Consider the following 144179-nt stretch of genomic DNA (forward strand, 5'->3'; position numbering starts at 1 on the left):
TCATCAGATCCGGTCGGGATTTAAAATAAGAGCTCTGAGACACAATATCATTCCAAACATCAAATTTCATTAAGATCCAATCACCCGCTGATAAGTTAAAATACTTCATTTTTTTCTATTTTTTGCGAATTAACCGGGCTCCCACCCCCCCCCCCCCCAGATGGTCTATTTCTAATTTAATCTGGTCCGGTCCCTGATACGCTTGCCAAATTTCATCGTCCTAGCTTACCTGGAAGTGCCTAAAGTAGCAAAACCGGGACCGACAGACCGACAGACCGACAGGCAGACAGACCGACAGACAGACCGACAGAATTGGCGACTGCTATATGTCACTTGGTTAATACCAAGTGCCATAAAAATTGCGAAAGAAAAACAAAATTTAAACTTACTATCGAGCTGTCAAATTAGCCCTCTTTCGTTTTATTCTCCTATTCAACTAAATGAAATGAACAGGTTCAAAACCTTTTTCGTTATAAGAGAATCTTATCAAATAGTTCTGATTGAAAAACTGGACGTAAAAAGTAATTTTGACCAATATTCACAAAAACTAAAAATGAAATTTTTATGACAATATCGGCATTTTATGTTGATTCTAAATATATAAAAAATCTTTCAGTTTATTCTTCACCACCCCCAAAAAAATCTGATGAAATTTGAGTGATTTTTGTAAAAAGGGTATACACCCCCAAATAAGCAAGCAATCTTATGGAAAATCCCTTTATTAGATTCATCATAAAAAAAAGAAGCCCTACCATAGAGGTTTCAAGCTCCAATCTTCAAAGTGTGGGATTTCGCTTTATTTTTCAGAAGAAACAACGTCGATACCTGTTTATTTGTGGTTGTTTTTTTTCCAGGGGTGATTATATTAAATTGAAGATCCAAGATAGTTGGGAGGGAGCTCATTCAAACGTAAATTTAAAGCTATTTTTAGTGACCATACAGATTGCGCCAGGGGAAAATCTTGTTTTCTTACCAACATACAACTTTACCCCGATGAGGACGAATTTGCAGTCAATTTAAAATTCTGATGAGGTAACTGATTTAAAAGTATCAATACCTATATTTTAGACTTCCCAGTTGCAAAAGAAGTAATGTTATACGGTGGCAACACTGGATTCAACCAAGCTGATTGGCTTTATCTATATATATAAAAATAAGTTGTCTGTCTGTGTGTCTGTCTGTCAGGTGACGTCATGTTTCTGTGTCGACTGACGTCATGAAGTTAGTTGTCGTCATTTTTGCTATGACGGTGACGTTATTAAAGATATTTAAGACATATATGTTCACGTAGAAATCTATTAATGTTTAAGTTTAAAATGACTGATGAACTTACAATGGCAAAAGCCGATGAAGATGCTCAAAGAGTCTATGCCAAAAAACTTGCTGCTGATAGAGAAAGTCAGAAAAGAAAGCGTGCCGAGGAATCAAAAGAACAGCAAGGAAACAGGCTTGAGGCTAAAGAACGCAAAACCGCGCAGTTAGATGAAGATCCACCTGGACAGCGAGAGTCAAAACATATCAAAACTGAAAATGATAGCGATGATGATTGGGTTTGGGATTTTGACTTGGATAAGGTCATCAATGCCTACCAGATTTTAGTTAAAAAAACAAAGGTTCGGCGATATGTATTTCATAGTGAAGCTGAAAAATAAAGAAGAAAAAGAAAACTGAAAAAAGAAAAAATGTAAAAAACTAAAAAATACTAAAAAGAAAAAACACTCAAAGAGAAATTACAGACCGGGACACAAATGACGACCGGGACAGAGGGAATATAAATAACGACCGGGACACTCAAAGAGAAATTACAGACTGGGATACCGGGACACAAATGACGACCGGGACACAGGGAATATAAATGACGACCAGGACACAGGTATTTAAGAATATCGTTCAAAGACAAATTTTTAATTGTAAGAAGACCGTTGAAAGAGAAATTTCTAATTGTAAAATGACTGAAGAACCTACAATGGCAACACCCAAGGAAGCTGCTCAAAACGAATGTATTCAAGCCGAAGTAGCTAAGTTGGTAAAGCGTTATGTTTCAGGTTCTAGGTCCGAGAGGCTCCAGGTTTGAACCTTGGCTTTAGCATTAATACAAAAGAAGAAAAAAACTAAAAAAGGTAAAAACTACAAAAAAACTAATATGGCGCGTAACGACTTGCGTAGCGACTGGGGGGGCGCGAAGCGCCCCACCAACTAGGTGTTGGGGTGGCGCCAAGTGCCACCCCAAAGCTAGTTTGTAATAAAATTAGGCTAAGTTTGGTAATCTGTAATTGCGTATCAGCTATAGTGAGAGGTGGGGGTGAGTCATTGTTTAGGTGGGGTAGGGTAGATTCCTAAAAAAGTACATTTTAATGGACAACTGCTTATCCTTCATGAGGTTTCAGATAAATGTTGAAAGAGGTAGGGTGGGAGCAAGAATAAATCAAATCGTTTCTCTATACAGCTAAAATGTTACATTTCTATATCTACCAGCAGAGAGATGGAAAAGGTAAGGCAAGTCATCATCACCCCGCCAGGAAACTTTTTGGAGATGGCAAATACTTAGTTTTCAGCAATTTTAAATAGTGTTATTTTCTTTTTCTATCTGTATGAAGTACTTTAACGTATTTAAAGGAATGCACGTAATCTATTTATCGGTAAGAAAATCCTCTTGCAGAGGTTGTGATGGCTTCAGTTATGTAGAAGATCAAAAGTCTTACAAAATTTCTATCCATGCAAACAATAATGCTCCTTTTCATCCAAAATAATTAAATAGTAATATTAACAAGGACTTTCACCAACGTTACTATTCACCGGTGATTTTTTAAGTATATTCAAATTTTATCCAAAATTGATATTGCAAATTTAAACGTAGTACGGTACTAATCAACATAGAATTATTAGTCACACATTTTAAAATGCAATTAACCAGGGATTCAAGGGACCGGTACCTCAAATTATATCTTGGTTAGGGCTGGGTGTGATTTGGAGAACAATAAGAAATGAAATAAAAAATAGCTCTCCAAATGAAAGCAAGGAACATATTTGAAAGCTATTTGAACAGCCTATCTTTTATATGAAGGGAGCTGTCTCCCCCTTAGCTTCTTACTCTTTACTGTGAAGTTTTGCTCGTTTCAAATTAAGAAAAAATTGCAATTGGAAAGATAAGATTTTTCAAAGAACTAAAAAACTTTTGTTTAATGAGCAAGGTGTTGAGAAGGGGGCATTCCCTCTACACAGTAATTTATATTTTTTTAAGTTTTAAACTCGCTCCTTACTATAGCTAAAGAACTTTTTCTATTTGTTTAATTACATTTCATGAAACTGTAAAGTTTTATGAATACAATACTTTTGGTTACGCAGAAAAACGATCAATGATTTTGATTTTGATGGATTTTGGATTTTGATGGGTACTCACACAGTTCTTGGTAACGAACTTAAAGGAGCGACCCGGCTCAATATTAATTCAAACTTTAAAAAACGGAATTTTGATGCTAATAGATATATCAAAAGAATTGGCTTATTATGCTGATTCCAAATATATAGTGTTCATTACGTTTGGTCTTACGCATCATGAGCTAGGGCCTGAGAAAATTTGTCGGACTCTCGAAAAAAGGGAAAAGACCCCCTCCTAGTTATAGAACTTTAATGAAAATCACGCCATCGGATATAACGTTTCTAAGAACCCTATATTAGAGGTTTCAAGCTCATATCTGCAAAAGTGTGGAAATTTTTTAAATTTTTGCCTGAAGATCACAGATGCGTGTTTAATTTTTTTTTTCATTTGGTGATTGTTTCGACCCAGTGGACCTAACACTTCGAGAGAGGGTTCATTATAACGGAAATAAGAAGTACTAGTGCTCTTTTTGAGTGACTAAAAAAACTTGGAGGACAACTAGGGCCCCTCCCACACCACTTTCTTCACAAAATCGTCTAATCTAAATTTTGAGACAGCTTTTTTCTTCAGCATAATTGAAAGGCCCAATAACTGTGTCTTTATTGATAAAATGGCCCCCTACATCCTCCCGGGGAAAGGTTTTTAAGCTATGAAATTTACCCATTGTTTCTTGCACTTCTAGAATTAGCATTGAGAAGTATGCATACATTTTTCAGGTAGGGAGGGGAGGACAAATTTTCTGCTGGAAACATTTTGCACTGTAGGAATTTTTCACGAAGAGGGAAGTTTCTAGGGAGTGAATTTTCCAGGGGGAGTTTTCTACTGGGTGAATTTGCCAGAATTCCTACATGACATGTCCTTATATGTCCTGCTTTCTCTTTACCAGTTCAATTTTAGGCGTGGATTTGCTAAGGGTAATTGCCCAGGGTAAATTTTCCACAGGACTGAATTGTCCAGAGTGTGTGGGGGGAGGATTTTTCCGTGGTGGTGGAGCCAGGTTTTCCTGGTGGTATATGAAAAACGATCAAAAGTTGAATTTAAATAAAACAAGTTTTTTTCAGCTGAAAGTAAGGAGCAACATTAAAACTTAAAACGAACAGAAATTATTATATATACGAGGGCATTGCCCCCTCCTCAGCCCCTCTCTCCTTATGCTAAAGTTTAAATTTTGTCTCAATTCTTTAAAAACAACTCCTGAAACACAAGGGTCGTTTAATTAGAACAATTAGTAACTTTTCTTAAAGTGCCGAAAAACTGCAGCGTGAAGAGCGAGGTGTTGAGGAGGGAGACAAACCCCTTCGTGTACGTAATATACGTAACGTTTCTGTTCGTTTTAAGTTTTAACGTTTTACCTTACTTTCAGTTGAAAAAAATTGTTTGTTTTTTTATTTAATGAAGCTTAGAGACAAACATTTTTCTAAAGGCAATGGAAAAATTTGGTCAATTAGAATAAAAGTATATAAAATTGATACAAGTAAATAATTTCAAAGAATAAACAAAACAATAGCCTACTTACAAAAAACTAAGTTATCAACTCTCAGCATTCAGTTCTGTTGAGCAATGCCGAAGCGTTGGACGGGTATTCTTTCTTCACAATAATATGAAAAAAACTTCGTTTTCTTAAAGAGTTAAAGAGGCTGCGTCCCAAAGTCGAACCTTAAAACGTACAGGAATTAGAAGAGGCAGTTGGGGGGCTGCCGCCCCCCAAACCCCCAGCTTTTAAAGACTCTTTTGTACAGGTTTTTTGTTTTTTTGCTAACCCCCAGCTCTTGGCTTCGGAAAGGCCCTCTTTTAATTAACAAAAAATTGAAATGAATGAATAATGGAATAACTTCGAAAAATGTTAAACACAAGAGGACAGGAGAACCATTGCGCCGAAACTAGTAATTAGTAACAATGAAGTCCCCCCCCCCAAAAAAAAAAACCTGCACAAAAGAGTCTTTAAAAGCTGGGGGTTTGGGGGGCGGCAGCCCCCCAACTGCCTCTTCTAATTCCTGTACGTTTTAAGGTTCGACTTTGGGACGCAGCCTCTTTAACTCTTTAAGAAAACGAAGTTTTTTTCATATTATTTCTGTACGTTTTTCTACAATCCATGGTGGATGTAATTTAATAATTCCTGTACTCCTCGTACAGGAATTAGGAGAGGAACTTGGGTGGCTGCCGCCCCCCCCCCCGCTTTTAAATCATTGTATAAAATAGAAAAAAAATAGATAGAATGACCGAAATGTTTCTTTTGCTCATAAGAAGCTAATATTCTGTTATCTCTCAAATGATAAGCTGTCCAGGTGTTATCAAAAATTTTTCTGGAATGGAGCTGGATTTTTATGATGCTTGCAGTCATTCTCGCCGTGCCGAGCTGATTATTTTGATGTACTTGAATGTTGATATTCGTAACTTTTAAGAATTTCAAAAATTAACATGGGACTATTAGACTATTAGGACTATAAGAAGACTATTAGGAGAGGCAAACCCCCCGCTTTTAAAGACTCTTTTGTACAGGTTTAATTTTTTTCATATTAATTCTGTACGTTTTTCTACAATCCATGGTGGATGTAATTTAATAATTCCTGTACTCCTCGTACAGGAATTAGGAGAGGAACCCCCCCCCGCTTTTAAATCATTGTATAAAATAGAAAAAAAAATAGATAGAATGACCGAAATGTTTCTTTTGCTCATAAGAAGCTAATATTCTGTTATCTCTCAAATGATAAGCTGTCCAGGTGTTATCAAAATTTTTTTGATGTTGTGAAAAAAAACCGCCCGTAAGGGACTTGAATCCTTGACCCGAGGATTAAAAGTCTCACGCTCTACCAACTGAGCTAATAACTTGCATGTGTGTAAATATAACTTCTCAATAGATTTTAAAAATTTCAAATTAACATGGGCTCTTATGGAGAGAAATCCGTTAATTTAAATAGCTAATGGGTGGTTTCTGGAAAACAGGGAAGGAGTTATCGGATCAAGCTGAAATTTCGCGGATAAGCTCCTGGGCCGTAGGGGACCTTAACTTGTGAATTTCAGCCCGATCGGACAACGTTAAAAGGGGTGGGGGGGAGTTGGAGGGTCGAAACTTTCGGGGGGTTAAGATTTTCCTACGAAACTTTCATGGGCACTTACTCGGAGAATTCTGCATCGAATGAGTCTTCGTACACCCAGATCCGATGTCGGATGTGACCTGTAGGCGTGGCGAAAAAAAAAGTAAATGAATTTTAAGTGGCTATGCGTGGTTTCTGGAAAACAGGGAAGGAGTTATCGGATCAAGCTGAAATTTCGCGGATAAGCTCCTGGGCCCTAGGGGACCTTAACTTGTGAATTTCAGCCCGATCGGACAACGTTAAAGGGGGGCTTGGGTTGACAGGTCGAAACTTTCGGCCAGATTTTCCCCATGAAGAAAAAGTTGGAGGGGGATGAAATTTTGCAGGTTTCTTAGTTGGAGCTCGGGCTACGAAATGCATCCCTCCCCATCCGTCTGCGACCACTGGAACCGAAGATCGCTTAACATTGTCGTGTGTCGCCTCTTTATAGAGGCACGAGTGTGCCTCCTTGATATCGAAAGTTTTGAACTTGCTTATCAAATACCAAAATATTCAATGCCTTTAGACTCAATCGTTTATAAAAAGTGACGCAATATCAAAGTAGTTTGTTCAAAGTCAAACACCAAAACCAAAATTAAGAAAATAAATTAAGAATTTGTAATTCAATATTTTTAATCTAATTTTGAATGCCAAAAACCAATATGCGCGTTACTTTTATGCTTCATTGCTGTACACAATTGAATCTTTTTAAAAGTGACAACTAGATTTACAACTAGATTTATAATAACAAAATAAAACGTATCCGTTCAAGGGGAATTCCCAGCAATCCATTCAGGAGAATATTTCTGATTGTAGTGGCTTCATATAGCAGCTCATGGGTACCCTTGCAATGCAAGCAAAAATTTACGGAATATTTTTACCAAATTGTCCCTTACTAAATTATAATTGCACAAATTTTCTTGTGTACCAATAACTACACTAATCACTAATAAACAAATAAATATTTAGGATCACCATAAAATACTGATTCTTTGATTGAATATTATCAATAGTTAGGCTCTTACACTTTCGGTATTGACAAGAATCGTTATTTACTTACCATTCATTACTACGATGAAATAGATTTTTTTTTTGTGTTACTCCAACCAAATCATATAGAAAACATGTTTGTGAAAAACTGGAAAGGAGTCACTCAGTCACAAAGCAAAACTGAAATTTTCCTTATTAAAGGTCAAGATGTATTGGCAGGCAGCCAACAATGGGGCAACGCACATTTTTTCCATTGTTTTCCCTTATTCTCCTCTTCTTCCTTTTGTTTCCTTATAATTACTTTATAGTCCCAAATTTCCAAGAGGGCTACGGCCCCCCTGCCGGTACCCATGCTACAGATTAAATTCTAGATTAATTTCTCATCAGCCCAAGTAGCACTAGATTGTCTTTGAATGGTTATTAAATAAAAAAAAGTTTTGCAACTGAAAGTAAGGAGCAGCATTAAAGAGTAAAAGGAACAGAAATTATTACGTATATGAAGGGGACTGTCCCCTCTTCAACACCTCGCTCTTTACGCTAATTTTTTTAGTACTTCTAAAGAAGCTTCTTATTGTTCTAATCGAATGATCCCTGTGTTTCAGGAGTCGTTCTTAAAGAGTTGGGACAAAATTAAAACTTTAGCGTAAAGAGCGAGGTGTTGAAGAAGGGATATTCCCTTCATATACGTAACAATTTCTGCTCATTTTAAGTTTTAATGTCACTCCTTATTTTCAGTTGAAAGAACTTGTTTTTTTATTTAATTTCTGATAGTTTCTAAAATAATGCCAGGAAATCTGCCCCCACCTCCACGGAAAATTCCCTGCCCAAGGGAATTTTCTGCCCAAGGGAAAATTCAATTCTGGTGAAAATTTACCCCGGGCAACCACCCTTAACAACTTCACGCGTAAAATTGAGACGGAAAGGAGAAAACAAGACTTAAAAAAATAATCTTGTACAGTAATTCTGGCAAATTCCCCAGTGTATAATTTCCCCTGATAATTTTACCCCTTGTAAACTTCCCTCCCCATGGAAAATTCCCCCTTGTAGAAACCTCCAGCTGAAAATTCGTCCCCTCCAAAAATGTATGCATACTTCCCAATCACAAATAATATGCGTAAACAATGGGCAAATTCTATAACTTAAAGACCTTTCCCCTGGGGCTGTGGGCGGGGGGTCACGTTATATACAAAGGCATAGTTATTGGGCCTTTCAACTATGATGAATAAAATGGTTATCTCATGATTTTGATTGGACGCTTTTGGGCAATAAGGGCGGGGGACGGGGGCCTATTTGCCCTCCAATATTTTTGGTCAGTTAAAAGGGCACTAGAACCTTTAGTTTCCATTCGAACGGGCCCTCTCGCGATATTATAGGACCAATGGGTTGATACGGTCAACCCTGGTAAAAAACAAAAAAAAAAAACAACAAATAAATAAACACGCATCCGTGGTCTTTTTTCCTGACAAAAAGTACAAAGTCCCCATTTTTGCCGATAGAAGCTTGAAACCTCTACAGTAGGGTTTTCTGATACGCTGAATCTGATGGTGTAATTTTCATTAAGGTTTTATGACTCTCGGGGGTTATTTCCCCCTTTTTCGGAAATCAGGTAAATTTTTTCTGGCTTGTAGCCTTTAATGGGTAAGTCTAAACTAAATGAAACTTTTTTATACATCGATTGGTATTAGAATTCAGTTTTTCAGAGTTTGGGTTACTATTGAACCGGATCGCTCCTTACTTACAGTTCGTTATTACGAAGTGTTTGAATATAAGGAAATTACTCGGCTACAAAACATTACAAATTTCATCCTCCTTTCAAAAAAAAAAAAAAATTAAAATTAACATTACAGTTTATAGCTTGCTACATAAAGCTTATAGAATAATCAAAATCATCATTAAGATCAAGAAGAACTATGGTGGTTATGCCATCCCCATAGGCATAGTTATCTGAGCTTTTGACTATTTTGAACAAGAGCCCTTTTGTAAAGCCTTGATCAAATATTTTTGGAGGGATTGCAGTTAAAAAGGCATAAGAAGGTGCTTGTGGCCCTCTATATGCTTTTTAACATCCCCCAAGATTTCCTGAAAGTTTCAACTCAACAGGGACATTTTAGGTCCCTAAATTGAGCAGCATATTATTGATTGTAAGTGCAATTTTAGTAATTTTTCTTTGATGAAATAAACGCATACCACCTTCAGCCGTTCTTGAAATATTAAAGATTCTCCTTTTTGATAAACTGAATGAACATGGAGCTTTTTGATTTAGCATAACATACTCCTCAACATTCTCCAGGATTTAGCCTTAATACCCACACCCTTTCCAGATACGTACAGAATCCATATTTCCCCTTTTCCTAATAATAAATTCTGCATGTAAACAATGGGAAAATTACACAATTTACAATCCTTGTTCCGAAGCCCTTGCCAAAGACTTGGGGAAGTGTGTAAACCTGGAGGCATAGTTCTTTGACCTTTGAACTATTTTGAACAAAATTTCTACCTCAAAATTTTAAAAGGATGCATTTTGGAAAAAAGAACGTTCGGGGGGGGGGGGGCTGCTTATCCTTTGACCACTTTTAAGTATTAACAAGCGCACCAAAATCTAAAATTTTCAATCAAAGTTTTTACAACCCTCCTCCCCTTCAATAAAACCTTACATGTTAATAATAAGCAACTTGCATAACTTAGAGTCTATCTCTAAAATGGCTGGAAGGGGTGTTCAACGAAGGAAGCATGGTTATTTGGCATTTGGAGCATTTAAAAAAAAGCTATCTCAAAATTTTTACCGGATACCATTGGGCAAAACAGTCCGGGGGGGGGTCCTTCGATCCCTTTGGATTATAAATAAAGAACTAAAACATTTGATTTCAAATCGAATGAGCACCCTCCAAAGTTTAGATGACCGACCCCTTCGAAAAAACTTGTTTGTTAACAGTCGGCAACTTGCACAAGTTACAGTCCGTGCCCCAGTGACTGGGGGATTAGTCACCCCCTCAGCTTATTTATTTGCCTTTCGAACTATTTTGAACAAAATGGCTATCTCAAAATTTTGATAGTATGTATTTGGAGGAAAAGCGCATGAGAAGGGGGAGGGAGTCTGGTTGCCCTCCAATCACTTTTGACTCTTAAAATGGGCACTAGAACGTATGCTTCCAAATTGAATGAGCCCCTCCGAAGTTTATGCAACCATTCTTTCCGTGAAAAAATTATATGCTAACAATGACAAATTAGCAGACTTACAGCCATTGCCCCGAGGGCTGGAGGGGGAGGATTATTAAACCTGGAACCATAGTTATTTGACTTTCAGACTATTTTGAACAAAATGACTATATCAAAATTTTGATCGGAAGCATTTTGGGAAAAAAGGGTAGGGGGTCTTGTTACCCTCCGATCACTTTGGAGTCTTGATTTCAAATCAAATGAGCCTCCTCCGAAGTTTATACCACCACATCTTCCATAAGAACCTAATATGCTAACAATGGGCAACTAGCATAATTTACAGCCCTTGTCCTTGGGGCATTTGTGTGTTTTTATCAACCCAAATGGCATATTTATCTGACATTTAGACGATTTTGCCCAAAATGCCCATCTCAAAATTTTGATCGGATGTATTTGGAGAAAAAAGGGCGTGGGTGGGGCTAGATACCCTTTGATCACTTTTGGCTCATAAAAGGGCACCGGAACTTTTGATTTCCAATCGAATGAGCCCCCTCCGAGGTTAATATGACTTCCCGTTCCATAAAAACCTTAACCCCAGAGTATAAGTTATAACCCTTGCCCCTCAAGCTCTGGAAGTGGGAGGCTGTGTCTACCCTAAAAGCATTGTTATATGATCATTGGATTATATTTAATAAAAGGACTATTTCAAAATTTTTATTCGATGTATTTGGAGATCAATCTGATCACTTTTGACTCTTAAAAAGGACACTAGAACTTCCAATCGCCAATCAAATTAGGTCTCCCGAAGTTTATTTGACCTCCCCTTCCATAAAACCTTACATGTTAGCAATGGGCAACTGGCATAGCTTATAGCCCTTGCCCCAAGGGTTGTGGGGAGGGTTGACACCCCTTTTGAAATAATTATTGGACATTTTAATTATACTGAACAAATGACTATCTCAAAATTTTAATAGGATGTGTTTTGGGAAATAAAGTGTGTGCACAGCGCCTTCAAGAAATTCACTAAAAAACAACCACAAAAGAAGTTTTACGAAGAAAAGTAAAGAGCTGTGACAAGCCAAAGACAAGCAAAAATAAAGTCAAATAATCCGTCAAGCTTAAAACAAACGTTAAGCACTATCAGTTATTAAACGGATCTCAGAACGAACAAAACTATAATAAAGAGTAAATTTAGACTTAAAATTAAAAGAAGACTTCATCAAGGCACTTCGTGTAGAAGGAGCTGTAGAAATTTCTGAAGGAGCTCATTCGATCGGAAATTGGATGTTTTGGTGCCCTTTTTAAGAGTCAAAAGTGATAGGACAAGCAGCCACTACACACCCTTTATTTCCCAAAACACATCCTATTAAAATTTTGAGATAGTCATTTGTTCAGTATAATTAAAATGTCCAATAATTTTTTCAAAAGGGGTGACTGTCTCAAAGACAAAGGGCTCACTAGCAAATTCTCCCAGGGGACTAGCTATTGTTCAAAAATATCGAAAAATTGTGGTTTGACTGTGAAATTTGAATGAAAACATCTGATTTTCCGTTTGTCTGCGAGTTTGTATATCAAAGCGAGTGGCACCACAGGGAACTCCCAGTGTGTCCAAATTTTTTGAACCGACTTTCGAGTTTTTAAGCTTTACTAGAATATGTTTAGGGACTCCTCTTTCTTAAACTTAAAAAGATAATTCTGCTTTGTTTCATCGAGAAAACCAGAATTCACTCTTTCTGATGATATAAGTTTTATTAAAACTGAATATCTCGATTTTGGGCACAAAACGAGAGAATTTAAATGGCTTTTTAAGGTTCCCGAGAAAGCAGGCCTCAGCTTTCAGTTTTCAATCGTTTACTCGGATCACTTATCCAAGCTTTATATGCTATGGCAACACCTCCCGATCAGTTCTAAGTAGCTTGGCCACAATAACTTAAAAAGTTTTTAACAGACGAGATAGAGTGATTCTCCAAGGTACCGCATCGCCTTAAAAAGTTGCTTTAAAAATTTTGGTTTATTAAAGGTGAAAGATCTCTATACTAGAACGGGTGCTCGAAAGGATAGTGAATAAATTCAGCACTTTGAAAGACAGCGTGGTAGCTTTGACATAGACAAAAGCGATTTGTCTCTCTTGTCTTTTTTCGTATTGAAATTATGGTCGTAGAAACTTAGAAGAGGTTCATTCAATCAGAATCTAAAGTTTTAGTGTGTATTCAAGGTTTAAAGAGGTCGGAAGCAGCGAGGCACCTCCCATATTCTTTTTGAACCAGACATCCTCCCCCAATGACATTGGATAAAAATTATGAGTTTAGCATTACACTTGGAATGATCATGTGAAAAAATTATGCTTCTAGAGACAAGATGAGCCAGGTAGCCCCAGGGGTAAGGGTCCGAAGCTATTTATTTAGCCCACGTGTTATATATATATATATATATATATATATATATATATATATATATATATATATATATATATATATATATATATATACTAGCTGTTGGGGTGGCGCTTCGCGCCACCCCAATACCTAGTTGGTGGGGGCGCTTCGCGCCCCCCCCCCAAGCCCCCCCGCGCGCGTAAGTCGTTACGCGCCATATTAGTTACGCGCCATTGTAGTTGTGTCCCTATGTCCCACCTGTGAATATAGATAGATATATATAATGTTTTTAACTACGTAAAACTTGCGAATATACAACATTCTTTGCTGTCCCATTGTCTGTTCATATAAATAGATTGTCAGGTTTACCGACTCTTGAACATGCAACATATAATGGTCCATGGGAAAACAATCCGTATTCAGATCTATACCTCATGATTCTAATGATTGCCCTTGAGCTTTGTTGATGGTGATTGCTAATCGACCATTCCCTGAGTCGCCATCGTCATTTATATATCCCCCTGTGCACCCCGGCGTCCCCTTTGTAGTTATGTCCCTGTGTCCCGGTCGACATTTATATTCCCTGTGTCCCGGTCGTCATTTGTGTCCCGGTGTTCCAGTCTGTGATTTCTCTTTGAGTGTCCCGGGCGTCATTTATATTCCTTGTGTCCCGGTCGTCATTTATATCCCCCTGTGCCCCCCGGCGTCCCCATTGTAGTTGTGTCCCTGTGTCCCGGTCGTCATTTATATTCCCTGTGTCCCGGTCGTCATTTGTATCCCGGTGTCCCGGTCTGTATATACATTCGTTTTTTAGTTTTGTTTTTCTCCTTTATTTTTTTCCTTTTTTCTTTTTTTTCTTTTTTAGTTTATTTAGATTTTTAGATTTTTTAGTTTTTTTATTAGTTTTTAGTTTTTTTGTAGTTTTTACCATTTTTTTAGTTTTTTTAGTTTTTTTTTTTTACTTATGTCCTGGTCGTCATTTATACTCCCTGTGTCCCGGTCGTCATTTGTGTCTCGGTGCTTTGTTGATTGCTAATTTATATTATATTTATATTTATATTTTTTATATTTATTAATATTTTTTTAGTTTTCTTTTTCTCTTATTTTTCAGTTTTTTCCTTTTTTTTAGTTTTTTTTTTTTAGTTTTTAGTTTTTTTTTGTTTTTTACCTTTTTTTAGTTTTTTTAGTTTTTTTAGTTTTTTAGCTTTTTTAGTTTTTTTATTAGTTTTTAGTTTTTTTTTAGTTTTTGCCTTTTTTTAGTTTTTTCAGTTTTTTTTAGTTTTTAGTTTTTTACCTTTTTTAGTTTTTTTTAGTTTTTTAGCTTTTTTAGTTTTTTTTCTTTTTAGTTTTTTTTGTAGTTTTTACCTTTTTTAGTTTTTTTTCTTCTTTTGTATTAGTGTGAAATAATTCAGACGTCATATGCGGACAAACACGACGTCACTCGACAGACAGACAGACAGGCATAACCCACAAACAACTTATTTTTATATATATTTATTCATATTTTTTTAGTTTTCTTTTTCTCTTTTATTTTTTAGTTTTTTCCTTTTTTTTAGTTTTTTTCTTTTTTAGTTTTTAGTTTTTTTTAGTTTTTTACCTTTTTTTAGTTTTTTTTAGTTTTTTTAGTTTTTTAGCTTTTTTAGTTTTTTTATTAGTTTTTATTTTTTTGTAGTTTTTGCCTTTTTTTATTTTTTTCAGTTTTTTTTTAGTTATTAGATTTTTACCTTTTTTTAGTTTTTTTTAGTTTTTTAGCTTTTTTAGTTTTTTTTTCTTTTTAGTTTTTTTGTAGTTTTTACCTTTTTTAGTTTTTTTCTTCTTTTGTATTAGTGTGAAATAATTCAGACGTCATATGCGGACAAACATGACGTCACCTGATCCACAGATCCACACACAGACAACTTATTTTTATATATATAGATATATCTTCTATCTATCTTCTATATATATAAAAATAAGTTGTCTGTGGATGGATGGATGGATGTGTCAGGTGACGTCACCTGAAAAAACTGGATTAGGTGACGTCAAAACTGAAAAAACTAAAAAAAGGCAAAAACTACAAAAAAAACTAAAAACTAATAAAAAAAATAAAAAAGCTAAAAAACTAAAAAAACTATAAAGGTAAAAACCAATAAAAAACTAAAAAAAAACTGAAAAAACTAAAAAAAGGCAAAAACTACAAAAAAAAACTAAAAACTAATAAAAAAAGTAAAAAAGCTAAAAAACTAAAAAAACTAAAAAAACTAAAAAAAGGTAAAAAACTAAAAAAAATAAAAAATAAAAAAAAACTAAAAAAAAGGAAAAAACTGAAAAATAAGCTAAAATAAAGGTTGACGACACTCAAAGAGAAAGCGACCAGGACAAAAGGAATGTTCGATTAGCAATCAACAAAGCACTGGGACACAGGGAGTATAAATGACGACCAGGACATAAGTAAAAAAAAAAAAACTATCTATATATATAAAAATAAGTTGTCTGTGGATCTGTGGATCGTGGATCAGGTGACGTCACCTGAAAAAACTGGATCAGGTGACGTCAAAACTGAAAAAACTAAAAAAAGGCAAAAACTACAAAAAAAACTAAAAACTAATAAAAAAAATAAAAAAGCTAAAAAACTAAAAAAACTAAAAAAAGGCAAAAACTACAAAAAAAACTAAAAACTAATAAAAAAGCTAAAAAACTAAAAAAACTAAAAAAAAGGCAAAAACTACAAAAAAACTAAAAACTAATAAAAAAAATAAAAAAGCTAAAAAACTAAAAAAACTAAAAAAACTAAAAAAAGGTAAAAAACTAAAAAAACTAAAAACTAAAAAAAAACTAAAAAAGGTAAAAACTAAAAGAACTAAAAAAGAAAAAAATAAATGACGACACTCAAAGAGAAAGCGACCAGGACAAAAGGAATGTTCGATTAGCAATCAACAAAGCACCGGGACACAGGGAGTATAAATGACGACCAGGACACAAGTAAAAAAAAAAATTAACAAAACTAAAAAGAAGGTAAAAACTACAAAAAAACTAAAAAGAAAAAAAAACTAAAAACTAATAAAAAAACTAAAAAATCTAAAAATCTAAATAAACTAAAAAAGAAAAAAAAAGGAAAAAAATAAAGGAGAAAAACAAAACTAAAAAACGAATGTATATACAGACCGGTACACCGGGATACAAATGACGACCGGGACGCAGGGAATATAAATAACGACCGGGACACAGGGACACAACTACAACGGGGACACCGGGGGAAACAGGGGGATATAAATGACGACCGGGACAAAAAAACTAAAAAGAAATAAAAACTAAAAACTAATAAAAAAAACTAAAAAATCTAAAAATCTAAATAAGCTAAAAAAGAAAAAAAAAGGAAAAAAATAAAGGAGAAAAACAAAACTAAAAAACGAATGTATATACAGACCGGGACACCGGGATACAAATGATGACCGGGACCCGGGACACAGGGAATATAAATGACGACCGGGACACAGGGACACAACTACAACGGGGACACCGGGGGAAACAGGGGGATGTAAATGACGACCGGGACACCGGGACAGGGAATGGTCGATTAGCAATCACCATCAACAAAGCTCAAGGGCAATCATTAGAATCATGAGGTATAGATCTGAATACAGATTGTTTTCCCATGGACCATTATATGTTGCATGTTCAAGAGTCGGTAAACCTGACAATCTATTTATATGCAAAGACAATGGGACAGCAAAGAATGTTGTATATTCGCAAGTTTTACGTAGTTAAAACCATATATATATATATATATCTATATTCACAGGTGGGACATAGGGACACAACTACAATGGCGCGTAACTATTATGGCGCGTAACGACTTACGCGCGCGGGGGGGCTTGGGGGGGGCGCGAAGCGCCCCCACCAACTAGGTGTTGGGGTGGCGCGAAGCGCCACCCCAACAGCTAGTATATATATATATATATATATATATATATATATATATATATATATATATATATATATATATATATATATATATATATATATATATATATACCTGATTTACAAAACTGCCTATTTTTTATTATATATTCATCTATCTGATATGGCTTGTTTGGTCTCCAGACAGTCAAGACAATTCGAAAAAAAACGGGAATGTTTGTGTGTAAGACATTTTGTCTGTGTCTATTTCGTCGTCTTTTTGTTTATATACAGAAAACTATAAAAAAAAACCACTAAGTAAATGTTTTGCTGAACTATGCAGAACTACATAAGCAGAACGGTCGAAATATGCAGAACCGTAAAACTTGATGCATTTGTAAGTAACATGACAACATTCTGGGTATAGAATGTTACCAGAGTTACATTTCAGAGGGCCCCCAACTAATTTTGAGAGAGAGCAATACATTTACGCTAATGATCTATGTAGGGGTCTGTCTGTTGCCGAATCAGTAAAATTCTTCAAAGAAACAATGAAGAAAAATTAAGAAAGAAGATTCAATGCTGGTTTCTGATCATGAACTGTTTTTAAGATCAACCTTAAATATAGAAGATTTGAAAAGAAAACGACAGAGTATTTTAATAGCGATGGGGAAAACATACGAAAAAAAGACCCAAATTTTGGGATCACCTCCGGTACACCTCCATCTGTTAGGCTACCTCCGGTAATACATAGGAAACTAGCATAGAAAAAAGGAAAAGAAAAGCAAGGAAGGTAATTCTAAAGTTAAAGTTTTCTTGCTAATTTGAATGTATTTTGGATTTTCAGTTGCCCTTGAAACAGTTTTTCAAATTAGAGTCTGAAACATGAATGTTTTCATTGTTGTTAAGTCAATGATTTTTTTTCTCTATATTTCTTATGGTTTTGATCATTTTATACCATTCCCGCATTTAATTGGAAGTTGGTCCAGTATATCAAGGATCTCTGCTCATTTGCTTATGTGCTTTAACACGTTTCGGTGGTAGCAGGTATTCCTGTCCAAAACAATTTTTAAGGAATAGCAGGCTGAAGTTATGGACAATGTATGAACAATGTATGGACAATACAGTCAAGTTAGGGACAATGACAGCAAATATTGGGCTTCAAGTAAAAAAAAAAAAAAAAAATAGAAAAGGGACTTTTTCGTAGGAAATGTGTTGGGAATTTTCGTGGAAGAATTTTAAAGCCTCATTGGAGCATGGAGTTAGTCAAACTGGTTACGGCTCGAGCTGAGGATTATATCATCATATTTCAAATTTAGGTAGTTCTCAGAAATTAGGAAGTATTTTTGGGCTAACTTACGCATAAATTAACTATGTTGAAAGTCAGAGGCAGTCTTAAACTCCAAGATCATTTAAATCGCATATTTTTATAATATACTCAGCGATTCCCTAAATTATTCGTACAATTCACATGTTTTACAATTTATTTTGTATTTGCCCGTATTCAGGTCCTTCAAAGCCCTACCTAGTATCATGAAGTGGGCCTAAAGGAAATACCGCATTAGGTTTTATTCCAGGAAAATAGCCAAGACAGGTATATTTTCATATAATTTTATCGTCTTTAGGTGGTAAAATCCAACCCCTCTCCATGGGTAGGGTGCTGTACATCTTATTTATTGTGGGTTTTAGTTTTATTTTTTATTTATTACGAAATAAGGAATAATGTGACTTCTCTAAGATTTCAAAGAATAATCCTAACATAAACAAAAGACACGTATATATTACTCTTTGGAGGAGGGGGGCGTTGCTATCTTAGCTCACTTTGCTGAAGTGAGCTCGAAAAGAGTAATAATAAATCACGTTTTTCCTGCAAAATTTTTTTAGCTTTGATGGAACGTCCACAAAAGCAAGTGCTTGAAAAACGAAGGAAGAATTAATTTGACTGACTGGATCATCTGATGGCTCTGGGACCTGACAAGTCGTCTTCCGCAAGGAACATTGCTAGACTGTGTTTTGTTTCTAGCAAGGATTAACAGACTAGACTATGAGTTTCCCAGCACAAAAAAGTGTTATGTGAAATCTAGGGCTTTTTTTTTACAAAAACCCCTTAAAGAATTTCTTAATCTATGGCGCTAAGACCCCTGGTCCCCACTAATTGGTGACTACGCAAAGTATATAATTCAATGGCGCAACACATATAATTCACTATTTCTTGAGCTTTCTGGTAAACACAATCTAAACGTTATATTCATGAAATGCTTTATTGGAAAGTTACTTCTCTTGTTTTTGTATACTTTTTGATTTTGTACTTTCTTTTTGATTTTCTATTTGGATTTCCATTTGAACTGCTCTGCGTATTTTTATATGGTTGGGACCGTATCCAGGAGAATTTGAACTCTCCTGGAGTTCCCCAAAGGTTTTGGGGAACCTTTGGTTCCCCAGGTTTGGGAAAGGTTTTTCCAAGCCTTTGGAAACCCCCAAAAGGTTTGTCCGACTCGTAAAAACGTAACAAAAGGAATTTAAACAAATTTTTCATGCGTTTTCTAAAGCCTTCAAGAAAAAAAACCCGGATACGGCCCTGGACAAAACCCATGTCACATAGAGGATGGTATTTGTTTAAGTTAAAAAAAGATGTTTTACTTTTATTCGAAAAAAAGTTTTTAGCATAGATTTCAGAAAAATTCTGAATAGCTGAATCAAGCTCTGAAAACAATCGGTTGCAACATCACCGTAGGAAAAACCAGCAGCCTGTGATCAGTTACAATTAGCGGCAACCCCGCTCTCTGGGTTCTACTTTTTTATGTCACTGATAAAGTGTTCAAATGCATATATTTCAGATTTAAAATTTTATATTTAAAATTTCAATTTGAGTTTTCAGTTGAATTGAGTTTAAATTCAAGCTTGGATTTTAATTTGAATTTCAATTTATGTTTTCATATGAATTTTAGTTTAAGGTCTAAATTGAAGTCTAAGCCACTTTATGTTTCAGTAATCATCTGAGAACAAAATAAAAATTGTCTACATGCATAAACATGATTGTCTGCACCTTGAGTAAGACATTACCATTTTATAACAAGGTATTATTGCCTGTTACAATACAGACAGTCATAACCTTCGAAGCACCAAAGCCTGACATTGGCAAATTAGCAAAGGCTCACAATTAATCCCAATTAGACCGACGGATAGCCCGTCCTCAACCTTTTAAAGTTTGGTGACCGTGAAAATTCTTGACTTTTATTATTTATAAATATTTTCACTTTCGTTTATATTTTTGAAATGACGTCATAATATGGCAATCTCTGGATTTTGATTGGTTTTCTCTTGGCGCGCTCTCCTCAAGGCTCCGTTTTTCATTAAACAATAAGCTCTTCTTATCAGTTGATTAGTTGTTTTTCTTAGACTTAGATAGAGGATAATATGGCTATGATGGCGATGGAGTACCATTTAGAGGAATTTTCTGGGGTAAATTTGTAAATTTGACTTTTTTTTTAGGATAGCTAGGTACCAATTTCCTTCAGCATAACCAAAGTACGTTGTTTTGTTTCTGAATTAATAACTGTACTTGGAGTATAGAAAATAACATTTCATAACTCATTTTTGGAGAGATTCGTTATCATTGTGTCTATTAGAGGGGGGGGGGGCATGTGACCGCTTTAGATTTTTTCTGCCTAGACTTTAGATTTTTTCTGCCTGTCCTTTTTCTCAATGAAAAAATGACAAATGTGCCCCACTAGATAAAAAAATAATAATAGTAAAATACTGTTTGCTTTGCACAGTAAATCTTTGTGAATTGATGAAAATGTTGTTTATATAGACTTGAAAGAACCTAATGTCTAGATATAGCCAAACTTTATGTTTTGTTTTGTTTTTTTTGTTTTTTTTTGTTTGTGTATTATTGTTTTGATGTTTTTTTTTCTTTTATCAAATCGACTGTAGGCCTATTTGTATAATGTCAATTTGAAAAATAAAACCCAGCAAACTTATTGTTTGGGCCAGGCTACATAAAAGGAGGGGGGGGATTCAATTAAACTGAAAACGCCTAAAAAATTAATTAAATAGACTAACTTGGTTAAGAACTAAATAGATGTAGCCTAAGCATTTTATTGTCATTGCAGCTAGTTTACAAGAGGATTAGTGCAACAAGATTTCCGAAAAAAAATTGTATTTGCCATAATAATATCCAAAAATAATTGGAATTATCAAACTAGATTAAAAGAAAATAGGCTACTGAAAAAAAAAGATACAAATTGAGTTTTTTTTAGTCGTATAGCGAAAACGTATATGATATTTAGTGTTTAATTGCCAAAGTAGCCAACTAGGCCTAATGTTTAAATGTAAAGTCCTTAGCTTTTTAACAAACTATTTTATTTTGCCCGTAATTTCATACGTATCAGAACCTGTAAATGTATGAGTATGAGCAAGGGGGCTTCTTAGGGACAGCTGTTTCTCTAGTTTTCAGTATAGGGTACTGTAGTTTTGGGGTCACTTCTTCTCAGTGTCAAAAATCAATTAGGATGAGCCCCCTGCTAATCAGAATGAGTAAGATGACTGTGCCCTTATTCTCTCGAGAAGTTAACTTCAGATAATTCCAAACAGATTCTGAACAGAATTCCAAACAGACAAGAGTCATATGTCCTACAGGTCGGTATCCATGATTTTTTTTTTCTTGGGGGGGGGAGAGGGTTGCAAAAAATTCCTCAAAAATTTGTTTGTATTCATTTTGTTACATTTTTACGAGTCGGACAAACATTTTGCGGGGCATGGAGGCAAGCACCTCCCCTCCCTCGGATAAGGCCTTGTGCCCTAGAAGCTTTGGGTGTCATGTATTCAGATGACTATTTGTTGATACCACTGAGCCTTGTTCTTTGGCTGGAGTATAGGACTAGTGTGTAAGGTGATGATATTTTGTGAGGCGTCGAAGATATCACCAAAGATGAGTTTGGTGACTCACTCATTGACAATATTTGTATATTAGTTTGGTGAAAACTTATGAACTCATTGACAATATTTCAAGCAGTGAGCTATATGAAAAATGTGGTTCTATCCCGTTTGCTAGGGCTATAATGAAAGAAAGGTTGAAATGGCTTGGAAACGTTCTGTGGATGAAGGATGGTAGATTGCCAAAAACTTTTCTTTTTGGTCAACCATCTAGTTCTAGGGCTAACAGGCTAACTAGTTCTAGGGCTAGTTCTAGTTCTAAAAGCCGTCCTGGCTGGGTGGGTTGGTGCGCTGGATTCGGATCCTTTGTCTGAGAGGACGCGGGTTCGAATCTCAGTGTACCCAATTCTTCAGTTTGGGACGGGGGTCAGTGGCGTGACTCTGTAAGCTTAGCCAGAGTCGACCCAGCTCTAAATGGGTACCTGGAGAAATCTGGGGAAGGTAAACAGGAAGGGTGTGCGAAAGCACAGGATGGCTGGCCCCCAACCCCCCATTGCACTTCCTGGCTGAAGGGCCAAGAAACGGAGATCAGCACCGCCGGTACGGACTGTGAAGTCTAATGCCGTATCCTTTACCTTTTTTTTAGTTCTAAGGCCAAACGAAAAACATATCATCCCCTAACTGGGTGGGAGGAGAGTGTAAGGGAGGATTGAAGGGGAACTGAAACGCCTTGAGAAGGTATAAAGAGGGAAGCTTCAGTAGATCGGGATGGAGGAAGAGCTTGCGTAGCTTTGTTGGTCTCAGACAGCTTGGTGTTCCAGCGAGTTGTAGTAGATGCGGTAGTAGTATTGGAACAGTAGTATGATATTGGTCCACCTATAACAACCAAAATTTTATATGCCTCGCGAAAGGGTTCAAGGTTCAGCCCTGATAATGTTGGTGACTATGGGTCTCAATTTGCTACTTTTTTTTTGCCAATCTTGGCCAAGACTTGGACTTGAATGATTCAGTTGTGACAAAATGCTATAATGAAGTTTTATGTATTGTTTTTTTTTAACCTTGAAACCTGTAATGGGCATACCTCACCGAGAATAAGGACGGTGAGAGCACTATCCACAGAAACATGGAATAAGTCAATTGAATATACCCAATATGAAGGTTGTACAGTACAGGTTAAATTGGTATGTACAGAGAAAATATTCAACAGCTATACCCACCCCTAAGTAGATTCTATATTCACCCTGTGTGGTATGGATACTTCTGGAGGAGGGGTATACCGTAACTTGTTCCTGTAGAAAAAAGGAAATTTTGCTGTTCTAAACGAGACAATTTATCGCTAGTTCTTGCCTTGAAAAATATATTTTTATTGTCTTGGCTGTTGATAAGAGAATAATTAAAATGACGCTTTTCTTTATATACAACACCGCTCTAATGAATAAGCAGGATTTTCCTTTTAATATGGGTATCACGGTTACCGAATACGTTTTGGTATTTATTAGAAAGTAATTGGTTTATCATGTGCATATAAATTATGTTTTCAATAGCTTTTTGAGTAAAACTGGCTTCTGTGCGATTCGTTTTTTTTAAATACTTGTGCAAAACTCAGATTCTTTTTTAATTTAAGGAAAATGTAAGGAAAAACTTGCTTTTAAATTTTAGCCCTGATTATGAAATACAAAACCCCTTTTTACTGAAAACTGTCTCTTGTATTACTAACGAGTCATACTATTAGCCACTTTATGTTTCATGCCAGTCGATTTTAATAACTCTTAATTATATTATTATATTCATTATTATTCTGGGATATTCTAAGTCTCGATGAAATGAAACTTGATCATCCGAAATTCAAAAGGCATAAACCTTTTTCCATGGCCTTGAAAGAATACCGTACTCTATACATTGGTAATCTGCTCTAGATTAGTGAGGTCTGAGAAAGCTTTACATTGTAATTAACTATAAAAAAGATAAGCATCATACAAGGAAAGAAAATGAACTGGCAACGCCGGTGATGTATCTGCAAAGCTAGAAAAATTTGGATAGTCTAGGGACAAAAAGATTAGTAACTAGGCCCTAGGTGCTAGTCGATTGATTTGTATCTTCTGTCCCTAGTTAGAAGGGACTAAAGAGACAAATCAAATTGTCAGACTAAGAAACTAACTCACAGAGTTTTAATTAAATTCCGTTACCTTTTTCGATCCCCTCTCTAGTTACAAGTATTTGGTGTAGGTACAATTTAGACACAATTTAGTACAATTTGGACTCTTGAAAGATCAAATTACGTTGTGTTTCCACCGAAGATTCCTCCCTAGTGAAGTTTTTGAGGTATTATGCCATATACCCTTGGAAAATTCTTTTGACCCCCCTAAAGGTCAGAGCTTTAGCCTACTATCCCACGAATGCTGTTTTTTTTTAATATAGAGTGGGAGTTTAGAAAGGACTGGGGTTACCTAAATATTTATGGATTTTGTTGAATCCTTTCAAGGTATTTTGCGTGGGTCCCTGTCCTTTAAATAGCATTTCAAGGGCTCCCCTGGTCCCAAGTCTCCTAAACGCGCTTATCAATGTATTGGTACATTCTTCCTGGAGTTCACGCTCAGACTTGGCCAAACACCTGTTTTAAAAACGTTTACTACTCTTCTATAATTTCCTCCCTGTTTTATTCAATTTCCCTATCTTCGCAAAGCGGGCCCAAAACCGCTTACTTTTGCGTACGCACCTGCTCCCGACCCTGTATCCGCACCACTTGAAATTAGGTGCCCAAAAAATCAGCGACAGATACCGGAATTATGGGACCTCTCAATTATCCAGTTTATCGACTATTCGTAAAACTACAGCCTTTCAGGTTATTAAGTCTCTTTTGGAAAAAAAGTTTTGAATTCACACAGAGCGAAAGTAAAACAGTTCAAAATAGGGATGAAACCTTTTTACTGACAGTGAATAGATATAAAATTATTTAACTTTACTTGTTAAAATTATTTAAAATTATTTTAATTATTTTACTTTTTAGTTTTACTGCTGATGATGAACACTGTATATGTGTTCGAAATATCCAGTTAAATAATTTTATATCTATTCACTGTCAATAAAAAGGTTTCATCCCTATTTGAACTGTTTTACTTTCGTCATGGAAAGGCAGTGTGGTATTCGAAGTTATCACACAGAGCATATTGATGGCCGTATTATTAGTGAGCTAAGTGATTGGTCATCATTTGGCTAGTCATCATCATCAGTGAATAAGTGTAGACCATGCTAGTATTATATTGAAATTTCTGTAATTTTGTAAAAACCCTATAATTTTTGTAAAACCTCAAAATTTTGCAGGAATCATGGATCAATGAGTAATAGCCTATATATGCTGACTTTGCGAGTCGAAACAAAGGCAATTATTGCTTCTATTTTTTTTTTAAATAAACAAATTCGAGGTATTTACTTGTTATAGCGACCACTCTTTATTCTTGATCTGTAACCGGTTTTCTGTGTCCACTCAGAGATAATCAGCTTAGCTTGTGCGAGATAAACGGTAACAGTGTAGGTATATAATAATTAACCATTATATATATATATATATATATATATATATATATATATATATATATATATATATATATATATATATATATATATATATATATATATATATATATATATATATATATATATATATATATATATATATATATATATATATATATATATATATATATATATATAGGTGATTAGGTTAGGTATTTAATATAATGCGTTCTGGGTGGCCTGCTTTCCATAATTCTCTGTTGTATTTTCCATAATTTTGTTTCTAAACCATTATATTTTCATTATATTTTGGTATATTTCATTGAAATTAACCTAATTTCACTTCTTTGGTGTGGTCGCTATAACACGAAGTAACAAGTTTGATTTAGATCTACACAAAGTCGTTTCATCTTCAGCTCATCAAAAGACCTATTTGAGGTCAAATTTGTTAATGAAGGTATATGTTGTGTGTGGAATGTGCAGTTTTACGTTAAGGCTACAGTTTTGACTTGCACCGAAAAATTGGGACACTCATCACTGAATTCGTTAATTTCTGAAGGATCCAGTCACCGAGTCAGAATTACGATATTGCTTAGAACGTTGCTTTGACCGAAACTTGCTTAAGCGTTCAGATTATTCTACCTTTTCCATAATTCTAAACCATTTTCTTTACGTGTTGTTGAATCTAAGGAAAAGGCTAAGAAAATTCGAAATTATAATTCGGTAGATGTATAGGGCTGAATATGTGCAATCGAATGATAGAAAAACAGTTATATGTGGTTGAAACATCAAAATCGTAGACTGCAGAATAATAGCAAGCAGAATACTTGCATATGAGATAAAAACGTTAGCCTAAAAATTTAAAAAGGCATATGATTGGTTTGGGGCTCCAGTTGGGAGATAGGGGGTTGATTGTGCCCCTAGATTTTGTTCCTTCTTAGGTTTTGAAAAATTACCGCCTCCCTAGTTGTTGAAATACGTTTTTGTATTTTCTTTGAAAAATCCTTGCCTCGTTGTACATTTTCGTGAATTGGTGCCCCTGTTATTAATCTGATAAAAATGATAGACCAATCAAAATCAAGTTTACATCCTTACGGACTTGATTGAACCAGTGAGATTGGATTACTTTAAACAGTATTAAGGATGCAGATGGTAGTGGCGCCAGTTCACGGAAATGCTTTGAAGAGGGGCAACTGTATTTTTCAAAATCACGGTTGTGGGAAATTTGTTTTTTCGATGGAAATATTAAAAAGGGCTTATTTTCAGGAAAAATATCACAGAAAGGTGTTTTCGGAACCATGGAGGGTCAAACATAAAGAGACAAAAAAATAAAGACATAAAAAAAACGTAAAGAGCAAACGCTAATTCGCAGTTTTTGACGCACAATCAATTTGTGGAATTATTTTGTTGCCCCCGCTTTGGAATAGGTTTTTAGTTCTTCGCTTGCATATGAAAAGCACAATAAACAGATCCAGTGGGGCTGTATCTTCTAACCACCTATTGACATAAAAATTATTCAGTAAATATTGAAACAAAAACTAATTTATCATTTTTCACAAAAAAAGAAAAAGTTAATTAACCTTCAAATTTTTTTCTGAATTTCTCACCACAACCTACTACCAGCCTCTCCCACCCCACCTCCCCTCCCATCTAAAGAAACGTAAATATGAAGGGGGAATTTGGTGTCTGTGATTTTACATAAATAGTATATGACATACATCAAGTTTTACTCTGAGTCAAACCAAGAGTCGGTAAATTTTTTTATCGTTTTTAGAATAAAAATATATACTTATGCTGCGGTTAAGGTCATTTAAAATAAGATGGTATCACATTTCCATCGCTATCTCCACCGCGCATATCCTTATCGCAATTGTGGTAGACTGACAGTGAAACTTCTGAAATTGGGATGTTTCTATGACATTTCACGCACTATTTGTTTTTTACCTTTTCCATTCACTACCCTCGATTTTGGTCCATGATTCAAGAGGAAAATTTAACAAAGTCGATCTTTGGATTTGGACTTAAATGCCTTCAAGAAATTTTGGGGGATTGGACTGAGGCTTCAAAATTAGGTTTAAGGCCCAATGGCTTAATTGTGAGTATTTTTGAGAGTTTCCACAAACTTTTTTTTTTATATTGAAAGCGATAAGAAGGATTTAATTATCGTCCCTCGTGCCAGTACTGGGCCCGTGGGGCACCATATCCTGAGACTAGTGCGCAGAATATCCCGTCAAAATTATGACTCACGAAATCAGTCTTTTGTGATCTTACCCATCTTCCAGAAAACCTCCCCTACATACTAATTGTACAGGATTGAAACTACGGGGATCTAAGCCCGACGAACAGTTTCAGCCTCGAGGCTTTAATTCATCCGTGGCCCTTAAGTAACATGGATACGAATTTGCCAATTTTTATAGCTTTATAGCAGGGGTTACAAACCATAGGTTTATATACCCTCTTGGGGCATTAAAAAAGATTTTTGGAGCAGTTGAAATCTGCATATATACCTGATATAGTGCATAAAGAGATTAGAACCATGTTTAAGAGTTCTAAAGGAGGCCCTAGACGGTCAATCATTTTGATCAAAAGCTTCCGTAAATCAATTATGATTGACCATCTAGGAACCTGTTTGACGTTTGAGTCAGGCGTTGACGGGGATTGATAGAAAGTTTGAATGACTCAATCATTTTGATCAAAAGCAATGTGTTAGATTAGCTTTGGTCAAGATTGAAGGGTTGACTGAAAGATCGATTGAAGGTCGATTAAAGCACACGTCAATCGATTGACGGAAACTTTTGATCAAAATGATTGACCGTCTAGGGCCTCCTTAAGGACGTCAAAGTAATAACAATTTTGCCCCCTGAACGCGTTTAGGGTCTTTTCTTACCTGAAAACCGCGATTTCTTAAGATCTTTCGTTTGGTTGTTTCAAATTTATGAAGCTCTTAGGGGAGTACTACCACATCTTCGTCAGTGTTGTCAAATAGAATCGTTAAAATAAATACGCAAAACTATTTATTATAGTTCGACAGCGCTTTTTGTCTGTTAAGTTCAAATAGTAACAATCTACTGATTCCCAGAGACTATTATACCTCCAAAGGAAAGCTAAACCTGCTTTAAGCTGTTTGTTTCATGCTTTTTTAGCTTATTTTTTGCTGGCTTCTCACCCATATTTGTTTCTTTTATTTAGTTTTGCATCAAAAAATGTTCTCGTTGAAAATACAATCCCTGATTTTTCTGATTAGTTAAGACATTTATGGTCTCCCCTAAAACTAATTCAAACAACCAGACTGTTGAGATGACTAATACAGTTTTTGCGGGATCGATAGCCAAATATCATCCTTTTCGGCCATCCCTCTAGAGCCAAACGAAAAGCAGATCATCCCCGAACGGGGTAGGAAGAGATCGCAAGGAAGGATTCAAGGGAAACTTAAACTTCTTGGGAGGAAGTAAAGAGGTGCTTTAAATAGATTGGAATGGAGAGGAGCGTGTGCAGCTGTTCACCTCAGGTGGCCTGATGCTGCAGTGAGTTGCTAACAGTAGTAGTAGCATCAAAGCCATATACAGAGTGGTTGTGGGGTCTGAACCCCCTCGAAATGTTTGTCTGAATCGTAAAAACGTAACAAAACTGTATATAAGAAAATTTTTGATGTGTTTTTAAGGTTTTTATCCCCCCTCCTGAACAAAACTTCTGGATACGGCCCTGAGTAGCAGTAGTAAATTTCATTTTACTGTCTTTAGTACTTTATGGCTTTGAAATACGATTAACAGAGTTTATTGTTCCTAGACTTGTTTTCCTCTAGTCTTTAATTTCCAACTGGAAGAAAACGACAGACATTGGGATCCATAGATCATCTTTTTTATGGCTAGATACATTCTCAAATTTCGTGACCTTCATAGAAAGAGGCAGGTGTTTCCAAGACCCTTCCACAACAATAAACCAGATTCCCCCGTCGTCGTCACATGTTGGACCCCAAATATGCATTTATAATGTAAACCAAGTGTTTCAACTAAATTGGAATCATATTTTGATTGCAAAGCTGGCCTCTTCGTTTGTAAGACTAAGAATATAATCCACATATTTTGAAGGAAAAAGATACAGATAATGGAAAATCATTTTGAATATTTACATAATTTTTTTTTAAATATTGTAATATATATTATATAATATTATAATATTTATATAATGTGTTATGTAACATTTATAAAACATTTTATATAATATAATATATATAATATTATAATATTTAATATATATAATGTAAATGTGCATACGTATTATTAAATTAGGTTTTTTTGTAATTATTCTATCGAACCTGCTTAAATATAGGTATATTTTTTTGATTCCATTTCGCCTAGTAAAAGCATGATTGTTTACAAATTCGAGAACACTAAAATTATTTAAGTTCAATAAACCCAAAGCTGACCCATTTAATTTATCTTGCCAGGTTATTTAGACTTGGACCGTGTTATGTCGATATAAACTGACCACACCCTTTCATACTTTGGAACCTGATCAGTATCAAGAAATGTTAGTTGGTTATCCCAGAAAATGATCTACATTTGGTATGGTACCGTTAAAAAATTAAGCAATAGGAAAATGTCATCAGCTCAGGCGCGCACGAAGAAATTCTTTTTAGGGAGGGGGAAGAGCAGTAATAAAAAAATATTGATGATTGGGATAAAAATTGCTCGAATTTGGAATCCTTTATTGTGTCCGAGGGGGGAGGGACTTCTCCCTGCATTCGTATCTGCTTCAGCTCGCTGTACTTGGAGTTCTTGGACAATTTGAGGGTCAAAGAATACAATTGATTTCTGTCTAGATGAAAACAATCCCTCATTTTCCATCTACTTCCAGTCAGCCTGCTTTTCTCTCGCTTTTTGTCGAAACGATTCCGGGCAAAAAAATTTATTAAATTCTATCCCTTCTCCGTGAAATATAATTCTTACCATTCAAAAAGTGACTTTAATGATAGAGGAAGCTTAAAAGATCAGTAGATAGACCTACACAGTTTGCAAAATATCCTTTCAAAAATATAATTGTCCCCTTCCCCTCACACACACTTAATGGGGCACTAAATAGGCGTTGAAACAGTTGATTTAAATTTGAAGGATTCTGTTTTTTCTACTACAAGTCTGATCTGTCCATATTTCTCATGGGAGTTTGTATTCCGTGAAAGCTTTTCTTGCGAGAATCGAACTAGCTGGACTCGAGAGCGACTGTAAAATTATTGCAAAGATGTGGCTATTTTATTAGTATATTTCGATTTTCAAGGGCACCTATAAATCAGCATTTGGATCTAGTCACATTCGGGTATACTCAGGGACAGATCTAGAGCAAAATCTTGGGGGAGGCCAATGTGACAAGTGTGCCAATGAACAAAATCTTGGGGGGCAATGTGAAAAGTGTACCATTAATTGTTCAAATTGACAAATTTATTCTAATAAAAACAGTAAAAAAGAAAGAACAGGGAAAGAGGGCACAAGAAAAAAAAAACCGCCAGTGGGTGTGCTAACCTTAAATATTTATGAATTCTCTTAATTATTTTCAAGTTGTTTTTTCTGCGAGGCTCTGCTCTCCTAAGCTGCAACCAGTGCTTATTTCTGGTCTACAGTTCCTTAAACCAGTGGATCTGTTGCCATACATTTGATTCTTTTTTAGATACTGCTCAAGCATAAAGTCTAATAATACTCTGTTCATTTCATAACATGTTTTGTTAGAAGTTGCGTAAATCAAAGTACCCCCCCCCCCCATTTAATTTTGTCTATTAGCTCGTAATATAATTAATGAACTTAGGCACAGTTGTAGCAATCCTTTTATTAAACGAGTGATATTTTCAATTTGGCGTATTTTTGGGCGCTTAGCCAATTCAGAAAAAGCACACTTGTTTATAAGTGGTTTTTTGCTTGAATCTGGCTTTGGCTTATATCCTTTGGCATTGGTATAATCAGTTGCGAAAAAATGTCATCCTTATTTATCTGACTTTAAAACTCATTATTTATGAAGCAGCATAATTAATACATTTTAAGTGAACTTGAAATAGACCGTGTGAAAATGGCAGCTATGGATGTTTAAACCAAAAGATTGAACAGAGAATGTGTAAAAGATCTCGGTAATAATCATATTAGCATCATAGTGTGCTTCATATGTTCTTTGAGATCGCAACTCTTCACAGCTTAGATACCCATATATTGGCATCTAAGCTGTGCAACTCTGACAAACATTTTAATTTGACTTTCTGTGATAAAGATGTCACATTTAATTTTGAAAACTTCCCACAGGCTATCCAAATCAAAGAAAAACCTCTGCCCGTCTCTAATCATGTAGGCTTACACATAGGCCTTGCGTTTCAGTCTGATTAAAAAAAAAAGAAGATCTATCTTATTGACTTGATAGCGAGCAAAAGGAATCAAAAACTGAAATAAATATCGAATTTATATAATTTATAGAATAAATATGGTTCTAATTTTTTTTTCGAAATTGTTATCAACGTGAAGAACTAACCGTTTTATGCATGTTTACAAGCCTTTTAAGCGTATCGTATTTGTTTACAACAGCTGATGGCAATGGGGAAGGGAGGAACGACCTTGAAAAATAAAAATAAAAATAGGTTGATCGTATAGAAAATATTGCGAAATATTGGGAAAATCTTAAAAACTTTATATCCAGGTGACTGAAGGCTATTCCTGTGTATCAGTCTGTTCTGGGCGGACTTATTCACACTATAATAACAGAGAATAGTCAGGAAGCTCAGGATATCAGACTTGGCCAAGTTTTAGAAATTGTTTTAATTTCAGTTGGTGTTTGTTTTAACAGGAATAAGGTCCTAAATATATTTTCTAAGAAAAGTGTATAAATCGTACCGCAGGCTTTGTTTCTATTCTATGAAAGAAAGTTGTTTAAGTATTGTGTCGTTTTAAATTTTTATCAAAATAATGGACTTTCTAGAAAAGACTAAAGTGACGAGTGGTTACCTCCCAGTGGCTACTATCATGATGGGAATATTTGCACGGGAGGGTTCCCTGAATCGGTTCGAAGAACCCAATTCCCCTCAAAAATGAAGAATAGTGTCTTAAGCTTTTCCCGATTTTCATCCCCCCTCCAGGGAAAATTCCCCACAATCTCCCCTCTTGGCGATGGACGTGTTCTGCTCTTATGCTCTACACTCCTATTGGAGTGTAATGTTGAAAAACTATGTGGACTACTTTAAAATCAACTGAATGATGTTTGGAATCTCCATCAGTATAGCCTACTGTTTGAAATTTTTCCAAATATTAAATTGGCCATGTTCATGCAATTTCAATTGAGGAAAGTACAAAAAAAATCTATTAACCTCAAGTGCATCTGCTTTTTCAATATTTTACTCGACAGATCATTAAACTACTTAAACATTAAAGTAATATTAGTGGATGCAAGACAGATCACAGGAAATAACAGGAAAAGCACAGGAATAACAGGAAAATAAAAGGATCACTCACCAACAGGAAAGGGGGAGTTTGATCAATATTTTTTACTTAAATTCGTCATTTTAGCAGGAAATGTTTCATGAATGACTATTAAAATGTGTAATTAAAGAGACACGAAATAGTGAACACATTAAACAAAAAATTATTTTCCATTGTTAATATTTATTATATTCTTATTACCATTAGATATTAGCTGATTTTCTGCCAGCCATATGGCCACATTAAAAACTGAACTAAAGAATATATCTTTGTTCTTACAAAGGTATACGTGAAAGACAAAGGTCTAAGACAAGTGATTTTGTGACAAGCCTGCAGCTGTAATTTATACCAAAAGATACTTGTATTATTGTATTCATTAGTCTCTTATCTATCCATTCACCAAGTCCTTTGTGTCAACAATTTTCAACGTATATTTAAAACATTTTCCATTTACAAACTACGTACAACTAATTTAAGAAATGTAGTTCGGTAGACAGGTAGAACCCAATCTCAGCTATGTAATGGTAGCAAAATCGTCGTCTTCTGTGGATAAATCTAAACTGCAGGAGAGCAGAAAAATAAGACGCCAAAAATTGCGCAGGGAACATAACCTCAAGTGCCCCGAAAATATTTTTTTTAGATCTAAATATTGTCGAAAGATATCTAATAAACACGTAGCCTAGCTTGTAGGCTACTTATTTGCTGGATCCCTCAAACATTCCATTTCCATGATATACGCCCATTGGAACATTGTGACTGATTTAAGTCCCATCCGTCCTCGAAGGTCATTTTGGGGCCTCTTCTTTCACCAGACTGTGGATGTAACTCCTACGAGTGTACTTCTGCTTGACGAAGTATTTGTGGCATACGGATGGACGAAAAGTTGTCTTTTCATATATTTGGAAATGACTTCAAGGACGAGAACCACGTACTGGTCACTGAAGACGATCTTGGATTTACAAGCGCTTTCAATGCGTTGAATGAGTACCAGCCATTGAAGTTGCTGCAGTTGCTGCAGGAACATCTTATTCACCAAAAATCCGACGCAGAAAACGACCACTCGCAGACAGAAATTTTAAGACTTGAGTCCCTTAGATTAAAAAGGGACTCGAGTTCCCGTGGACTAAGCTATTGAACATTGGGCTTCAAAGTATGTCTTGCACGTATTTTATGGTTTAGACCTTATAAATGTTTATTTGGTTGGCTTTCTAGCCTTAGCCAACCTTCAGAGATATAGCTGGATTGCATCTTTGTCAACTAGCAAAACCCTCAAAGAACCCGTCGAATTCTAATATCTTGTTTCTCTGAATTTCTCTCGCACTCTGGGAACCTCCCACGTTTTGTGTAGAATTTCCTTGCTTTAGGCCTGGCTAAATTCAAAATTTCCCCCAACCCTGTTATTTTGCATCGTGTTAATCTGTAAAAAAAAAAAAAAATAATAATAATAATGTATCGGTAAACATCTATGACTTACAGGCTAAAATTTGGTTTGCTTGGGTGTTAAAGAAGGGGGGGGCTAGAAACTTCCATTAAGGATTTTTGAACTTCAGAATTTCTAGAGTACACTTGTTATTTTGAAGGTTTGTAGGGTTTTGAAGCTCTTTTCGGAATTCCTTGAAAATAGGTTTTCGGGAATGAAACCTCAGTAGTAGTTGTATTTCCTAAATCAGTGTTTAATGACTATTATTTTGTATCTGAAAGTTTTTTAAACATATTTTTAATTTTGGGCTACATTTCGCTCTTTATTATAATGGGTTTTATTTCGCTTTGTACTAGACAGCAGCTTTTACTACAACCATGATAAATGTACTTCCTATCCCAGTGGCTAAGCTGCGACGGAACCTTTCTTCGAAATGTTAAATTAGAAAAAAAATATCGAACCAACTACAAAAACCCTCCAAAAGAGTTTTCTTTCATCTGAATTTTAAAGTTTTACCTTTCAAAAATTTAGATAGTGGGGAGGGGTATATTGTCTTCCTCTTTGGTTAAAACGTCACTTGTATTTCCGATGCTGTGACAAGGTTTTTTTTTTACTACGATTTTCCTTGGTTGCGGCTTATTCATTTTGATGTGAGCAATGTTTTGTAGGTGTAATTACCTTGAATTTGAGTGCAATTTTCATTTAAGCAAGTTTGTTATACATACAAATATAAAGACACAGTTTTAAAGATTGGTAAAACCGTTTAGAAGTAATGCGGTTAAGAAGTAAAAAGATTGGTTAAGTAACCAATCTTGTACAAAAAAAGGAAAAAGAAAATTCTGAACTTTGTTTAGTCCCCAAAAATGTAGGAACTATAACAGGCCCAAAACGACATTAAATTTGTAAGTTTAAACGCTAAAATGTTCTGTTTATATTGTAATACAGTTCAATAAATATTTAGCTAAAAATTACAGGTTACACGAGAGACTATGAGGCCTGTTTAGCGAAGGTGCAATTTAAAGTACCCATCCCTCCCCCCAATTCCGCTGAATGCTATAAATATGTTCCAATATATTCAAAATACATGTCCACTTCAGTTTCTGAAATCGGTAACGAGATCTTACAATAAAAGGCAACAAGACTTCTCCGAAAATTTGCCCTACCCTGGCATACGTGGCTGTACTGTATAGGGCATATTTGTCAGTTTTATGTGAATTGTTCACAGATCGAAGCAGATATCTAAATAATGTCATAAAACGTCATGTCAACGAACAGAGGTTTTGTTGCTACGTTTTTATTTTTGGAGCTATGAGTCCAAACACTATTTTTCTGTGCTCTTTTGTTGCGGTTTTGACAAATTCGATTTATTATTATTATTTTTTTATTAAGTTGATAAAATGTGTCTGTCAGTATCGTCTAGTTAAAAGTACCGCTACATTGAAATGTTCCCACGATAAAATAAACAATTTGATTGACCATTAATTTCAAACCAATTTAGGGCCGTGCCCCACATAGGTATTTCTAAAATCTTTATGCCCCTCTTTCCTTGATATTTAAATTTTGATATTAAAAATTTTACATATATTGACCTGAAGGAAGGTTAAAAGGCCATTATGCTTTACTATACTTTACTTACTATAATTTACTATGCTTTACTATAATTTAAAGTTCGTCCTTGTCGTCCAACCATTTTGTGTCAAACGAAAAATAAGTCCTCCTAGAATCGTTTGGGAGTGTATCGCAAGGATATATTTAAGGGATTTGAATCTCTTTAGGACAGGGTTAATAGGGAGGTTTTGAATAGATTCGTATCAATGAGGAATGTTGGCATAGAGGTTTGAATAGAGGTATGCGTGCGTGGCTGTGTTAGTCTCAGGTGGTTTGGGTCTCTAGTGAGTTGTTGGTAATGTTAGTAGTAGAATTTCCAAATTCAGCAATGAAAGAAACTGCATTTGAAATCACTGCAAATGGAGGGAGGGGGCTGATCTTATTCGGATGTCTTTGGGAAAGCCTGTCACTTTCTTGTTGGTTTTGATGAAAGACGTGCCTTTAGTTTGATTACTTGTTCTCGGGCCATGGTATCTTTGCAAAGTTAACATATTTAACTTTTTAAATTAAAATTTAAAGTTAAATTTGTATCTTAGAGTGGTGTTTAGCACGTATGCAAATTAGGGAGGCTCTCCTCCTGAAGCCTCAATACGTTTACTACTTTTTCCTCTTTTTTCTTGTTTTTGATATTCTAAAAATTGTAAAATATTTCTATAAGCTCTAAAACCCCTTAACGTTGCATTACCTCCAGTCTCCCCCCCAAATGTGCATATATAGTCCAAATTTTGTATTTCCCATGCGTTTTGCCACACATCACTGTTGTTTTAATGTAATACCCATAAACGAATTCAAAGTACATTTTCAATAGTGGTATTGGTACAACAGAAAAGATTCAAATTTGTTTTATTGTTATTACCCCCCCCCCTTCTGGAAGAATAATCATGCATACGTACCGAGTACTGTGAGGAAAAAAATTACGGTAAAATTCTAGTTTAGCTTCTTGCTATCTTGGAAATGGGATAAGTTAGGAAAATGAAACTTTTAGGGATGAGTCGACATACTAAAGTATTGATACTTTTGTATTATTCAGAACACACTCAATAATTGAAGTTAGGTTCTTTCGTCAAACAAACTACGATGCAGGTACTTTTTATTAGAAAATCCAGTTTCATAGCCACAAAGACAACTCAATTTAGTTTTCTACGTTTAGTGAAAGAAGATAGTGTCTGGACGTGGATTTTGAAATGGAGATTTGGGGTTTGCCAAAGACTGAAAAAGAGGCAATTCTATTTTTCCAGGAAAAGGGGTTGTTGCCCACAGCAAAACAGTGCGTCAATGGACACAACATGACTTCATACTCTTACGAGAAGGAACATTTAGATTAGGTTAGGTTTACCTAATTAAAATTTATCTTCATCGTAGTTTGTTTCACGAGAGAACCTAACTTCACTTATTGAGTGTGTTCTGAATAATACACAAGTACCGTATATCCTGGGATGGTATTTTCAAGTACCCTCCTCAACTATTTCTCCCTCTAGATAGAATTGATCTTTAATGACCTTTGAAATGTGTGACCTTTTTGTTATAGGAGTGAAACCTTACAAAATAGATATTCTGCTTAAATGAAGTACACGAAAAGTGTAAGATCTGTAGCTATATTTCCTAAACTTAGAAAAAACCCATTGACATGGCTTAAAACTCTACTCGAATAACAGGAATTGTATTTTGAAAACTAAAACCAGATAACAAGAAACTTGTATCTGAAAATTAAGTTATAATGTTGTTTTGTCAAATTTCCAATAGGTAGCCTATAGGCCTGTCAAGTAGGCACATTTCTAAGACTTAGAAATCAGAAAAAGGTAATCATAGTAGCTTGATAATACCTTCCTAGAGTATGTTTTCTGTCCTGGATTTATAACGAAGTTTCGTTTTCCTAACCTAACCGTTTTCCAGAAAGCAAAAACTATCCAAACTATAATTTTAGAAAATTGCTTTTAATTTCCGTTAAGTATATGCAAGAGCACCAAAACTCGAAGTGTCCTGTATCCTTTGATCACTTCTGTCAAACCATTTAAACAAATAGTTTAATTATAATTCACTATTTATTTGGCTACCTAACAACATGTAAACGTAATCATATATTTCGGTTTTCCTAGAACGAGTCTATCTTATCTACTAAGACGTGAAACCAAGCAATAATGCGGCACCCCTTCGCAACATTAAATCCAAGGGCAAACAAGTTCAGTCTCTATCAAGTCTTTGTTCAATGTATTGCATTCTATTTAGGCTTGTAACCAGTTTAAAGGATGGTAAGAGTAAAAGCCAGTTTTTCAGTCCTTGCAACAAGTTTTTAAATTGTATGAAACGATAGTAAATTGAATTAAAATTTTCCATAAAAATGTTGGGAAGGGACATCATGGTCTCTTTAGATTTATACTTTCTCAAAGGTTATAATTTAGCTAGGAAAAAAGTAAATACATCACTTGATGCCTTTTCTATACTCTAACAAAACATAAGATAACAAAACATTGGGGCAAATTTTTTTTGAACCCTCAAATAAGCTGAAAATAAGCCATAGTAACCAAAAGTTTTAAAGTGTATTTCTAGAAATTAACTAGTGAGAAAAAAAATGACATTTGTATCTGATTAGGGAATTGTAATTGTTTTTGATCCATCAATGGTAAAATATTATTAAAAAAATAATTGCAGTAATTTTTAAAAGGAGCGTGAAGCTCCACAATAATGGCATCACAACAAAATAAAAAATACACCGTTGGAATCAAAATTGTTGAAAACCAGGGTAAAATTATAATTAATTGACTTCTTGCTATCTCGGAAAGGTTTTAGGTTAGAAAAATGAAACTTCAAGGATGGCTCTACAGACTAAAGTATGTCCCGGGAAGATATTTTGAAGCAACTACCTCTATTCCTTCTCCCTCTAGAGGGCCCTGACCTTTAAAAATGTGTAAATATATTAAAAAAAACAGAAACGGGAAGTTTACAGCCCCCGCCGTCATCAATATGGAAAATCACATTTTTATTACTTTTTCACTTAATATTATAGTCTGAAAACCGTAGACAAGAAGTTACCTTCTGGGGCCCCTTTAAGGGCTCAAAATGGGATTGGCCTGATTACTATATTTGGAAAGAGCATAGAACAATCAAGTGTATGTGCAGGCTGCATGTTTCTATTAATCAGATTATCATGTTTCCTTCCAGGGCTATCCACTTTTTAAAGCCATTTTTGAAATTACCCTAATGTCATAGCGTACTACAAATACAATCAATCACAGACAAAAATGAATTCCATCGATTTTAGACTGCAACTAACCCGTTTCACAAAAAAGTGACATACCGCGAGATTAATTTACTTGAAAAAAATATCGTTAGGGATGAGACCGTTATGGCTTCTCTTGTGCCCTAGGTAAAATCTTGATTAGCACCCCCCATCCGTCCCCCCAGGACGGATGGGACATCTTCAGGCTAAATTCTAACAATTTTCACTTGTTAGTATTTTTTCTATTAATTAGTAATTTATTCGTAACTATAATTATTTTAGTTTAGTCATTATTTTCATTTATTACCTGCGCCCCCTACTTTTTTAAATGAGAATAAAAATTTTAAAATTACTAAATGATTATAACCCTATTTATTTAAAATTTTGCGCCACAAAAATTTCTGCTTCTGGGACAAGCACCCCCTCTATCTCCCCTTAAAACTGCCACTAGACCATTAGAGTGGGAGTGGTACACTGTCAAATAAGCAAATTTGATATTTTATAACGAGTGTAAAATAAAGAACATAATGATACTACTTTTTACACTAGCATGTTTCTTTCAGAAGTAGTCAATCACTAAATATTCTCCCAAAAAATAATTATTGTAAAATTAAAATAAACTGTAAGGGCAATTATAATTCTTCTATATGAAGTAACAATGCATTGTGTTGACACCGCTAAAAATTGATAACCATAATGCTAGTCTTTTTTGGCTTTTTACTGCGATCTCTTTGTCCGGTTTTGTCAAGGCCATATTGCCTTCTATATTGAACCAGACAGGTGCAGGGGATACTAACTAAAAGATATCTACTATACCTTTTCTTTCTTGTACTAATTAGAAAGCAATTTCGGTATTGCAGTTTGAGTATTTGACCATATTCAAAACTTGCTTGGGTCTCATCGAGTACGGAATGCAGTATTATACTACAATATTCGCACTGAAGAGATACCAAAAGAATTGCACCACTATCGCGTGCACTGCAAATTTTCGCGTTTGATCAAAGCAGGAGTTCTTGTTTCGCACCAATCCGCATGCTAATTGCAAGTTTTTCTTCTTAAAAACATTCCAGACTGTGACCAAAAACTATAAGTAGAAAGTTTGAATAATTCGCACGCGAGTTTTTTTTTTTTTTTTTTTTTTTTTTTTTTTTATCAGATTTGACGAGGACAGGTCCACCAGAGATTGTTTTCTTGGTGTGTTCGATTTTAGAACTGATTTTAACTATATTTATATTGCTGAATCTAAATAAGGAATCAGTTTTGGTACTTGTGTATTATTCAGAACACACTCAATAAGTAAAGTTAGGTTCTTTTGTGAAACAAACTACGATGCAGGTACATTTAATGAAATATTTTATCTAGAGAGGTGGTTAGGTTAAGTTAGGTATTCGATATAATGTACCCCCCCCCCTAATGTGCAAATACATAGCCCAAAGTTTTGATAAAGCTAATGAAATAAAACAAAATATGATGAAAATATAATACTTTATTAGGAAAATTGTGTTTTGTTTTGGACAACAACCACTTATCTTGGGAAAATATAATTGCCTTTTTTTTCAGTCTTTGTAAGTCCCAAATCTTCATTTCAAAATCCATGTTCAGACACTATCTTCTGTCACTGTGCGTAGCAAACTGAATTGAGTTTTGTCTTTGTGGCTATGAAACCGGATTTTCTCAGCAAAATTCTTGAGTGTGTTCTGAATTGAATTGAATTAATTGAATAATGAACAAATACCAAAAAATTTCAGTAAAATGTACCTGCATCGTAGTTTGTTTCACGAAAGAACCTAACTTCTCTTATTGAGTGTGTTCTGGATAATACACAAGTGCCTCAGTTTTTCACAGTCACCTCTACATATGGGCCAAACATTGTTTTTAGGCAACGAGAAGTTGTTTCTAAGCCTCGACATTTTTATTCTTTGGGGTAAGGGGCAAATGTTTAAAAAAGCTTAATCAGAAATGTCATTTTTCTGAGTATTAATTGCATTGCTTGACAATTTACGTATTTTCAGTTATCTATGGGAGTCACTTCTCGATCATACCCCTCCATCTATGACTACTCCATGTTATATATCTGTATTTTACAAAATAGAAATCTGAAGAAACTCCTGGGGAACTCTGAGGAAAAAAATCCCCTTGTCCCCTTAAGTACATTGCTATCCTCTTGTCAGTGGAATTTCTAAGATTTTTTCCTGATATGATCACAAGAAACTAAGTGAATTTGAATAGCATTTAAATAGTTATTCCCGACTTTTCTGACAAATGCATTAAGATTTACACATTACTGGTTTGATACGTAGTTGAAAATTTTATTTGGGGCTTTTTCATTTCCTTGAAAGAGAAATATAAAACAAGATGTATTTAGTAAAACTCTCTTATCAATTTTTCCAAGCATAATCTCTGGTAAGATTAGGAAATTAAACTGATTAATTGCGCTTGAAAAAATGCAATTACCTCGAGGTCATTTTTACACAAGTAGACTTAAGATTATTACAGAATGTTTGATTTAATATATTACAAATACCTAACAACAAGAGGGGAGGGGAAGTTACACGCACGTTCCACTGTGGTGTAATTTCAGCTAAAGTATGGTAGGGGGGGGGGGGGTTGAGACAATTTTCCGAAGTCAAGTGAAATTTTCAGTAAATTGAAAAATGGGCCATATAGTGCCGAAAAGGTAAAGATATACTAAAGAAAACTGACCCGTTTCTGTGGATGCTTGAATTATGCAGGCTTATCTTAGTTTTGACAGAGATTTTCAAAGAAACCAAATTTCAGCTGGGGGACAAACTGGGGTCTGTGAGGGAGGGGTAAACCAAGGTATTGGAGGGGCAGTTATCCTTCCTGTCCCATTAAGCCCCTGACACACTACTGGAAAGGGGATGGTTTAGACATAAGCTAGAAATTGGTTTAGCCATTTTTGTTAGAATTGTTCTTTTCCAAGTATTATAACCTACCTTAATAAATTTTGGGTGCGGGGTCTGGAATGACAAAAATAACTCATTTCAGGTGATATTTTCCTCGTTTCGTTTCAAAAGATTTATTGTAAGCTATCTATCCTGGTCGGAGGGTGTCGGCCTTGATTGCCTTGTCAGATTTCATTTATCAGCTGATCATTTGGTTTGTCCTGAAATTCTAGTGGGTAAAACACCTGCCTATCTTGTAAGGGGTTAGGAGCTTACGTCCCAGGATAGATTTTTCATCACAATTCGTCTTTATTTTTTCTCTCAGAGGTTGTTTAAACGCCTTTTTATAGGTCTAGGGTTTTCTCTAATCCAGCAGAGAGCAATCTACATTTAGTGTATCCCTAGAGACTGTGTCGTATCCAGGATTTTTAGGGGGGGGGGCTAGGTTTACAAAATGATTTTCTTCGGGGGGGGGGGGGCTTAAAAAATAACTAAAAAAACCTCAAATTTTCTTATATTTATTTTTGTTACGTTTTACGAGTTGGACAAATATTTTTTTTTGGGGGAGGGCAAAACCCCTTAACCCCCGGGTACGACCCAGCCTAGAGGTGTCTACAATCAAGGGTCACAACCCTATGTAGGACTACTTGCGTTAGACATGCTTGTGTTTGGTCACATGATAGTTCTCACATTAGCGATTGTCTAAGAGTTAGTAATACTACTAATCAAAGACGTAGCTTTTTTATGGAATGAAAATTTAAAATGTTTAAGGCTAAAAAAAAAGGCTTATTGCTCGGTTAAAGAATAAAAAACGAAAAAAGAAAACATGAAAATAGTCTGTATACTTATTTAATAAAAATTCAAAATATGCAGATTTTCCCAGCCATGATTTCCAGGAAGAAGAAAATATGGTCAAATTATTAGGGCAACTAATGAGTATGAATTTGAATATGCAATTCATTTGAAAAGGAATTTCGAATCAGTGACTATTATTTTAGATTGTCCTGTCTTTGAGTCATTCATTATTAGAGGAAGAAAGAATCCTGTCCTTTCTACAGCTTATTTCATCATTTTGTCCATTTTTAGTTGTTGTCACGTACTTTAAAAGATGTTCTCAAGAGATATGACAACTTTCACTTGATGACAATAGTTTACAAATTCAAACCACGCGGAAGTTTCTTAATTCAGTCCTTAAAAGAACTATTCAGACTGAAAGTTCCAAAGGAATAAATTTATTTCACTTTTCAATTGTTGTTAGCTGTTTGTTTAATAATATCTTCCCTAGTGAATGCGTCATCTTCATGAGTTTGTTTATTTTTGTCGCTAAAGCGTCTGGAAACTAAACTTTAGGTGGGGTCCTTGTGGTTACACAATGTTTATCGCGAGTGTTTTGGAAAGTTTGCCGTTGAACTTACCTCCAATTCTGCCTTGTGTTCCTTCAAGCCTTATTTGGTTGTATATCAATGCCACTGGCAAATCCAGGGGATGGAGGGAGACCCCCCCCCCATGTTTTTTTCTGGCGCCCTGTTACCCCGTTTTTTCCCTTTTTATTCTGTTTTTTCCCCAAGAATTTGTTCATTGACGCCCTTGTCACATTGGGTTTCCCCCAAGAATTTTCTCTAGATCCGCCCCTGATCAATGCCTCTAGTGCTGTCACTGTGTTCAGGGTTGCCACTCCTAGGGATCTATCACTTTTTCTTGCCTAGTGGTTTTGCTTCGCATTGAGATTTTAAGTGATTTTTCGTTTTTATTCTTGATTTTGTACTAAATTCGCAAATAATGCGTAAATTCAAACGGAGAAAAGAATATAAACTACTGGTTCTAAGTAAAATTTGTATTTGTGTTCTAATCTTTGCGAGACTGTCTGCACCCAATCAAGCGTATATTACCTTAGAAAGGTGCAATGTTTTTTTTTTTTTTTTTTTTTTTTTTTTTTTTTTTTTTTTTTTTTTTTTTTTTTTTTTTTTTTTTTTTTTTTTTTTGTTCAAGATATTTCAATTCAATGCCTCATATGACCTGCTTTCTTGGCAATTTTCTCTAAAATAAATGAAAATTATACCCTCCTGTCACTTTCAAAAGTTAAAAGGCAATTTATAAATTTAGGGTTTCTTGTCGTTCATTTAGTGTTTTTTTTTTCTCACGAGGTTATGGATTTTATTTTTGTCCTGTTGACAACCGCTCCTTTGCTTCAACACGAGTGGCTCTTCCTCTTTAGATTGGAGGTCTATAAACGCAGAGGGCAAGTTTTTTCATTGCTATTGATCTGGCTGCACTATAGGGTCTTGATTATAAATTAAATTAAAAAAAAAACTAGTTTTTTTAACTGAAAGTAAGGAGCGATATTAAAACTTAAACGAACAGAAATTACTCCGTGTATGAAAGGGGTTGTCCCCTCCTCAACGCCTCGCTCTTTACGCTAAAGCTTTTAATTGTTTTAAAAAGTAGAATTGTGGCAAAGAGTCAAACTTTAGCGTAAAGAGCGAGGGATTGGGGAGGGGACAACCCATTTCATATACGGAGTAATTTCTGTTCGTTTTAAGTTTTAATATCGCTCCTTACTTTCAGTTAAAAAAACTAGTTTTTTTAATTTAATTTCTGAACGTTTTTGAATTAATGTATGTTTGATTTGGCTCTCCGCACATAAATTATTAAAATGAAATTTGTATATTAATTCTTTTTTGAGAAATAAGGGGGGGGGAAGGAGGCCTAGTTGCCCTCCAATTTTTCGGTTACTTAAAAAGGCAACTAGAACTTATAATTTTTAACGAACGTTTTTATTAGTGAAAAATATACGTAACTTAAGAATTAACTTACGAAACAAGCTTTTAGAATCTTATATTTTTATTATGTATATGAGGGGGTTTGTACCCTCGTTCATACCTCCCTCTACACTAATCGTAAGTTATGTCCCAGTTCTTTAAGAATGACCCCTGAATCAGAAAGGCCGTAGAATAAATAGTTGAAATTACTAAAAATACTTTAAGCATAAAGAGCTAGGTATCTATCTCCTCCTAAATACCTCGCTCTTTATGCTAAAGTATTTTTAGAACCCCTAATATGCGTAATAATCTCTGTTCGTTTTAAATTTCAATGCTACTCCTTACTTTCAATTGAAACAACTTTTTCGTGTTTATTTTTTCATTGTTTTTTTTTTTACTGTAATGCTAGAAAATCCTGCGCCCTTTTCATTGAATTTCTTTTCCCCCATGACATATTCCTCCAAGGAAAGATCCTCCCACATAGCCTCCTCCCCTTAACCCCACCCCAAACCAAAAAAATCCCCCTGAAAACGTCTGTACACTTCCCAATAACCATTACAAAAATGAGAAAAAAATGAGCGTGGGTGGGGGCATACGTGGCCTCCAATTTTTTGATCACTTAAAAAAGGTTTTAGAACTTCATTTCCGTTAGAATGAGTCCTCTTGTGACATTCTAGGACCACTTGGTCGATACGATGACCCCTGGAAAAAAAAAATAAATAAAAAATAAACACGCACCCGTGATTTGTCTTCTGGCAAAAAATACGAAATTCCACATTTTTGTAGATAGGAGCTTGAAATTTTTGCTACAGGGTTCTCTGATACGCTGAATGCGATGTTGTGATTTTCGTTAAGATTTTATGACTTTTAGGGGGTGTTTTCCCCTATTTTCCAAAATAAAGCAAATTTTCTCAGGCTCTTAACTTTTGATGACAAAGACTAAATTTGATGAAACTTATATATATATATACTTGTACTTATACTTGTATATTTAAAATCAGCATGAAAATCCGATTCTTGTGATGTATCTTTTAGCATCAAAATTCTGTTTTTTAGAGTTTCGTTTACTATTGAGCCGGGTCGCTCCTTGCTACAGTTCGTTACCACGAACTGTTTGATTAATGCACTAGGCAACTCTCGTTCCCCACACTTAAAGTGCCATGAGGGTAACTAGTTAAAAGTCTCTTAGCGTGGCAACAGATACATTGAAATCATTTTATAATCGGTGAGGGGTGGTGTTAGGGGGGGGGGAGCAAGGGCAGGAATTGTATTGAACAAATCAGGGATTTTTTCGACTCGATCAAAGACGCCTTATAGCAATGGTCTTCTCGTACATTGGGTGGCATCCAAACAAGACGCGGTAGGTGGTTTCATCAGCTGATTAGGCAAATACGATACAGGGGGGAATGTTTCATCTCCATTAAGTTGAACACTATTAAGTGCAAGGCCATTTGATTTCAATATAAAATATAGAATAGCTTGATCCGTTGAAGAGGAAGGAGATGGCATATGTGGGTTGTGACTTGTTAGTATTCTTTTTCTGATTATATCCCTTTTATTGAGGTTCATAATAATAAATAATAACTTTGCTTGGGGTTAAGGAGGTTGCCTTGGCATCTAGGTCTGACGTCTTGTCATGCTTAATACCTTTCTAGGCTGGTAACACTCTGGAAATGTCTCCTATTACCTCTTTACAGTAGATTTAGGGGCTGTGTTTTGATAAGTTATAGATACTTATCATCAGCAATTCTATTGATCTTTTGGAGGAGGATTATTGCAGATTGGGAATCTGTTAAACAAAGGATAATTTCAATCTCAGTCCAATATTTCGTAACACATCTATGGCACATCTATGGATTTATGTGGGATGGTGACATCAATCAAGTGGGAGTGGAATGGCAAGTATTACTGCTATGTTGTGGTACTGGTACTAACAATTCACTGTGGCACCAAGTTGCTTGAGACCAACACAGCTGAAAATGCTGCAGGGAAGTGTGGTAGAAACTGTAATTTTTGCATTATATGTGTTATCCCTGGCTTCAAAAACCGTTTTTTTACGACTTCATTCGAAATAGAACACCTTGTGTGAAGCATACTTATCAGATTTTCTTCGAGACATTTATTTGTTTTTAAAATCGCTTTTAAAATGCTCCAAGAACAATTGCAGGTTGAAAGACATGCAACGTGTTCTAATTTATGTATTTGGGGATGGTAATTGGGAGGACTCGAGCTCAGCCTGATGCTTCGTAGTTTCTGTTTATATTGACAAGGCTCAGTATGGTTGGAAACTTCAGTTTTTCTTAGGGGTAGCGGCTCACTGGAAACTTTTGTGTGGATAAGAGGGCATGCTGTGTCAGAGGCGTAGCTCGAGACAACAGCTTCTAATACATCCTGCCATGCCAGGTGAGTTCACCCTTGGGTTTTTCTGGGCTCTAGCTACCGTGATCGAGCCCCACCAGCGCTGATTAAATAATGAATATACACCTCTGGAAAATGAAATTTATAACGAAATAATTTGCGTGGTCTTGGTGGCCTTATAAGGTTTTGAGTTTTCTTTTTTTCGTTCTATTTTTTTTTCTTAAAGTTTTCTACCTCAATCACTGATCCGTTTTGATACTGAAATTAACGATGTATATATATATATATATATATATATATATATATATATATATATATATATATATATATATATATATATATGGAAGGAGAACGAATCGGTGTGGACTGTAACCATATATTTGACCTTTAAAAGGCTCACTGGAGGCATTTCGGGCCTCTGTATAGCAGAAACTGTGAGTAGCGAAGGTAGTTTTCAGATCCATTACCGAAGTCTCTGCTGAATGATTCTTAGAGATTCCCTCTAGAAAAATTAGAAAAACTAGAAAAATTTCTTCTGTATGTATTTACGTGCACTGAAAATATTGGAGTGAATTATTGGGGAGTTAACCTATGATAAGAAACTTAAGCCTGTTTATAAGTTTTATTATGTTTTATCACATGAAACTATTTATAACGTAAGAAATTATTCGATGTTTGATATGCTCACGTTTTATCGGTGAACACGTCCTATTTTAAAAATGGCATTGTTCTCGGAGAGAATATTTTCTTAAAAACATAGAGAACTGGAGATATCAACATACAAACATTTCTTGTCCCCTTCCTCCGCCCTAGATCTGTCTTAGATCTAGATCTAGAGTCTATTCATGCCTGAAAATCGTATTTTTTTAATGATTTTTATTTGGCGTGTTTAAAAATTTTAGATTTTTTATGGTGTTAGCCATATAAATGGCTATATATATGGCATGTTAGCCATATATATAGCCATATAGCCATATATATAGCCATATAAATGGCTATATATATGGCATGTTAGCCATAGGTGTTAGCATATTTTTGTCAGTGTTGACGTGTTAAACCGTGGATCTAAATAAGCAAAATAATTAGTTCAGTTTGACAACGCTTTTTGTCCGTAAAAAATAAGATATTAACAGTCTGTTTCTTCCGAAGAGTAACTACACCTTCAAAGTGAAGCTATTCCTTCTTAAGCTGTTATATCTTAAGATTATTAAGATATTGTTCTTAAGATATTGTTTACTTTAGCTTATTTTTTCACTAATTTTTCACCAACGTTTCTTTTTTTTTAGAATTTAGTAGTGCCAGGTCTTTCTTCTTTATAAAATAAAAAAATTCAAATGAAAGTAAAGAGCAACATTAAAAATTAAAACGAAGAGAAATTATCCTGTATATAAGTGGGGCTACTTGTTCCTGAAACCTCGCTCTTTATGCTAAAGTCTTAAAGTTCCTTATAAAATACTTGTCATTCAAATTCCTAATAAGATGCGATTAATGCAATAATTGCCTCTCATTCAATCGCACTATCTGTCTTGGTTTTTTTTTTACAATTAGCCATGATTGATGACCACAACTATTCCATTTGAATACAAAAATCAACGGACTCGGTGTTGAATTAAAATGAAATAGTTGTGGGCATCAAGTCGTGGCTAATTGTAGAAAAATCCAAGACAGATAGTCCAAACATCTCCTAGCTGAAAGAAAAACAGTTTAGGTTAGGTTTTTATGGCACTTGGTATTAACCAAGTGACATATAGCAATTGCCAATTCTGTCGGTCTGTCTGTCGGGTCTGTCGGTCTGTCTGTCTGTCGGTCCCGGTTTTGCTACTTTAGGCACTTCCAGGTAAGCTAGGACGATGAAATTTGGCAGGCGTATCAGGGACGGGACCAACTTAAATTAAAAATAGTTGTTTTCCCAATTCGACCATCTGGGGTGGGAGTGGGGCGCTGGTTAATTCGAAAAAAAAAGAAAAAATGAAGTATTTTTAACTTATGAATGGGTGATGGGATCTTTATGAAATCTGATGTTTGGAATGATATAGTGTCTCAGAGCTCTTATTTTAAATCCCGACCGGATCTGATGACATTGGGGGGAGTTGGAGGGGGGAAACCTAAATTCTTGGAAAACACTTAGAGTCGAGGGATCGGGATGAAACTTGATGAGAAAAATAAGCACAAGTCCCAGATACATGATTGACATAATCGGAACGGATCCGCTCTCTTTGGGGTAATTGGGGGGGAGGTAATTCTGAAAAATTAGAAAAAATGAGGTATTTTTAACTTACGAACGGGTGATCGGATCTCAATGAAATTTGATGTTTGGAAGGATATCGTGTCTTAGAGCTCTTATTTTAAATTCCGACCGGATCTGGTGACATTGGGGGGGGGGAGTTGGGAGGGGGAAACCTAAAACTTGGAAAACACTTAGAGTGGAGGGATCGGGATGAAACTTGGTGGGAAAAATAAACACAAGTGCTAAATACACGATTGATATAAACGGAACGGATCCGCTCTCTTTGGGGTAGTTGGGGGGGGGGGGTTATTTCTGAAAAAATTGAAAAAATGAGGTATTTTTCACTTACGAACAGATGATCGGATCTCAATGAAATTTGATATTTAGAAGTATATCGTTGCCCAGAGCTCTTTTTTTAAACCCGACCAGATCTGGTGTCATTGGGGGGGGAGTTGGGAGGGGGAAACCTAAAACTTGAAAAACACGAATGGAGGGATCGGGATGAAACTTAGTGGAAAAAATAATCGCAAGTCCTAGATACATGATTGACATAACCGGAACGAATCCGCTCTCTTTGGGGTAGTTGGGGGAGGGGTTAATTCTGAAAAATTAGAAAAAAATGAGGTATTTTTAACTTACGAACGGGTTATCGGATCTCAATGAAATTTGATATTTAGAAGGATATCATGTCTCAAAGGTCTTATTTTAAATCCTGACTGGATCTGGTAACGTTGGGGGAAGTTTGGGGTGGGGGAACCTAAAAATCATGGAAAACGCTTATATTGGAGGGATCGGGATGAAACTTGGTGGGAAAAATAAGCAGAAGTCTTACATACGTGATTTACATAATTGGAACGGATCCGATCTATTGGGGGGGGGGGGGGTTAATTCTGAAAAATAAGAAAAAATGACGTACTTTTAACTTACGAAGGAGTGATCGGATCTTCATGAAACTTCATGTTTAGAAGGACCTCGTAACTCAGATCTCTTATTTTAAATCTCAACCGGATCCAGCGTAATTGGGGGGGGGGCGGAAATCTTAGAAAATACTTAAAGCGGTGAGATCAGGATGAAACTGGATGGGAAGAATAAAAACCTGTCTTAAGATACGTGACTGACATAACCGGACCGGTTCTGCTCTCTTTGGTGGAATTGGAGAGGGGGGGGGGTAATTTTGAAATTTGAGGTATTTGTAACTTACGAAAGGGTGACCAGATCTAAATGAAATTTGATATTTAGAAGGATCTTGTGCTTTAAAGTTCTTATTTAAATTCCGACCAGATCCTGTGACGTTGGGGGGAGTTGGAGGGGGAAACCGGAATTCTTGGAAAACGTGAAAATTGGGGTTTTTTTATCTTACGAATAGATGATCGGATCTTAATGAAATTTGATTTTTAGAAAGAATTCATGTCTCAGAGCTCTTATTTCAAATCCCGACCAGATTGTTTGGCATTGGGGGGAGTTGGAGGGGGAAATCTTGGAAAAACACTTGGAGTGTAGGAATCGGGATGAAGCTTGGTGGATAGAATAAACAAATGCCCTTGATATGTGATTGACAGAATCGTACTGGATTCGCTCTTTTTGGGGGAGTTAGGGGGAGGGGTTCAGTGATTTGGCGAGTTTGGTGCTTCTGGACGTGCTTGGACGATGAAAATTGATAGGCGTGTCAGGGAGCTGCACAATTTGACTTGATTAAGTCGTTTAACCCAGATTCGACCATCTGGGGGGGGGGGGGCTAAAGGGAGAGGAAAATTTAGAAAAAATTAGGTAATTATAACTTACGAGTGGGTGATCGGATCTTAATGAATTTGATATTTAGAAGGACATCGTGACTCAGAGCTCTTATTTTAAATCCTGTCCGGCATTAAGCCTCTTATTTTCCTTTTTAAATCAATCTATTGATTCATAGAATTTTGTTAGAGCTCATACCATATGATCTCTTGGCTCTTAGCTCTTCTCGCCTCGTCACAAGTGCCATATTAGCTCTTAGCTCTTGTTTTCTAAAAAAATCAGAAGTTACATAAAAAAACAAGTTTTTTTTTCAACTGAATGTACGGAGCAACATTAAAACTTAAAATGGACATAAATTATTACATATATGAAGGGGGCTGCCCCCTCCTCAACACCTCGGTCTTTACTGTAAAGTTTGAATTTAGTCCCAATTCTTCAAGAACGACTCCTGAAACACAAGGGTCGTTTAATTTGAACAATAAGAAGCTTTTTAAAAGTACTAAAAAGCTTTAGCGTAAAGAGTGAGGTGTTCAGGAGGGAGAATCCCCTTTATAAATGTAATAATTTCTATTTGTTTGAAGTTCTAATGTTGTTCCTTTCTTTCAATTGAAAAAATTGTTTGTTTTTATTTAATAGCTCAAAGAGCGCGGATTGAGCAACGGGGAGCCCCCTCATACACAATAATTTCTGTTCATTTGAAGTTCTAGTGTTGCTCCTTATTTTCAGTGGAAATAGCTTGTTTTTTTAATTTAATTTCTGACATTGTTTTAAATCACGCCAGGAAATCCACATCCCTTGTAAAGAAAAATTCCTGCGGAGACGCCCTCCTCCACATCTCCCTATAACAAATACTATTTGTGAACAATTGGCGAATTGCGTAACTTACAGCCCTTTCCTCAGGGACTATAGGGGTTATTTCATCCTCAAAAATATAGTTATTGGACTTCTCAACTACACTGAATCAAATGGATATCTTTTTTTTTTTTGAGTTTCACTTATGATTGGGCCGAGTCGCTCTTTACAGTTTGTTAACACAAACTATTTGAAAATTGAATTCCCAATTTCTCCTAATTTTTAAGGTATATATGTTTGTGTAAATTTCCATTTAACCAATTGAAACAATCCGATTCCATATTCATTGTCCTTGGTTCTCTAATAACTTCGTCAAATTTTATTTTCCCAAATTTATATATGAATCGATGCATGTAGTATGGGATAGTACCTTTGAGAGGCAATGATAGAGCGTTGCCTATAGTGAAGGCCATAAGGCTTCAATGTTCTTTTTTTTTTCCCAGAGGCACTTCATATGGAAGGGGTGGTCGTACAAACTTGGAGGGGCTCATTCGATCTGAAATCAGAAGTTATAGTGGCCGTTTTAAGATATCAAAAGTGATTGGAGGGCAACTAGTCCCCACCACGCCGTCTTTTCCTAAATGCATCCGATCAAAGTGCCAATGACGTAGTAGACTTCAGACTTTTTCAGTTAGTGAAGGGGGCATAAAACAAACTCTTGTTTGTTTGTAGTGAGTTTTGTTCATTTTATGCTTGATTTGCATATAAGTTTTACTCATTTTAAATTCATTTTATTTAGTAACCTGTTGTCTGCTATGATTGTTAATTTAGGTTTTGTTCCATTTGGGTTTCATTTATTCTATAATAATGATTTCTGGTAGTTTTGAGTGAATTACTATAGAAGTTTGTTTCTGATGGTCGTAAGCTTAATATGCCCTTTACTTTTCTTTGAAGAACTTCGCGGGAGGTTTTTTTTTTAACTAATTACTGTGAAGACATAAAATGCCTTCGGTGATCCTTTGAAATCTGTTTTTCGTGATCTTTAATCTCAGGTCAAGACTAAAATAGAATAATGTTGTGACCACATGTTTTGTTAGGTAATATTCCTTATCAAGATTTGGCTCCTTGTATTTTTGTGCTGAATTTTTGTCAGCTGGAACCACTCAGAATGTTTGCAGAATTCTGTGGGAAGCTGTTATGATTTTTTTTTTTTTTCAAAAATTTGGATGATTAAATTTTCAATACTTTTAAGGTTGGAGGGTGTGGTATACGCCTTTTTGGAATAGTAACATAGCAGTGCTCAGTTACACGAAAAAGGTATAATGAATTAATTTGCTTAAAATTCTGTTAAATGACTCACTAAGTCAGGAGTCGCGCTAGATGGCATTGGCGGTTTTTCGTTTCGTTTATCTCTCTTTTTTTTTCCTTTATGGATAATCGTATCGAACCAGGAGTTGTAGAGTAATGAAATACAAATTATACGTTCGTTCATAGGCGTTTATTTTTTTTCTCTGCGATTGCAACCTCGTGTCTATAGCCTTAGTCTTTGTGTACAATTACGTGTGAACCTCATTTTCCACAGTTGTTCATTTGGGGCTTTGAACAGCCCCTTTCATATACAGAGTAATTTCTTTTCGTTTTAAGTTTCAATATCGCTCCTTACTTTCAGTTAAAAAAAAATTGTTTTTTTCATTTAATTACTACATAAAGCCAAACCTCAGTATATAGGAGAGTTATAGAAAGTAGAGTTCAGTGGCGGCTCCCCAAACCTCAGTATATAGAAAGGAGAGTTCAGTGGGGGATCCTCTCTGAGCAGCCCTGTCCAAACGGTATCCTTCGTTGTATTTAGAATAAGCTTCGGTATAATATTGAAAACAAACAAAAGTTAAATTAAAAAAAAAAAGTTTTTCGAGTAAAATTAAATGAAGATTAAAGCATAAAAATATAAAATTATCTTGTATATGAGGGAGGAAACAAGCTACTGAAGCACTCGCTCGTTATGCTAAACTTTCAACAGTTTTCAGTGCCCGGAGGCAGTGCCAGTCCCCCCCTCAAACAGCTTAAGTGAGCCTATTTTTTATTATAAATATGGCATATGTGTTATTTAATTGATGCCCGAACAGATGCTGCTTCTGGAGACGAGTGTACCCTATTTCCCCTTGGAGACGAGTGTACCCTATTTCCCCTAACTATGCCATTGTTTCTACATTATACATTAATCATACTTCAAGTACAATCTAAGTTAAACTTAAGCTTCAAGAGCCGGTGGTTTAAAGGGTGACTTTCCCCCTGTGCTTAAAAGGATTTCTGGTCGTTGCAGGTTTTAAGTTGACTCTTTACTTTTAGTTGACATAACCTGCCTTTTTGATAATTTAATTTCAGTTAAACTGCAGTGGAATTGATGAAATTGCGGTAAAACCATGGTAAAACTGTCGAATCACGGCCTTTTGTTATGCAAATCTTCTTTGAAAAATTACTTTTGATAGCTAAATTTCGATTATGTATTTATATTTTTACAGGCGAGAAACAGGTAAATAATTCATTTCCAGAAAATTTTAAAGTTTTAAAATCCCAGAAACTAAACCACAAAAAGGGTCTTATCTAGATTTAGACTGGCTTCATTTTAGTGTATTTCTTCTTGGCTTCCGTTGTTAGACCCATTCTTCATGAGATTTTAATAATACCGAGATCGGAATAGCGTCAATTATTCGATCCAATCATATTTATCCTTAGTTTTTTATTGGCTGAAAAATTAAATCGAAAATCCTGATTGACTTAAATTAACGCTAGTTAAGGATGTATCCAGGGGAGGGGGTGGGTTTAAACCCCCATCTTCGAATTTTTGTCCAACTCGTAAAAAGGAACAGAAATGTATTTATACACATTTTTGATAGGTTTTCACAGTTATTTTTGCCCGTCCCCCCTCCGAGCGAAAATCCTGGGTGTGCCTTTGGCTCCAGCTAAATCTCGGTAGACCTGATGGTAAAATCTCATTATGAATGGGACAATTGGGTACACAATGTATTTATTTCCTTTCTTTGAACCAAGCAAATGTTGCAAGTGCGCTCAGGTGGTTGTACTGACAAGTCAGTATTCTTTCTTGTGACGCAATAGCGAAAAATACGCCCGATTTCATCCTAACAGGAAAAACAACATCACTTGCTTTTCTTGTTTTCAAGGCTAGATTTGTGATTCTAAGTTGATTCAACGCTTAATAATCTTCATTTGGTAGTAGGAATTTCCCGTTTGGGTTTTTGCGCATTTTAAGCGGCGAATAGATTAGGTTTTGTTGGAAATTGGGCTGTAAGTAGGACCTAATTCCTTTTTAAATTCACCCTTGTTGAATTTACCATTCTGGCCGAAATCTAGCTACCTTTACAGTTTCAAAAGTTGGATAAAAAACGAATTACATAACTTATTTCCGCTGCAAAAGACGTGAGTATTTTCTTCCGGATATAAAATTCTGGAGCCAAAAACCCGCCTTTTCTTCCAGAACAGATAGTTCTTGACTTTCGCTGCTAAAATAGGCTGACTTGGTCCATGTTTGGGCGATTTTACCCGTGCGAACATGTTGCCAGATTTAGCCATGATTCTACCAGACAAATTCCTCGAACCCTCTCTTCGTTTATAGTCTCTTTATGTGAAATTTAGCTGGAGTAAGAATAAATTTCAGTTTCAATTTATCTGACAATCTGACAACCTACTTGTAAAGAACGGCCCGTAGTAATCGAAAATTGAAAAATGTGTCTAAAAGAATTGTTTGGTGAGAAAATTTTGCCATTTGTAGCTTATTTAAAAATGGTAGATTTTGTCTCGATTAGTTTTAATAATAAAACGTTATATCGAATACCAATTTAAGGAAGACGCTTTAATATATATATATATATATATATATATATATATATATATATATATATATATATATATATATATATATATATATATATATATATATATATATATGTATATGTATGTATATATACATTATTTCTCGAAAATGGCTCCATATTTATTAAATGTATTAATAATAAAACGTTATTTTAAAGACTAAGTAATTTTTTGTAAAGGTTCGGGCCATTTTTTTTTCTCTTCATAGTGCAGGGAATGATATATTTTCTTAGGTTTATACAAGAGTTAAATAAACATATGCTCTTGGTCATGTAGAACTATTACTGAAAAAAAATGTTGCTTTCTACAATCGCTCAAATAAAAGGAAATATAAACCCAGGTTTTTTTAAGCAACCAGTCGAATTTATTAGAATTTTATTTGAAATCAAAGTTATTATAATTTTTTACTTTTTCTCTTTTAATTGACTTGGTGAGTCTGCTTGTAAATCATCTTTGAAAAGACTGCTTTCTAATATTGATGCCTACGCCAGAATCATCTTTTCTGCGACTGGAATTTCGATATTCGAGAGCTAAATGTAGAAACTAAAGACTTTGCCATTTCCCTTTCGAAGCTCTTGGCGATTTTGGTCAAGAGTAGATAATTCGTAATTTTATTTACTGTTCGATTTGTAAATTAGACGGACGTTCGGATACATATCAAAATAAGTAATTAGCGAGGAGATACAAAAGTAAGAGGCCATTTTCACGAGGATGCGAGCCGGATAAAAATCCTATATCCACGTGATTCTGTTTTGCGCTGGATTTGTCCAGTGAAAGTATGTGCTTCCATCTTCTTACTATCACTCTTGTTGAACTTGATAAAGAGCCATAGTACAACTCTTGTCTTTCGACCAGAGTAGAACTGATTCACAGTATAAATATTAATCGGTAGCGAAAATTCATATACAGTTCATTAAAGATTTTTGGGACACATTAGTCGCACACCTTTCTGCAAGGGAAACTTCCTTTTCGGCGCGCTTCGATAAATCCCATTTCTGAACCAAAGTTTTGCTACTGTTAAATATTTACGTTATGAACTGAATGGAAAAATCTACCTTTTTGTGGAGCAAATGGTTCTTTTCACGAGGATGGGGTGTGAACATAAGTTTAACTCATCCTCGTTCAAGTCTGCCCTAAGATAGCAGTTCAATTAGCTTGATAGGTCATGAAATTGAGAAATTACCTTGAGAGTGTTTTTCCCTATCTAATCTGGGTTCCAAAGCTTACAAGCAGAATGTTGTCGTTAATTTATGAGCTAAATAAGAAAACAAGTTTTACAACTGAAATCATGGAGCAACATTAAAATCTAAAACGAAGAGAAATTATTTCGTATATGAGGGGGGTCTAAAACCGCAAGGGAAGAGGTAGAATAGGGTTTCACCTTACCCTCCCCCAATAAAAAATATAGAAGGTGCTTCTAACATTCGGTAATTAAAACATGGCGCTTATCTGATATTTTTTCCATTCCTAGTCCCCTGTGCTCACCGAACCTTAAGCACGGTATAAATATTTTGCATATTATGGTTGACTAGTTATGGACACTGGACGGTGTATAATATTTCACATATTATGGTGGTACGATGTATAATGTTTTGCATAGCTACATTCCAGGCCTTAGTTATTTTTTCAAGATCTTTACCGAAGAAAATAGGTGATCAGGGCTATGTCTAGGATTGAAGTTGGGGGAGGGGGGGATTATAAGAATTTTTAGTCAAAGTGTAAGTGTTTTTATCTGCACTTCTCAGACAAATTAATGAGTCGGAGTAATATTGGGGGGGGGGGGGCAAATCTGTTTTTTGCAGTGAAAGTGTAAGAAGTAACTAAGGTTTCATTAAAAAAAAGCAAAAAATGTGTTTTTTTAAAGGTGGATTTTTTAGATCCTGAAGTGCCCGGAGTCACTCAAGGTGAGAAAGTTTCAAAAAACACTAAAACTGTTTGTCGATTTCAAGACATGTTAAATGCTAATTTGTCCTGATATTTTTTCCAACTAACCTATTAGGCTAAGTTTAAGCTGCAATTGGTCTAACTTGTTTTGTCTACTTAAAATGTTTTATTTATGAATACCCCATATATTTATTTTCTATAAAAATCATTTGCTTATCCTAGAATATGCAACTTATGCTTCAAATCTATTCAATTTACGCTTGGTTTTATCAAGCATATCTGAGTGATTTTTTTTTCATCCATGAGAAAAATTAATAAAATAAAAGATTCGGTATTTTGACCCTAAGACTGTTTACTCAGATAAGAGAAATCTGGAAAATGAACTTTTTAGTTTTTTATGTGCCTCTTATCACTTGGTGTGTTAATAAGACTATAAACCTAATTGATTCTAAGGATTTGTGCACTAGAACATTATATTTCCTTTTTTTTCTAGTTTTATCATTTCTATTCGTTTAATGATATTTTTTCCTTGTTTCTATTTTGAGGTTCGATCGGCTTGGAAAAGAATAAATTATCTTATGAATTGAAAACAATGAGAATGTGCATTAAAAAAGTCTGTGCTGATTTCTCGTGATAAAGCCACTTACAAAGTAAAAGTCAACCAAATGCTTCAAAACCCAAATTTAGTGCCACAGGAGTGGTGCTATCATATTGGGCCAGTTTCTTCCTTTTGACATGGTGAAAATCGAAATTGGGTAATGAGATTATCTAAATTAGCCCATTTGGGTCAAAGTTTGTGCTAGCATATTCCAAGAAAAACTGGCAACCATGCATAAAAGATGGCCCTGAAACGTTAATCTCTGCGCACCTGCGACTTATAGTGTGTAATCCTTTACTTTAAAAACCTGACGACAATAGAATACGACTCCGGACCATTGTATGATCAAAAATGCATAAAATTAAAAACTTACTGACCCAAATCCGCATAATGCAAAAAGCTCGAAAAGAGTTCATCAAATTTAATGTTCGAAATTATAACGCAACCCGTCTGGGCGAAACTTTCATATCCCGCTTGAATTTCTTAAGCCTTTCTTTTGGAAGTCGTAAAATATGAAACAATAGCATCGTAAAAAGCTAATATACTTGTGCTTAAATATGTAATATTTCTCGTATTATGAATAGTCAGGAACCTGAGAGACACGAAAATTGTTCCTGGAAATGCATGAAAATAGGGATCGATTGTCATTGAGCTGGGCAATTTGGTGTGCCTAAAACTCTAGAAAAGTTTGAACTATTGTTAGAGCAAATTTCTAAGAAAATTGGTGGGTTTCTTAGCATTCATTTGACCTTTACCATAAGCTCCCTCGGCAAAGACTCACAGGGATAGACACATGCCGTCAATGGTATCAACGAGCAATTAATTGCGGTTTGCTCATCTAAGTTTTTCACGTAATAAAATTTGTCATACTCAGTTCTTGTTTTCTTAATTATCGCAATAATTCGAATGGCTAGCATATCTATTTTTAATGACTTATTCATGAATATTTTATTAATTATGGTAAATATTTTAATTGTTGAGGTAGCATGTTTGGGAGCAACTGTGCATAAAAAAAAAAACTAAATCAAAGTTATGTTTAGTGTTATATTCGATTAAAACCTTTTAGAGGCCTTTTTTGGACGAATTAGCGAATTTATATAAGTTAAGGTCAAGAAGACAAGTTAATTAGGAAACAAGTTTTTAAATTGACTATTTCCTGATTTTTGTGTGTGTCGGTGACCGTAACAGATATCCTTGATTTCGATTGGGATTGTTATTTAAGGGAACATTTGCTATCAGAAGATTTCGTAAAACCACTTGCAGTTGTTATAGATTTAGTTGCAGATTGTCTTAATTTATTTAATTATAGAAGTTATACATTCATTTAGTGACCATTACTTTTTTTTCAAATTTGGCTTTCAAACAATTCGATATCGTAAATATTTGTTTTCCATAAGCAAAATCACGTGCCTTTCTTTTGAAAGTTTAATAAAAATTAACATAAGCTTTTCCGCATTCAGTATTGCGAACGATTGCTATTAATTTTCGTCACTGGCAGTCAATGAAATCCATTTTATTTAACAAGGAGTGGATTTAATTGGCTATTAGTGACGAAAATAAATAGAAATTGACCGCGATAAGTTGTACTGAAAGTGTGACTTCATGAAAGAGCACGCTCCTACTACATAAAACAGGCGCATCAATCTAGGCTCAAGCAATTAAAACAGGAATTCATTTTGCCGTAAAGGGTAATTTTGAAAACAAACAAATAATATACCAAACGTACAGATTAATGTTCACAATAGTAAATATATTGAGATCTCGGGAGGGAGTGTGAAGACCCTCTCTAAGTACGGGCCTGCTACAAGAGCTCTTTGTTACAAATTCGCTTTGTAACAAGTTTATTTGGCAGTGTGAATCTTAGCTCGTCTTAACGCTTATTCAAACTTCCCTTTTGTTGCATAGAGATCTTGCTAACACGGGTTCCACTTAGACAAGGACTTACCCCGGGGGGACAGGATTTGGCCCGCCCCCTTCCCTTCGATATCTAAAATTCCCTTGAATTGACTGGGCACTTCTTATTTAATTTAGCAGATAAGATCAGTGTTTTTATTGTTAACCCCCCCCCCCCGAACAAGGAAAGTTTGTTATGAAGAAAATCGTTGTTACATGCATGCACTCAAAATAAGATTCAGTTAAATTCTGCAGCTAGCTAGAGCCGGTATTGAAATTCAATTTGCTCATCACTTTTAGAATTTGATGAAGATTAGATGCCTTCATTATTAATGCTTAGCTGCATGAAAAAAAAAAAAAACACATACGAATTTAAGTACATTCTCAAAGGAGGAAATCAGGCTAATCTACGTCATGGTGTGTCATGGCACATTACTAAAGCATGAGATATTTTCTTATTCCTTCCTCTTTGGATTATTATGGCGATGCTTTCACTTAATTTCGTCCCGGGAATCAAATTCCAGGCCCTGAGACGGGTTGCTGCAGCGGGGATGGAACTCCAGGTTCTGTTTTACCAAACAGAGTAAATTCCGTTGCGCGGCTCTGCCACCGCAGAAGGCATTATATAAATTGTTATTGTTATTTGTATTTCTATAGAGACGCTTTTATAGACCAGGCTTTTTCGAAGTAGAATTCCAGGTTCCACTTTACCAATTGAGATAACTTTACCAATTCGATATTGGTAACTTAGACGCTTTTATAGACCAGCTTCTTCGAAGTCGAACTCCAGGTTCCACTTCGCCAATTGAGATAACTTTACCAATTCGATATTGGTAACTTAGATGCTTTATGGACCAGCTTGTTCGAAGTCGAACTCCATGTTCCACATTACCAATTGAGATAACTTTACCAATTCGATATTGGTAACTTAGACGCTTTTATAGACCAGCTTGTTCGACTGTCGAACTCCAGGTTCCACATTACCAATTGAGATAACTTTACCAATTCGATATTGGTAACTTAGACGGTTTTTATAGAGAGGCTTTTACAGACCAACCTGTTCGAAGTCGAACTCCAGGTTCCATATTACCAATTGAGATAACTTTACCAGTTCGATATTGGTAACATAGACTCTTTTTATAGAGACGCTTTTAGAGACCAGCTTGTTCGAAGTCGAACTCCAGGATCCACATTACCTATTGATATAACTCTATATCTTTACCGCATTACAAATAGATATCAACCCGATAATTAAAATTTCTGTCTGAGCAACCAAATCAGGCAAATTTTATGAATAGGTCTGGCGTTATCTAAGTTCCTTTAGGAATGAGGTTTTGCTCGAATTGGACTGTTTATTGAATGCATTCTGAATTCAGTGAAAAACTATTGAACAGAAGAAAACCCAATTGTATTTTTGGTGCTTGTGTATTATTCAGAACACACTCAATAAGTGAAGTTAGGTTCTTTCGTGAAACAAACTATGGTGCTCGCACATTTTATGAGAAAAACTGGTTTCATAGCCACAAAGACAAAACTCAATTAAGTTTACTACGCGTAGTGATACAAGATAGTGTCTGAACATGGATTTTGAAATGAAGATTTGGGACTTGCCAAAGATTGAAAAAGAGGCAATTATATTTTTCCAGGATAAGGGGTTGTTACATCAAAACAGTGTGTCAATGGAGACAACATGACTTTATGCTCTTACGAGAAGGAACGCATAATGATAGAAGATAACCTAACTTCACTTATTGAGTGTGTCTTGATTAATACACAAGTGCCGTATTTTTTCGGTTGTTATAGTTTTGCTTTGTGCTAAACTTTTTCGACGTGAACAAATGCGTAATTTTTAACCTAAGAATCCCCATGACTGTAATTTTCATTGCTATATGTATTTTTGTTACTCATTTTGCCAAGTAAATTTCTATCATACCAAACTCGGTTGAGTATTTTCAGTCCAGTTCTTGAAAATATGAAAAACTGGCAGCTTAATTCAACTCTAATCAAGATAACTTTGATAGGTGGGTGACACAATTTTCAACGGGAAACTATCAATTATCCAATCTACATTGCTGGCATTCTTAATCGTTTTATTTATTTCTACGTTTCTTTTTGTAGTCTCTTGGACAAGGAGAATGTGGAAATGATAAGAGAGGGAACTCAGTTTCGTCTTCCAAAAAACAAAAAAAAAACTTACGCCTTTCTGGCACCATGGATCATCTGTTTAACCGAAATCTAGGAGAGCTGAAATTAAATATAAGGGTGCCAGAGCATATGGCTAATTGATTATTAATTGATATTTTAATCATATATTATAATTATAATTGATTATTAACTATATTGATAAATAAATTATTTGATTAGTTCACTATTAATTAACAGATTAATAAAAAAATTTTATAAATAAACCTGTCAACAAAATGACAAAAATTGGTCAGATTTTATGTAAAGATAACTGCAATTTTATACATTTTTACATAAAATTATATTTTTGTGGATTATATTATTTTAGTTTTCTGATTATAATTTTTTTGTTATTTCTTTAATTAAACAAATGCTAACAAAAGGTTAGCAACAAATTTAGAAAAATTACAAAAATAAATTTCAATAAGAATCAGCTATGTCTTCTAACGATGTAAGTCTTATGTACCTTTTTGTTTCGTAACCTTCTCATTTGATACCATGCTCTTCAACAGTATTTGCGGTATCCCCTAGGACAAGTCGCCAAAAAATGTTGTTTTCCAAAATTATTCATGGATTTTGTTGAAATCCTATGCCACTGAACTTAGCATTAGACTGGAAATCATACAGCAATTCTTCCTCAACCTTTCGGAACGGCTACGTTTCAGAGCCATACTTGACATCTGTCCATGTCTGGCCTTCTGGTATCATAATCTTAGTTCTAAAAATGCCCTACGACTTGACTACACCTTTTCACATCTCCACTGCAACCGTCATTCTAACCAGCGCTAGAACCACTTAGGTAAGGAAATCTATCCACTGGGTGAAATTTCTCGTTACCTAACGGTACCCCTTTACCCTTCTGAGGTGGTTTACTCTTCATTTGAAGTATTCCCACTTTAGGTTACTTAATCTTCCGAAAATGAATTCAGAACTTATTCAAATGACAATATCACAATGTCACTTGTCTAACGATGTAATTCACAATGTCTGATGATAATTTTCAATAAAACTGGACATCTCTATCCCCAGCACAAAACGAGAGAAGTTAAATGGTTTTTCTAAGATATTCAGGAAAGCACACGTCAACTTTTAGTTGTCTGTTTATTCGAATCTCTAATCAAAGCTCTACAAACAATGGGAATACTGATCAGTCAGTTCTAAGTAATTCAGCCGCAAAAACTAAAATAAAATAATGAACGATATAGGTTGATCTTTTAAGGTTTCGAATCTCCTTAAGTTGCTGGGTATTCTCGGTTATTATTAATATAAGGAATCTGGGAAGTCTCAATATTGAAACTTCTCAATTATTAATCTGAGCGTGAGTATTTGGTCAGTGCCCTCTTAGTTTCTTTTTTTTTAAACCGCGCCGTTCTTCTCTTAAGCTTTATCTACAGCATCTTCTAGGCTTAGTTAAATATGGACATAATACTAGATAATTTCCTTCCTACTAAGATTAAGGTAATGGTTTTCCTACTAATATTAAAGGGTTCACTCCTCGTCTCATCTTTCATATAAAGGGATTCATTTGCAGTTTTTATTAAATCACTACGTACCAAGGCCGCATCCAAGAGGGGGGGGGGATTCGAACTCCCCCTTTCCCCGAAATGTTTGTCCCAGTCGTAAAAAACGTAACAAAAATGAATACAACGTTTTGATGAGTTTATTGAAATCTGTCACTCGGAACTTATGTAGACTCTTATCTTCTCCCGAGGACTGAAATTAATGCTTATTTCGCACTGATTAAGTAGGCCCATCACATTGTTCTAAGTCGTAAGAATCTAAACTTGATTCTTATTGGTGGATTATTTTTATCCGGCCAATCATAGACCATTTTGCATCTTTGGATTAACATTCTGTGAAATAACAATGTGATAAAACTTTGAAGCTATTTCGTTGACATCCTATGTTGCTTTCCTAAACTTCTTCACTAAAACATCTGCTACTTTGCTCCAAAAATCCTCTCCAGTACTCAAAGTAGTCTTTGGAATTATTATTAGATATAAAGCCCAGAAGTGGGACTATTAAGAAGGAAACGTGTTAGTAAAATAACTTTTACTACTTAGTATGCAAAAATTTGCAGTTAATACTTTTTAAGGCGTTTGTACAATAATATACCCCCAGCCCTCCTAATGTGCAAATATTTAGCCCAAATTATATATTTCCCATGCATTTTGCAATGCGTCACTCTTGTTTCGACCTGTGTACCAGTAAATTGGATCAACGCTGACGTATTCAAGAAACGGAAAAACATGGCAAAACGTATACTTTGGGCTATGTATTTGCACATTAGAAGGGGGAGTATAGTATAGTTGAAGCACCTTCAGAATGTGTTGACTACTATTTTTCTGCATATTTAAGTAAGAATTGTTTTCTTAACACGTTTCCTTCTCAACCTATCAGAGGTCCATTTTGCTATATGGAGTAATTAATGACGGGGCAGTGTTTTTAGTACAAGATTTGTTTTTTAATTTCAAGAATTTTAGATAAAATAAAAGAAAAAAAAAACTAGTATCAACCACGTGTCTAGTAGGCTATTGATTATTTTGACCGGGTTTTCAGACAGTGCTTTTTGTGGAAAATAGAGGTCTTAGTGTCATATTTAGACTTTCGGTGTTTTTCTCGGTTCATTTGCCTCAATAATCAAGGTAGTGTTTTAATATATCCGGGTTTTATTTTGCAATGAGTTGGAGATTTGCCAAGATAAATTTTATGACGTCACATAGCTCTTGGTCAAGGTTTCTTCCGCGTAATATCAAGGCTAGGCTTTTCAAAGCATTGTTGTATTGATATTATTCAATAGTGTGTAATTAAGTGTTGATGCGCAGTGACTGTTGTTGGGATAAGCTTTTTTGCAATTGATAAGATGGCCCGATTATCTAAATGTTTGGTATGTGAAATTATTGTACTTTTTTTAGTTAGCGAGCCACAAACAGAAATTCTAGACAGGAATTGTCGAAGTAGCTGGTCACTTTTTTCTTTTTTTTGAGCTGCTAAGCTAATTTTTAAAAGTAAAGGTGGTTAATATATGACTGTCCATATTATCGGCTTACCAATAAAGTGAACATACCACTCGATGCCTTTTTTTAAGCTCTTTACGAATATAATAGTCGCTTCTAGTGCAAATTTAAGCACTTTTGACCTAACCTAAACTAACCTTATTATAAATAATTTTGGCACTGAGAAAATGTAGTAATATTTTGACGAAAACGGCGCTGAGAAAACGTAGTATTGTTTGGTCAGAAAACGACCAATAACTCATACTTCAATTGAAAATTCATGATTTTTAACAGCTCAAAAATCATGATATGTATTGATCTTGGTAAATATTGAGCAATTCATATTAATGACCTACGAATAAAATGAACATACCACATTATGCCTTTTTTATGCTCTTACCAAATAGCCTGTAATAATCGCTTTTGGCGCAATTGAAATTTATCCCCACCCCTATAAGTCTATATGTCAATTCAGAGTATATATTTGCACATTAGGGGGGTGGTGGTAAAGTTTGGCTCTGATGCAAATGAATGTTAAATTTGGATTCAGGAAGCAATTCTGACTATCGGGGTAAGTTTACCCCCCCCCCCCCCCAATGTGAAAATATATACCTTGAATTGGTAAGGGTGGGGGTAAAGTTCATTTGCGTCAAAAGCGATTATTATAGGCTATTTGGAAAGAACACAAAAAAGGCATCAAGTAGTATGTTCACTTTATTCGTAGGTCAGTAATATGAGCTGCTCAATATTTACCAATATCTTCATGATCCCTGATGCAGAGAGTAAACTATTCCCCCCCCTCACACCCAAAAATGACATTCAGCTCCAACATTTTCCGATTATAAACTGCCGAATTAAAAACAAAAGTCCTCTTCCGGTTATGAAGATCCATGCTTCGGGGCCGAATTTAGGATTTCAGTGATTACAAATGTTTAGGGTCCAACCGACGTCTAAAATTTTCAGAAAATAAGTAACTGTTATGGCGAGAGAAAAGTTTAAGCGTTTAATTTAGGACTTTATTGCCTATAGCTTTAATATCCGGATAAAATTGTTCATATTCCGTGGAAAGTGGGGTTTGTTTTCAAAATCAGTTTCACCGGAGTTGTTAAGGAATAGGTTGCTGTAACTAAACAGCTGTTATGTTACAATACATAAATATTGAAGAAAGTGGAAACTTAAAACGATCTTGGATTTGGGACTCAGGTTTAGTATTTCTCTAGATTAAAATTCCTTTATATTTTCTTTCTCCTGGACGATTTGATCAACTAGATATCGGTACCAGTGGCGCCGTTGATGGGGGAGGGGATCAGTTGCCCCCGCCCAATAATTTGGAAGAAAAAACTGTAATCTCTTTAGTCACTTTAAGGCAGTTGCTCGTTTTAGGTGTCAAATTTGCTTTTTACTTTTAGCAGATATTTTTTTTTTTTTAATTTATCCTGTCTCGTTTTTAACGTAAGGAAAACGAAAAAAATAAGGGTTTATTACACTTCATAATATGTTCTACATTAATGTTTTTCCAAATATATTGCCTTTGAAACCTTATCATTAAGTAAAAATCCGAGCCTAGTTAATAGCAAATTGAAAACTATTTTATGCTTCTTGTTTCGCCACATTTTCTCAGGTCAATTTTCCCTCCTCCCTGATATTTAAAGTGCTTTAACTCCCCAAAATCTATCAGTGAAAGATTAGATCCTCTTATTATAACGTGGAAATGAATACACCCTCACCACATAGATATGCGGTGAATATAATTTCTTGAACGAAGAACAAATCATTGAAAAAGAAAATACGACTTAGTACTTTTTATGATCTTTGTACTATAATTAGATAGGTCAAATCAGTTGTAGTTTGGTCATGGAATTTTGTAGAGGGGAATCCGCTCCAGGAATCAATTGTTTTAATTTTTATTTCTAGTTATTTAATAGAAACTGAATCCCTTATTTGTCACTGAAATACCTAATAAGCGCTCAAAACATCCTATTCCCTATGTTTCCAAAAAAAAAGAATTTACGTAAATGTGGATTGTGACTGAAATTAGTTGCATTTCACACAGCCCCAGTGATGCTTGTGGGAAATTTATCTCCACATCATCATGCTCTACGAAGTGTTTTCTGAGAACAGAATAAAGTGAATTTAAACAAAATTTTTATATTTTTCAACAATTTAGAAATTTTGTGTGCACGTATAAGTAGCACCAACCCTTTCTCTTTTTCTATTGTTATCAGTTTTAAATGCATTACTAGGAGACTGAGCTTTGCTTGTGAAGGTAATTATAGACCTAAAAGTGATATTAAGTTTAACCCCCTGGAAATGTATACCCCTATTTCTTGTGTAAATAAAGTGATTTACACAAGAAACATTTTTGTGTAATTTTTATAGAATTCTTTATTTTTAAAGAAAGATATAAAGGGGAAGGTAATTTTCGAACTCAAGGAGTCAATTTTCCTTTTTAATTTACGTCCCTGGTAATTTTTAATTAATCTAAGGTTTCTGCCGCAATGTTGCCAAGCAGTATTCAAATTTCTGGATATCAACGGATAAGTTAATAATTCTAGCTTTATTTTAAATTCTGATGCGTACTTATAAATTCGTTAAAATGTGAACAATATGTCACAATATAATGTTACACAATCTGTGGTAATATTTTAATTTATACATTTAATTTTATTTTTTTACATTTAATTTTAATATTAATTTAATATATCTTTACTTAGACAGCACTATTGTACTACGTATTATATTTGTTTCGGCTTTATGTTACCCGCGGATATTAATGTTATTGATTAATATAAGTTGGCGAGCCCACAAGCAAATCAATTTATTAAAAAATCATAAATAGTATTTCAATAAATCATGAATATTAAAAGTTTAGTATAAGAATTAATTCTCACAGAGTCAAAATCCATTCAAATTTCGAGTAAATGAACAGCGCAATACCCGGTGCGATTAGAATAGAGCTGGGCTCAATTGTGAGATTGAGCATCCTGTGCTGGGCGTTGGGGTTGGAGGAAATGGATAGGGATATGTACTGCAGCATTAGTGGTGAATCTGGCTGGAAAAGTCGAGTCTTTATGAAAGCTTGTTTACACCGTAGTTATGTTTCTTCACTACCGCTTAAATAGCACCTACTTCAATAGCATCCATTCTTGCCCCCCTACCCTAATAAAAATACTGTACGCCCCTGATTGTTGCTTAAAGTTTCTAGGATAAACCACGTCACTTTCTACTAAATTTCTATATGTTACAACGTTTACCAACTTTTGGTAATTTAAGAAATGGAAGTTTATATATTATTTTTATTTATTGTTTATTGCATTGTTTCCAATAATTGCAATTATTTCCAATAATATTGGAATATTATCTATGGAAGTTTATTTATTATTTATTACCCGTAACATTCGTCTTCTTGAACATTGACTCTTCTTGCGAAGTTCGTTGACTCGTTTTTTTTTGTTTTTGGTATCTTACCTAATGATTAAGAGCATTATCAACAATCAATGGTTAGGAAAAACCGGATTAGTCATTGAAAATATAAAGTAATTCTTCTAAACCAGCTAAACTGTTGTTAGGCTTTTACTTGTGCTATTAAGTTTTTATATATTTCATGTACCACTGAATGGAATCTTTTTGATTTTGAAAATGTGTTGAGCAATGTTGTTTATTTTTCCATGGGTGACAATCTATAAACTTACTGCTAAAAATTATTTTATCAGCAAAGCGACCTGAGGCTATGACAGATCTAGGTACTTAACAAGAAACTTATACAATACTTATACTTATATTATACTTATACAAGAAACACTCGAGAAGTGAATTTAAGTAAATACTAATGAAATGTACGTAATTAAGATAAAAATATAATAGTTTAAAAACAAATTTGGGCTATACATTTGCACATAAGGGGACTGGGGGTTAAAGCATAGCATATATTAAATACGTAACCTTAACAAACCTATTCTAACCTAACCAAAATACCAACTAAATGTTTAACTAAAATATAGCTATCTATGGTCAGACAGTGTATTCTATCACTATACATTGCAATCTAACTGGGATGAAAACCGGGTAATGTCTCTAGTGTTTCTCGTATAATACGTAAATACCTTGAGTTAGAACTTCAATTTTTCCTTCTTTGATATATAGAATAATATTTGATTGAGTACTTTACGTTTTATCCCGATCAAACTCAAGAAATGAACTTAGGTTAATCATAATGAAATATACCTAAAACTGATGAAAATTTAATACTTTAGCAACAAAAATTATAGAAAATATAACATAATTATGGGGAATAGACCGCCCAGAATACACTATATTAAATATCTAACCTAACCAACTCTATATTAAATATTTAATTAAAATACACTTGCATATTAATTTGTCTCACTCTGGCTAAACTGGTTATCTGAGAGTGCACACAGAAAAACCGGTTTTTAAACAAATTAAACTTCTTGAGTGTGGTCGAGATAACACGTTAGTATCTTTAATTAAAAATTATATTTAATTTTTAAAAAGTACGTTTTTAATTCCTTTCTTTTTCCTATTATGTAGGCATATACGCAGAATTTTTTTGGGGGAAGGCTAATCATACAATAACAAATAATAATTTGAATGATAAGTGCCTAGAAACCCCGACAATTTTGGAATTTTGTGGAGGAACCAGCCCCCCCCCCTCCTCTGCACGTCCTTAAGTGTATGTACTATGCAAGATGGCCACCAGCGTTTAAGAAAATATTACCATCTACTTTTCGTGTTAAGACGAAACATCTTCCGTTCTGGCTCTGAGCCTTATATCTATAAATTGTTAGTTATGAATTATCTATACTATAATTAGTCACAATTTATCATCTGTAAATTGGTTTGTATCTATTTACGTTACTTATAATACCTAGGTTCTCCTTGAAACACCAACCCGAGTCTTTTTAAATTAAACTTTATATGTCTGAAACTTGGATTATACGATACAAAATCGACTATGTTTAGGAGCAGATGAATAATGACTTTCCCGTAGCATTTTACCTTGAAGAACTTGTATCAATCTTGAAAAACCAGATGATTGACTATTCATGCCTAATTACTTTGTATAGTGACCTTCGAGACACTATATGTTAATTTTTATGTTTTATTGGAGCCGGCAGCCTATTTACCAAAGTTGTACATATATCTAAAGAATGCTGCTTCTGACTGCTTTCTACTAAATTTATGCCCCCCCCCTCAAAAAAAAAATGCGAGAGAATTGTATACAGGGTCAGCATATGTATACCTGCACACTGTAGGGATAGGAAGAGTCCCCCACAGAAATTAACCAAAAGACCCCCATTACTCAGGAAAGATGAAACCAACGTGAGACCCCCTCCCTTCTTACAAGGGGTCAGAGCTATGTATACCTATGCACTTACGTGTTTTAGACATTATGTTGTTTTTTTTTGGATAGATGTACTTCTCATAAGGTTTTTCCGCCTGAGCAATACGCCATTTTGGACCCTAAAATATTATAAGCTCTGCTTCCCAGTAAGCGAAGTTCTGAAGTTGAACTTTTTGTAAATGTAGAATGTAGCCTAAGGGGAAAAATTGTGTACCCATGTGAAATTGAATGCTGCTTGTAACTGTTGAAATGACGGATCTTGCTTTCTAGGAATAGGAAAAGTTGAACAGCTTTTGAAAACCTCCGAAATCGGAGGTTTTCAATAGGAAGTATTGTCTGGTAATAAATTGATTTTGAATAAGCTTCACCGGTTATGGAAAATTTAAGTGTGATGATAAGTAAAAAAATGTATTGGTATAATAAACAAAAACCTTTCTTTAACCATTCAATAGTTAATGTAAGATATTGCTTTTATATCCAAACTTGTAACGAATCCAAATAGCCTTAGGTAAATGTATGTGTTTTTGACAAAAATAGTAGGAATCTTAAATTGGTGTAACATTATTGGTATTGAATTGGTAATACATCATTGGTATTGGTATAATATTTAAATTGACATATCAATTTGAATTGGTAGGAATATTAAATTGATATAACTTTATTAATTAAAAGCGCATTGTGAGACATTAAGATATTAACCTTAATTAATTAAGTATACTAAATTTAATTAATTAAGATCTTCATTCATTAAGATGTTAATCCTAAAAATGTACATGGAAACATAAATCCGGAAGTGGCAAGAAAAGTCAATATGATATTAATTAATTAGATTTTAAACTTAATTAATTAAGATCTTAAGTCATTAAGATATTAATCCAAAAAAATGTACATGAGAATCATATTTCGGGAAGCTGTAAGCTAACCTATAACCAATGTTTTAATAAACTATGTTTTTTCTGTGTATGAAATGATGATGATGGCTGATTTTAATCCACTTCTCTTTCATGTCTAATATTTTTCCCAATTTAGTATTTCCTCTGAAATGAGAAAATCTTGAGGCACCTAACATGAATAATGCCATAGCGCAGACATTTTGTTTGGGGATTTTTATCTCCAAGTATTAAATCTCCTAAATTTTATCTCATGTTATTTTTTAATCTTCTAAATATTAGGAGGTTATTGTACCTTATCTTCTTCTAATTTAGAGAAAAAGTTGTATGCTGAAAAAAAAAAAAACTATTAAGAGGTTTAAACTTGTTCTATTATTTTTGACCTACGTACTTGAGGAGACGTTTTTACTTGGGTTAGTACAATCAATTAGTTTATTGTCAAAATATACAAAAAAAAGAAAAACAATTTATACCTTTGGTGCCGCAAAGGCTTTTATGGCCTGTGTATGTAGGAGGAACAACTACAGAAGTAAATCAATACTTCTGAAAAAAAGAAGATAACTGTCTTCCAGCAATCAAAATCAGTCAAAACTAAGCCACGAGAGATGCTGCCTACAAGGCAAACACCACTCACAACACAATTTCCGAACACGGCCTAGAGACGTCTATCCCGTCATAAAAAATATTCCTAAATCCAAGTAATCTACACCAAAGAGTATGGGTAACTTATAAGGTTGGGAACTAGAGCTGATGCCGAAGAAAAAAAAAAAAAAACAACCAGCGCCATCAAGCGTTTGGCGGCACTCGGGATTTTTTTCAGCGTAGTAATAAAAATAATGAATTGTGATAATATAATTGTTAAAATTAGGGTAGTATTAATAAATTTCTACTCTTAGTTCCTGATAGAAAATCGATTATAAAGCTTGGAAGAATGTCGGTAGACGCTAGATGGTGTGGATGGTCTTTTCTGTTAAATTCTGATCCACTTCCTCTACATTACTCTGCTGATCCTTCTTTTGAGATCAGCAGAGCAAACTTTTTGGCAATTATCACGAGAGTGAAAATCTTGTAGTTTACTTGTCGCCATGACTGTATCCAGGGTGGTTACCCAGTAGCCTACGACCCCCACCCCCCTGGAATTTTTTTCAAACTCGTAAAAAAGTAAAAGTAACAAAAGCATATAAGACAATTTTTGATGTTTAAATTTTTTGTGAAACCCCCTCTCAAACAAAATATCTCCCCCCTCCACAAATATAAATCCTGAATACTGCCTTAATTGCCACCCTTCGGCCAGGGCATTGGGTGACAGCCTGCTATCGTTTTACATATTAACAGCACTTTCATAATCAAGGTTTAGCTAAAAGTAAATTAAGGAATGGTTGAATATTATAGCTATTGTTTCACCCGTTGAGTAATTAAATCAATTAAGTTAATTAAACAAATTCAGAGAAAATTCTATAATAAGGTAGTTTTTTGTATTGATATTATTGTATTAATGAACTTGTTGAGAAGTAATCCAACATTTTTTGGCTTTGTATAGAGCTTGGTCAAATTAGCTGTACACATAATTTGGCTTATTCATTGTATATCACCCCAAAAAAGCACCAAGTGGTGTAAATGCGCCTCATTTTGCTGCAGTACTATTGATCAAAAAGCAAATTTGACGAGATGTACTCTGACAATGCTCAAGTTCCTGGGTACTAAAAGCAGCCCTGGAGCGTTTCCTATGATGCGAGAACTTTATTGAACACCTGCGACATTTTGGCAATTCCAAAGGAAAGCTCGAATATGTCGAATAGAATGTATTCAATGTGTCATGTTTTCTTGTTTGCTGGTTTTTCTCCACGCGACTAAAACAATTTACTGGGATTTGAGCTGTTGTCTGTGAAATTTTGTAAGCAAAATTCTTGTTTACCACAGGCAAATAGTTCTTTATTGATTCTACCAATTATTATCAGTTTCAAGTTTAATAAATTGCATAGACGCTTTTGTGCAAGGTTTTGTTGAGAAATGATTTTTTCTGGCCACCCCTAGTAGAATATTGGATAGTTTCCTCTTTGACGAATTGTAGGCCTCTCCTGTTCCCCTTCTTATTGTGTGCAATTATGCTAATTACGATAACAATAATTAATATTCACAGTTCAGGTTGTACGTGGATTTTTTTCCCGGGGGGGGGTCCAGGTGAACTTTCTTATCGGGAATGTGGTAGTGATAAAAAATCGAAATGGGTGTATCTCGATCTACTATTTTGGGTCTTTCCTTGGAGTGGTTGCAATAAGGCCCCTACTTCGCAGTATGTAGGTATGCTCTCTATTTTGTGCGCAAATCGTATAATGCCGCATTTGTAGTGTTTGGATAAAAAGTTATAACATTTGTGTTTTCCTAAAGTTTTGACGTTGGATTGTACCTTGCTGCGTCATTTTCTTTAATCAACAGTTGGCAGGAAGTCCACGTTTTTACTCGCCAGAGATTTCATGGCGGTTTGACAGACTCTTCTGATTTATAAAAAAATACTTTTGTCTGGAATTAAACCAAAATAAAACTAAAAATAACATAGAAACAATTTGCGTTTTCTAGTCTATAATTCGAATCGAGGATACTTACAAATATTCGGGTCGGAATTTCCATGAGAATGGCCCGAAGCCCCTCCCCCCCCCCATGGAAAAATAGTGACCGAAGCAATCCACTTCCTTCTTATTTCAAACCCCACAAGAAAACAAACCCAATACCCCCAGGAGTCAAACATAAATCAAAAGTTGCTAATAAATTACAGATTTGAAATAACTGGACGATATATTTGTTTTTTACCCTGCATTTGGCTTTAAGCCTATTTTTTACAATAGCACCGTTTTGTTTTGGGTAACCAAGGTGTCTTAATTAAGCGAGTTCTCCGTTAGTTCAATTAGGATTTCAATCACTTTCATTGCCTCAGAAACATTCTAGTCTCATTGTAGCACGAATGATGGATTTAGACATTCTTTATGTTGTTTTGAGACAAGGAAAAGTGAAAGGGATGACGAAATAAAAGCATCACAATGAAATTGTCTCTGGCATTATATCACACTTCAATGATCACAAAAAGATGAATAATGAAGAGGAACTTTCTTGGCATACCATTTTCATATTGTTCTCACAATTTCCTTTCTCTCCTTTTCTTCAAAAATTAAACACCCTCATATATTTACCTGTCTTATCTGTCTGGAAATAAAAATACCTTCGCGATAGGTTCTTATGATAATTAATTTTAAAAAACAAAGTTTTTTCAGAGAAGTAAAGAGCGAAGTTGAAACTTAACGAAAAAAAATTGTTGCTTCAGAGTTTATCTAACATATATAAATAAAACTACTACAAATAAACCAAATAATCATATTTCTCTATGTTTGTAGGATTATAGAAAACTAGCGCTTTACTGAAGACACGAAAACCAAGTATAGAAACAAGAATGCTTATTTATTAGTTAAAAGTAAGGACGTATCCTGACAACAAACTAATCTATAAAGCTTTACGTAGTCTTACGCCACCTATGATATCAGTAACTTTCTTTAGACAATTAAAATTATCTTAAAAACAAAAACATGAAAATAAATACTTATTTAATAACCGCAAAGTCACTGAACAGCGTACAGAAATATCAGGTTGATTTATCAGGTAATATCTTGATCTTAGGCCTACCAGCTGAAATACCGATTGTGAGTAGAAACAATCTTAAATTGTAAGAAATACGCTTTACTATTACTCAACATGAAAATCAAATAAGCCATAATATGAACTACGGAAGCCTGGTAATTTCTCTATACAACAGAAAATTTCAAGTTATGATAAAAATTTCAAAGCTCTTCTATAGTCCTAGGTGCACACAAACATCATTTTAGAGACGGGGTATAAAATGGCATCTGGAATGCAATGGAAGGGCATTTTGAGGGCTTACAGTTTTGGATGGGCTTTCTTTCACGTGTTGGGTCCAGAATACAATGCAGGCGTATTTTCAGGGCTTAATTTTTTTGGATGGGGATTCTGTATTTTTTCAAAATACATATTTGTATTATCAGTTATTCCCATATAAAGCTTAGTTAACATGAGTAGTGACAATCAGAGTCCTTCTTTTTATGAGAGTTCATCCATGTGGGTTCCGAAAATAAAACTGGCTTGTTATTGATCAATAAAAAGATGCAGTATACAATATAATCGTGATGGCCAGTGTTTTTTGGCAGTGGAATTAAATGTAATCCGTTTAGTTTCATCGGGTATGCATAATTGTCGTTAAAAAGTGAAAATAAAATAATGAAGTTAATTACATGAATATTAAGTTGTTTCTTAACAAATTTCATTGCATGTGTCAGTGAATAAAAGTAGAGAAAAATATGACATCCTCGATTTTTTATAGTTGTTGCTGTTGAATTCCAGAACATTGTTCAGCTCCAATGTAAAGTACCAACGACATTGAAAAGGAGACAATGTGGGGGACTGTAATTTCCTTGAACAAAGTTTTCGTCTATACTGACTCCAATGGTACACTTCTTGTTTTGATCTTACGCCATTTTTGAGGGGTTTTCGTTTCGGCTTTTTTCGAAATCGCCATAATTGCTGCCATGTTTGCTGCTTCCGTCAAAGGAATGGGAAATCACTAAATAACGAGAAATTTTTCGATGATGTGGCTAATATCAGTATGTATTCAAATAAAACAAAAGAATGTTCTTATTTGACTCAACAGCTTGAGTCAAAGACGTCAAAGTAATTCGAAAAACTCAAGGGAGCATTCCAGCAATATGAACCAAAATCATCTTATGGAGGAGGTACTTATATTTCATTCCATTCGAGGGTCAAGCGTTCATTCCGTTCATTATAATTCAGTCCAGTCGAGCGTTCGGCGGAGGGCCAAAATCTAAAAAAAAAAAATCAAAAATTGGTAAATTACAGGGATAATTTCGGAAAGGACGCAGGCCTGAAGGCTCCTGCGTACGGTGCGTGCTTTGTCCTAAACGTTCATATGGACAGCAATAAATATATATTCTGATGAATATTTTCCCTTTGTTTTGACAGTGTCTCTAAGATATTCTAGAATTCCGGTTAGCTAGCGCTCAAGACCTCAACTAGTTTGCACGTGAACGCAACTGTCGTTACAGGTCATCCCACCATAATATAGAGTACATTTCAGAAATTGGCGAGGTTCGCCCTTGCGCATTTCAAGACAAATTTGAAAGAGAAAAGAATTTCGTACTTTTGAAGACATTTCATTTGTTTTAAAATTTTTCAGGCGGAGAATTAAAATTGTTCTTCTAAAAACAGTCAGTTTTTCAATTTTCTCAGTGAAAATGCAAAAAAAGGACATTTTCAATGAAAACAAAGAAAAGGGACATTTTTTTCATGAAAACAAAGAAAATGTTATTTTTACAAATCAAAGGTTAGAGGCAAATTCCCCCCCCCCAATTGATGTCACTGTTTGTATTTAGAATCTGAAAGTACTAATGAAAAATAGAGTTAAAACTTCGAAATGAGACAACAGGTAATCTCTTATGCGAAATGTAATCGGCTAATGTAAACTCAAAGTTTCGGAGATATTTTTTTAGTTTTAATGCTTTTCACTTTCATTTTTCAATATGCTTTTCGTTTTTTTATATTTCATCTTTCGTTTTTAGAGACGTTCTTTCAATTTTTCAAGATGTCACTTAATCCCTTAATTTTGCAAGCTACTTTTCAACAATGCTTACATTCTACCACACACCTTCGAGTCAAGTATCTAACTCTGTTTTCCAATTAGTTTTGTATACCCTCCTTTCAGTTTTACTTTTCATTGTGTGTAGGGTTTCTTCGTAAATCCTTTAGAGACAATGGGTTCGGAAGAAAATCAGTTTATCACAGGTTAAAAATACCGTTATACCCGGATGTATGGGAATTGAGACCCATCTTAGAATATTCATAGCTTCTAGTTTGAATTCTGTTCTTGTTTGAAAAATTTGCAAGATGATGTGTATTGTTGTTAATCCTAGAGACGTTATCTACATGTCCAATGTTGCTGTTGTTGTGAGTATTAAAAATGAAACATTGCATGTAATTTCATTTCTTTTTCTTCGTTCGACAATATTATATTTTCACCCTTTCAGAGCATTCTCCCCAAATAATAATAAAAAAAAATTAATATTCAAACATTCGAATCCAGCTACGTACACAGGATTTATTTGAGGGAATGGGTTTTGGGGGGGGGGCAATAATAGAAGAACGCAATTCTTGATAAGTTGATTAAAAGTGCCCGGTAATTTTAGATTTTGGGGGCCTTGAATCCTCTCCAATTTTTCTTCCAAGCAAATTCTGAAATTTGGGATGCTTGATATAAGGACATGGTGCCAGGGACGGTCAAGGGGCCTATTGAAGGCCAGCCGGTTCATAGAAACGTATCTGGGAGGGAAGACTTATGTTTTGAAAATTTTGCATTACAGCTGTTTTTTCTATAGCCCCCCCCCCTCCTGAACAAAAAATAAATATAGCCTACATCCAGACAGGCACGTAATAAGAAATTATTTAGGGGGTTAAATAGAAAAAGAATACAGAAATAGGCGAATTATACGGAAAATAATAGTTTATTGGAACAATCGTACAAGTTGAAAGATTGTTTTTGAAGGGGGACTTGACATGCTTAAACCCCGTAAAATCTTAGTACTTTTTTTCTTGATTGTCTGTATAACATGTTTTCCTAATAATTTTCTCATGCGGCATTCATTTCAAATATGCTGGGTTGGGCCCAGTCCCGCAACATGCGGGATGGGCACAACAGGCACGCTTGCAGGACGAGTCTCTGTGCCTCAACATTTTTACGATTTCAGTTTGCCAATCTTTTTTTCTTTAAAGTTTTCGTTTTTTCTTTACTTGGTTTCTGGCACGGACGCAGGGGGGGCCTTCGGACCCTCCCCCGAAAATTTCGAAATGTTTAATTTCCCCATGGTTTCTTGGGATTTCTGGCAAAAGTAAGACATTTTTTAAGAATCTAGATACATGTATGAAGCTTTTTTTTTGGGATTTTACAGCATGCAATTATCTGATCAGGTCACTGCCCAATTATTAACCCATTTTCTGTCTAAATTTTTACCCTCTTTGAAGTAATTAGCGACTGTACTGTTATTTTGTTTTGTAAAAAGAGTTTGCTTTCCACAGCAAAATAGAATTATCCTTGATATTATGGCGTTTTCAGGATAAAGTACAGCTTTTAATGGATCAATTTTGGAAACTATCATTTTTCATTAAAATTGACGTTTTTGCAATAGAAGAACTACCCCCACAGCACCCATATTGCACTATTAACCCTAAAATTTCCCTTTCAGTGGGAATTAATAGATTAATCACTGGTTCTAAATCGCTATGAACATAACCTGAGTCCAAAACGTACTTTTGAGGCCTCAGTCTCCTCCCCCATCCGCTACAATACTACTGATTAAAGTTAATCTGCATTTTCCGACATACGTTCTTTTTGCATTTATTTAGTTACTATAAAAAAGTGCTACTTTATATCTGCTGTTTTGAAAGTTTTGCCCCCCCCCCAAAAAAAAATTTCTGCGTACGTGCCTGTTTGGTTTCAATCATTCTGGATCGAACTGGCTTCTAGTTTACTCTTGTAAATCGGTATAAATTCTGTTGATTGCTTTAAAGCTCTTCTTGTTAGGGAGGTGTGTGCTCAGAGCTACCATGTCAAAGTTCTCAGTTTCTTTTTTAGCCACAATCATGCAAATTAGCATTGCTGAATTTCGGTGTTAATAGTCCTCTTCAAACTCACTTTCACATTACTGATTCTACATGATGACAGCTGTACTAAGAACCTTTTATTATTCATGGTTGCATACCTAAATATTTTCTAGGAACCCATTTTTTTATACAGTAATTTTAACACTTTAAACAGCATTAGCACCGACCTAACCAGGTTAGTGTCTGTTCCACGTTTGAGCTGTGATAATATCAATGGATCAGGAGTCCAATGTTGGTTTACAGCCATGGTCATTGGCGGAGGATTGTGGTGCTGTAGGTGTTCAAAGCTTCTGATCTTATAGAAGTTGAACTTACCACTTCCATATACATCTTTGGCACTCGAGCAGAACGGCATAACCTTACCTATTTCCCCTAATGGGGAACCTAATGGAGTCGATCGTTTGAATGCATTGTTTCAAACCTAGAAGCAGGAAATCTAATGTCAAATTATTTTCTGATAAGCTTACATTAAAGGCTTTACTCTAGCCACATCGGGCATTTACGCTGGATGCTCTTTCTGGTGATGAGGCACAAGTTCAATAAAATACGTGAATTAAAAGGATAATATTCAAAAAGGCCTGCATATATGGGAAGCTGTTGGACCTGTCTGTTTCTTCTTGTATATTCCGCCCCTTCTTCTCTGAGTAATTCCTATGTGCTTACCGGTCGAATCTAGTTGCATGCAAATTGCTAATGCACTTTAAAGAATACGGCCTTTATATGTCAAATTAGCTTCCTGTAGTCAGTTGCGTAATACTTGTGTCATATTTACTTTTTACTACCTATTATTAAGTCAAAATGTATTTGGAAGAGGAGTGTTTGTTGGTTTATGCTGATTTTCCCTTTTGTATTCTGCTCGCAATTTAAGGTATGCTGGAACTAGTTCTATGTCTGATTTAAAGTAATTAACATGACTAAATTGTTGAAATACATATACGCAGTACGTATATTTGGAGTAAAATGAAGATTGATTGATGCTTAAGCTCAAACATTTTCCTTCTATAAAGGAAGGGTAATCATAAATGGATAATTTTGATGTATTTTAATTATTTAATTTCTTTCAGGTAAATGCTGCAGTCACAGAAAACATGGAATCCGGTGAATCAAAAGCAGTTGGCGCACCATTACATCGTCCCGTTACCCGCGGAAAATCGACTCCTCACAGTACGGTCGGTTTAGAAAGTCTGTTTGCTGCATCCCTCTATTTAGATGATCAATCCACTCTTCTCGGCAGCTTATCATCTTCAACAAACAGTGTATCATCGCTTGGTCACAAAAAATTGGACCGAAGCCAAAGTGAACCCGCCGACAAAGCTGCTGAAAAGCAAGCAGCGTTGGCACAACAACAGGCAATTGCTAATGCAAGCAGATACAAAACTGAGCTTTGTCGCCCTTTTGAGGAAAATGGCACTTGCAAATATGGAGATAAATGTCAATTTGCTCATGGTTACCATGAGCTGCGTAACCTCCAACGACATCCAAAATATAAAACTGAATTGTGCCGTACTTTTCATACAATTGGTTTTTGTCCGTATGGACCGCGTTGTCATTTTGTGCATAATGCTGATGAAGTGAGGCCAAAGAGTCATTCACCAGTGTCTCGCACATCCTCTGCGGCTTACCCCCTTTCAACACAAGCAAATGGTTCTACTGCTGATAGCCCTTCACCACCATCATCGCTAGGAGAATCGCCAGATCAACCGGGAACATTCTTCCCAGAGGAATTAACGCAGGAGCTTGGAGTTGGTATGTTGGTTTTATATCTCTTTGATGATATATCGATTAATCATAAACTATTCTTCCTTGATTTACGTCTCACTAAATGCACCTGTAGCTTGTGTGTTTTCCTCTTTTGAGTACTGTCTAATGGGATTGTCACACTCTGGCCTCGATTCTTCTCTTTCATATTCTTTGAACCAAGGGGCTACTGTCGACATCTGATTTCGAAAGGACGTAAGGAAATTACCATTCTTCATTAGTTGCAACTATGAGCTGCAACTATGGTATGCTCTTTACTTTGAATATTGATACAATGCCGATAATAAAAGGCTATTACGGGTTTGTCGGGATTGCTCCTCTTCCTGACAGGAAGAGATATGTCACGTCTTAAAAAAAATACTTCAAGTTTTGTAAAAATTTCCTATATCTTCCTTCCTGGCACAGTATGTCAAATATAATTCAGAATTTCCATGTCCGGGATCCTTTCCATCATTTAGATAGTATTGAACTCCGTCCTAGGTATAAATCGCCCCCCCCCATGCCGCTTTTCTGTGGATATGTTTTAAGTGATTTTTTTTTAAATTCCTATATAATCCACTTCTTCCTTTATGTTTTTATAGTGGGTTTGTAAATTTGTAAATAAAAAATCATTTCGTGCGTGTTCCAACTTACCCTGGGTACCTGGCTGACCGACCGAATTTCAAACAGTAGGCTTTACGAAAATTGATTCAATCCCGCTTTCGAGGGCTATGAGAGAAAGATTGAGATAGCTAGTTTTTTTTGAATCAAAATTCCTCTCGATTTCAGATCAATTTTTTTTTTTTTTTTTTTTTTTTTTTTTTTTTTTTTTTTTTTTTTTTTTTTTTTTGTCATCATAGATCTATGCTTAGCCTATCTGTTCAGGAAAAGAAAGTTCATATAAACCAGGATGCTCTAGGCTATGCAAATAAAAACAGTAATTAATATATTTCCAGTTCCGTATACTTGTGTAAAGCTTTACGAAATGTGAGCAAAGCGTAATGTTTTGCATTGTAATTCAACGGTCGTAACTTGTAAATCTCGGTATGTCAGTTTTGGTCACAATCTTATTTTCTTTTAACTGATAAATAGCTGCGTGTATTGTGCTAAATCAGATGAGATCTATATTTTCATTTTGACGGGTGCGATGACGTAGATCTATTGTGAATGTTTCCTGGGTTGCTACTTCCGTTTTGTAACCAATGTTCTAAAATTCATGTTTACTTATCGTGAATTACATTTTCAGTGTACGAGGTAGTGCCCACAATCGACCAGACAGGAATAATTTTTGACAGGGCGGATCGTCAAAAATTGAATAAGAAGCTCCAAAAAATCTTGAAAATTTAGGATCTCAGGTTTGGGCTGGGCCAGTAGCGGTTTTGGGCCTCATAAGCTTGGGGGGTGTACCTTAATGGGTGCGTAAAAATATTATAAAAGGAATGTAATGTCAGAAGTCTGAAAACCTGGGGGGTAGCTACCCCATGTACAGGCCTGGAACCGCCACTGGGCTGGGCCCAGACCTCATCCCTGGCGTACATCTCAGCATACGACCATTGGTATCTCTTAATAAAATTATAGGCCAAGTCTTTTTGTAATTGGATATCCTTGAGCGATTAAAATAGACACAGTGGCTTTCAATGATACCTTCGAACAAGGCCATTGGGGGGTTTGAAGTCCCTCAGCTCCAAATTTTTATCTGTCTCGTAAAAACAGAACAAAATGTATAAAAACACATTTTTAATGCATTTTTGGTTTTTTCGTACCCCCCCTTCCCTAAAAAAACTACTGGATAAGGTATTGTCATCCAATCGAGGAAATCTATGATGAAAATTATTTACTTTTCATTCCATGTTGTTTTCATGAAGTTGCATCCATAGAAACTGATCTAGACAGCAGGAAATATTATTATTATTATTATTATTAATTTATTACCCGTCAAAAACGGAAAAGACGGAATATATGACATATCATACTTACATAACTACATAAATTTGAATAAAACTGTGCGGATTTTAATGAAATTTTGCATGCATACTCAGTTTTTTACTCTGATTCCGAAAGTAAAAAAAAAAAACACGTATGCCACAGTATCTGGGTTCATAAGTCAGCACAGCAAGAGCATATCCAGGATTTTTTTGGGGGGGAGGGGAATAAAAACTACAAAACATCAAAAATCAGTTATATGCATTTGGTTACTTTTTACGGATCTAACACAAATTTCAGGGGAAGGGGTGAAACCCGGTAGCTTCCTTTTGCATTCGGCCTTGTAGCACAGTATTTGTATTTAAAATATTAGTTTAGATTCCTCAGTTTTTTGTATCAAAAATGATGATTATTCCATCTTTTAAGTCTGTGTGTCGACAGACCTTGCTCTGTTTGGTTCATATAATTTAAACCCCTTGGTGACCTTTATCACCTATCTTTACAACCAGGAAATTGGTCTTTTATTTGGTTTTAGAACATCAACCTGTCATATTACTCGATATTTTTCAAGTTTTCCGTTTCGTATATACAAACCATAGATGGATTGGCTACTTGAAATATTCCTCTCGCTTAGCTTTAAAGCTGGACCACTGTTGAAGGTCAGCTTTTTTAAACAGCTCGTTGGCCTTTTTAGCGAGGTCAGTGTGATTATCAGCTAAGTTGGCAGACGAAGGACAACCCTTGTAATCCCATCATTGAGTAATTCATGCCATGACGCTTTAGATCTTGAAATGATTGATAAAAATGACGTTGTGGGTTTGCGCGAAGTTTTCGGTTTGCTGCATTTGGGGTGAATAAACGTGGAAAGGCCTTAATAGTTAACAACAAGGCTTAAGCTCGATATGCTTAAGCTCAGTAAAATATCTGATGTACTTGTGCTAGTCTCGAAAGATAGAAATTAGCTGCTCCTGACGATTATGAGACAAGTAAGTAATCGAAGAAGAACAAAATTCCGAGGCGATAGTTTAGCTCAGGAACGCGAACTCCTAATACCAAAAGAGGAAATAGAAATTTTGAATCGTTTTTGAGTGAGTTAAAATTTTTGCTCATATTTTGTTGTTGTCTGGTCTAAAAGGGTGCATGTGACATTTTCGAACTTCTGAGATAATTGCCAAATGTAGTATACTAACGCCGTTCTTTTCATTCCATGTTGGCTTACGGGTAGTTGGCCTCGACCGAGTCCGTTGATTTTTGAGTTGAAAAAGGGAATAGTTGTGGGAAAAGTCAAGTCATGGACAATTGTAGAAAAAACCAAGACAGATTGTCCAATTAAATGGGCATCAAATGCAAGGTTAGGTTAGGTAGGTGATGTAGGTGGGGAGAATCAAAGTGATTGAAGATGCATTATACCCCTAATACTCCCCCTGAGAACAGCTGGTACTTCTGTTAACCAGTACACACCTGAGGATTTGGATCTATAGTAAGGGTTTGAAGCAATAAGACGCTTGATATATAATTTGGACCGTATATTTGCACATTAGGAGGCGGGGGGTTAAGTATAGCGGGACTGCATCAAAAATGTAACTCAACCTAAGGAAAATAACTACTAAATATATATTAAAATATAGCTATAATGTAGTTTGAATAAACCGGTTATTGTCTGATTTCATAGATCCAAATTCTCGAGTGTGTACTGGCTAACAGATAAGTACTGAACAGTTCAGCAAATGACTTTCAGCAATTATCTCAGGAGGATAAAAATTATATACGACCTTTTTGCGCAATAATGGCGATTTGTCGCGCAGTGTTTATTGAAGCTTCGTACTTAGTGTGGGAAAGGGAAGTATAATTTGTACATACGCATAACTCTGAGGACAGATTAATATATATTGACTGGGATCCCCGAGCCTCTTATAGATAGATAATACTATTGAAAACTACAGTCATGCATTGAATAGCAGACTGTGCATCAGTAAATACATTTAAGCTGTTGCCTCAACACATAGTATAACCGTATGTGCATCTTCTACCTTTAAAAAAAGAAGAAGAAAAATAAAGTCAGGACAGCAGGAGTAAGTACTGTCATCTCATTTGAGTCCTTCAGGATCCAATTCAATCAAGTTGACTTACCATATTTTTTGACCCTTTAATGTACTTAATTGATTTTACACTTAGTACAGTCAAAACAATACCCTAGAAATTAGTCTTGAGGTGGCGCAGTGGGTTTGACCTTAGCATGGTGATACGGGACCTTGAGGTCGCATCGTGCTGTAGTAACACGCTGCAGCGCCGACGCAGTCGTTAATAAAGTTCATTCAAGTTACAACCAGAACTTCTCTCGTGGGAACGCTCAAGTAGTTGATTCAAAACACTATAAACGATTACAACGGTTTTTCTCACTAAGATTTGTGCATGAAAACCAAACCAGAGATGAACCTTCTGTTTTGTCTGCTGTTGTGTTTATGGAAACAATCTTATTGATGTCTCTAAGGTTTACTTTGCATTATCGAAACCGTTCACAATTACAATTTAAATTTGGCTATTTCGAATAACGTCTCTAAAATCTGGAAAAAATACGGGGAATTCTATGAATAATTTCGTTGTCGATGCTATCAGACATTGAAGCAAACTTGGAGGGGGTTTAGGGCCAGAATGCCGGGGAAAAGGCTCGATCGACTGCTCAGTCCTCAACAAAAGCGTAAGAGTTCCAAGGTATTTGTAAAAATCCACTTTTAATGCAATAGAATTGGGTTAAAATCAATAGAAGCCTCATCTTCCACAAGTAGTAGATCTAGGGGGGCTCCCCCCTGACGTAGTGGTGGGTTTGTGGTCGGAACCGCTTGCTCTGGTTTGGGTTAAGACGAAAGTTTTTTTTGTAATTGGTTTTAATAGTTGAGTTTTTAATAAGTTTTTAATTATTAAGACTGCTTCGTATTGCAAAAAAGTTTGAAACAAGGTTTCAGTTACTTTGTACGGTCCCAATGACGAATACCGCCAAAAAGTATTTAATTAAATTAGGTTAATCAAGAGAATCTATCCGTATTGCCACAAAAGCCAACTGGGAGGTGAAAATCTTCATTTCATAATGAAAAAGGAGGTGAAATTTCAAATTCTAACTTCTTTAGGCTGTCGAGATGATATTTTTGGATTGTGCTGTCGCAGCAGGGTTAAAAAGTAAAATATTCACTTCTTTTTACTGTCAAAAATTTGTTTTCTTGTCTTGCTATGGCACTGAGGCGAATAAATTGATACTTACTAGTTACTAAGTGATACCATAAAGTTAGACGACATGCTAAATGGTTCGACCTATACGAATTGTCACAAAGAGTGCATGACGCAAAACATGGTTAAAGACCAAATTTTGACAATAAAAAGCTTAACTCACTCGCTATAGCAGTCACAAGTGCAAAGGCAAAAAAATTATGCATATATATTTTTTTTATGATGGTGAACAGCTTTTTATTATTTTTTTTTTTTTATGGCACGGCGGTTTTTATAACTTACTATTTTTGTATTGATATTTCTATATCATTTAAATTCCGATAGATTTATTAGAACTTCTAACCCTCACCAGATTTTAGATTAAATTTACTACCATTTCCACTACCTACCTACGACACAATTGTCGAGGTTCCCTTTAAATTGCAGGTATTTCTTTGTTCGCAAGTTTATCGAAGTAACCTATTATGCCCCCCCCCCCCGAAAAAAATCCTGGGAAATCCCTGTCTTCCACAAAGAAAAAAGCTTAATTTTCTGGGTATAGAACGATGCTATATCCAACAGGGAGTTTCCGCTTTTGACCCCAACCCCTTCCGCCCATTAATAATAGTTGCGCGAGCTTTGGAAGGGTTTAAAAATACAATTGATTAAACGTTGTTTGGGCCTTTTTGAGGGAAGGGGAAGCCTATGTAGGAGTTTAACCCAAAGTTCATAGCAAAACCTTGTAACATTGAAAAAGAAGCATTCATTATTGCTCCTCAACTTGTGCATAATCTGTTACTCTGAATTGATTCCAAGATTGGTTATTGCCAGGAACGCCATCTATAAAATTAGAAATGTAAATATACAAGCACTTGATTGTATATTTACGAGCACAAGTAATTAAACCATTTACACATGTAGGATATTGCATATGATTCAAATTTTTGTAGGTTAACCTTACCCTTGTGTTTTTTTTTTTCAATCATTTTCATCTTTAAACTTGACAATCTATTGTCTGAACCGTTCGAATTTCATGGCTAGTCCAATATTAAAGATGTCGTTGCCTGTGTTAATTAATTCTTTTTCCAGACCTATCACATTTGGCAACGAATAGATTTACCAGGTCGTGACAAGAATTTCAATTTCTACCGCTTATATTGCACTAGCGTTCATATCTTTGTTTTAAATAGACATCAAAACATGTACAGGGGACTATGGACAACGTAATTGAAGTCATAAAAATCTTTTCGTCAAGTTTTAGTTGCTATGTGGAAAAGCAATCATGCTGAACAGGCTCGTGTTAACCCGTATAAATTCCATGGGTGGGCTCCTGGGCCTTCACTCTTATGGTGGACCTCAAACAAGTTAGGACAATATAAGTGTCTCATACATGCTGAAAAAAGCGATACCAATGTAAATATATTTAGTGGCTTAGATAGTGTTATCTATCATATCACTCTTCCCACCCTCTGATAAAGAGCCTACTGATTGAGAATGGTAAACCAAATGCATTTCTAGAGCCAGATCGTTATGCCATATCAATTGCTAACTACTAGTCTTCAGTTTAAGAAAGGAACAGAAGTGAATATTTCTGAAATTTCATTTTTACAACACGTTATTGAAACACATTTCTTTTCCATGTTTTCTTTATGGCATTCATTATGGCGCTGGGATCTCAGATACTTGTAGACATTGTTATTTTACCCAGGGGCTATTTTTTCTTTCTTTGGTTATGCCTGTTGGATTTCCTTTCAAGGGTTTTTTAGGGATGAAGTCCCTCGAGAGATCAGTCTTTTCGGTTTTTTTGCGCGTTTACCGTACCGCAATAGTTGATTAGTTGATTTTTCCCAGCGTTTTATGCAATGTATAAAACACCGTTTTATGCAATGTATCCCGTGGGACAGGTTAATCGGAGGGAGGAGCTTCGACCCCATGCTCAACCTCTTGAATTAAAGAGCTTTATAAAAATTTTTATACTAGAGATGCAATTTGGGTTTAGGGATTTTGGATAGAGGTGAAAAACCACTAAAGAGATGGAACTATACTAGTAGTTCAGTCGGTTAGCCGATTAATAAAGAAAGAAAAAAAAATATGCAGAATTTTTTTTCAGTTATGAGTTTGATTATTGAGAAAATCTTTAAGTGCACTTGAGGACGGAGTTGATAAAAATTGTTGCGTATAAGAAAACATTTAATGTTGACTTCTTTTTCATTCCTCTTACTCTTAATAGCAAAGTTGAGGGTTTGACACTGAAATATGACAGTTTTAAGAGGCAAAGCCATTAGATTTGGCTTGTTAACGGTTCATCTGTTTGCTTTCTCCTTGTTTTGTATGGTATAAAAAAGACTAAATTTATAACTAAAAAAGTATACCTTGCTTTATGTGCTGGATCGCTTAAAATTTCGTTTCGTTTGATCAGGATTGATTAACAGCAAGAAATTCCGGAACATTCAGAAAAATGTATCATTTTTCTGAATAAAAATAGTTTTCTTTTTTTAACTTTTGTCCCCTAAATTCTTTTACAACCTCCCCTCTTGATTATTTGGGCACCATTGCTAAAACTTAACGATTCACTTTGGTCCTGATATTTAAACTCAAATAAATCCATTTTGCAGGAAACATTTCAATGATTCTTGCAGATCACTTGTTGAGTTTCAGGCAGTCGTTAGGAGATACGTAAAATTAGCTTGAAGCAACAATGATATGATTAATGCTAAAAGGGTATTCAGCCCATCAAAGGGTATTCGGTGTGGTGCAGGTTTGAACCCCCCCCCCCCTACATTTTAATCCGACTCAGTGAAAAAAAATGCTCGTAAAACAATTTTTTGATACGTTCTGTTTGCAGCCCCATCAGCCCGAACAAAAGCCTGGATATGCCCTTGAGTTACCTTGTACTATCTACTATTTTCAGGTTATTTTATTATTATTTTTTTTAATACAGAGCGTTCATAAAATAAGATATAATCTTTATAATCAATGCCCTTCAAAATGAACACTAGTTATTTCATTTATAAAAGATCGATTACAATCTATGGACTGCAAGCATGCTCTCTGGGGAGACTTTGAGCCCTTTAATCATATCTTTTAACTGTGGTAAAATTCTTTTTTAATTCCCCCCCTCCTTAATTAGTTTTGTATGCCTTATAGAATGTACCGATTTTAGCATCAGCTGGCAGGAAAAGCAGTTTAACTATATTCACCATATTAGTGACACCAATTAGAGGAAGGGGCATTGAGTATTTGCCCCGTAGATTATTTTGCACCCTAGATTTAGAAAGTTCCATTTTGAGTCTTCATTGAAAGGGACATTTTTTGGTTATTTTTATTAAAATTCAAAAGAAAAAAATGCCCCCACCTAGACTATGAACAGACTCTCCCTTTTTTGTGATTAGCTTCACAACATCCTATCCTTAACAAATGAGTGGTCTAGGATTATTTTTGAAAGTTTTGGCTGGTAATGTGAGCTGCTGAGATACGGCTCTTTTTAAATGGTCAAAATGGAAAGGCTTTTACACGTTTCGTTATCAGCTGTGTGAATGGAAATGCTCTCACGATATTCACCTGCTCCTATCAATGGAATCATATGTTATTTTTGGAAACTTTATTTTTCACATTACGCAAAGGTAGCGTATTTTTTAGGCTTTTTCTTCACCAAATTTTATTAATTGTTTTTCCTTTCTCTATCAGATATATAGATTATTTTAATTAATGACATGTAAAATAAAATTAAATTAAAATTAATAATAAAATTGAAGAAAATTAAACTCTTGTTTTCACTCGTCACTTTTTGGTGTATGACCGTCACGTGGTATCTGTCACTTGCTAGAAGAGGGTCAATGAAGGCGAGCTTATTTTAGAATCAGTCATTTTGCCAAGGTCCCTTTCTCTACCTACCGAACACTGAATACACCCAATTAGAGTGTGAGTTCAATGAAAGTGAACATCTACACGAAATGACGTTTTTTTCAGGACCCGTTTTGACTGTAGGAAATTTGAGTATTATCAGACAGATGTGGGTCTGAACACTTCTTATTCAAGTCTTATTCAAGACTTGCACGCAGGGGGTGCTATCGATAGTAGTCGATCTCCTGGGATTTTGATCCTGCTATGGGTGCTGTAGTTGCCAATATTATTCATTTGGTTTGTGAGAAGGCGCTGACTTCCCGCCCTGGTGTATATTTCAGAATGCCACTTGTGCTGCACAGTTGCGCTACGATTGATATTTGCCATCTAATGCCCATGAAGTCTAAGAGAGAGAGAGAGAGAGAGAGAGAGAGAGAGAGAGAGAGAGAGAGAGAGGCCCCTCGATAGTTTGTTATTAGGGTGTTTGACGGGTTTACCCCGTTTTCTGCCTTTGGAAATAAATCCCTGTCAAAATTGCTGATCCTATCCTTCTAGTCTCTGTTTTCCTTGCAATATTTTACCGTGTGCATTTGTGCTCACAGGGGAGAGGTTCTCTAACATCCTTATAGATGGCATTTCTTTTTGTAATTATTGACATTGGCCTTGTCTTCATTTTTTATTTCATCCTGCCTGCAACTGGAAGACGTGTGCCTGTTTCTACGTATATTTCATTCTTTTGACATACGGTGACATTCGCTTGTTTGAACTACTTTGGAAATAACTAAAACACTGAGCCATTCAGGAGCCAAATTGATTAATTGCACTTGGGACTTTCCGATAAAGCACATGACTGATCGTCAACAGCAAGGTCAAAGTGTAATACCTACAAAGAAGGGTTTATACAAAAATTTCAAAATCCATTATGACCTTTGGATATTAAATAATTTGGCTAATATAAAATTTGGTTGATCTAATCCTTTGTTCAAAGGCAAGTACACAGTAAAGCTCCCCATTTTTTCTATTAAAGGTTTCGCATATTTAACCTAAATGAGCAACACCTGTTTTTTGTAACTTTTTCCAGTTACTTTCTAAATATAATCCCCTTTGACAACTCTTATGTAAGGCATTCCTTTACTCAAGTCGAATCATTATAATATAGTTGACTATTTTTAAGTATAGAACCTTGCTTTTAATTATATGTGAGCTCGAAGCCTTTTCATTCCAACTTGAGTTCATTTTTCTGTACAACGTGATTGTGCTTGTTAAGTTACAAACTCTTTGTTTTGTTTTGAAGGTTGTATTTATGTTGATGAAACCGAAGACGAAAGTTATTGGCAGCACTGTTGGCAAGGATGTAGAGTACCATGCTGAGCCTGCGGCAAGGTTGTCGGGTGTTTTATGCCATCGAATTCTGAATTGTCATTATGGTTCTTCAGCCTGGCAAAATTGTATGATCATTTGCTTTAGGCGGAGTTCTCAAAACACTTTTTCATAGATAATGAAAGTGTTGTTAATGATCAAACTTGGATTAGTGAGATAGAGAGTATTTGGTTTTTCCAAAGATAGAAATTTGTGTGCTGTGAATCTAGCTTACGCCCCATATATAAATTGTTGCTGTTACTATGTGAACATAAAAATATTAATACTGTAATTACTTGTTGCAGAAAGAGATTATGTCGAAAAATCAAATTTGGGGGAGTAATAAAAATTTATTTCTATGAATAATCTGCCACTGCTTCTGCAACTGACAACTTGTCACCGAACCTCGTTGCCTGAAGCCTACACAGTTCCAGCGGTATAGCTAGGGAGGAAAGGGAGTCGGCTGTCCCAGGGAACAGCCTCTTGAGAGGGTGCTATTCTGAGGTGTTTTTGTCAATACTATAATCTTCTGTTTACTTGTATTGGGGTAGTAACTATGGGAAGAGGGGAGAAGAGTGCAAAAACTGATACTGTCCCCGGATGCTAAAAGCACTACTCACACCTCTGCTCGGTTACTGCTCCTCCACCCCACTCTTATAAGAGCTTCACGCCACTCTCCGTTCAAATTTCTATTTCCTTTGTATCCTTTTTATGATGTCTTCCTATCCCATTTGAGACCGTCCTACTTGTCGCTTTAATCAAGGGATTACCAAAATAGTCCTGTGTTTGGCGACCTATCCCCCCCCCATTTTAAAATGATTAAGTGTCACAACCTTCATAGATTTTGAAAGTGGGATCATTTTCTGTTTGTCGCATAGCTTGTTGCGCCTATACGGTGCTTCAAATGCTACTATCACATTGATTACTCATATCAGTACAAATCCTGCTGAAATGAATATGCTTCTCGTCCCCACCGCTATTTGAACTTCACTGTGTACTCCCTCCCATGAAGCTCCACTTTCTTTAATTGAAGATAAGGTTTATTGGTAGGTCAAACAGTTTTTTTTTGCTTTTAGAGAATTGATGAAGACTAGTCCACCACTGTAACCTGACAAACACGGTTTCAATTGACTACATAGTCCTCCACATCTTTCTGCTCTCTTAAGCTTGGTTTTGACGCGCGGCTTGAATTTCGCTTCGCGAGTATGGTTTCAATAGTCCCCATAAAAAGAAGATTTGGGTGGTTGAAAATGGTTTTTCCTGTCGTTTATGAACTGGTTTCTAATTTGTGGACTGATGAAGGTTTTTCTGTAGTTTTTAAAGAGCAGAAGATTTGGGTGGTTGAAAATGGTTTTTCCTGTCGTTTATGAACTGGTTTCTAATTTTCGGACTGATGAAGATTTTTCTGTAGTTTTTAAAGAGCTCCAAAAGTATGTAATTCCTTTCAGATTAACAAAACCACTATAGATTTTCCTTATATCTCTTCACTGCCAGTTTTTTCCAGAGTTTTCATACTTATCACTGTAAATTACAGTATACAAATGTTAACTTGTTTAAAGAAATTGCAACTGAAAATAAGTACTTATACATATAAAGAAGTATAATTAGTATAAGTATAGAAAATTATTTTTTCTGGCAGAAACGGGTTAGGCCTCTTAAACGGGGGGGGGGGTGTCAAGGCATACAGAAATTAAAATTGAGATAATTTTTAGCTAATTAATTATCTGAATAGGAAGGTAATATTATAAAATAAAAGGAATTTAATTTCAGATGTCAGAAAAACTGCGGGGGGGGGGCAGTTTTTCTGGGCTTAGGCTCCCCTGCTTAGGCCCAGAACTGCCACTGTTTCTGAACATGGTTGGTTTTAATATTGGATCCTTAAGGGTATTTCAAGGAAGTGTTTTCCACCATTGCGAGTGCTTTTCTATTTTCTTCTGTTTGTTCCACTGGTAAGGCCTCTCGGAGGCAGGCTAAGAATCCCAGTTGGCAACTGTTGAGTTTATATCCTGACACTATGATAAAAAAAAAATATAACTTCATTACTTTTAAAAATTTCTTTAAAACTGTAGAAAGTACGAACTGTACTTTAGTACTTTATTAGAACTGTACTTTAGTAGGCCTAAGTGTCTGATCTCAGTTCCTGAAGAAAAACGATTACACAGCTTGAAAAAATGACAAGTGTCACCAAACGCTAGATGGTTTTGATTATTTTTTTTTTCGACACTAGCAGCAGTTTACACTCTTATAAGTTACTTATATTCTTCACTCGGACCACAAAGAATCATTACCTCCAAGATCAGGACCTGCGGACTAATGCAAGTCCCATCTGTAATGAAAAAATGTGAAGTTACATTCTTACGAAAATTATGTATTATTAACTCCTAACACCGTGAGTGGAATTTTCAAATTAAGTTTCGGCTTGACCTGCTACATTTTAAATAAAAAAAATTAACTTTTAAATGAATAAAAAAATTAAAATTTATAATTTTTTATTAACTGGATACACACAGCTCAAACCCATAGGCCTAACCAGGGGATTGTTCGAAGGGATTATGGACATGATTTTTAGCAAAAACTGTTTTAGATCACCAATTTTACCTAGTTTACCCCATTTTTAGGATGAGTTCTCTAAGGTAGGACACTTCGAATCTTTGTACTTGGGTTTATCTTCATGAATATACTAATGTTTTCCTTTTCAAGAAATATAATATTTTTAGGTCCTTTTTCGCCAGTATCAAAGAATAGTGGAAATTTTCAATTTGGCAATGAGTATTTGAGGACGGAATCCAGTTTGGTTCCCACTTTAGGAATGCCAAGGAAATCTTTGGGAATCAGCTTAAGTGCTGGTGCAGAAGCTGCTTTCAATAGAGCAACTACTGTTTCAAGACCTATGCAAGGTAGGTCAGTTTTAAACGTTATTATTATATTTCATAGTATTGGACGTGACCGTCTCTTACTAGGTTGCTAGCTACCAATCCAACCCGGATAAACCCTGCCTTAAAATACTTGTTTGCAAAACGTAAGGATGTATACATTATACAATTTTTCAAAACTAATCCGTGGTATTCTAAATAGACAGCGTTGTCATTGTACAGAAAAAAATCTTCAGATAAAACAACGTTAGGACATGAAAAAAAAAAACGTGAAGGTTTTTGAGCAAACAAAACAGTCAGTTTCTCCTTTCCCAGTGATTTTGCATCCGCAAACGACATATTCTCAGAACCATAATTTTAAGAGTAATATTTTGCTGAAAACACGATTGAAATACTTAAACAAAAACGTTACATTTTTACAATTATTTTAGTAAAAGAAAGGTAATTCAAGTCACAATAAGCCGAATCCGCACTTCAGAATTGCGACTCCTCAATTTTTGAATGCCCTTTAACCAGGGGAAAAATTTTACAATTAAAGTTGCAAAAAATATAAATCCTTCTGTAGCATTTAGGATGCATTTTTGGCAGCACGTTAGCCCTCTGGGAGGCTCTATCCTTTACACCCTCCCTTCAATGCACACTGATTACACGCCGAATTTGTCACCTTAGTAAAAAATGTCGTTACAAAAAGGTATAATATGAGATGAAATAATTTAAATCTTATCTGAAAATATTGGGCAAACGGAGGTCCGGGATGGGCTTAATCAATCCTTGCTCTTTACGCAAAAGTTCGAATATTGTCTCAATTCTTTAAGACTGACTCTTGAAACACAAGAGCTGTTTAATTAGACCAATAAAGTGCTTTTTCAAAAGTACTAAAAAACTTCAGCGTAAAGAGTGTAGTGTCGAGGAGGGGGGGAACCTCCTTCATATACGTAATCATTTCTGTTTGTTTTAAGGCTTAGTGTTGCTCTTTACTTTCAGTTGAAAGAACTTTAATTTTTTTATTTAATTGTTAAGAAAGATCCTCATATCTTTTTGTTGGGATTTAAAATGTTTGATTTGTCTTGAATTTTTCTTTATTGATCATGTTGGGTTTGTTCTTATTTAAAATAAGTCATATCTTAGTATTAAGTAAGCATGTCTGTCATGAGAAGATGATTGGACACTATTGGACACTTGGTACAGGCTCTGCATTGGAAAGGGTGTGACTATTGGCCCCTAATGTATTTGCAACTTCTTCACATGAAGGGCTTGATTTAATTAGAGGGGAGGGCTGGGTTAAAATCGGAAATATGCAGATGTATACTTATAGACAATGTAAAAAAAAAAAACAATAGAAAATGTTAAAACCAGACGATTGAATGAGTATGGCCCAAAGCCCCTCCAGTACTTGTATGTTAAATGAAACACTCAATTACTACGCCCTGTAAGATCTGACAGAAACCGGTTTGCTTCTCTGGGGTCGGTTATGATTTGCTTATTTTGAGTGAGAAAAACTACGATGAATTAATACTTTAATTAAATATTTAATATATAGAAGGGGTTTGGGCCTAGGTTATGTTAGTCATGTTTACTATTTAATATAATGCGTTCTACGTGGCCTGCTTTCCATAATTCTTTGTCGTAGTTTTCATAATTTTGTCCCTACAATATTATATTTATCATTATTTTTTGTATACTTCGTAAGGATTAACCTAACTTCACTTCTTGGGTGTTTCGTTTAACTAACAAGTGCCTGCTCCTCTGTTTCTTGTGCGCATGCGCTTAATGATAGATGTTGTTTTACTAACTGTAAATTATGCACTACCAAGAAGGGTCTGGCTGACAGATTTGTCGTGGGCCTAACAGTTTCTCTGCGGCCTCTCTTCATGTATGTTTTTACCTTCATCTCTCTCGATGAAGCTTACTTAAATAATAGCTATTTATCGTTCAATCATGTTGTGTTTTGTTCTTTTTCTGTTAACATGCTTTTAAGGATTTCTTGTATGTGGTATTAGCATGGATCGCATGTTTGCAAATTATGACTTACTTCCTTAGAAATTGCTATCAAAGTCTGCATGACTTCCTGAAGAAAAAAAAAACTGTTTCTTATCTGTAAATACATGTTTCACTTTTTGATAAAAGCAAAAGAGTAATGATAACCGTCTTTTTAGTTTTGATTGCTAAATCGTTGTTTCCAGCTTGAATTTTAATTGAATCAAAACACAACTTAAATGTAGAAAAATAAAATAAAAACATGTGCTACTGTAAGAAGATTTCATCAAGCCCTATCCTTCATTGTAAAAAAAAACAGAAAACAAACAAATGCGTCCGTAGATGCCAGAATGTAGTAATCTTCCGTGGAAAACATAACCTAACCTATCTAGTGACATTTGCAGGGATGGGCTTCGTTGCCGCCTTTCCTTAAATCCTACATTTTTCAGAATTTTTGGCCACTTCTTGTTCATTACCATTTTTTGCACCGACAAGTACGGTACGAAGGCACGCATTTGGGTCCACAATTATGGCCCCCTGAAATCCTTCAGTCTTTACGACTTCTGTATTTTGTAATATTTTTCATATAGTTGAAAAAGATTTTCCAATAGTAAATATTGACAATAGATTTCAATAATATTTTTTTCAATAATGATATTCCAGAATATTCAATTTTTTCAATAATAGACATTTTTTTCAATAAAAATATTATACCCCATTTTTGACTTCATTGTATCCTTTTGCTGCTTCTCTCTTGAGAGTTTTAGGGCTACTCTGGAATAATTGAGTAAAGTCTGGAAAACAGCTGAAAGAATCAGGTAAAGGGCGTGGAAACCGCCCTTCGTCTAGCTATAACAGTTGACAAGGTCCATGCTTACGCTAATAATTACTGAAATCCGCTATATAAACTCTGATCTTTTAATCAGTTCGAACCGTACTTAAGTGCAAGTAAACAGCTCTGAAGGTTTGTTTGTATTTACTTCGAGGTGATAAAGAAAGTTAACAACCTGTACACTAACATTTAAGGATATGTGTTGTAACACTGGAAGCTAGAATGTATATTTGCAGATTCTGTTCATGCTATGTCTGAAGTTATCTTGAAACTTACAAAAATGGTAATTTTTTTTTCTTCTATACATATATATATATATATATATATATATATATATATATATATATATATATATATATATATATATATATATATATATATATATATATATATATATATTAGTATCAAAGCTAATCTAGAATTCTAATTTAGTTTTCTAGTTCTAATCAAATTCTAGTTTTGAGAATTCTAGACTCAATCAAGCAACGCTAATTGCAATTGTGATTTTAATTAAGTAAAATTATATTTAATACTTTCGTTTTGAGGGTAGCTGCAAATAGTGGGCTATGGGTAACTTACAAGAATGAGAACTGGTGCTAGGGTTGACAAGAAAAAAAAAACTAAATGGCATCTAGCGTTAGGTGACACTTGGCATTTTTTTCACAAAAATAACAAAAATAATAAATTTAATTTGTATAATTGGTGAAATTAGTGTATTTGTAAATGCTCGATTTCAGTTTCTGGCAGAAAAACGATTGCTAAGCTTGAAAAAATGCCAAGTAGCCTGTCGCCACACGGTAGATGGCGTTGAAGTTTTGTTTTTCCGACATTTACGCCAGTTTTTACTCTCATAAGTTACCCATACTCTTTGGGTAAAATTGGAAGCACGCAGAGTATGGACTGAATTCGGAAGCCGTGTCGACTAATAATTTTTAAATTATGAATTCTAGTGTCCAGCTAGAATTATTTTGAATTAGTTATGTCTTCATTTAGACATAGGAACTACAGTTACCCTAGAACTACTTCATCTTTGATTAATCTTGTAGTTTCTTTAACCTGCTGTTTTTTGTCTGAATCTTCTTTTTCAGTGTTGCCAGTACTCAAGCAATATCACCATGCCATCACCCTCTTCCAATTAATGATATTCAAAGTAGTCAGGAAGGGTGGAATCGTATTTTTTTTAGCAATTGTTGTAGGTGAAAAAATTATCAAAAGTTCTGCCTCTCTTCCTCGAAACGTTGGCTTCTCGAAATAAATTCCAGGGGTCGTGCCTACCCTTAATAAGAGCTGGGACATCTGAGAAATAGCTGCCGCAAGCTGTAAATTATTAATTAATTAATTAAAATAGTAAATTAGGACATGTTTAGAACATCTTAAAAGTAAAAAATTAAATAAAACTAGGAAATCTTAAAAACTCTAGATACGTCAAACTATAAAAATATAAATCATTTATTTATTTGCTTTTATATTTTATTTTCACACATATTTTGGGTGATAATTAAAGTAGTTCGTAATGTAATAGAGTCTGATCGAATAATTGAAGCGTAGTTTCGAGTTTTAGGGTAAAAAGGTTGGTTTAAAGGCTTTCTTCTTGCTAAAGGCCGCCTATTTTGCAAATATATAGCCGAAATTATACAAGTCCAATACATTCTGTCACCCGTCATATGTCTTTGTGGCTATGAAACCGGCTTTCTCCGATCTTACATTCAGCAATTTTCTCGACTGTGTTTTGTATAATACAAAATTACCATTATGTCTTACGTGAATGATTTCAATCACATCCCCAGATTTCTTGGTAACCCCCTTCTCCGCTCTGAGTTTTGAGTTCAAGCCTGCCTCCAAATAGCACGAAATTTGCTGTAATTTTCGGAATATTGAAAATGCATGTACTATTATTAACCTTCAGATTACTGAATATTCGGAAAACATATTTTTTTTTAATTCTCTTCTAGAAGTTATTGACGTTTTACCTCTAGATTGGTTCATTTCCTTATTGATTTAAAGATAGTCATACATCTGTTTCTGTAGTTCTGATTGTGTCTTATTATTTCTATCAAGGAAGTTTCCTAACTTGGAAAGCTTGCATTAATAGTTCATTGATTTATGCGGGGCAATTTTTAATCACAGGTTAATATGTATATTGCCTTTTAACCGTTCGTTCAAGAATATCAGGTGTGGGGGGCCCCATTTGCCCTCCTACCCAAATTTGGGTAGTTAAATCGATTAAATTTTTTTTTTAAAGTTTAGATGTTTCAACGGATTGATTTTTAATTGTATACCTTTATAAGGAAGTTCGCAATAAAAAGGTAGCATCAATAAATGGCAAAAATTGTCCAGTATTGGTATTTTTTTTAAAGCCAATTTCAATGAATATATGTGAAAATTAACGGAGAACCTTTCTCCGTACTCATAAGGAGCAAAACGCATGTCTTATAAAGTAATTAAATAAAAAAACTAGTTTTTTAAACTGAAAGTAAGGAGCGATGTTAAAACTTAAAACGGACAGAAATTACTCCGTATATGAAATGGGTTGTCCCCTCCCCAATCCCTTGCTCTTTACGCTAAAGTTTTTAATTGTTTTAAAAAGTAGAATTGTGACAAAGAATCAAACTTTAGCGTAAAGAGCAAGGGATTGCGGAGGGGACAACCCATTTCATATACGGAGTAATTTCTGTCCGTTTTAAGTTTTAATATCGCTCCTTACTTTCAGTTTAAAAAACTAGTTTTTTTTATTTAATTTCTGAACGTTTTTGAGTTAATGGATTTTTGATTTTGGCTCTCCGCACATTAATTAGTAAAATGAAACCTGCATATTAATTTTTTTTGGCTAAACGGCTTTCTCTTAGTTTTGATCAGACGATTTTTGACGATTTTGAGACGATTTTGAGAAATAAGCGGTGGGGAAGGAGGACTAGTTGCCCTCCAATTTTTCGGTTACTTAAAAAGGCAACTAGAACTTTTAATTTTTAACGAAAGTTTTTATTAGTAAAAAATATACGTAACTTAAGAATTAACTTACGTAACAAACTTTTATGCTCTTATATTTTTATTATGTTAATGAGGGGGTTTGTCCCCTCGTTAACACCTTGCCTTTTACACTAAATCTTAAGTTGTGTCCCAATTCTTTAAGAATGACCCCTGAATCAGAAAGGCCGTGGAATAAATAGTTGAAATTGCTAAAACCACTTAGCATAAAGAGCAAGGTATTTATCTCCTCCTAAATACCTCGCTCTTTATGCTAAAGTATTTTTAGAACCCCTTATATGCATAATAATCTGTTAGTTTTAAGTTTTAATGCTACTCTTTACTTTCAGTTGAAAAACTTTTTCGTGTTTATAATTTCATTGTTTTTTTATAGTAATGCTAGAAATTCCCGCGCCCTTTTCATTGAATTTCTCTTCCCCCATGACATGTTCCTCCAAGAGAAGATCCTCCCACATAGCCTCCTCCCCTCAACCCCACCCAAACCAAAGAAATCCCCCTGAAAACGTCTGTACACTTCCCAATGACCATTACTGTATGTAAACACTGGACAAAGTTTGTAACATGCAGTCCCTCCCCCAGGGACTGTGGGGGAGTGAGTCATTCCAAAGACATAGGTAATACGGTTTTCGACTATGCGGAACAAAATGGCTATCTCAAAATTTGGATCCGTTTACTTGGGAAGAAAATTAGCGTGGGAGGGGGCCTAGGTACCCTCCAATTTTTTTGTCACTTAAAAGGGCACTAGAACTTTTCATTTCTGTTAGAAGGAGCCCTCTTGCGAGATTCTGGGACCACTTGGTCGATACGATGACCCCTGGAAAAAAAAACAAACAAATAAACACGCACCCGTGATCTGTCTTCTGGCAAAAAATACGAAATTCCACATTTTTGTAGATAGGAGCTTGAAATTTTTGCAATAGGGTTCTCTTATACGCTGAACACGATGGTGTGACTTTCGTTAAGATTCTATGACTTTTAGGGGGTGTTTCCCCCTATTTTCCAAAATAAGGCAAATTTTCTCAGGCTCGTAACTTTTGATGACAAAGATTAAATTTGATGAAACTTATATATCTAGAATCAAGCATAAAAATTCGATTCTTTTTATATATCTTTTAGCATCAAAATTCCGTTTTTTACAAAATTCCGTTACGTTTACTATTGAGCCGGGTCGCTCCTTACTGCAGTTCGTTACCACGAACTGTTTGATAACCAAACAAAATTTGCAATTTTTTTTTGTCTGATGATTGGCCTTAGATAGTCAAAACTGTTATAAATGTTTTCAAAATTTATCTGAACGTCTTAAGTTTTATATATGGAGGGAGTTCTATGCGTATGAAATAGTTTTTTTTGGGAGGGGGGCAAATTAAAAAGTAACATAGGATGATTACGGAATAATCTTAAGAATTGTTGGGATGAAAGTTTTTTAAAGTTAAAATTTTTAACTGTATACCTTTATAAGAAAGTTCTCGATAAAAAGGTAGCATCAACAAATAGCGATAATTGTTGAGCATTGGTATTTTTTAGAAGCCAATTTCAATGAATATATGCTAATATTAACGCAAAACCTTTCTCCATACCCATAAGAAGCAAATGCAAGTCATAGAAAAAAAATAACCAACCAAAATTGTAATGTTTTTTGTCTGATGATTGGCCTTTTATAGTCGAAACTGCTAGAAACAATAAATTTCTTCAAAATTTTATCATATCACCCCTCAAAATTGAGCGATCATCCACCTCTTCTTAAAATTTTTTGCTTGAACTTAATTTGCTCGAAATATTCAAGCAATTTTGCTTGTAAAAAAATATCATAATTATTGTATTGAATTATGATGATTAGGTCAAACGTACATTAAGCTCAGAGGGCCATAGAACTAGCTAGCATGGCAATATAGAATGTATGGTTTTATGTCCCATTGAATGACAGGATATCGTTTGTCCGTACAGGTTTCTTTCCACCTTCTGCATAGGGTAGTATTTTTCTAAAAAGGTTAAAATACATCATATTGGATCAATTCTTTTACCAAGCAAACAAATGAAAACATAGCTTAAAAAATTTATTACCCTATTTTTGGCTTATTTTTAGCCATTTCTAAAAAAGGTATGAAAGCTGATGGCCAAGACATTTCTTAATTGGAGCAAAAACCCGGATTTACAATCTGCTTTATCTCAAACTTTTCTTTTTCAGTTATTCCTTCAAATGCCCCTGACATTGCATTTGCTAAGAGTGAAAACTGGATTCTCTTTTTTTTGCATCTTTTCTAATCAAATTACTTTCAACTCTCGTGATCCATCCGACAATCTGACAATGTGCCAAAATATTAGTCTATACTAATCTCTATTTGGGATTTCCGTAACTGGGAGGAGATTCCCTCATAGGGATATATTTATGGTACCTTCTGTTACTTTATGACGCCTCGCTATTCTTGGATATTAGATAATTACTGGCCTTTGCTTCAAGACCTACACTTATCCAGATCAAAGGAGGTAGCAACCCTCAAAGCAATCGTGACTTGCACCTTCCAGTACATACCATACTTGACAGCAACATACAGTATCGTCAACATGTATGTAGCGAACTAGTCGTTACTAACTACATGTATATGATTCTTATGATTTTTAATATATATTTAATAGATTTATTTATATATATATATATATATATATATATATATATATATATATATATATATATATATATATATATATATATATTTATTTTAAAACTTATAAGATTATTTTAAATATATATTACATATTAGGCTGTATTTAATATATATATATATATATATATATATATATATATATATATATATATTAATAGATATAGATGTATGACTTAATAACTACATTGATTTAATAACTTAGTCGTAGTTACGCCACTGGTGTATTATGACGCCATATTAATGAACTAAACATAATGTTTAAAAAGTAGTTCATACAAGGCGAAAGGAAGTGCATGAGAAAACAAGGTCATTAGACGTCGACCACTTAAACAACCAAAAAAATCGTTAGATCGTAAGAAACAACGTTCATTTAACAAGTGTGCTTTTCAGTCCAAATAATTGGTGGGAAGGAGAAGGGGCTGAATTCGACCTAGATTTATCCCAAGGACCCTCGCAAGAAGCCTTAGGTCTCACTTCTTTCTGAAACTTAATCCCACTCTCGGAGGCTGATGTGAGCCGATGCAATTCCGTTTTTAGTCTACTGTCGCTTAAAATAGGTCTCAAAATAAGCCTGTGGGCAAAGTTCGTGATTAATAAATTGTATAATGCTTAGTGGTAATTTTTTGTAGCATAATTTCAAAACTTGTACAATTTTTAGTAGTAAAAAGTGACACCGTGTGTCGAGATGTCTGTGGTGGTTTTGAGTTTTCAAGTAAGGGTCTTTGATGCATAGAAATTATTATGACAGTCTAAAAGATGTTGCCGAGTTGAATTTTGCCCCTTTTTGTACTGTATTGTTATTTTGTAGCACAAAATAACTGAATATGAAACCACTTATTTTGTCATATTTTTTACTATTGTAGAATGGTCCCAGAGCTAAAAATTGTCACCTATAAATTACCAAGGATGTATCCAGGGAGTGAGGGGGAATAAGGGGGTTTGACCCCCTTTCCCCGAAATGTTTGTGAGACGTAAAAACGTAACAAAGATTAAATAAATTCTGATGCATTAATTATTTATTTTTTACCCGCACCGAACAAAAACCCTGGATCAGGCCCTATGAACGGCCCTTGAAATTTCTGGTCGGTGATGGGACCATTGATTGATTTTGATAAACTTACGTAAAAAAAAGCAAAAAAAAAAACAAACAAACAAAAAACGCATAGATGACTCGTAACCAGCCATCCGTCTCATTTAAAATATATTTTTTTTATTCTTGTTCTTGGATTGTGTTCTTGGATGATGAATGACGGGGAACTCTCCCAATCCCTTTAACAGGGAAATTGAAAAATTTTGAAAATTTTATGCTTTTGACTTCTTAATACATTTTTAGCCTCCTTCCCTTCCTAATACATTGAACTGTGTGCACCTATAAGGTAAACACTATCAGTTAAAAAAAGAAGAAAAAAGACCCAAGTTGTTGCTACTTGCTCATATCATAAAATAGCTAGTTCTAAAGGAGAATGTTATTTAAATAAGCGTACCTCGTCAATCGAGCAGTTGCGTACATGAGACGTCATTTCGAGGAGGAGCGACAATTTCGGCCGTACAAAAGACATGTGAATCACAGCAAATATGTAGAAGTATAGCAGATCTGCAAATATCCTAAGATTTAGGAGAGGGGCTAAGGTCTAAAGCCTAATACCCTCCCCCCCACACAAGAGCCCGTGGTCCTAACTTACAGTCGAAGGGAATGGATTTATGTATTTTGCTCGTTTGCAGACTCACCGCCTTTCAAAAAGTGTAACTGTTTACCTCTATAAAATTGGGTCTATTATTATTGAATGAGATTTCTGCAGATTTTTTGGAGTCTTCGATTGATTGACAAATTTCTTAATCAAGACAATCCAATCCTTGCATATGTGAATACAAATGACAACTTACCATATTTTTTTTTTTGGGGGGGGGGGGTTAGTTATTGGGGATAATATTACAAGGCAACTTACTTAAAATTATAGTTGAATTAGCTAGTCATTTTTTTTATTTGTATGTTCTCATTCATGTTTTTTTTGCCTCTGGCATTCTTAATACCTTTTTTCTTTACTTTAGGCTTTGACACACCGTCTCCTGTTGATTCAATGGGTTCAGATTTGGATCGACTGAGTTTGGACTCTGGCTCCCCAACCCCACCTTCATCCACCGTTTCTAGCGCTATGGATATTTCAAAAGGGCTCCGTCTACCCCTATTTACCCGGCTTAGTGATGGTCCCTGCTAAGCTTACTCGATCATCTTAATTTTCGGGGGTTTGGCCTTTTTTCAAAACGTGCCTTCATGTAAAAATTGTAGAAAATTTATTTATTATTTGATACTAGTGTTCTATTTGTATCTGACTAATGTGCAGCACTTTCATCAAACATTGGCCAATATTGTCCCCGATATTGATAAGCCTTGTGTTAAAAGAGTTGACAGAGCTTAATTGAACGAAGTTCTTTCGGAACGTTTGCTGTCTTTTATTCAAAATTGTTTATACAACCTGACAACACTGGTTATTTTATGTGAAGTTCATCATTTTTAATTGATGTTTAATTTTAAAGTGACGAATGCCGGCAGTTATGTATCCTACTTGTGTTTTTGCCACAGTATTTAGGTAGTTTAGGCCTTCGAAAATTGTGGGATTTTGGGCATTTCAATTTTTTAGGCAAATAGGATTCGATTAGTTCTTTTGTAGTAAATACTTTCGGAAAGAGCACTATATTCTACTTGTAAAACAATACACTTTAATTTATATCTCATTGAACCTTAAAGTCTAGAATAGCGTTATACTTTAAGTTGAGCTGGAGAATACAACCATACATAATTCTACTTTGCATATTTCTTAAAACTAAAAATTTTATCAAGTACAACTTCGACCATTTTGGAAATTCTCTTGTCGATCCATCCTTTAAAATTTTAGACTAAATAATTTTTAGTTTCTAGATTCAGCGGTTGCGCCCTCTTCTAATGCTTGGCCACTTTGAGTACCGTTAAATTCGTTAAAAACGGCTGGTTTTGTACTAGTTGGATTCGACGGTTGTTCTTTAGCCCTTGCCTCCAAGGGTGCATCTGGGTTTTTGTTGGGGGGGGGGGGTACAAGGAAACTAACAAACGCATCAAAAATTTGTTTACGTTTTTACGAGTTGGACAAAAAATTCGTGGGTGGGGGTCAAACTCGGCACTCTCCTCCATGGATACAGTCTTACTCGTTTCTAGCACTAATTTTCGGTCAGCCATCTTCCAGTACCGTTGAAAAATGACATACTAAGAATATAATTTATAAAGTATATATCACCGACTTTTCCCACCTTCTGAATATATTAATTTCTTGTAAGCACAAGCCAAATATGTCTTGAAACATAAATTAAAGCGTTTTTAAAGCATCTTTTCATTTTACATGGCACTTTTTTTTATTCATTCCATATTTGAGTTCTCATTCTATTTGGAACGTATCATTAATTCTCCCTTTCCCATCTTTTTGCCTTCTTTATTATTTCTATTTTGCTAATAAAGGTTTTATGCAGTTTATACATACATGTATAAACTTGGGAGGGGGACATTTGAAAAATAGGTGAATTAGATGGAACATATTTGAGACAGAGGCATATTTCAGATTTTGTGAGTCCATGCCTTAAACTTGCTCATTCTTACAAGCCTCAGCCGATTCTAAGCAATTATAATCCCAAACTGTGAAAACAATTTTCCTTTTTTTCAGTTTTAGATGTAAAACATTACGAAATTTTATAACAATATACCCTCCAAAGTACCCCTTTTTTCGATTGTGAAGCAGCATAAAGGATTGTGTACCATCTACGGTCTGCGCTCCACGGACAAAAAGTCTCAGCTGTCACCCTCCTCCCCTTGGTGTCCCCTTTTTTAAGGCAAATTTTTACTTCCTTCAAATTTAATTTTCTTGCACGATACCCTTGTTCTTTCTTTTTGCGGTAAGGATGAAATGTGGTCTTACTTTTTTCAGAGACATTTCAGTTGTCAAATGGATTTTCGGACTGCTGGATTAGTTACGAAGGGTAGCACCCAAGGATCAAATGTCCCCATTTGTTATCCAACGTGGTAGAAAACACCATGATTAATGTACATTTAAAAGGATTTTCGTAATAGCTGTTGGGTGAAAGTTTCGTCTTGCAAGAAAATCTAGCCGTACCGGTTTATGCAGAGGGGCTTAAAGTGAGAGTGGTTAGGCGAGATAGAATATCTTTGGTAAAAAGTGAACTTAATTCCCTTTTTTTCTATTGATTCTTTTATTTCCGGTTTTCTTTTTTAATGCAGACTTCTAGATTTCATTCTAGAATCAGCACAATCCAAATCAGAACTGAAATTTCGGGTAGTGATTATTTTGTGCCGTAGGCCTTTTTTCACCAGCCTCTGTTGAATACTTTTTAAATCTTTTTATTGGGGGGGGGGAATCTTAAGGGTGTTCTAGGAATGGCTCATGTTTTTTAAGCCATTTTAACTCATAAACCATGTTTAGTGGACATTTCAATTGAAAAAAAGTTAAATATATGCATATTTATTTTATTAAACATTCGGGCAATTTTTTTTTCTGTCAAAAGTTATTAACACAGCCATCTTCGTACCAGATATCAATGTCATCCGTTTAAATTCATCACTTCATTATCTTGTTTTGTGAACAAAACATTATTTCTCATAAATTATAAGTATTTATTTGCTATTCAGTTTCGTAATAATTAAGTTATAAAAATATTATCCAAGATTATATTTTCCTATACCACCTATTCAGTGCTGATATATTCCGATATAAGTACTTGTTTTATTTAAAGTAGGTTGTATTTACTCGTTATATAATCTAGAATGCAGCTGTTTATTAGGGCTAGTAATAACACGTGTGTCTATATAGGGTATGGTAGGTATTTCCTTCGTAAAAAATATGCTTCGCCCTCCCCCCTAGTGTTTTCAATGTTAACGCATGGGCGAAGATAGATATACAGGTCTAAACTCAATTGTGTGTGTAGGAGGGGGGCTTAGACAGCATATGGTAGGGGATTCCCCTTATAAGAAATGTGTTGATTTTTGTTAATCAGATTTTATTAACCTTGAATAAGCTGAAGTCTAGATACGTGGGTCTGAACATGATGCTTTAAGTTGGTAATGTGTGTTGGGTAACTGTGCAGTGGAATTTTTCTAGGTGAGAAAAAAACAAGCTTATATTCCTTCGAAATTTCTAAACTTAAAATGTGTGCAAATCTAAAAAAAAAACATTGTATTAAAACATTTCGACGTGTCGGAGCCCCCTCCCCCCTGAGGTAAATTCTTTTGATTGTTCTTGAAAAAAAAATCTTGGTCCTGAACATCTTCCTTTTAAAAGCGACCTAAGATATTCAAATGATGCAGGTACTAGCAAAATTCTATTAAGTTACAGTAAGTTGATATTTTATAATAGTGATTAATTCATTATTCACTGTTATATTTTCAAAATGTTTGTCTTTGGTCCTCTTTCTGATTCAAGCTGGCCTTAAAACGGTCCTCAAATCGTGCTTATTGTGTTCTAACAGTGAATAGTGGCCTGTTATTGCGTATTTATTGCTAGCTATTTATAAGCATGCTTTTTGTTTGTATTTATATGCGAAAGATTTATTTTTTTAGAATATTTATTTGAGAAATAAAAGCCTTGACTTTGTGTCTAATTTAAATTAATCTAATTTTGATCCCGGTTACAGGTTGATGTAATTTTATGCTACCGATTCGGTAAACTAATGCTTTTATCTTTATTTTCTTGTATATTATATTGTACTATTCTATTTAAACTAATTGTTCTTAATTCCGCTCGATACTTGTAAGTTATTGTTTCTTAATATAATAATTGAAAAAAAATTGTTTATTCGATTTATGATCAATAAACATACTTCATTTTAAAAGTGCTTATTTTTTCGTATTCTTTAGTTTGTTCTCTCTTAAAAGCCTGGTTTATTTATTCCAGAATTTCAATTCTATTCCTACATTCCAGCATTGACTATAGTTCTCGTTGTGCATCTTAGACGCGATTTCAGAATTTTCGATTGAAATAATTTTCGTAAAAAAATTAATAGTTTTAATTATTCATGTAGATTTAAAAGCTGTCATGTAGATCTAAAAGCAGTCAAATTTTTCGTGGATTGATATTTTAAATTATATTATCCGAATTATTTTATCTATAAATTATATTATCTGTGTTCAGTGCCTTAAGCGCGCATCACGAGAGGTGAAACACGTGTTAATGGGGTCTAATTGAATTAGCATCTATTTGGACTGATCAGAACTCGATACCTCAGCGGACCGATCAGAATCTCCTGATTAACTCTATACCTTTAATTAAAAAAGACATCAATTATGAAACTCGAAATTCGCGTTTTTTTAATATTTTTCTTTTGGCTGTTTCAAAATTATGAAGTTTTACAATCGTCGTCAGTGTTGCCACTTTTAAACTTGAAAATAAGCGTTTTAGAATGCTTTTCGTCCGTGTAAATTCAAAATTATTAATCTGTTACTCCCAAGACAACTACACCTTCAAAGGGAAGTTAGACCTTCCTATAATTTTCGGTGGGACACGTTTTTAGCCTATTTTTCCTGATTTTCCACACGTTTTTTTTCTCTGGTCCATGGGTATTTTGCTAATTTTTTACCGTCGCTTCATTTTTAAATTTTGCAGTTTCTATTACCAAAATTTGCATAGCTATATATTTAGACTTTTCATTAGAAATCGAATCACTGATTTTTTCTAATTTTTCAATTCAAACACCATATTTCATCTTCACTGTCGTTGGCACAGAAAAAAAATGTGTTGTTGATCAGGAATGATGGTTAATGAACTGAAGTGATGAATTATTAATAAAACAGGCTTTTAGTTTCTTGTTTAGAGGGGGATTTTAGGCAAAAAGCTTGGTGACAAGGTGCTAAACGTAGTCTTTTATGAGAGTTTGACTCCTTTCGTGTTCCAGAACTCAGGTTATCCCAAGGGGGCGCTGACCTTCCACCCCCCTGATTTACATCTCGGAATGCTATGCGTGCCACAAAGTTCCGCCACGCTTGGGATAGTCATGAAAACGCTTGACATGCGCCACCTGGTGAACATGATTTCTGAGAGGTTTTCCCTTGGGTTGTCATTAATAATTTTTTCCATAATTTTCATTCCAAGACGACGGATAATTCAGAATTGCAATCAGTTTTTATTACAATAAGTGTGCAGTACCGACTACATAAATTATGTATTAATACGAGGGAAACAGCTTCGGTCAGTGAAAAGGATTTTTAAACTGTCGCACAACCACTTAAGTTTCATATTAATATTATAATATATAATTATATATAATATATATAATTGTATTATAATTATGTATATATATATATATATATATATATATATATATATATATATATATATATATATATATATATATATATATATATATATATGTATATCTATATATATAAAAATAAGTTGTCTGTGTGTGGATCTGTGGATGGATCAGGTGACGTCATGTTTGTCCGCATATGACGTCTGAATTATTTCACACTAATACAAAAGAAGAAAAAAACTAAAAAAGGTAAAAACTACAAAAAAAACTAAAAAGAAAAAAAAACTAAAAAAGCTAAAAAACTAAAAAAAACTAAAAAAAGGTAAAAATCTAATAACTAAAAAAAAAACTGAAAAAAATAAAAAAAGGCAAAAACTACAAAAAAAATAAAAACTAATAAAAAAACTAAAAAAGCTAAAAAACTAAAAAAAACTAAAAAAAAACTAAAAAAAGGTAAAAAACTAAAAAAAACTAAAAACTAAAAAAGAAAAAAACTAAAAAAAAGGAAAAAACTGAAAAATAAAAGAGAAAAAGAAAACTAAAAAAATATGAATAAATATATATAAAAATAAGTTGTTTGTGGGTTATGTCTGTCTGTCTGTCTGTCGAGTGACGTCGTGTTTGTCCGCATATGACGTCTGAATTATTTCACACTAATACAAAAGAAGAAAAAAAACTAAAAAAGGTAAAAACTACAAAAAAAAACTAAAAAGAAAAAAAACTAAAAAAGCTAAAAAACTAAAAAAAACTAAAAAAAGGTAAAAAACTAAAAACTAAAAAAAGGCAAAAACTAAAAAAAAACTAAAAACTAATAAAAAAACTAAAAAAGCTAAAAAACTAAAAAAACTAAAAAAAGGTAAAAAACAAAAAAAAACTAAAAACTAAAAAAGAAAAAACTGAAAAATAAGAGAAAAAGAAAACTAAAAAAATATTAATAAATATAAATATAATATAAATTAGCAATCAACAAAGCACCGAGACACAAATGACGACTGGGACACAGGGAGTATAAATGACGACCAGGACATAAGTAAAAAAAAAAAAACTAAAAAATGGTAAAAACTGCAAAAAAACTAAAAACTAATAAAAAAACTAAAAAATCTAAAAATCTAAATAAACTAAAAAAGAAAAAAAAGAAAAAAGGAAAAAAATAAAGGAGAAAAACAAAACTAAAAAACGAATGTATATACAGACCGGGACACCGGGATACAAATGACGACCGGGACACAGGGAATATAAATGACGACCGGGACACAGGGACACAACTACAATGGGGACGCCGGGGGGCACAGGGGGATATAAATGACGACCGGGACACAAGGAATATAAATGACGCCCGGGACACTCAAAGAGAAATCACAGACTGGAACACCGGGACACAAATGACGACCGGGACACAGGGAATATAAATGACGACCGGGACACAGGGACATAACTACAAAGGGGACGCCGGGGTGCACAGGGGGATATATAAATGACGATGGCGACTCAGGGAATGGTCGATTAGCAATCACCATCAACAAAGCTCAAGGGCAATCATTAGAATCATGAGGTATAGATCTGAATACGGATTGTTTTCCCATGGACCATTATATGTTGCATGTTCAAGAGTCGGTAAACCTGACAATCTATTTATATGCACAGACAATGGGACAGCAAAGAATGTTGTATATTCGCAAGTTTTACGTAGTTAAAAACATATATATATATATATATATATATATATATATATATATATATATATATATATATATATCTATATTCACAGGTGGGACATAGGGACACAACTACAATGGCGCGTAACTAATATGGCGCGTAACGACTTACGCGCGCGGGGGGGCTTGGGGGGGGGCGCAAAGCGCCCCCACCAACTAGGTGTTGGGGTGGCGCGAAGCGCCACCCCAACAGCTAGTATATATATATATATGATATTAATATTATCTGATGTAGAATGTAAAACCAAGCGTATCACAGTATCGCATCGTATCGCAAATTCAAATTTAAGCACTTTTTGACCTAACCCAACCTAACTTAACTATAAATAATTTTGGCACTGAGAAAATGAAGTATTATTTTTTCGAAAACGACCGAGAAAACGTAGTATTATTTTGTCGAAAGCGACCGATAACTCATACTTTAATTGAAAATGCGTCATATTTAAGAGCTCAAAAAGAGCTTAAATTTGAATTTGCGATAGAAGTGATTATTATATTCGTAAAGAACACGAAAAACGCATCGAGGGGTATGTTCACTTTATTGGTAAGTCAATTATATGAACTGTGATACGTTTACCAAAACCTTTAGGGCAGTGGATGTCGGGGTATTTGCAACGTTGTTCATGTGAAAAATATCTCCAAAGTCTCTTCTACATTGGCAGCCGTCTTAACCGAAGTTTCCATAAATATTAAGCCATGCTCTTCGGCAAAAGCCTCTCCTTCCTCCCTTTTTACTTCGCGTCTTGATTCTAAGTCACTGAAAAAGATAGAAATATGTTTGACAAAAAGAACAAGAACAAAAAGCACGCTCCACCACATTTCATGCAACGATTTTTTTTTCTTCCGAAAACACTTAAAGTTCGACCAGAAAAATTCGAATATGTATTCTGTAAAACTGTGGATACATGAAAAAATGAGGATACAAGATTACATTTTGTACTTAGCATAACAAACTTTAAGCAGAGAGCTCTTTAAACGACATTTCTTTTTCTTTAACATTCAGAACCCTCATTAAAAAATAGTTAGTTACAGTACTATACTAATTTTCCCAACGTCCGTGACCTATCCAGAACGTTTTTACGCACTAGAAAACGAACAATAATCACCAAGTGAAACATGGCTCCCAGGTTTGCAAACTATTTTTGTAATTTTTCTGCCGTAATGCGTAGAATTTAATTCGCAATTAAGAATCCAAGACTATTCACAGCTATCTAACGGGAAAGCCTTTCTCTAGAAGCTCAGAATTAACGGCTTTGTTAATAAAAAGTGTTTTGAAATTCCTCTTTCTGATATTCAAGGCTTTCAACCTTAGGGTCTTTAATTTCAGCCAGCAGATGATTTATGAAAAATATAAGAGCGGCTGGGAAGGAGAAAAAATGCTTCGAAAATCGTGACCTATCTAGATAGTTTTTTTTTTTGCACCGGAAAAGGGTAATATGCCGGTGTTTTGAAAAAATCATGGTTTTGGAGAAAACTTAAATAAATGTATAGACAATTATTGCTCATTTATATTATGTCTTACATGCATTATATTACACCATGTATTTGTATTATACGCATTTTAACCTCTAAATTTGTCATTATCTGCCAATTTAGGCTGAAAGGAATGAAATATAATTAACTACAATTAATGATAAATGAGTTCTGGAGCACACCCTGTATTTGTATTGCGTAAGACGGTACCCCCAGAATAGTTATAGAAGAACTCCAAAATTTGGGCAAGCGAAAAACTGTATGAGCCAGCTCAGACTTTGGGTGTTATTATAGAAAGTAAGATAAATGCCTGTTTTCTTGAAAGATGAAAAAACGGGTGGGGGAGAAGGGGTCGGTATTATGACAGCCTCGGGAACTTGACCCTGCAATGAACCTCTTGTAATAGTAATGGTGTATCGTGAATATAATTTGAGCTATATTTTGAAGAATATGAGAAAATGAAAGAAGTGTAGAATGGGTTTTAACTTAGCTCTAGTGCAGACTTTCTCAACATAGGATGGCTGTACCCCTGGGGTTGCAAAAAGAAGCATTAATTTAACTATATAATAATATCCAGAATCTGTGGGAAGACGAGTATAAAATACTTCGCACTGAAAACGTAAGACTTCAGCTCACATTTAAAGCTAAAGCCGTTACTCTTGAAGCTAAGGCTCTTCCATTTAACTGCGTATGTATTGAAACAATCCCCTTCGTATTGGAACGCTATTTTGTCATAACGCAAGCTCAAAATCAGCATGGACGATGATAATAATACCATTCGTATAAGCTTTGATTTTTCAAAAATATGGCACCAACAAACAGTGACAATGAAAAATGTTGGGTAATCACTGACGCAGCTATGCATCCAGAGCACGGCTAACAAGGAGTTTGTTCTTTCATTTCTTACATTTTTCACAAGGGAAAATTCCTTCTGTTGTAATGTTGTATGCGCCATAGATATAAAAACGATAGGATTACTCCTGGGAGGGAAACTAGATATTTCTTGGTTCTTCACTTTTAATTTTAACTCGTAATACTCTTATTACTTTTTTATTCCCTAAATGCTTGGCAGAAAATGAGAATCTTTGGTAAACCGTTAACTGTCATGAAGGACATTTATTACTTTTATTACATTTATTACTATCTAACATTAATTATTATCATTAATTCACTATTTTAGCGATTTAGTTTTTTTTTAATTATTCAGTTGGTTTAGCATCCTTTCCTGAGCCTATCTAATGACAAGTATGACCAATCGATTCTGTGAAAAATTTTCTTCTGTTTAGCTCTGCTTTTGATAAAATTTTGTATAAAGGACACCAGGATTGTTCCAGACATCTGTTTTTGGGAAGCTCTAATCAGAACCTTATTTGACCGATTGGTGTCATCAAACGCTCAAACGATTTGTTTTGCCTTGATGTTTCTTTGGTCCAACATTCATATTTTTTTTTTCTTTAAATACATCTGAAAGTAATTTTTTTTTCTCACTGTCCGAGGCTACCCCAAGTAGCACAGCTTAGACAGAGCTCTGAACTTGGCGCCTCCTCCAAGCCCGCGCTTCGACGTGTAGATCGTGCTACAACACCATAGGCGGGAACGCAATTTTGTTTTGTTGCATACACAGCTTAGATACCAATACCAGTTTCCTGTTACCGATTAGATACCAATACCAGTATCCTGTTACCAATTGGATACCAATACCAGTTTCCTGTCTCTAGCCACTAGCATCGCTATTGCGCACTGTGTCCCAAAAATAAATCGAGTTTTCATAACTGTATATTGGTATCCAAGCTGTGACAGCTGTGAAAATCTCCTATCTTGCCCATGAGAAGCTTTTTGTACAAACCTCTAAACTTAGCGCCTCCTCCAAGCCCGCACTCCGACGCGTAGATTGTGCTACAACACCATAGGCGGGAACGCAATTTTGTTTTGTTGCATATACAGCTTAGATACCAATACCAGTTTCCTGCTACCAATTAGATACCAATACCAATTTTCTGTCTTCAGCCGTTAGCATCGCTACCGCGCGCTGTCCCAAAAATAAATCGAGTTTCATAACTGTATTGGTATCTAAGCTGTGCCCAAATAGTGGGGAGACCTCGGACACTTCTAGTAGTGAAATTGTATTCATTAAATGTGGCTTTCCTTTGTTCAATTACGGACCCAGATAGACGTCCAATTGAATATAGAAGTAAAAAGAAGCAGTCAGCCAAGCTACTAAATGAGATTTGAACACAAAACTAGGAAATTGAGATTTAATGAATGCCGAAGAAACATCGAATACGAATGTTGATCGAATATCGATCACATTCGAATACGTGGGCACGTTTTGATCACTTGCACATTATTCATAATTTGTCGTCAGACTCATCTAAGTGGCTGTTGTCTAGAAGACACAGCTTAGATACCAATACGGTTATCAAAACTCGATTTATTTTTTAGACACAGTGCGCGGTAGCGATGCTAGTGACTGGAGACAGGAAACTGGCAGTCTGAATCTAAAAGTTGGAGCAATTCATAACTTAGATACCAGTAGTTCAGAGATATGGTGTTCCCGCCTATGGTGTTGTAGTACGATCTACACGTCGGAGCGCGGGCTTGGAGGAGGCACTAAGTTCAGAGCTCTGTACCAAAAGCTTCTCGTGGGCAAGATAGGAGTTTTCATAACTGTTTTCGTATCTAAGCTGTGAGGATACTGTGGTTGTCAAGGAGAAAAACAGTTGGATTTCTCTTGTCTATCTCTTTTACGATATACTCGATTGTTTTTAAAACCAAGCCACTGTTCATCCATGCACTAAAGTAGGCTGTTCTTAACGCACTTGGAGGAGTGCCGGGCACCATGATATACACAATGTTTAGTCTAGGGAATGTGAAATATTTATTACCAATATTTCTAACTCAGAACTAAACACTTGCCTTTCAAAACAAATCGCATTTGTGACCTTTCTTCTGCCAAAAAAAAGAATCAAAATTCTACATTTTTCCAGATAGAAGCTTGAAATTCAACCCTCGCTCTTCTAAATGTGTAAGAAGCTCCTACTCCTTCATTCAACCCTTATTTATTATATTATTTTTTAATATTCGTAAACAATGCTTACCAAAAAATGATCGAAGTCAGTGAGGCAGTTCTGCACACTGTCTATATACCAATCACTCACTGATTTGTTATAAAGGATAAGAGTTTTAAACGATTACTAAAATAATCATTAATTTTAGTTTTTCTTCATAAAATGCATAATTAGACAATATTTTCTTCTATTTTTTGTGACAATTTCCTCTATTCTTATACGACTATTTTAAGGGAATTGAATACTTTAATGGATTACCTTATCTTGTCCATCCTAAACTTTTATAGCCTGTGTGAGCAAACTATTTAGAATAAATTGGGCTGTGTTGTCATAACTTATAAAAGACCGAATAAAGGACAGAAAACTAGATGGCGATACCTAATTTCTCAGATATTTTAGAAAAACCATTTAAAATATATTAAAATGGTTGGTATCGATTTAAGAACCCTTGCTGGGTGGTGAATGATAATGTTTGTCTACAATTGCTATAGATCTACTGATCTTTGAAAACAGTCATCTAATGTAAACTTCTTAATCCCAAATTCTTCCATACGGCTTTGGCTACCTTTTTTATACATTCCATGTCGGGGCCACTGAATATTTTGCATCTATAGGGTCTTGGCACCTAAGATGAAAAAAAAACAGCCGTGAATTTAAAAAAAAAGGCAAACAAAAAAAAGAAGATTTTTCTGACCAACCGAAGAAAGCAAGTTGGCGGTCTGAACTACTGAATCATGAAAGTAATAGGCTAGAGATTGAATATTATGATTACAAATCTTAGGTTGACTAGCGCTGGATATATAAAGAAATAAGAAAAGAATCTTCGTTTCTGTTAAACTTTGAAGTCACAATAAAAAAATGAAGCCACATTACCAAGAACTCTTATAGCTTTATTTTGTAATTTTTGGAGAAGTTTAAAATGAATAGGATATATATTCAGGCATTCAGTGATCTGATGATTCATTTATAATTACATGTTTAGTTTCACAAATATTAGGCAAAATAACATAAAAATCATTTTTGAAAGTGAAATTGCCCGTTTTCGACCACGGAGGGGGGGGGTATTCCAGACACCAGGGTAAAATGTCCAAAGTAAACTCTTAACAAGTTTTCGAAATAACCCCTCTGTGACCATAAACAGAACTTGTGTCCTGAAAAAAAACAAAACAGATGGTATTGTTCTGGAAAACAGAAATAGACCTAAGAGTAATTAACACGAAGCTACAAAGTGTAAATTTTATCGGAACTCCAGGTGGACTATCTACAGAACTTATAAAACGATTGAAAAATGATGAGACTTACCTTCAAAATTACTTTTTTCCAATTTCTTCAGAAACAGCACAGCTTGAGTTTCTGAATGAGTTCTTTAATGTATTGTCAGAGACTCTACTTCACGATTTATATTGTATTTTGTAGATGGCGACTAAGAAGGTAATGATTTGTTCATAGTGAGTGTCTCACGTGTGTTTTTATCTCTGTGTCCGTCTTTGTTTGTGTTTCTGACTTTGTGTGTGCGTTTTTGTCTCTTTTTCTATTCCCGTTTGTCTGACTCTTTGTGTGTGTTTTGTCTGTGTGTCTATTTTTGTGTGTCAGACTGTGTGTGTCTGTGTATTTGTTTTTGTCCCTCCTTTTGGGCTCGTGTGTGTTTTGTCTCATGTGTTCGTGTGACTGACTCTTTCTGTATGTGTGTATTTTTGTCTCTCTCTTTGCCTCTGTGTCTGACTGTGTGTTTTGTCTCTTAGTCTGTCTTTCTGTCTTAATCTGTCTGACTCTGCGTGTTTGTATGTGTGTTTCTCTCTCTCTCTCTCTCTCTCGGCCCGGCGGTGAAACCTGGATAGGAGAAATTAATAGGCAATAGTCAATTATTGGCTATTATGTAATCAGGTCAGGACCTTAAGATATAATTCGTTGCTGGGCGGTTATATTAAACCTTTGGTAACGTCACTACATCAAGAAAACGCTCAAATTGTCTGCGGTTTTGAGGGATCCATATATAGAAGCCTGCCACGTAACCAATGCCAGTTCCCTGCGGTGCCACCGGGATAGGAGAAATTAATAGGCAACAGTCAATTATTGGCTATCAGATCTCGATCAAGGTATTTTCTCATCAGTACTTTTAATTGTTTTAAATCTGTACATTAAGTAATCGAGAGCATACATATTTGCAGGAGTGACATAGTGAAACGAAATTGCATTATCGGATAGATGGCTCTGTCCATATATTCTGGGATAATAGGAATAGTTCATAGCCCAGAAATCTTTCCGAAAATAAGCCGGATCAAACTCTCCTTCCGGTGGGAATGCAGAAAACCTTTCTCTTCCAAATTCGTCACGTGAGTCACCTGCCTTTACACCAACATTTTCAAGACAGCGTCCCATTTCAACATCTTCGAAGCCTCTTGGATTTTGACTGCATTTTTCCTTGTTGTTGTATCCCTCTTCAACAAAGAGCCGTAAGGCTTCTTGACTAAGAATATAACCTCCTCCACCACTCATAAAAACTTGACCTGAGCCAGGTAACTTGTATTTACAGCCAAAATATGTCGGTTTGGAAGGACTGTAATTACTTAACATGTAACGAAGATTTTCCACATTGACAAAAGTATCATCATCACTTTTCATGAACCAATCATAGTCTTGTAAATATTTTTCATAGACGAATTTGAATGCTTCTCTGGTTTTGTTCCACAAGAAAGCATACCCTTCTTGGACAGGAAGTTTTACTGTTGGTAAGTTTTCATCTATCTCTGTACTAAAAAACAAAAGTTTATCAGTTCTATTACCCCATGTGTTTTTCACATGAAGAGCTTTTTGATGATTTTTTGGGGATGTCATTACCCAAATCAATATTTTGTTGGTTGCTGGATTGGATTTCACTGTTGCTGAATTAGCAGTAACTGAATTTATGGGAAAAGTTGTGTTTGCAGTTGTTTGATTACTTGTAAATATGGCCGCAGCCCATGAATTCAGTAGTGCATAATATAAAACTAATAATAATAAGGATCCCATAATTATTCCCATAATTATTCGTTTACTTTTTGTCATCACATTTTTTCATACATTTATTCTTTTATTTAGTGTCAGCATATGTTGCCTTTATGTTTTTCAAGATATATTTTTTTTTATCAATTTATATTTTAAGACCTGCAAGGTCCCTTTTAATCATTTTCTTTGAGGAATTTAGTAGAATTTTCAATTTTAGTGAATTGTTTCTGAGCTTTAACGATCGTATCTTAACTTTTTGCAAAATGTATTATTAAGCTAGAGTCATAGCTGCAACTAATAAAGAATGAAACATACCCTGGACAGTAACCAAACATTAAAAATCGATTTTAATAGAAAGTGAGTAGATAAAAATAACATGTTGTGGGTGGTTTCATCTATTACTTTACTTTATATATTTATTATCTCCTCTAATTGTCTCTCATTTTATCGTGTGCTTCCATCTTTTCATCCATTAGCTATTAAACTTTGTTTATCTTTTTTATCCTTTTATATACATTTTGTCATATACATCTATATATATAAAAATAAGTTGTCTGTGGGTTATGTCTTTCGAGTGACGTCATGTTTGTGTGTCGACTGACGTCATGTTTGTCGACTGACGAAATTACAGACCGGGACATCGGGACACAAATGACGACCTGGACACCGGGACACAGGGAATATAAATGACGACCGGGACACTCAAAGAGAAAGCGACCGGGACACAGGGAATGTTCGATTAGCAATCACCATCAACAAAGCACCGGGACACAAATGACGACCGGGACACAGGGAACATAAATGACGACCGGGACACTCAAAGAGAAATTACATACCAGAACACCGGGATACAAATGACGACCGGGACACAGGGAATATAAATGACGACCGGGACACAGGGACACAACTACAACGGGGACGCCGGTGGGCACTGGGGGATATATAAATGACAACGGGGACACAGGAAATGTTCGATTAGCAATCACCATCAACAAAGCTCAAGGGCAATCATTAGAATAATGAGGTATAGATCTGAATACAGATTGTTTTTCCCATGGACAATTATATGTTGCATGTTCAAGAGTCGGTAAACCTGACAATCTATTTATATGTACAGACAATGGGACAGCGAAGAATGTTGTATATTCGCAAGTTTTCCGTAGTTAAAAACATATATATATCTATCTATATTCACAGGTGGGACACAGGGATACAACTACAATGGCGCGTAACGACTTACGCGCGCGGGGGGGCTTGGGGGGCGCGCGAAGCGCCCCCACCAACTAGGTGATGGGGTGGCGCGAAGCTCCACCCCAACAGCTAATACTTTTATATATATGATTTCATATACATTTTCATATATATATATATTTATATAATTTTGTCACCACGAACATTTTTTCTTCTTTTCTCTCTTCATAATTCATATTATTATAATGCTTTATATATCCTGTGTGCTTGTTCTTGTACATTTTATTATTATGAATTTCTTTGCCATATTTGTATAGATTGTGCAAATCTAACCGTGATGTTGTTGCATCTTCTATGCTTAATTGCCACTGACTTGTCCTATATCCGCATGTGACTTACTTATTATAACCATAAATAATATTCTATATTCTAGGCATCATCATTATGTATACACAGCTTGCAGTTGCTGTTGCGACCATAATTAATGTAAACAAACTGGAATAAATTTTTGACTATTTCTTTATTTAAACCTAGCAAAGAGCCATAAAAAGCTATAGTATTTCTTGAAGCCTTCATTGTTTAAGCTGAACAAAACTAGTATTTTACTAGAATTACGAGTTTATAAGATTGCAGCTTTACTGTATGATGTCATTACGAACTATTGAAAATAATCCAAAATCATTTAAAAGTTGTGTCAGGTGATAACATATAAAAATGAAAACGAGAATCTGTCAAAAATCAGTTGCATATCATGTATATACTGTATCTTTAACCGAGCAATAATTTTGTATCTATTTATTTATCTCGTAAACAGCTCCTTATCTTTTCGGGATAATTGGCATCCCTGGATTTTCTAGCATAAGAAAATTATCTATACAGGTCATAAGTTAGTGAAAATTCATTAAGAGCCTTAATTTTGGAAAAAAAACGAAGGTGTTGTCATATTTGTGAGCATAGATACATTATGTTTGCCTCAGTAGTGGCTCTATCGAAAAAACTTTTTGCGTCGTTGTTTTAAAAACGAATTCTATAGAAACACACAAAGGTTTTTCATGTGTAAATCAGGGTATGGTGGGTATACATTTCTCGAGGGGGTTACACTAAATATCGTTGCCCACGCATGCCCACACAATTTTTCCATGTCCAAACAATTTTTGGTAAGTTATGTTAATTAATTGTTCTCAGTCTGGCCACAGGGATTCCGCTGGGATGATTTCTAACCTTAAAAATCTTGAGAAAAGCCCCCTAGATTTATTGGATTTATTAAATAGTTCAGAAGGAAGTCTACCGAATAAATGTGATATTGGGATTAGTAATTTAGTTAATTGTAGATATAGTTCAACTCTGGGTAAGGTTTCAAAACGATCTGATTGTCTACGGATCCTACACCTTAACATCCAAGGCCTTTCGTCATCTCTGGATCAGCTAAAACTTATATGCGAAGATTCTTCACGTCCCAACGTTTTAGGTATTTGCGAAACGTTTGTTACAGAGCGAACGGATTTATTACTGGAACTACTTGGATACAACTGCGAAAAAATGTGAACGTGAGTTCCATACACCGCCCGACACGATCTTTCTAAGAACATTGAAGGAGTTTTAGAATCACTTTTTGTTGAAACCAATCCTGGTAACTCTGGTACTTTGATCATTGGAGAGGTATATCGTTCCCCTAGTGGCTCTTCGGTGACTTTTCTGCAGATCCTTCGTGAAATCCTTGAAGCTATACAGAACCAGCCGTGCGAAACGATTGTCATGGGTGATTTCAATGTCAATCTCCTAGACTACGAGGGTTCGTTTCCTGCAGACTTCTTATCCGATATGCTTGCATATAGACTACTATCATCAGTCACTATACCCACAAGGGTTACTGAGAAATCAGCAACTCTGGTCGCTTTTTTCCCATAAGCTGTGGACGAGGTAATATTACTTAGAGGTAAATTAGCTACGGTCATCGAACTTACAATCAAGGTAAACACATTTACCCTTTTTCGGTATCTTTATTCAGAATTTGAAAACATAACCCCCCCCAGCTATTAAAAAAAATATGCTCTCCTATACTCGAAGCTTTGACGCATTCACGTCATTGCTAGGCTGCAAAGGGCATTGTTATAAATTTTTCTCAACTGTGATTCTCAGGCTTCGCATACCTCAAGAAGCTCAAGCCAGTGAAAAATAGACTGTTGAACCTTATGTTTTTGAACTTTAATTTCCAGTGAGGGGAGGGAAGGGGTCAGCACGCCCTACGATGAACAGCTTATGAATCTTACATGTTGTTTCAAGACCTCTGGTAGGGTGTCTGGCAAGTTCTTTTTAGTAGCGCACGTAGTGAGAGCCAATTCAAGTTATGTTGCACTCTCTTTTTTGAAGCTCTTTAATGGGAACAATGCTTGATGCAGCATCAAGATCATTGACTGATAACTAGTGCTTTGTATAATCTTAGCCTAAATTTTTTAAAGCCTAAAACCGCTCTATCTTGACAGCTCCACAAAACTTGCTATGGTAACAAACTCTTGTCATTCTTAAAAACGAAGAAAAACTTAAAAATAACAGGCGATTTGAGAGCTTCTGTGGAATCAGTCCTTTGACAAAAGGCATTCAATAAAATAGGTGGTATCTTGAGCAGGATTGGTAAATTTTGCTTGTTCATAAAAGAGGCAGCTCATGTACATGTAATCATGTACATGTAATCAAACAGTTCGTGGTAACGAACTGCAGTAAGGAGCGACCCGGCTCAATAGTAAACGAAACTAAACAACATAATTTTGATACCAATAGATATATCCAAAGAATCGGATTTTTATGCTGATTTTAAATATATGTTTCATCAAATTTAGTCATACTCATCAAAAGTTACGAGCCTGAGAAAATTTGCCTTTTATTGGAAAATAGAGGGAAATACCCTCTAAAAGTCATACAATGTTAACGAAAATCACACCATCGCATTCAGCGTATCAGAGAACCCTGCCGTAGAAGTTTCAAGCTCTTATCTACAAAAATGTGGAACTTAGTTTTTTTTTTGCCAGAAGACCGATCACGGGTGCGTGTTTATTTGTTGTTTTTTTCCCCAGGGGTGATCGTATCGACCAAGTGGTCCTAGAATGTCGCAATAGAGCTCATTTTAACAGAAATTAAAAGTTCTAATGCCCTTTTTCAGTGACCTAAAAAACTGGAGGGCACCTAGGTTCCCTCCCAAGCTCTTTTTTTCTCAAAGGCAACGGATCAAAATTTTGAGATAACCATTTTTTTCAGCATAGTCGAAAAACATAATAACCATGTCTTTGGGGCTGACTTATTCCCCACAGTCCCCAGGGGAGGGGCTGTAAGTTACAAACTTTGACCAGCGTTTACATACAGTAATGATTATTTGGAAGTGTAAAGACCTTTTCAGGAAGATTTTTTGGTTGGGAGGGGGGGGGGATACGTGGGATGATCTTCCCTTGGAGGGATTTGTCATGGGAGAAGAGAAATTCCATAAAGAGGGCGCAGGATTTTCTAGCATTATTAAAAAAAAACAATGAAAAAATAAATATGAAAAAGTTTTCAACTGAAAGTAAGGACCAGCATTAAAACTTAAAACGAACAGAGATTATTACGCATATGGGGGGTCCTTCTCTTCCTAAATAGCTCACTCTTTACGCTAAAGTATTTTTAGTAATTTCAACTACTTATTATACAGCCTTTGTGATTCAGGGGTCAATCTTAAAGAATTCGGACGAAATTAAAATTTCAGTGTAAAGAGTGAGGTATTAACGAGGGCGCAAACCCCCTCATATACATAACAAAAATATACGAATATAGAAGTTCGTTACGTAAGTTAATTTGTAAATTATGTATATTTTATACTAATAAAAACGTTCGTTAAAAATTAAAAATTATAGTTGCCTTTTTAAGTAACCAAAAAATTGGAGGGCAACTAGGCCTCCTCTCCCACCCTTTTTCTCAAAATCGTCAGATCAAAACTAAGGGAAAGCCATTTAGCAAAAAAAAGTCATTACGCAAATTTCGTTTTAATTATTCATTTGCGGAGAGCCAAAATAAAAACATGCATTAATTCAAAAAAGTTTTTTTAACTGAAATTAAGGAGCGACATTAATACTTAAAATGAACAGAAATTACTCCGTGTATGAAAGAGGCTGTTCCTCCCTCAACGTTCCGCTCTTTACGCTAAAGTTATTTACTGTTTAAAAGTAGAATTTAAAGAAAGAGTAAAGCTTTAGCGTAAAGAGCGGGATATCCCGCTCTTTACAATGGAAAACAAGAGTCTTTACTATGGAAAAACAGCTCTTTACTATGGAAAAACAAACTACGGAAAACAAGTGTCTGCCCTTTGAATATCCCGTTTCCTTATATTAGTGCTCTCAGTGACTTTCTCTCAAAGCCCTTCTTTGTTATTTTCAAAGAGATGAGTCTGGCCAATATATCCAAATTTGGAAACAGGATTTCACTTTGAAAAATAAAGACAGAAAACCTGGTTTGGAAGGTGTTCATCCTATTTTACTCACTCCAATAATCAAACTATATGAAGGACTCCTTGCAGATTGGCTTGAGGAGAAAATCCTACCTTATACTGACCAGAGACAATTCAGGAACATCAAATCCACTTTTACATCCCATTACATTGTTTTTCTTAATGACTCAATTGGGAAAATTATCGAAAAACCTAATTACTGGTTAAATTTAATTTCCTTTCATCTTCAAAAAGCATTTGACTTTGTTAACTACAGTATTTTAGCTGCAAAACTTGTAACTGATTTCAATATTGATTCTTTCTTGGTTAAATTGGTTGCCTCCTTTTTTATCAAATATATCACAGGTAGTCAAATATCAGAATCATTGTTCCAGCCCCCTCCCTGTTCACAATGGACTACCTGAAGGTCCTTCCCTTTTTTCTGGTATGATAAATAGCCTCGCGAAGGAGTTTCGCGACAGATAAAGTTTTGTGGATGACCTAATGGTTGTTGAAACTGGCTAGAAACTTAGTAAGCAACCCTATGAGTATCCTCAATGATATCGCAGATGACGCTGCGGTATTAGACATGACAGTAAACCCCTTTAAATCTACGATAATGCCAATATGTTTCCTTAAAACCTCACCCCTTTTCTTCAGCCATATCCCCCCAGATATTTCTGTGTTTTCCTTTAAATTACTTGGAGTTGCAATTACCTCTAATTTAAAGTAGGATATCAACTTTAAAAATATTGTCCATAAAGCAAATGCGTCCATGTCTCTCTTTAAGCTCTTGAATAATTTTAACGTCCCCCCTTCCCATTCTTTAAGGATTTATACTTCCTTTTTCCGCCTGCATCTTGAATATGCTTGTCTAGTTTGTTATCCTGGCATCTCCCGAGATGAATCAGAAAAAATTGAATCCATTTAAAAAAGGGCCCTGAGAATAATTTTTAAAGAAGCAAAGGTGTCATACTCGCTCCTTCTAAAAAAGGCCAGCCTGGAAACTCTTGAGCACTGGAGAGGAACGTTGTGTCTCCGTTTTGCAAACAAAAATACAATAATAAACCTTCGCACGGAAAACACTTTCCCCAAAAGACATTCCACATCCACACACCGTCTGTCACGGATTGTTTCTGAACTTGAATTGTTCCTATCTTGTCCCCCATCCGTTGATTAACCTCCAGATATGAAAAAAAAACTTTTTCCTTTCATCACTGATAAAATAAACCACCAGATTTTCTTCTTGTTTCTCTTGGCACTGTTGATACCCAAGTTTCATGTTCGTTTGATTCTTTGTTCCATCCTCCTTGTTTATATTTTCTCTTTTGAACCTCTAACACTAATTTTATATCACTCATTTTTGGTTTTGTTTTTAAATTTTACCACTTTTTTGACTAATAAATGGCTTTGGTTTTCTGATTTATTGTTTTTGGCATTGTTTAGCTAGTTTTTTAGTTTTTGAGCTATATCTATGATATTTAATTTTTTTGGTTTGATGAGTGAAATACGAATTCGGTCCTTCGGGGCTTGTGATTGAATTTGTTGAAATCAAATATCTTATCTCCTCGCAGTAGCTTCAATAAAATTTTTCAAATTTCATTCAAAAACTAATCTGGAATCAAACTAGGGATTCACATAAAACTAAGCAAAGTGCATAGATTGGTACCGGCTGGCCTAGTGGCCTTAAACTGCTGGGGACAGATAGCTCAGGTACCCGCAATATGTACTTATTGTTAGCTGACTGGAGGAGAATAGTGCTTCCAGTGGCTAGTTTTTCTGAAGAAGGAGTCAAAGAGATAAAAGAACTTGATGATAGTCCACATACCTCCCTACAATTTTTGGGACTGGAACTGGATTCAAAAATGTATCGTTTTTAGGACGGTAACGTAAAATATAACGCTTAATTAAAATGTACGAAAAATGCCATTACAACTAGGTCAGACAAGAGTTTGCAGACCAGGATTGGTCATTCATTGATGATAAGAGTATGGAGGAGGCTAGGCTTGAAATGAAAAGGGTTTTAATTAAAGCAACAGAAAAACATACGGTAATTCCCTGGAAAAGAAGACCCAAAACCCTACCATTTATCACTCGTGATGTCAAGCAAACTGTACGTAAAAAGAAGAAGTATTGGAAATGTAAGAGTAACCCCTCCCATGAGAACTACGAGAAATTTAAAACAGCCCGAAATAAAGTTAGGTATCTCACGAGAAAGCTCGTGATGTCAAGCAAACTGTACGTAAAAAGAAGAAGTATTGGAAATGTAAGAGTAACCCCTCCCATGAGAACTACGAGAAATTTAAAACAGCCCGAAATAAAGTTAGGTATCTCACGAGAAAGCTTACGACAGAATATAGAGAGGGATTGGCATTGGATTCAAAATCTAATCCTGAGAGATTTTGGAACTGTGCTTAGCTCAGAATCCGGAGACACTCAGTTGGAGAACTACTGGTGAATGGCAATAAATTTAGTACCCCAAAAGATATATAGCAGCTGAATTGAGCAGTCGATTTAAAAGTGTTCACGCATTTTTGAATGGAACATGAAATAGTTGTGGGAAAAGTCAAGTGTATGGCCAATTGTAGAAAAAAAGCCAAGACAGATAGTGCAATTAAGTGGGCATCAAGTCAAGGTTAATTTTACCCCTTTGATTGCCGTTGTTACTGTCTCTCACTTAGGCTACACCTCTCATGATGCATGTGACTACACAATGCCGAACTAGAGTCAACCTTGTTGGAGGGTCTCCCCGGGATTGACACACGCTGGTTGCCAGTGTCAACGTTACACCTGTAAACAAAGGGTGTAGCCGTAACAGCGTTTCCAATTATCCACCCATTAGTCTTACATCTGTAGCTGGTAAAAACTTAGAAGGATCGTGAATATTCACATTGTCGAACACCTGACCATACAAAATGAAACATAATACATAATGCATATTGAATACATAATGAAATTGTAGAGTAAGTGCTTCAGTTTCTTCCCGGGAGAAAGCAAAGGTTGAAAATATTTGGAAAAACTGGACAGGTATTCTTTTCAGAAGAAGTGGAAGTATTAATTGGAGTGTCCCAAGGAATTATCTTGGGACCGACTTTATTCAACATTTATATTAATGATACACCAACCACAGTCAAAAATAAAATAAGTCTTTATGCTGATAACTCCAAACTCATTGGACCTGTCGATGTACCCGATAAGAGAGCCTCTATGCAAAATGACCTATGGGTACTTTCCCAGTGGGCAACTTTCTGGAGGCTTGAATTCAATGTAAATAAATGTCAAACAATCCACTTTGGAAAGAAAAATGAGAAATGCCCTTATCATATGTTAGGGATGGATGGATTGAAATAGACTATTATCTCGTCTGAAGCGGAGAGAGACTTGGGGGTCAATAAAGAACTAAAATTCACTATGCACACACACACAGCTATACCAAAGCACTCAAATTCCTTGGCATTTAAAACGAACAATCACTAGTGGGTCACCTATGGTGATGACTAAATTATATAAGGCATTGGTCAGGCCTAATTTGGAGTTTCATATGTGTGTTGCTAGCCCCCTCAACAAAGGTGACCAGCAAAAGTTAGAAGTAGTTCAGAGACGGGCTACGAAAGCAACTGAGGGATGCAAATACTTAAACTACTCATCCTGTCTGAAGAAACTGAAACTCCCCACTCTTGTCTACAGATGTAAAAAGGGTGATATTATTATGACGCATAAGCTCCTGAATTCTAACTCTCCATTAAATAAGCCATTTCAACTTGACCGGTCTGCCAGAACTAGGCGGCATAGTCGGAAACTATATCAGAAGAGAGCTGCCACTTGACTACGCAATAACTTCTTCGCTAACAGAATAGTGAGTTTGCGGAATTCGCTCACCGAAAAAGCGGTCACTACTCCCAGTACTTCTGCCTTTAAAAGAGTTGTTGATGGAGAATGGTAATCAAAGTCGTGGCGAACTGAGTAGGATGCTGTTGAGATGTCCAACCATTGTTATCACTAACCAGCGATTCTACAGGATTTAATTCTTGTTTCGCTGGACAATGCGATTTAAGGTAATTATGGCAGCAACACTGATTATACCCTGATACAAACAGTTCCTCACTTTGATCAATCTATAATAGATAAACAGGAGCCATGATAATTTTTTTTTATTTATCCTTAATAATCTTTTTTGTATGTATAAAATTTGTAATTTATCGTTACAAAGGAAACAGATAAGTCGAAGGTCTATATTAGTGGTTTTCCAGGTAAAATTCTAGCTTAGTGACTTCTCGCAATCTGGGAAAGGGGTGATACTGGTTGTGATACTGATACTAATGGTTTGAATCCAAAGTAGTCTATATTGTTGTCCTGTGATTGTGTTTAAGCACCATCTATAACTCAAATCACGGAATAACAGTTAATAGACCTGAAAGAGAACAGAAAAAAGAAAATGAAAATCTTGAAGCGAAGAGTTCAAAAAAAAGAATAACTAAAGTCTAATAAATAATAGACAAATAAAAAGAATAAACGATGAAGAATAAAAGAATAACAAATACCTAAATTAACCTAACTACCAAGGAGGCAGATGAAGCAGAAGCATTCAAAGATAACAAATCTTGGGCCAAAACTGACCTTAGTGAACCTACTTCCACCCTTATGGTTTTGAACTGCTTTGCTTAATAACTTGCTTGTTCAACTTACCTTAGTTTTACTTACAAAAAATAACAAATTTGAGCAGTTGATATATTTGGCATGCTTGTTGTCATAGTGTTGCATTTACATTTAAATGACACTACTATAATGTTTTCATCTATTTCTTTACTTTTAATTAATGTATAAACATCTTTTCAAAAAAAGTAAAGAGCTGCATTAAGCCAAAAATAAACAAAAATAAAGTTAATGATCTCCCAAGCATAAATTACCACAAATCACTATCAAACAGTTCGTGGTAACGAACTGTAGCAAGGAGCAACCCGGCTCAATAGTAACCAAAACTCTAAAAAATGGAATTTTGATACCAATAGCTAAATCAAAAGAATAACATTTTAATGCTGATTTTAAATATATAAGTTTCATCAAGTTTAGTCTTACCCATCAAAAGTTACGAGCCTTTTAAATTTGCCTTATTTTAGAAAATAGGGGGAAACACCCCCTAAAAGTAATAGAATCTTATCGAAAATTACACCATCAGATTCAGCGTTCCAGAGAACCCTATTGTAGAAGTTTCAAGTCCCTATCTACAAAAATGTGGAATTTTGTATTTTTTTGCCAGAAAGCAGATCACGGATGCGTGTTTAGTTGTATGGGTTGTTTTTGTTTTTTTTTTTGTTTTTTTCCAGGGGTGATCGTATCGACCTAGTGGTCCTAGAATGTTGCGAGAGGGCTCTTTCTAACGGAAATGAAAAGTTCTAGTGACCAAAAAAATTTGAGGGCACCTAGGCCCCCTCCCACACTAATTATTTTCCCAAAGTCACCGGATCAAAATTCTGAGATAGCCATTTTATTCACCATAGTCGAAAAACCTAATAACTATGTCTTTAGGGACGACTGACTCCAAATATAATTCATATTTTTCAGTCGTTTAGGGACGACTGATGCAACATATAATTGTCCATGAGAAAACAATCCGTATTCAGATCTATACCGCATTCTAAAGTATTTTTAGTAATTTTAACTGTTTATTCTACGTCCTTTCTGATTCAGGGGTCATTCTTGAACAATTGGGACAAAACTTAAGCTTTAGTGTAAAGAGCGACGTATTAAAGAGGGGACAAACCCCCTCACATACATAATAAAATATAAGAATATAGAAGTTTGTTACGTAAGTTAATTCTTAAGTTAAGTATATTTTTTACTAATAAAAACGTTCGTTAAAAATTATGTTCTAGTTGCCTTTTTAAGTAACCAAAAAATTGGAGGGCAACTAGGCCTCCTTCCTCACCCCTTATTTCTCAAATTTGTTTGATCAAAACTAAGAGAAAGCCATTTAGCCAAAAAAAGAATTAATATGCAAATTTCATATTAATAATTTATGTGCAGAAAGCCAAAATCAAACATGCATTAATTCAAAAACGGTCAGAAATTAAGTAAAAAAAAAAACAACTAGTTTTTTCAACCGAAAGTAAGGAGCGACATTAAAACTTAAAATGAACAGAAATTACTCCATATATGAAATAGGTGGTCCCCTCCGCAATTCCTCGCTCTTTACGCTAAAGTTTAACTCTTTGCCACAATTCTACTTTTTAAAACAATTAAAAACTTTAGCGTAAAGAAGGAGGGATTGCAGAGGAGACAACCCATTTCTTATATGGAGTATTTTCTGTTCGTTTTAAGTTTTAATGTCGCTCCTTACTTTAAGTTAAAAAAAATAGTTTTTTTTATTTAATTTAAATAAAAAACTAGTCTTTTTTAACTGAAAGTGAGGAGCGACATTAAAACTTAAAACAAACAGAAATTACTCCGTCTATGAAAGTGAATGTTCCCTTCTAAACGGCCCACTCTTTACGCTAAAGTTTGACTCTTTCTTTCAATTCTTCTTTGCAAAACAGTAAAAAACTTTAGCGTAAAGAGCGGGGCGTTGAGAAGAGAACAGCCACTTTAATACACGGATTAATTTCTGTTCGTCTTAAGTTTTAATGTCGCTCCTTACTGTCAGTTAAAAAACTAGTTTTTTTTTAATTTATTTTCTGAACGTTTTTGAATTAATGTATGTTTGATTTTGGCTCTCCACACATAAATTATTAAAATGACATTTGTATATTAATTCTTTTTTTTTTAGCTAAATGGCTTTTCCTTAGCTTTGATAAGACAATTTTGAGAAAAAAGGGATGGGGGAGGAGGCCTAGTTGCCCTCCATTTTTTCGATTAGTTTAAAAGGCAACTAGAACTTTTACTTTTTAACGAACGATTTTATTAGTAAAAAATGTATGTAACTTAAGAATTAACTTACGTAACGAACTTCTATATTCTTATATTTTACCATGTATATGAAGGGGTTTGTCCCCTCGTTAATACCTCGCTCTTTACACTAAAACTTAAATTTCGTCCCAATTCTTGAAGAATGACCCCTGAATCAAAAAGGCCGTAGAATAAATAGCTGAAATTACTAGCAATACATTAGCGTAAAGAGCAAGGTATTTAGGAGGAGAAGAACCCCTCATATGCGTAATAATCTCTGTTCGTTTTAAGTTTTAATGCTGCTCTTTACTTTTAGTTGAAAAAACTTTTTCATATCATTTTTTTCATTTTTTTTATAATAGTGATAGAAAATCCTACACCCCTTCATTGAATTTCTCTTCCCCCATGACATATTCCTCCAAGTATAGATCTTCCCACATAGCCCCCTCCCCTAACTCCTCTCCCAAACCATAAAAATCTCCCTAGAAACGTCTGTACCCTTCCCATTAACCATAACTGTATGTAAACACTGGTCAAAGTTTGTAACTTGCAGCCCCTCCCTCGGGGCCAATGGGGGAGTAAATCATCTCCAAATACATAGTTATTATAGTTTTTGACTATGCAGAACAAAATGGCTATCTCGAAATTCGATCTGTTGATTTTGGGAAAAAATGAGCGTGGGAGGGGGCCTAAGTGCCCTCCAATTTTTTGGTACTTAAAAATGGTACTAGAATTTTTAATTTCCGTTAGAATAAGCCCTCTTGTGACATTCTAGGACCAATTGGTCCATACGATGACCCCTAGGAAAAAAAACAGAAAAACCTGAAAACGCATCTGTGATCGGTCTTCTGGCAAAAAATACAAAGTTCCACATTTTTGTAGATAGGAGCTTGAAACTTATACGATAGGGTTCTCTGATATGCTGAATGCGATGGTGTAATTTTCGTTAAGATTATATGACTTTTAGGGTATGTTTTCCCCCTATTACCCAAAAAGGCAAATTTTCTCAGGCTCGTAACTTTTAGTGAGTAAGACTAAATTTGATGATAAACTTATAACGAAAGAGAATATAAATATAAACAATAATATAAACTTATATAACGAAAAGAGAAATCATCAATGCAACAGCACAAACACATTAAAAAAAAAAAAAAAAGGAGACAGAAGGAGAAAAGGAATACTGTTTTCCTAAATAAGTGATTAATATAGACCAGCACTTGAATGAGGCCTTAACCCTACTCATCCATACAATCACATAGGTCAAACAGCATAGCCGTACACAATCAACCATAAAGAGCAATCCATAGACAGGCAGTCATATCGTCAATAAGTATAAGTCGTCATTTACCAAACAACAAAACAGTAAAGACAAATAATTCAGAGGCAACAACCCAACACAAGGGTTCATCAGGAGAATACACTTGCCTATAGGGTTTCGGCACTTTAGATTCTCTACCCAGTCAAGTGTTGTGCCTACCACAGAATACCTACGGTATCCCCGTGTCAGGTATCACCCCCAAAATAGCTGCCTATGAAAAAACAAAACAAAAAACTAACAAATGTAGAACAACCAAGTAACACCAAAACAAGCTTACAACAGATTTCATCAGTGCCATGTGGCCATTTTTGAAAAGTTTGCTCAATTAGATATACAATTCGCGAAATAGATGGGGCTACTTTAACTTTTACGCGAACCTACCAAATTAGCTAAAAATTTCCCTAAGTATTTCCAGATAATTCTTTTGGTATTTATTTAAAAGTTCGTTATAATGAAAACTAAATTTTTTAAATTGCCAAGTTAATTTATTTGCAGAAAAACCTCTTAATATCAATTTTTGGCTTAAGATTATACATCTATTTTTAAAATCAACATAATTACTACAAAACCTTGCATATCGAAGTAACTGTGAGAAAAACGCCGAATATGTGATATTTGAGTGTATATTACTTTCAGGGAATGGGAAATTAATCACTTCAAAATCGGAATCATCCGTTTTATTATACATTTTAAAACTTTATTTATTATTATCAGAAATATTAATATTTAAATCTAAGAAATGATCTTCAAGACCAGTGCCATGACTAGGTTTAAGAATTAGCTCTGATGGATATATGTTTTTAGAAATAGCAATGAAGTCCTTACAATTTAAGACCAAAATATCATCTAAATATCTTTTATTATTTGAAAAAACATGCTTTAAATTATTGGGATTATTCTTATCCATCATATAATTATATTCTAGTTGACTTAAAAACAAGTCAGCTCTAAATGGGCTGGCATTCCCCCCCCCCCATGGGAATTCCCACGATTTGCTTGTACAAATTAATTGAATCTTATATAAGTATTATATAAAACAAATTCTAATAAATCAAAATCATATCCAAGCTGTAACATCTCAAGTTAACTGTAGTCTTAAAGCAATTTGTCCATATAGCTTTTTTTATTATAAGTGTCTATTTTTAAGAGCCTCTTACTAGATAAGAGGAAAGATTTCTTGAAAACCGTTTTTAAATTATCTAACACTACATTAAGTGGTAAATTAGTATACATTGTCGCAAAATCGAAAGACTCAATTCTTTTAGCTGAAACCATTGTTAAAGAATCTATCACCTGCAGTGAATTATTAACACTCCAATATGGATTAAAATTCGAAAATTTTTTAATGCCAGAACAATGGGTTTTAAGTTTATTTATAATTTCCTTTAAAATTAAAGAGAGGTCAGTAACAGCAATGCGGGTTGGACATTTACCTACTCCAGCAATAAACCGTGGTTTAGGGAGATTCTTATGAAATTTTACAGTCAAATATAGGAAAGGGAACTTTTTATCATTGTCTTTTATTTTAATATTAAAATTTTTAAAAAGTATTTCTTCAGTCTTTTCGATTAAATTGTCATCCTCTAAATTTACCTTTGCGTAAACATTAGTTGTGCAAAACTCCCTTTTTAAGATATCACAATACAGCTTCTGACAAATTATGGAAAAATTATTATTAACTTTATCCACCGGCACAATTAGAAATTCATTCTGTAGATTAGCAATTGATTGTTTTATCTTAGCATTATAAAATAATGATTTAGTGTTACTATTTTTTAAGTTGGAATATATTTTATTTCGTATTCTACTAATAATTAAATTCTTCCAACTTTGAAAACTCTCTTTATTTTTATTCTCTTTCTTACACCACTTATCAATAAATAAATCAAAATCATTTTCCAAGCTATCAAGAACACTCGATGGTTTCAGATGATGAGAAAGACGGAAATTAGCCCCTTTATTCATTAAAATTTGAAGATCATCTTGTTTTATTATTGACAAGTCCCCTGCTATAACATGTTTGTAAGTGGGATTTACAAATGAGCCAAGTTGCTTACAATTACAAACCGGTTTCCAATTTATATCACTATCTAATCTTTTAAGTATTAAATTCTAATCAAAAATCATTTGCCCAATAGTTTTTGAAAATTTATAAGTTAAAACTGGACTATCACTATAATTCAAATTACTAGGAAGGGCCTGTTTCACATCCCGCTGATTTCAAATTTCCGGTAAATTAATATCTTCAATCTGCTTACAAGTAAAATTAATAGGTAAATATAATCTGTTGTCCTTATTACCAAACTTATCAGACTTTTTCATTTTTGAAATAAATTTCGTTTTAGTTAGAATGCAAATTGTATCGCATATTACTTTAAAATTATATTCAAGAGCTGTATTATTCTTAACAATCTAGAAAAGTTTGATTAAATTCCTCTTGGATAAATTATTTAGACATTTTATTACAGAAATCATACCCCTAGATTCAAGTAGCTGGCATGGATCTATAGAAAGCATATGTAAATCTAATTCATTTTTTCTATTATTTTTCCTATGTCCTCTTCATCTATGTCCTCTTTTCTTATTTTCCTATGTCCTCGTGATCGTTTTCTACGTTTAGTAGGACAAGTAAAAGAAGGATGGTCCATAAAACCATCAATACATTTAACAACAACATGAGACATGTCACCATATTTTGCAACACAATCATTTAGCCCAAAAGGATAAGCTGTACCAAGAGTATGGATCCAGAAATTCTCCTGTTTACGTAGTCTATTATTCTTCTCTTCTTTATCTAAATTTTCTAACTCAAAATTTTCTAAAATTGTGACAGTTATATCTGATATGGAACACGTACCATTATTACAATGTTGAACTAGATAGTTGTTAGTTTTTTCTTTATTAACTGTTGTCTTGTGTCCAGAAAATCTCTTATATATTTGGTGGGGGCGCTTCGCAACCCCAACACCTAGTTGGTGGGGGCGCTTTTTTTTTAGCTTTTTTAGTTAATTTCTTTTTTCTTTTTTTTTTAGTTTTTACCTTTTTTTAGTTTTCTTTTTCTCCTTTATTTTTCAGTTTTTTTTTCTTTTTTAGTTTTGAAATATATTTTTGTTTTTTTTTCCTTTTAGTTTTTTTTTTGGTTTTTACCTTTTTTTTACTTTTTTATTTTTTTTCTTTTTAGTTTTTTGTAGTTTTTACCTTTTTTAATTTTTTTTATTTTTTTAGTTTTCTTTTTCTCCATTATTTTCAGTTTTTTCCTTTTTTAGTTTTTTTTGCAGATTTTACCCTTTTTTAGTTTTTTTATTAGTTTTTAGTTTTTTTTCTTTTTAGTTTTTACCCTTTTTTAGTTTTTTCTTTTTTAGTTTTTTACCTTTTTTTAGCTTTTTTTCTTTTAGTTTTTTTTTGTAGTTTTTACCGTTTTTTTCTTCTTTTGTATTAATACTAAAGTCAAGGTTCGAACCTGGAACCTCTCGAACCTAGAATCTGGAACATAACGCGTTACCAACTCAGCTACATCGGCTTGAATACTTTCGTTTTTGAATTGGTATATGATAGAAATAATTCAGACGTCATATGCGGACAGACAGACAGACAACTTATTTTTATATAGATAGACAAGCCCAAGCCCCCCCGCGCGAGTAAGTGGGTTGATATTTCTTAACAGTATTAATGGTACGCCTATTTTTAGTTGTAGCACGTGTGGTGGAAACCCTGAAAGATCCACGGAATTTAAAAATTCAGATGGATAATTAACCGCCTCATTTGGTTCCAAAACTGTGTCGACTGACTTGTAAAGGACTGCCTGGATAATTAACCCCTTCCTTAGGTTCCAGAATTGTGTCGACTGACTTGTGAATTACTGCCTGGTCTCGAATCCTGGTCAAAACAATATTGTTGATTTCGTGGACGTCTATGTTTTTCGGTGCAAGAAACGCTCTTTCACTTAGCCATTTATCTATATATATATATATAAAAATAAGTTGTCTGTCCGTTACGTTGCTTGAATAATCAAATATCTTTTTAAAAGACAGCAGCATTAAAAGAGATTGAATTTCTTAAAGAGTAAAAAACTGGGAACTTCAAAAATCTAGCTATATATATAAAAATAAGTTGTCCGTCTGTTATGTCTGTTACACTTTGTCTGTTAATCGGCTCGCTTGAATAATCAAATATCTTTGAAAAGACTACAGCATTAAAAGAAATGAATTTCTTAAAGAGTAAAAAACTGGGAACTTCAAAAACCTATCTATATATATAAAAATAAGTTGTCTGTCTGTTATGTCTGTTACACTTTGTCACTTATAAGACTTTACACTTTGTATATATAAAAATAAGCTGTCTGTCTGTTATGTCTGTTACATTTTGTCTGTTAATCGGCTTGCTTGAATAATCAAATATATTTGAAAAGACAATAGTATTAAAAGAGATTGAATTTCTTAAAGAGTAAAAAACTGGGAACTTAAAAAATCTATCTTCTATCTATATATATAAAAATAAGTTGTCTGTCTGTTACACTTTGTCTGTTAATCGGCTTGCTTGAATAATCAAATATCTTTGAAAAGACAACAGTATTAAAAGAGATTGAATTTCTTAAAGAGTAAAAAACTGGGAACTTCAAAAATCTATCTATACATATAAAAATAAGTTGTCTGTCTGTTATGTCTGTTACACTTTGTCTGTTAATCGACTTGCTTGAATAATCAAATAATTTTGAAAAGACAACAGTATTAAAAGAGTAAAAAACTGGGAACTTCAAAAATCTATCTATATATATGACGATGACGTCATTAAAGGTATTTAAGACATTCGTTCACGGAAAAATGTTTAATTGTAAAAATCCAGCATCGAAAAGAACAACCCCTTTGAATCCTTGGATGACCCCTGGACTCCTTAAAAGTTGGAGGAAGAAAAATTATCTTTGGAAGGCTTACAGATGCTCTAAGCCATTTTCGCGTGATTCTCGGCTTCAACTTTTCAAAGATTATAGAAGAGTTTACAATTCGCTTTGCCGAAGGGCTAAATCGTTATTTTATCATAGAAAGTTCTCTGCGTGCGGTAAAGACATTAGGAAGACATGGCAAGTAATCAATTCTGTTATCAGGCCATCTTTTCTGCCTCCTTCTGTCCCTTCAAGTGTTGTGATTGACGGGAAAAATGTAGAGGTGAGCTAAAAGTTCAAGATCCGTTTACTTCCTATTTTGCTAATATTGGCAAAACTACAGCCTCTTCTGTAAGTCCTTCTTCTTCTCTACCTGATTTTAGGTCTTATCTAGGACCACCTTGTCCTAAATCAATGGCATTGGAACCTGTCTCTGAAGCTGAAATAGCCAGAATTGTCAATGGTTTGAGGGGTTCTTCATCTTCTGGCCCAGACCGTATTCCGACTAAGGTTGTCAAGTTCATTCTTCCTGTCATTGTGATATGGTTGACCATTCCCTATTGGCCTCTAAATTGACTCGTTTATGAGTGCATAAAGTTCCCCTTCATTGGTTCAAATCTTATCTTTCAGGAAGATACCAGTATGTGTCCATTGATTCTACATGTTCTCCGCCTTTACCAGTTTTTAAGGGAGCTCCCCAAGGTTCGGTGCTAGGTCCCCTTTTATTTCTTGTTTATATTAATGATCTAGTGGATGGTATTGATTCTTTTATTCACCCTATATTATTCGCTGATGACATTAAATTTTTCATTGCAAACTTCGACATGAGTTTGGCAGTCTGGAAAGTTCAAAATCTTCTTGATAATGTTAGAAAATGGTATCTGTTTAATAGCATGGTGATTAACAGTAAAAAAGTGCGGTTATGAGGTTTAAAATGCCATTTTAAACCTAAATTTTGGGCTCGGCAATATGATCCACTTATTTTATGGTGAGGATGAAATACCCCAGGTTATTACAGTCAAGTTCCTAGGAGTGTTCATTGATTCTTTTTTGATATTTAAAACCCACATAGCATACACACGTTCAGTCCTTTTAAGGCAAACTTCAATGCTAAACCTTGCCACCTCAGTTTTATCACCTGATGTAGTGTTTAATCTTTATTTTGTTTTTTTGTTTCCTTACCTTTCTCATTGCTGCTCAGTTTGGGGAAATACCAACAAATCTACACTCAACTCTCTTCAAAGAGTCCAGAACAGGGCATTATATGACGATTTTTGCCTTCTTCGACTATACCCTTTTACCGGCCTTTATGCAGATACAGGTCTTAATATACTTGATACCTTTATTGCCAAGAATAATCTTCGCCTTGCCTTCGCAGGTTTCAGTAGCCTGTTGCCTGAAGTTCTTCAGCGGTACTCTCTCAGGTCGTCAACATCAGGTAGATATCCTTTGTCACTACGAAGTCTTTCGCGAAAGTTATCTGCTCTAAGTGTTCATCCACAGCTGCTAAGAAATCCTCAATTTACTGTTATATTTCTCTATGGAATTTAAGGCCATTCGATATGATGCCATTCTTGATACCATTATTGCCAAAAATAATCTTCACCTTGCCTTCACAGGTTTCAATAACCTGTTACCTGAAGTTCTCCAGCGGTACTCTCTCAGGTCGTCAACATCAAGTAGATATCCTTTGTCACTACGTAGTCTTTCACAAAAGTTATCTGCTCTAAGTGTTCATCCACAGCTGCTAAGAAATCCTCAATTTACTGTTCTATTTCTTTATAGAATTTAATGCCATCCGATATGCCTCTTCATCTTACATTGCGGTCTATATACCGACGTTATTTTTATCAACGGAATTAATTCAAAAAATAATTTTAATTTATAAATCATTTTAACTTTCATATGTAATATGTAATTGATAAGAGGTCAAAGTACTGCTTACCAAATATGGTCCAACGATGGGCTTGGCATCCATCCCAGTGAACTTGTTTGCTTTCATTATTGTGTGAAGATTCCAGTCAGACCAATAAAGCGTGTCTTCGAAAGTTGTAATGCTAAACGGATGCCCTAGTATGTCCTTCCTATTTCGGGTAATCTATTGGTAGAATAAAAGAGTTCACATAAACAAGCAACATATTCTGCAACGTGATATCCGTTATTTATCACAAGACTACATCTCCATTAGACTAATAAATCATATCTTTATATTGTATAGCCTATTACTATAACAATTAATATTAAGATAGCATACATATGAGAAAAATATAGGATGTCAAGAATCCTTATTGCAGAAATATCACTGATACCAAGATAGATGACAGAAAACGAAATAGCATTTTATTCTTTTTTAATGTGTATACCCCTATTTAATACAAAAGAAGATTTCTGTTAAATTTATCTTGAAAGGAAAATGAATTTAAATAATGACAATAAAACAAATTCAAATAAATAAAAAATAATTGTAAATAAAAAATAGTTAAAAAAAGAAGATAATATGATATCTCCAACTTTGGAATTTTTTGGTTATTTTTAGGTTTTTCGCCACTAAGCAAATAAATCAAAATAGGTTGCACTGGACTTCAACCCCTTAACTCCTCCCCTCAAAACCAGTAGCTATTAGTTCAAAGTCCCATCGGCTTGGGATTCAGAGCACAGCCCCAAATTTGCTTCTGTGCTTGTTCTTTTGTAGCAGTCGTTTTTTGGTGATTTCTTCCTCTGTTGTTAATCACAGAAGATGTTTTGACGAAGAAGAAATCCATCAAAACATAAAATAGTACTTTATTACCATACTGGTACTCTTCGATATTATCAAATATCGATAATCATTTAAAATGTTATACCACAAACTTTAAATAAGTCTAGTACAAACAATTTTGAACAATAAAAAAGATCTCCATTCCAGTCATTAGTCTCCATTATAATAAAAATAATAGCACGGCTTGTTAGCAAAAACTCGGGCATATACTTTTTGTGAGGATCAAAAACATACTCATTGTTTAACTAAGACGACTCACTTGGTGGGATATTATTGGGTGCTCGTTCCAGTACATCATACGAGTGTCCTCTGTGCTGCACAGAGCGAGTCAAAAAGAGCTTGCTTATTAGCATAGCTTCAGGTATCTGTTTTGTATCACCATACGATTGCTTTCATAAAGAAGGATTTAAAGGAAATTGGAACTTCAGAGGACGGGGTAAGGAGTGAAGAATTGAACAGATTAGTGGTGGAAGACAAGCGGGCTCAGCTATGTTGGTCCTAGGCAGCGGTTGGAGTATATTACTTTAAATCCCTTAATTTATATTTTGCAACACCTTCGTGAATTGTAAAATTAATATTACGTGATTTACTTTGAAAATTTGGCAAAACTAGTTCAAAAATCTTTGGTAATGGGTAACAAATATTTAAATTTAACTTTGCTCGCTCTGGTCTTTAGATAGAAGCACTTTCATTTAGCATTAGCTTTTTGACAATAAAAAAAAAAAAAAAAAAAAAAAAAAAAAAAAAAAAAAAAAAAAAAAAAAAAAAAAAACCTTTGGTGGCGCTAGCAATAAATTGGGTAAACATTATTTCTCTATCAAATTCATGAGAAACTAGGAGCAATCATGAATTTAAAGAAGAGAAATTCATTCCATACTACTATCCCAATTGAACAATAAAACTATTAATGTTGAAAAGTTTTCCCACAAATTCTTAAAACTTCTTGAAAATTCTCTAATACAAGCGATCCTTTGTGCTGTTTTTATTCCTTTTAGGACATGCTTTCTCTTTCACTTTTTATCTCAATCAGCAAGGGGTTTCTTACTACTTTCGTAGCATAATCTAATAATGGCTAAGCTTTTTATAAGTGAATTAAAATGTTAGTAGGTGCCGAAATAGAACAAGAGCTAAGAGCTCATATGGCACTTGTGACGAGGCGAGAAGAGCTAAGAGCCAAGAGATCATATGGTATGAGCTCTAACAAAATTCTATGAATCAATAGATTGATTTAAAAAGGAAAATAAGAGGTCCTTCTAACTATCAAAATTCATTAAGATCCGATCACCCACTCGTAAGTTATAAATACCTAATTTTTTCTAATTTTTCCTCTCCCTTTTGCCCCGCAGATGGTCGAATCTGGGAAAACGACTTTATCAAGTCAAATTGTGCAGCTCCCTGACACGCCTACCAATTTTCATCGCCCTAGCACGTCCAGAAGCACCAAACTCGCCAAATCACTGAACCCCTCCCCCCAACTCCCCCAAAGAGAGCGAATCCAGTACGATTCTGTCAATCACGTATCAAGGACATTTGTTTATTCTATCCACCAAGCTTCATCCGGGTTCCTCCACTCCAAGTGTTTTTCCAAGATTTCCCCCTCCGACTCCCCCCAATGTCAAAAGGTCTGGTCAGGATCTGAAATAAGAGCTCTGAGACATGAATTCCTTCTAAAAATCAAATTTCATTACGATCCGATCATCTATTCGTAAGATAAAAATACCCCAATTTTCATGTTTTCCAAGAATTCCGGTTTCCCCCTCCAACTCCCCCGAATGTCACAGGATCTGGTCGGAATTTGAAATTAGAACTTTAAAGCACAAGATCCTTCTAAATATCAAATTTCATTAAGATCTGGTCACCCTTTCGTAAGTTACAAATACCTCAATTTTCAAAATTACCCCCCCCCCCCCAATTCCGCCAAAGAGAGCAGATCCGGTCCAGTTATGTCAGTCACGTATCTTAGACAGGTTTCTATTCTTCCCATCCAGTTTCATCCTGATCTCACCGCTTTAAGTATTTTCTAAGATTTCCGGTCCCCCCAACTGCCCCCCCCCAATTACGCTTGATCCGGTTGAGATTTAAAATAAGATATCTGAGTTACGAGGTCCTTCTAAATATGAAGTTTCATGAAGATCCGATCACTCCTTCGTAAGTTAAAAATACGTCATTTTTTCTTATTTTTCAGAATTACCCCCCTCCCCCCGCAATTGATCGGATCCGTTCCAATTATGTAAATCACGTATGCAAGACTTCTGCTTATTTTTCCAACCAAGTTTCATCCCAATCCCTCCAATCTAAGCGTTTTCCATCATTTTAGGTTTCCCCACCCCAAACTCCCCCCAATGTCACCAGATCCGGTCAGGATTTAAAATAAGAGCTTTGAGACGCGATATCCTTCTAAATATCAAATTTCATGGAGATCTAATAAACCGTTCGTAAGTTAAAAATACCTCATTTTTTCTAATTTTTCAGAATTAACCCCTCCCCCAACTACTCCAAAGAGAGCGGATCCGTTCTGGTTATGTCAATCATGTATCTAGGACTCCTGTTTTTTTTTTCACCAAGTTTCATGCCGATCCCTCCACTCTAAGTGTTTTCCAAGTTTTAGGTTTCCCCCTCTCAACTCCCCCCCAATGTCACCAGATCCGGTTGGGTTTAAAATAAGAGCTCTGAACCACGATATCCTTCTAAATATCAAATTTCATTGAGATCCGATCACCTGTTCGTAAGTTAAAAATACCTAATTTGTTTTAATTTTTCAGAAATACCCCCCCCCCAACTACCCCAAAGAGAGCGGATCCATTCCGTTTATTCAATCATCTATCTAGGACTTGTGCTTATTTTTCCCACCATGTTTCATCCCGATCCCTCCACTCTAAGTGTTTTCCAAGTTTTAGGTTTCCCCCTCCCAACTCCCCGCCCCCGTCACCAGATCCGGTCGGGATTTAAAATAAGAGCTCTAAGACACGATATCCTTCTAAATATCAAATTTCATCGAGATCCGATCACCCGTTCGTAAGTTGAAAATACCCCATTTTTTCTAATTTTTAAGAATTACCCCCCCCCCCCAACTACCCCAAAGAGAGCGAATCAGTTCCGATTATGTCAATCATGTATCTGGGACTTGCGCTTATTTTTCCCATCAAGTTTCATCCCGATCCCTCCACTCTAAGTGTTTTCCAAGATTTTAGGTTTCCCCCCTCCAACTCCCCCCAATGTCATCAGATCCGGTCAGGATTTAAAATAAGAGCTCTGAGACACAATATCATTCCAAACATCAAATTTCATTAAGATCCAATCACCCGCTCATAAGTTAAAAATACTTCATTTTTTCTATTTTTTCCGAATTAACCGGCCCCCCACCCCCCCCCAGATGGTCAAATCGGGAAAACGACTATTTCTAATTTAATCTGGTCCGGTCCCTGATACGCTTGCCAAATTTCATCGTCCTAGCTTACCTGGAAGTGCCTAAAGTAGCAAAACCGGGACTTTAGGTTTCCCCCTCCAAGTCCCCCCAATGTCATCAGATCCGGTCGAGATTTAAAATAAGAGCTCTCAGACACAATATCATTCCAAACATCACATTTCATTAAGGTCCAATCACCCGCTCATAAGTTAAAAATACTTCATTTTTTCTATTTTTTTGC

General features: G+C 34.9%; 2 protein-coding genes and 2 long non-coding RNA genes across 8 annotated transcripts; 1 reads left to right on the forward strand and 3 right to left on the reverse strand.

Moving 5' to 3' along the window:
* The first annotated feature begins 20217 nt into the window (after window positions 1–20217).
* On the forward strand, window positions 20218–108397 carry LOC136028894 (mRNA decay activator protein ZFP36L2-A-like). Of its 5 annotated transcripts, none has more exons than XM_065706856.1 (4): window positions 20218–20315; window positions 80201–80882; window positions 93917–94096; window positions 104579–108397. In XM_065706856.1, the coding sequence occupies exons 1-4, from the start codon at window positions 20271–20273 to the stop codon at window positions 104743–104745; spliced, it is 1074 nt and encodes a 357-aa protein (XP_065562928.1). In that variant the 5' UTR covers window positions 20218–20270; the 3' UTR covers window positions 104746–108397. The 5 variants fall into 5 exon arrangements, with proteins under 5 accessions (XP_065562928.1, XP_065562931.1, XP_065562930.1 ...); XM_065706859.1 differs by lacking the exon at window positions 20218–20315 and adding an exon at window positions 37908–37966; XM_065706858.1 differs by lacking the exon at window positions 20218–20315 and adding an exon at window positions 64898–65041.
* On the reverse strand, window positions 75116–88436 carry LOC136028896 (uncharacterized). Its single transcript, XR_010617903.1, has 2 exons — window positions 86959–88436; window positions 75116–76287 (listed from the first exon to the last, which is right to left on the reverse strand). It is a non-coding gene; the product is annotated as an uncharacterized LOC136028896 (long non-coding RNA).
* Window positions 108398–118202: 9805 nt separating the features above from the next.
* Window positions 118203–119104, reverse strand: LOC136029610 (glycoprotein-N-acetylgalactosamine 3-beta-galactosyltransferase 1-like; the record flags this gene model as incomplete). The annotated part of the gene is made up of 1 exon (XM_065708113.1): window positions 118203–119104. A coding segment is annotated over exon 1 (888 nt), but the record flags the coding sequence as incomplete, so codon positions are not given.
* Window positions 119105–128829: 9725 nt separating this feature from the next.
* Window positions 128830–141235, reverse strand: LOC136028898 (uncharacterized). The gene is made up of 2 exons (XR_010617905.1): window positions 139720–141235; window positions 128830–129106 (listed from the first exon to the last, which is right to left on the reverse strand). It is a non-coding gene; the product is annotated as an uncharacterized LOC136028898 (long non-coding RNA).
* Window positions 141236–144179: the final 2944 nt, after the last annotated feature.

This window comes from Artemia franciscana, chromosome 7, assembly GCF_032884065.1.
Source record: "Artemia franciscana chromosome 7, ASM3288406v1, whole genome shotgun sequence".
Lineage (NCBI taxonomy): Eukaryota > Metazoa > Arthropoda > Branchiopoda > Anostraca > Artemiidae > Artemia > Artemia franciscana.

Excerpts from the sequence above, each read along its gene's own strand:
- LOC136028894 (XM_065706856.1), top strand. The coding sequence starts at position 20,271 with ATGGCTATGATGGCGATGGAGTACCATTTAGAGGAATTTTCTGGG. Across the intron at positions 20,316-80,200 it reads ATTTAGAGGAATTTTCTGGG|GTAAATGCTGCAGTCACAGA; the intron begins GTAAATTTGTAA and ends AATTTCTTTCAG. Across the intron at positions 80,883-93,916 it reads AACGCAGGAGCTTGGAGTTG|GTCCTTTTTCGCCAGTATCA; the intron begins GTATGTTGGTTT and ends TAATATTTTTAG.